This window comes from Pelodiscus sinensis, chromosome 19 (genome assembly GCF_052426305.1).
Source record: "Pelodiscus sinensis isolate ZL-2025 chromosome 19, ASM5242630v1, whole genome shotgun sequence".
Classification (NCBI taxonomy): Eukaryota; Metazoa; Chordata; order Testudines; family Trionychidae; genus Pelodiscus; species Pelodiscus sinensis.
In genome coordinates this window covers 15,289,137-15,430,109 of record NC_143070.1, presented here as the reverse complement: position 1 = coordinate 15,430,109, position 140,973 = coordinate 15,289,137, and the positions used below count along the sequence as shown (strand labels likewise).

The window sequence follows — 140,973 nt, the reverse complement described above, 5'->3', positions numbered from 1 at the left end:
AGGGGGTTGGGGGCTTTGGATCAGCGGGCTGGGGCTGGTGGCTGCGGGCCTGGGGATGGAGTTCTGGGGCCGGGGAGAGGGTGCCAGCCAGAGGGACCCTCCCAAGATCCCACTCCTCCAGAGAGAAACCCCCCATGTTCCTCCTCCCCTGGGGACGACCCCCCCGCGTTCCTCCTCCCCTGGGGACGACCCTTCCTGCGGCACAGGGGTACCCCCCCCCACACGTTCCTCCTCCTCTGGAGCTCACCATCCCCTCCCCCCCCCCCCCCCGCGGCACAGGGGAAACACCCCCACCCCACCCGTGCGCTGCCACTCCCAGGACTTTCCCCCTCCTGGCCGCAGGGAAGCCATGCTCCAGGTAAGGCACAGCAAAGGGAATGGGAAATGGAAGGGACAGAGTTTAGAATGTGGCGCCCCATGCAACTTGGCACCCTAGGCACCTGCCTAGTATGCCTATAGGCACGGACCACCCCTGTGTGTGTGTGTGTGAGAGAAAGAGAGAGAGAGAGAGCGAGCTCATGGTGGCCTGCAATGTGTATGTGTGTATGTGATCACTGTGTGTGTGTGACAGGTGTACAGCTAGTTCGGATTAGGAAGCCAGGCTCTGCCCAATGCTCAAGCACATTCAGAGAAATATTCAGTATCCATACAAAGTACAGTAAAACTCCATTGGTCCGGCATCTGATGGTCCGGCACTCCTGATGGTCCGGCACCATCAGGAACCCGGAAGTGCTCCGGGCAGCCGGACCATTGGAACTGGTCTGCCCCCGGCTTCCCTGATTCAGACGCTGCTGAAACTGACCAGCGGCTGAATCGGGGAAGCTGGGGGCAGAGCAGTTGGAGTGCTGCCCGGTAGGTCCCATTGGGGCTGCGGGACCAACTGGCAGCACCCCAGCTGCTCTGCCCCAGGCATCCCCCAGAGCAGCTGGGGTGCTGCCGGGTTGGTCTCCAAGGGGCGGAGCTACCGGACCAACCCGGCAGCACCCCGGCTGCTCTGCTGCAGGCGTCCCAATTCAGCTGCTGCTGAAACTGACCAGCAGCAGCTGAATCGGGGATGCCTGGAGCAGAGCCCGACCATGGGAAGGGGGGGGGTTAAGACGGGTGTGTGGTGGCATCTCCCCCCATCCGACCCGTCATAGCCCACCTTTCCAATAGTCCGGTATATCTGATAATCCGGCATCCCCTGGGTCCTAAAGGTACCAGATTATCAGAAGTTTACTGTACATGCTTATAATTTCACACACAGACATTGTACAATCACATGAATAGCGTACATAGGATTAGCAGACAGTAAACTTCTATTCAACACCTCACATGGCCCCCTTTATACCACTTTTGGGGCAAACACACCCCCATGGGTGCAGCAGTGATCTGGCTGCTCCCCTCAAAATCCAGGAACGTGACACATGCCTGTAGAAACCTTTCTTGTTACCCATCACATCCCTTGCTAGCTACAAATCCAATTGTGCTTTTTCCTTCAGGACGACTCCCTTGCATTCTCAAGTATATTTAGACTCCTCCCAAGTCATCTCTCCAAGTTTCCACTTATAAACTTCCTGTTTGTGTTTAAGATCACGAAGGATTTCCCTGCTAAGCCCATCTGGTTGTCCACCATATTTGCTTTTCTTACTGTGCATCGGGATGCTTTGGTCTTGTGCCTTCATTAAGGCTTCTTTAAAATCCTGCCAGCTCTCCTGGACTCCTTTCCCCTTTCATGTTAGCACCTCAGGGAATCCTGCCCATCACTTCCCTGTGGGAGCCAAGTCTGCTTTTCTGAAGTCCAGTCCCCTCTTCTGCCTGGCTTGGTGGGCTGGAGTGGACCCCTAGCATGACATCACCCTTCTTTTTACCTCTTTTTACCTAACCCAGACACTCTTAACAAGTCTGTCTCCTACGCCTATCTCCACCTGAGCCCAGTGTACATTCATAATAGATACGGCAACACCTCCTCCCTTTTATCCCTGCCTGTCAGTCCTGGGCAAGCTGTACCCTTCGGTATCAATATTCCAATTGTGTGTATTATCCCACCAAGTCTCTGTGATACCAACTGTGTCATCCTTGTGTTTCTTTATTAGCACTTCAAGTCCTTCCTGTCTATTCCCCGTCCTCCTTGCCTTTGTACACCGGCATCTAAGATACCAATTTGATTTTGCCCCCCACTTCTGCCTTGTCCCTCCTTTCTCTCTGCTGTTATAGCCCATGCTCCCTCCTATTTCCAACCCATCTCCCAGGTCTCCATGTTTTTCATTTGCCTGTGGGCTTTGGCCACCTGTCCCCATCAAAACTAGTTTAAAGCCCTTCTCACTAGGGGTATGTCTACACTACAATGTTAGTTTGAACTAACGGACGTTAGTTCGAACTAACATTCATAGCCGCTACACTAGCGCTCCGCTAGTTCGAATTTGAATCGAACTAGCGGAGCGCTTAGTTCGAACTAGGAAAACCACATTTTACGAGGATTAAGCCTAGTTCGAATTTACTAGTTCGAATTAAGGGGTGTGTAGCCCCTTAATTCGAACTAGTGGGAGGCTAGCCCTCCCCAGGTTTCCCTGGTGGCCACTCTGGCCATCACCAGGGAAACTCTATTGCCCCCCTCCCGGCCCCGGCCCCCTTAAAGGGGCACGGGCTGGCTACGGTGCCCGTGCCAGGTGCAAGCCTGCCAGCACCCAGCCAGCAGACCCTGCACCTGGCACGGCACAGAGTCACCCACCCGATGTCCCCCAGCCCACCCCCTCTTCCCGGGACCAGGCTGGCGGCTCCTGGCAGCTTGCCCTGAACCGCAAGAGGCGGGCAACTTCCTGGGCTAGTGCGGACATTGTGGACCTTGTCCACGATCTCCGCACTAGGCACAGGAAAGTGGCCGTCTAGGGCAGGAGAGCTGCCAGCCTGGCCACCCAGGAGCAGGTGTGCATGAAAATCAAGGGGGTCCACTGAGACCCCCGACCCTGAGCCCTGAGCTTACAATGGCCGTCCTGGGTCAGACCAAAGGTCCATCTAGCCCAGTAGCCTGTGTGCCGACAGCGGCCAACCCTAGGGACCCCGGAGGGGATGGACTGAAGACAGTGACCAAGCCATTTGTCTCGTGCCATCCCTCTCCAGCCTTCCACAAACTTTGGGCAGGGACACCACTCCTACCCCCTGGCTAAGACTACTCCATGGACCCAACCTCCATGACTTGATCTCACTTCCCTTTCAACTCTGTTCTGCTTGTAGCCTTCACAGCCTCCTGCAGCAAGGAGTTCCACAGGTCGACTCTTTGCTTTGTGAAGAACAACTTTCTGGTACTAGTTTGAAGCCTGCTACCCATTCCTTTCCTTTGGTGTCCTTTAGTCCTTCTTTATGGGAACTCATGAAGAACTTTTCTGAATGTACCCTCTCCACCCAACCCCTGCTTTTAGAGACCTCTATCCTGTCCCCGCTCCATCTCCTCTTTTCTAAGCTGAACAGTCCCAGTCTCTGTAGCCTCTCTTGATCTGGGACCTGTTCCCAACCCCTGATCATGTTAGTTGCCCTCCCCTCTCCCAGCCTTTCTCTTCCCCTCTCCCACCTCCTTTTCCCAGTCTCCCCCAGTTTTGTTCAATAAAGACAGAGTCAATGTTGGAAGAAACGTTATCTTTATTTTGTACATCAATATGAAGGGGGGCTAGGGAAGGGTAAGTGGAAGGAGGTGAGGGAGGAATGGGGTACGAGCCCCCGATGGGGAGGACTGGGCTGGCTCTGTGGGCTTCTGGGGGTGGAAGCTCTCCTGCAGCCCCCCAATTGCCTCCTCTCCCCAGATGGCAGCCTGCGGCAAGTGCAGCCGGTCTGATGGCCGAGTGCTGTGATGTGCCCAGTGTGGGCACTCCGGGCACTCCAAGCCAGGACTGCTTTGCAAGCGGGGCACCCCTTAGAACTGTCTGTCCGGGGTGGGGTCGGGACCCTTTAAGCGCAGCCCTTGGCTAGCCTGAGACAGCATCTCCACGCTCTAAGTCCTCCTCTGATGCCCTGCCGGCACTGCTTCCGGCCATCCTTAAGCCTGGTTCAGGGTCAACTTAATGTGGACATGCTAGTTCAAATTAGCAAAACACTAATTCGAACTAGTTTTTTAATCTGGATCCGTTAGTTCGAATTAGATTAGTTCAAATTAACTAATTCGAACTAAGTTAGTTCGAACTAACGTTGTAGTGTAGACGTACCCTGCCTTACTAACTAAAAGATGCTGCACTCTCACACTCCATGGATGAGGCTCTGGTTCAGAGATGACTCGGTCACTGCAGAGGGGCTGGTCTCTTCTGGCAGGGATCCTCTTCAGGCAAGAATCAGGCTGCTTCAATCCCGGAATTTCCCATTACCACAAAGGGGTGCCAGGCTCAAGATGCAGGCCACACAACTGCACCAAAATTCAAGCTATAATCTCCTAGCCCAGCATTCAGACACACGCACAGCAGGCAGCAGCCCCGAACCAGCAGACAGGAAAGAGCTGACCATGGTGGCTGGTCTCACCCAGGGAGCGGGAGAGCCAGCTCTGCCTCGCTGGGGAAGCCTCCCAGCAAACTCCACAAACTGGGAATCAACAGTGGAGACATAACACCCTGCTGAGGGATCCTGCCTTCCGGTCCCTAGAGGCTAGTTCTCAGGGGGAACCCTGCATGCAGGCCTGGGGTTCACTAGCTCCCACACAGCCAGCTTCCCCTTCCCTGGCTGGCTCCAGACTCTCCAGCCAATGGCTCCTCCTTCCCCTCCTGAACTCCCTGGGAGGGGCGTCTCACTCCCTGTGGGTTGCCAGGCAGACTCTGACCCTGGTAGGGAGGGGGAGCCAAGGCAAACTCCGTGCGCCTGTCCCTGAGCTGCCAGCAGACAGAGCCCCAGGAATCTAGGTCATCTCCTTGGGGTTACAGACACATATAGGCTGTGTCTACATTGGCACCCTTTTCTGGAAAAGGGATGCTAATGAGACACTTCCGAATTGCAAATGCCGCAGGGATTTAAATTTTCCCCTTGGCATTTGCATGAACATGGCTGCCGCTTTTTTCCTGCTCGGGGCTTTGCCGGAAAAAAGCGCCAGTCTAGACGGGATCTTTCGGAAAATAAAGCTGGATGGGGAGCAGCCTCTGGGGTGCCAGGGCCAGGACACCAGCCTAGCAGAGGATGGGTGGGAGGTGGCAGTGACATCACAAAGGGCCTATTGTATGACCACAGCCTATTGGGGGACAGTGATGACCTCACAAAGAGTCTCTGGCAACAAGCACTCAGGACAGAGGTGCACGGCCGGGGCAAACGCCGAGTTTCCTGCGGCTTGGCAGCAGCACGGCCCCTTCTCAGGGTCTCTGCAGGGGCCGGATGGAGAAGTGGGACTGAGGGGCGGGGGCAGGAGCCTCGTCGACATTTTCTCCTTCCCTGCAGCTGGTCCTGTCGTCTGAGGTGACAATGTAGGAGCCTCGGAAAGGTTTGGAGCCTGCTCAGTCTGGTTCCCCTTTGCCCCATTCCCTCTCTCTGTCTCGCCTTCTCCTGCGTCTTTTCCCCTTTCCCTGCCCCACCAAGCAGGAGGAGGTGTTGGGGAGTTAGGACAGTGGGAAGCCTCACACAGAACTCAGACTGGCAGAGTTCTCGGAGCAGGTGACCTGGCCCTCCATTTGGACGTGTGCTGAGACCCACCCCCCACCTCCTAGCTCCCAGAGTCTTGCTCCCGAATGGCCAAGCGGGTGGTTACTGACGGAGGACACTTGCAGCCTTTTGTTCTCTTTCAAACTGATTTCGGGGAGACATTATTAACAGTTCCCAGCCATGCGGGAAATGCCTAACACCTGGGGTTCCACAGGGGTTCCACCTGGGGTTCCACAGGGGTCTGCTTATTAAGTTTGCAGATGACCCCAAGCTGGGAAGGGTGGCAAGTGCTTTGGAGGACAGGGTCATACTTCAAACTGATTTGGACAAACTGGAGACATGGGCTGAAGTAAACAGGATGAAGTTTAATGAGGAGAAATGCAAAGCGCTCCACTTAGAAAGGAACCACCCATTTCACACATGCTGAATGGCTAGGAAGGAGTCCTGCAGGAAGGGATCTAGGGCGTCAGAGTGGACCACAAGTGAAACAGGAGTCAACAGTGTGACACTGTTGCAAGAAAAGCAAACATGATTCTGGGAGGCGTTAACAGGCATGTCGTGAGCAAGATTCGAGAAGTCATTCCTCTGCTCAACTGTGCACTGATTAATCCTCAGTTGGAGTCTCGCTGCTGATTAGGCCTCTGTTGGAGTTTTGTGTGCAGTTCTGGGCTCTGCATTTCAAGAGAGTGTGTTCTACTTCCAGGGGAAAAAAAGGAAACTGTGAACCGTAATTTGAATACCTTTCTTCCAGGACGGGGTTTTGTTTTTGTTTTGTTTTTTGAAGAGGCATTTCTGGGGCCAAATGTCCCAAAAAGCCTCTTTCGGAAGCTCCCTTCTTCCTGATGGGAGGAGGAAGACTGGGCTTCCAAAAGAGTAGGTTTCCACTTCCAGCTGAGCAAACGTGTTCCCTGGATGTAGCGGGGGTGGGGATGGGCAGGTGTGTGTGTGGGGGGAGGGGCGTGTTTCTGTGATACAGCAGTATATACCAGGCCTGAGAGGGGACACGAGAGCACTTTTCAAGTGCCTAAAATGGGGTTATAGGGAGGAGGAGATAAATTGTTCTCCTTGGCCTCCGAGGAGAGGACAAGAAGCAATGGGCTTAACTGCAGCAAGCGAGGTTTAGGCTGGACATGAGGAAAAACTTCCTGTGAGGGGGGTTACACTCGGGAGATATTTCAGAGCAGACACCTGTCAGGGATGCTCTAACGGTGCTTGGTCCTACCGGAAGGGTAGGGGGCTGGACCCAATGATCCCTGATGACTGGTGCCCATTAGTGGTGGCTGGGCTGTGGCCGGTTGAAAGGCCTCTGTGTGTCCTAAGGGGGTGCTTGGGGGCAGGACATCAGCCTGACTGGGGTTGGGGGGGCAATGACACCACAAAGGCCTATGGAGGGAAGGGGCTAGGGAAGGGCTGAGCTCATGGAGATCCCCTGACAGCTGCACGGCAGGGCAGCCTCAGAGACACCCCCCAGCCCTTTCTGGCTGTATGAGGAGCCCTCCAAAGAGGCGGGGCTGGAATCGCTCTGAGACCGACCCTGCTGGAGATGACCTGGGCCAGCCCTTGGGACGTCCCCGGAGACCTCTCGCCCGCCCCCCTCTCCCAATCTCGCTGCTGATTGGCTGAGCCGGGGGCCACGGACAGGGAGGAGGTTTCCCGGATGTGACCCCCCTGCCCTTCCTTTGCAGGCTCTGCACGGCCGGGGTCCGGGCCTCCAGCTGGCCCTGCAGGGGGACCGGCAGGCACAGCCCCACACAGGTGCCAGGAGAGCTGGTAGGTGAGCATGAGCGGGGCCGGGGGGGGGGAAAGCAGTTTTCCCATAGCGCTGGGGGGGCATGGGGACCCTGGGGCAGGGCCGGCAGGACAGGGCTGTGTTGGGCCTTTTCTCCATCCGGGACAGGGGAAGGGGATGGAAGTTGAAGTCAGGGCCTGGCTGGCTTTGGGATAGGGACCCTCAAATCCCATACACCTGGCGGGGGGGGGGGGGGGGGCTTGTTGGCACAGCCTGGGCACTGGTCTATTGACCCGGCTCTACCTCTCTCCCCCGCAGCACGTCAGCTCCTGCATCACGTCCACGGTGTCCTAGGGGAGAGCCAAGGCCCAGGGAACAACAGAGCCGGTTGTAACCCCCTGCCCCATTCCCGCATGGGAGGTGAGTGACCTCTGAGCCGGCCCCGGACCCTGGGGTGGGTAGGCGGCTCCCGCAGGGCTGGCAGCGGTAGGGCTGCGGGCTGGCAGCAACCCCTGGGGAGGGCCAAATCTGAGCCGGGCCTGAGCAAGGTGGCCAGTGTCCAGTTTGGAACCGGACAGGCCAGAATCTGAGGTTTCTGTGTGGGAAAGAAATGGAGACAATAGAAATGAGACAATGGGAATAGCCGGGATTTCCCTGGGGAGACGGAATGTCGATTGTGATGTCATGTCAAGTGTGTCCAGTAGTTTTGTTGAGACCATCTGGCAACCCCAGGCCTGAGCCAGACTTAGGCCCAGTTCAGTGGACACCCTAGGACGTTAAGACCCTGGGATGTTAGGGGCCCATGTTCCAGCCAGACTCCTGCCCCGACCTGGGTCCCTCCTTGTCCCCCTGGAGCATCTGGGGGTGCAAGTCCCCCTGGAGGGCCTTGCCCACCGCTCTTTGCCCCAGGAGCTGGGGGTCTCGTTAGCTCCTCTCCCCAGTGGCTTCAGTGGAGGGATGTGGGGAGGGAGGCGCCTGGCCCAGGGGGGTTGGGAGCTGGCAGCAGGACTGCCAAAAACCAGACTCTCCAGTAGAAAACCGGACACCTGCCATCCCTAGCCGGCTGCAGGACACTGATGGGCCCCGTCTCCTCCCTTCCATCCCAGCTCAGCACAGCCCCCACTAGGGAGCTTGGGGCCCAGCTGGGACTGTCCCTCAGGGGCCCAGCCGAGGACACCGGCCGGCCGGCCAGGGAGGGGCCTGACCCCTGTGCCCACTGCTGCTGCACCAGAGGTGAGGGACCCCGCTGGGCAACGGGCCCCCAAGCACTGACACCGACAGACGCCAGGCCGGGGGCCCTGCTGAAGTGTAGCCCCCCGATCCTGCCCCCCCCGGGAATGGGAGCCTGGTTGCTACACACCAGACCCTCTGGGACCAGCCCCACGGGAGGGTGAGTCTGTCTCTCTCCCCTCCCCCACACTCCATGTAGGACCAGCCCCTCCCCAGGCCCCAAGGCACCTGCTCTTTGTGAGGCCAGGGATGCAGCCCGCTGGGAACCCAGCCCCAGCCAGGGCCCTAGGGCAGCTGGACACCGCAGGGGAACAGCTCGGGGGAGAGGGGCATCACCAGCTCCTGCACTGATAGCCCCGGAGGAGTCTGGCCCTGGGGGCACTAGAGAGGTGCTACGCCCATCCCAGGGCCCAGCTCCCCCTGCCCCCTGGTTCCCAGGCACCGCGTCTGACAGCCCCTTGCTCTCTTGGGACAGGAGGAGCCCGGCCATGGGGACACGCCAGCTCCCCTGGTCTGACCCTGGCCCCAGGTGCCTGCAGCTCGGCAGGGGATGCCCCAGGGCAGGTGACGACAGCTGGGGAGGGAGCCGCCTGCGATATCAGCACCTCGCTTTCCCTGCTCACGCTGGGCGTGGAGCCGCAGCCGCGGCCGGGCACCGGGAAGAGGGAGGGGCTTCCCCCCCCCCCGCCGCTGGGGATAGAACCATCCACCCATCTCCTGTCTCTGGACAGGGACCTGCACAGCCTCGTGAGTCAAGGCCAGCTTACGGACTACAGCCGCTAGGCTGAACTGCCTGACTAAAGGGGCAAAACACTGGCCATTGGGCCACACTGCCCAGAGGAGAGGGGCAAGGTACTGACTGGCCATTGGGCCACACTGCCCAGAGGAAAGGGGCAAGGTACTGACGGGCCATTGGGCCACACTGCCCTTAGAAAAGGCGCAAAGTACTGACTGGCCATTGGGCCACACTGCCCTTAGAAAAGGGGCAATTACTGACTCTGGCCATTGGGCCATACTGCCCTTAGAAAAGGGGCAAGGTACTGACTGGCCATTAGGCCACACTGCCCAGAGGAAAGGGGCAAGGTACTGACTGGCCATTGGGCCACACTGCCCAGAGGAAAGGGGCACGGTACTGACTGGCCATTGGGCCACACTGCCCTTAGAAAAGGGGCAAAGTACTGACTGGCCATTGGGCCACACTACCCAGAGGAAAGGGGCAAGGTACTGACTGGCCATCGGGCCACATTGCGGTTACGGACTCCACCCACTAGGCTGCCCTGCCCTATGCCGGGCTCTGCCAGAGGGAAGCTGGGAGCCTGCAGGCTTTGTGGCCAGAGAAGCTGCCGTCCCCTCGGCACCAGGCGCGAGTTGGACCCAGGGGCCGGATGGTGACGATTCCAGCCCAGGGACGGGGCGTGTCGTGGCACAGACTGAAGGCTGAAGAACCAGCCCAGAGGCCAGGACCAGGCGAGGTCACACACGGGACCAGGGCAGCGGAGGAGGAGACCGATCGGCCAGGGGAGAGAGGCCAGATGGGGGCTGCACCTCGGGACCTGCTGAAGCCTGGATCAGATGAAGGGGCCTCCCCGTTGCGCCGCTTCTCCCAGAAGACGAGCTCGGTGCCCTTCAGCCAGGACGCCGGGCAGAGAAGCCACCGCGAACCCGGCGCCTCGCAGCCCTGCCCTGGGCGTCGGAGGCCTGGCCAGGCCCTTCCCAGGGAGACTCCCATCCAGTGCAGAGCCCTACGGCGGGGGTGGGGAACCTCAGGCGCGGGGGCCAGATGCAGCCCCGGCTGGCGGGGATCCGGCCCCTGAAGGTCGAGGCTCCCCCCTGCATTGGGGGCCCACGCTGGGGAGGGGAGGGGGGCTGTTTCTCACTTGTGTGCAGCCCCCCATAGATTTTTCTGTGGGTCAGTGGCCCCGACCCAGCAAAGGTTCCCCACCCCTGCTCTGTGGGGGGTAAAGGTCCCTGGGAACCTGACTAGGGCCCCACCCATTTCACAGCCAGGAGACGTGCAACGGGGGGAGAGGAGGGGATGGAGGAATGGCGAGGGGAGTCTGAGCTCGCCACGTGGTTAGAGGCCTGGGGCGCCAGCTGCTCCCTGACCTGGCTAGGATGAGACAGGAGTTGTCCTGCCCCAACACGGGCACTCGCTGAGGGGGCAGATCAGAGCCACCCTGAGGGGCAGGGAGAAGTGAGGGTGGAACGGCTCTAGCTCTGCCCCACAGGCTGCTGGGAAGTGAACTTGGCACTCTTGGGACGCCCCCACCCCCATTGCACACAATCCTAGTTTGGGCCAGGATCCAGCCGTCAGAGAGCTGGGAAATTTCCCAGGGAAGCCCCCAGGAGTGTGCCAGGGAGCAGTGTGGACACGGTCTGGCTGTGAAATGGGCGAGGTTGCAGGGGACGCGATGGGGCCCTAGTTCTGGCGTATTCCCTGGAAGTTGTGGGAAAGGGTCTGCCAGAAACTCCTGGCCCTGTTGGTCTCCAGGGTCATTGGGGAATCCCCTAGTGCAGCCTTTCTCCAGCTGGGGCTCCCCACCCAAAAGGGGGTCCCACGGCCAGGGGAGGGGGCTCGCGACCAGGGTCACTGGCCGCCTGGGTTTTCCCAGCCATGACCTTGTCTTCAGGCCACAAATCTTCCTCTGGGCAGATGTCTGGAAATATTAAAAGCTGTTGGATTTCTCCCGGCTTTCCCAGCTGAGTGGCTGGAGAGCAGCGGCTACTGTCTGGCCATCCGGTTTGGGGGCAGCCCCATTGACAGCAGCAGCACAGGAGGAAGGGAGGCCTGGTCCAGTGTTGCCACCCTTTCTTCTGCACTGCTGCTGGCGGGGGGGCTGCCTTTCCATCTGGGTGGCTGCAGAGCAGCGGCCCCTGGCAGGTCACCCAGCTCAGAATTCAGTGCCAGCACCAGCTGCAGCGCAGAGGGAAGGGGGCAGTGCTGCAGGGTGTGGGGCTGCCTTCTGACCAGGGTGGCTGGAGAGCAGTGGCTGCTGGCCAGGGACCCAGCTTAGACGACGGCGTCCCTGCCAGCAGCAGCACAGAAGCAGGGTGGCTCCGTGTTGTGTCACTCCTATTTCTGCACCACTGCTGGCGGGGGCCCTGTCCTCCGAGCTGGGCGCCCCAGGAGCAGCCACGACTCTCTGGTCACCCGCTCGGCCGTCAGTGCTGCCCCAAGAGCGGTGCAGCAGGAAGTGCAGGAGGGGCGGGATTGCAGCACTTCCTTCAGCACCGCGGCGGGTGTCAGCCCTGCCTCCCAAACCAGGTGACCAGAGAGCGGGTGCCACTGGCCAGGGGCTACCTCAGAGGGCAGCGCCGATACCAGCAGCAGCACAAACTAGGGGTGTCAACGTGTGTAGCTGGCTACACGATTAACCGATACGTCTGGGCTTATTGGTTAATCCTGTCGCCTCCACACACCCCTCCCCCGGCTGCCTCAGGAACAGAAGCAGCAAGAGGGGGGGAAGGTGGGAGCTGGTGTCTGCGGGGATCCAGCTATTAAGTTGCCTCCCCATGAGCACCAGATCCCATGGAGCTGCCTGGCCCGCACCATGGGCTGCTGCCTCTCATAGAGATGCAGCAACACGGAGGGTGAGGGAGTCAGGCAGGAGCTGGTGCACACGGGAAGCAGCTTTTAAGACAGCTCCCCATGTGTATCAGCTCCTATGGGACCACGTCTCACCCATCCCCCTCCACTGCTGCCTCCCTATCAGCGTGGGGGCAGGGCAGACATGAGATGAGATGTTCGGGGAACTATCTTCTAAGCCGGCTCTCCACACAGGCCAGCTCCATGGAGCCCCCTTTCCTCCCTCGCTGTCTCACATAGAGGCGAGGGGGATGGGGGGTTGCTCGAGGGGAGCTGACTTAAAATCTAGTTCTCCGTGAGCACCAGTTCTGCGGAGCTGCCTGCTCCTGCCTCTCACACTCCAGAGGAGGCTGCTGCAGAGCAGCCTCTGTCCGGGGCTGGCACAAGCTCTCGTCGCACAGAGGCTGCTGTGTGGGATGCCGGTGCAGCCTCTGTCTGCTGTGTGGGATGCCGGTGCAGCCCCTCATTGCTGACTCAGGCACCAGGGACTATCGAATAATCGTGGAATTGCTACAGTTTGATGCAGTGACATGATTGTTCAGTGACTCCCTGTCTGACATCCCTAGCAAACAGGGAGGGGGGCCCTGGACGGTGCTCCCCTCGTCCTTCTCTGCCATCGCTGGCAACAGCGCCGCCACTCCCGCCGGGCAGCTGGACAGTCCGTGCTGTCTCCGGTAACAGTGCAGAAGGCAGGTGGGCTGCTGCAGCTTTGCCTCCCTGCCTTCCGCGCCGCTGCTGCTGGGTAAGGATGTTAAATAACGATTCATGGACAAGTTGAGGAGTCGATGGAATTTCCATTGGCTACTCGACTAGTCGATGGGCACTTTCTGCACTTTGAATTGGACAAGGGCCCCAGCAGGGCCTCCTGTGCACTTCAAAACGGGAACGCCGTGTGCAGCCCGGGGACAGCAGGAAGTTCCACTGACTCGGCTTTAGGAGGGTCCTTCTGCTTTGAAAGGCTCAGGGTCCTGGAGGCTCTTGTGCATTTCAGAGTGGAAGCACCTGCATGGAGCCTGGAGTCAGTGGGGGACTCAGACCACTGGCAACCCCGAGGTCCATGTGGCGCTGCTCCTTTGGAGAACCCCCTTTTCACCCCTTTTCCCATGAGCAGGCAGCGCCAGCACCACCAGCAGCGAAGAAGGGAGGGCGGCCTGGTGTGTTGGTGCCTCCCTTCCCTCTGCACTGCTGCGGGCAGAGGCTCTGCCTACTAACGGGGAGGCTGAGGAAGTTACAAGGGGCCAGGTGCCCAACCTGGATGGCAACCCCACCGCCAGCAACAGCGCAGGAGGGAGGGGATCTGGTCTGATATCGCCACCCTCCCTGCTGTGCCGCTGCTGGCCGTGCCTCTCACTGCTCAGCTGGGCAGCTAGAGAGCGCAGGCACCATGTGCACAAGGCCGCCTGCCCCCAGCCAACGCACATAAGGTCTGCGGCTGCTGCCCTCCCTTTTGTGCCACTGCTGGGGGAAGCCCTGCCTGCCACACTGAGGGTACGTCTAGACTACAGGCTTCTGTCCTCATCCCACGAGGAATAACGGGGCTGCCGACAAAGGGCTTTGATGTCGGCAGGGGAGCGTCCAGACTAGCGCGCTGAGCCGACAAACAGCTGATCAGTTGTTTGTCAGCTCAGCGCGGTAGCCATGTAAATTTAAATGAAGCCGCGATTATTTAAATCACGGCTTCATTTCCCTTTGCCGATCTGTCTGATCTACATGCCTCCATCGACGGAGGCATGTAGTCTAGACACAGCCATACTGTCGAGAAAGCTTCTGTCGACAAAGAGTGTCTAGACTAAATCTAGTTCTGTCGACAAAGCAAGCCGCTTTGTTAACATGACAGTGTAGACGCAAAGGACAGTGGAGATGCAATAGCGCCTTCTGTTGACAGAACTCTCTCGACAAAAGGCGTTATTCCTCGTAGATGAGGTTTACAGCCCTCGACAAAACTGCTGAGTTCTGTCGACGTTGTTTCGACAGAATTTAGTGGCAGTATGGATGAAGTCCACTTTTGTCGACAAAACCCTGTAGTCTAGACACACCGGCTACGTCTACATTGGCACCCTTTTCCGGAAATGCTTAAAACGGAACAGTTTTCCATTATAAGTATTTCCGGAAAAAGAGCGTCTACATTGGCAGGATGCTTTTCCGGAAAAGCCCTTTTTCCGGAAAAGCGTCCGTGGCCAATGTAGATGCGCTTTTCCGGAAAAAAGCCCTGATCGTCATTTTTTCGATCAGGGCTTTTTTGCGGAAAAGACTACTGTACTGTCTACTCTGGCCCTTTTCCGGAACAGTTTTTCCAGAAAAAGGACTTTTGCCCGAGTGGGAGCAGCATAGTTTTTCCGGAAACACAATGACGATTTTACATTAGATCGTCATTGCTTTTCCGGAAAAGCAAGCGGCCAGTGTAGACAGCTCGCAGCTTATTCCGGAAAAGCGGCTGCTTTTCCGGAATAAGTGGCCCAGTGTAGACACAGCCACCCTGAGTGACCTGCGAGTGGGCCATGCTGGCAGGACACCCAGCTGCAAAGTCAGAGCCAGCAGCAGCACAGGAGGAAGGGAGGCCTGGTCTGGTATCTCAGCCCTTCCTTCTGTGCCGCTGCAGGCGGTGGCGCTGCCTTTGGACCTGGGCGGCAGCAGAGCAGCGGCTGCTGTTGTGGGGCCCAGATCGGAGGGGGCCCCACTGAGCAGCGAGTGAGGGGTGGTCACTGATGGGTCCCCCAGCTCAGAAGTCAACGCCGCCCCAGCAGCAGCGCAGAGGCAGGGTGGCCTGGCATGTTGTTGCCACCGTTCCTTCCGCACTGCTGCTGGCAGGGCTGCCTTCTCCGCTGGGGACCACAGAGCAGGGGCCACAGGGGAGGTGCCCAGCTCGGAGGGCAGCTCCGCTCCCAGCAGCAGCGCAGAAGGAAGGGGGTGTGGCTGCCATCGCATCCTTCCCTCTGCCCCCTGCTGGGGGCATCGCTCCCTTCCAAGCTGGGTGGCCAGAGCGAGCGGGATCCCAGCTGTGGGGTCAGTGCCAGCAGCAGCAGCAGCGCAGGAGAAGTGGAGGCAGCGATGCCGTTGCCACCCTTCCCTCTGCGCCGCTGCTGGCCAGGTTGGGGGCAGAGAGCAGCTGCCCCTCCAGCCGCCCAGCTGGGGAGGCCAGGAGAGATCAGGGACATTTCTTCTTATTTCCAAACTCCACCGGGATGGGGACCTTGGGACTGAACACGAGGCCACGGCTGGGAAAGCCCAAACGTCCGGTGCCCCCGTGAGCGACCCTCCTGCCCTCGCCTTGCCGCCCCCTTCTGGGCAGGGACCCTCAGGGGGAGAAACGCTGCACTAGGGGATTCCTCTACGACCCCGAGGGCCACCACGGCCAGGAGTTCCCGGCAGCCCCTTTCCCACCACTTCCACGGAGGAGGCGGCAGGTTCTCAGGGGAGGTTTCCCCAACTCAGAGATCTGCCTGGATGGAGAGTGGAGGAGCAAAGGGAGGGGCTGGCCAGGATCGCCCAGGGCCAGGGCAGGGCTCACACGGCAGCACCCATGGCAGGGAGTGGCCAGAGACTCCTGGGAACAGACGGGTGTGAAAAGAAACCTGCTGCTCAGCCAGGCCCAGAACTCTGTGTCTGCCGGCCACTGGGGCCAGCCCAGATGTATCCAGCCTCCCGCTGACTCTGGAGTCCCTGCTGCCTTCTCCTGCATTGCCGGGAAGAGGAGAAGTGATTCGCGGTGTCCGAGAGATGCTCCTTCAATGCCAAAATCTCCACCCACCTCAGGGGTAGCAACAGCAGGAGCCAAGTAAAAAAATTGTGAGACTGGTTTAAAATAAAAAGATTGAAGAGAAATCAACCAATAATGGATTGTATGAGCTTTGATTTCTGGGCCTTAAGCACATGCGCGGGTGGGTCTCAGCCATTCCCTGCAAACCGAAGGACTTGAAACACTTTTCCCATGACAGCCGAGGGGGCGGCTACACCCCAGGGCCTGTGGGGACAGAGCGGTGCCAGCAGAGCCCCTCGCTGGGATGCAGCCCACAGGCACAGCCCCCTCCCCAGGCAAAGCCCTCCCAGACTCCTGGCTGGAGCAGTCATGCCTAGGAGTCAGAGCAGGGGCTGTGGGTCATAGCTGGGGTCAGGAGTCCCAGAGCAGCCCAAAGGCCGGTCTCATGGGCTCAGACTTGAACGGCCGAAGGAACCATCATGAGCATCTGGTCTGACCCCCTGCACCTTGCAGGCCTCAAAACCTCCCCCACCCCTCCGGCCCCAGCCCCACTTGCCCTCCAGCCCCACTCGCCCTGGCTGTTACTGACGCCCTCACGTCACGGCTCAGCAATGGCAAGGGATGGAGAATCCCCCATTGCACGACTTGGTCTCTGCAGAGGGGGGCAGCCGCATCCACCCAACCCCCACGGGCTCTGCTCGTCTGCCCCCTTGACAAGCCCTTCCCCCCCCACACACGGGGTCAGTAGGAGCAGGCGTGTTCTGGCCGGAGCCCCCAGCCACACGGCGGGGAAAGAATTGTCTGAGCAGCTCAGCACTGGGGAGCCCACGTTTCCCTCTGCGGAGCATGGGGCAGCCGGTCCACTTCCTCCCACCCATGTCAGTCCAAGGGCCGCCGATGGGAGCTGGCAGCACAAACGCTCCCATTCCCGCCCCGTCGCCTGAGTCCCCGTGTCCCTGGGCCCAAGCCCTGGGCCCTGCTGGCCGAGGAGCAGGGACTCCGACCGCCACACGCTGAGCCCCCAGGAACAATCCCCGCCCTGGGCCCCTTCCTAGCAGCCCTGGCGTCTCTCCCCTCACGCGGCCTGTGGGCACGGCCCGTCCGAGGGCCTCCCTGGCCACGGCTGCTGCTGGAGGCTCCTGCCCCCTCGTCTCCCCTGGGCCCGGAGCTCCCTGCGCATCCTCCTCCTCCTGCAGTCAGCCCGGCCTGAGCGGCTCCAGAGGCTTTTCTACTCCGCTCCCTTGGGGGGCAGGCCCAGCAGGACGGGGGGGCTGATTCTCAGAGCAGGGTTGATGCATCCCCCAGCCCCCGGTCATCTGAAGCAGGGGGCTGAGCCCGCCAAAGCTCATGATCCCACCTGCATGTTTTATTGGTCTGTAAAGTGCTACCAGGCCATTTGTTGTGTGACCAGAGCGAGGGCTGAGGAGGAAGGTCCGGACTGGGGCTCACAGCCGGTTGTGCTGGGGGTGGGTAAGGCAGAGGATGCAGGCCAGGCAGAGGCCTAAGAGGGTCTGTCCATGGCCAGAGAGGGGATCCCAAGGAGCGACTGTCTCGAGTTGCAGCTGGGGAGCTCTGGGGTGGGTATTAGGGGAAACGATTTCACTGAGGCTGGTGAAACGCTGGAGCGGGAGGCCTGGGGAAGGGGGGAATCTCTGTCCTGAGAGGATTTTAAGGCCAGACCTGACAAAGGCCTGGCTGGGGTGAGTGAGTTGGGCTGGGCCCTGCTCTGAGCAGGAACAGGACGAGCTGACTCCTCAGGGCCCTTCCAGCCCAGTGATTCTAGGACTCTGCACAGGGGCAGAGAGGGGGGTCCCAGGAGAGGTTCCCAGGAGCACCAGGCCTAGAGGCTAGAAGAGGGATGTGAGGGGTGCACTGGGCACTGGAACTAGGACGTGGTTTCTCCTGGGCGTGTGTGTTGCTTTTGCTCACACTGAGCTGAATGGCAACATTTCCTCCATCATCATCATCAGACTAGTGAACACAACAGCCCCGACCTGCTCCCGGGGGGGTGCTCAAAGGAAGCACCAGAAACTACGTCGGCTGGTCCAGCTGCCCCCGAAACACAGGCTGGGGGTGAAGATTTTCTACCCGTTAACTCTGCATCCTGAGCCATCAATGCACACACAGCCCAGCACTGCCTGTGCCCCCCGTCCAAACCCCACCCCCCATCTCCCGCAGCCTAGAAACTTCCCCACCCAGACACCCCCACGAGACCAGCTAGTCTCATATTATCAATCACCAACCCCCCATGTACCTGAAAAACTGCCAGTCTGTGCTAATCTCTGCCCTATATCCCAGACTGCCAGTCTGTGCCCTACAGATGGGGCCGCCCTCTGCCAGCCCCTCCTCCATGTGTCAGACTAACTACCAGTCTGAGCTGCACATACAGAGCCCCCTCTGCGAGCCCATACCTCACATCTCTGACTACCTGCCAGTCAGTTTTCACAGAGCCAGCCTCTAACAGCCCTTCCCATCCTCAACTATCTGCCAGTCTATGCCCCACAGACAGAGCCCCCTCTACCAGGCCCTCCCCCACGTCCCTAACTGCCAGTCTGTCCCCAGAGACATAATCCCCCTCTGCCAGCCTCTGCCCCAGATCCCTGACTATCTGTAAGTTCGTGCCCCACAGACAGAGCCCCCCTGCCAGACCCGGTGGTACAGGGTGTACAAGGCTCATGGCTAATTTGCCCTCCCCCCTGGCTTCTCTCCATGGCTGGTGAGGGGCTCCCCCTGCACCCTCCCACATCGGGCCCAGCGCCCAGGGCCAGGCTGTGATGGGCGACGGGGTCACCGCTCCCTGCTGTGTCCTGTCCAGCCGCAGGCCGAGGGGGAGTCGCACCCGGCTGGAGTCCTCCCGCCCTGAGCCGGAGCTGAGCCGGGGGGTCAGATGCTCCCTGCAGCACCCAGTGCCCAGGAGAACATGGACGGTAAGTGGGGTCTGGGGCTACGGTCGTGGGGAGCTGCCGCACTCAGGGGGGCTGGGGAATTCCCGGAACCTCAACCCCCAGCGAAATCTCCTCCGACATTCCCAAGAGCAGGGGGCAGGGAGAAATCTCTGTTGTCCTGATCACGGGAATGGAAACCTCAGCTCTGCCCCCCCAGACACACACACAGCGGGAACCCAGAAATCATCTCTCCCTCCCCTCTAAATGTTCAGTCCCTTCTCCCCCCCAGCCTGAGTTCCTGCCTCCCCGCCTCTGCCAGGCTGTTCGCTGCCTCTTCTTGTCTTTGCAAAATATACTGTGAGACAGAGACTTTTGTGGGTTTTCCTGCCTCCATCCACAGTCTGGGGGCCTCTAGATGCCCCTGTCCCTGCCCCGCCCAATGCAGGATGATTTAGCCCATCCTAACATGTCACAGTGTCGGCCTGTCTCCCCCCTGCACCCCTGAGAACTTACTAGATCCCCCCTCCCTCCAGGGAACATGGTTCCCAGCCTTGGGCTCAGTGCGGATTCTTGCCATGTCCACCTGTGATGCCTGCAGGGAAGTTGTGACGTCGCGGGGTCTGTGTTCACTCTGTTTGCCTTGGTGGTGCTGTATATGAGTCTATTGTCCTGTGCTGTTCTGTAATAACACTGTGTGTGTGTGTGTGTGTGTGTGTGTGTGTGCGCCTCACTTTCCCTGGGCACTGCAACACGGCTTGGTTGAGGAAGGGGAAGGCTGGACATGACTCACTGTGGAGGTGAATATGTCTCTTCTGTCCTGAGTCTCGTGTCCTCAGGACTAGGGGGCAGCAGACAAGACCTTCGACCAGGAAGGGAACTGAGCTGTCTGCTCAGTGGCAGCCCCCGCAGGCCCTTCCATAGCCCGGCCGGCAAAGCGAGGTCTGTAGCGGGCGCTCAGCTAGTGACCCTCAGAGGCTGGCTGGACTCTGGCTCAGAGGGGAGCGTCTCTTCCCTCCCCTGGCTGGGCAGAGCGAGAGAAGAGAGGAAGGACTTGGGGGCTCCCAGCCCTAACCCAGCTGCAGCCAATACACCTGGACCTGTGGGTGCCTGGACATGCCACTTCCCTCACCCCTGGTCCCAATCCTGCTGTATCTGGGATCTTCCATGGCCCGGTCACCCCTTCCCAGCCCGAACCCCTAGGCCCAGACCTACCCAGGCAGACCCCTCTACCTAGCTTGAACTCAGCCATGGTCGGTCTTCTCACACCTGTGGTGTGTCCCCTCCCCCTACCCCAACCCAGCCCGGGATTGGCCCTGCTGTGGCTGGGGAGGGAGGCCTGTCCTGGGGCCCAGCAGCAGGGGAACCCCCAGACACTGACCCAGCCCTTGTGGCTGCCGACTCTACCTGGGAGCGGGGCCCAAAGGGGACACCTATTGCATAAATTGCTAGTTTTGTCCCCTGGAGGCTAGTTCAATTTGCTTCAAGAAGAGAGTCACACTTTCAGGCTGGGTCCAACTCTATTTTATTGTTTGCAAACAAGTTCGGCCGAGGAGCTCAGTGCTCAAAGCAAGGTCGACCTTGAGCATCGCCTGAGCTGAAACTTTTATAGATTTCACATTACTTCTGGTCAGCATGTCACAACGTGATTGGTCACTGCAAGTTTACTCAGTTCCCTGGCAGAAAGTTTAGCAGCTTCTAAGACATGCGCAATCAGCTAAATGATACGTGCTGTTTCGAGCTTAAGCAATGGAGGGGAAGATGCACACTTAGTTTTTACTACACCCTGGCCCGTGAGCCCCCTCCAGCCGGCCACAACCCTTCCCGTGTGCTCCCCCGCAACTCTCCCTTTCCCCGCCCGTGGTCCCAGTTCCAGTGCGGGGGTAGCCTGGCTGTCTCTGCTTCGGCCGGAGGTTTAATACCACGTATCCCTCTTCATCCTCCATTGGCCAAGCGTGTTCCTGGTTTGATTTCCAGCCAGAGCTCAGAGCAGGGAAACAAGACCCCCTATTAACTGGCCATCAGGCTTGATCTGTGTGTAGCTCTGGGCTCCTGCGAGCACTGGCCGTTCTTCTAGGGAAACCACACAGGAAATGCAGGTACCAAGCAGCTACCTCTGTGTCTTCCTCCCTTCCCTGGACTGTGCTGAGAACTGAACTGGCTGGGCAGAACGGCTTCAAAATAGCAGGTCAGGGTCCCTAGCCCTGCTGAAGCGGGTTTCAAACCACTGCAAGTTCACCCTGTGTCCAGATTAGCAGCCTCCTAAATTATTTCCACGGTGATGTCCTTTGGGTACCAATCCCACTCTTCTCGCTCCACTCCAGAGCAGTGCATTCTAGGAAACTCAGCAAACCCATTAGGGCACTGAGGGGCAGCAGTAGGAGGGGAGAGATGGGCATGTATAAATCACTAGCCAAGGTGAGTTCCATGTCCCCACCTCTGCCTGATCTGCAGAGGCTGCGGGTCTGTAACAGCCCCACACCTGGCTCCTGGCTCTCTTGTGTAGGGGGGGCTCACACTTCTAGCTCTGTAGCTGCCTGGTTCAGTTCCTGCTGGGGCCTAACACATGCAGACATCCATGTTTTCCAGTTTATAATTGTCTTTGTGGCTCTTCTCTGACCCTTCCCCAATTTCTGAGTATCTGTGCTGGATTATGGACACCAGAAAAGGGCTCAGGATCTCAGCAACGGACAAACCAAAGCCATATCCTGGCTTCTATTCAAAAGTCCCCTGTTTATACATCCTAGGATGGCATTAGCTCATTTGGCCAGTGTCGCAGCTGATCACCCACCATGAGCCCAAAATACTTTGTTCTACCTCATTCATGGGCTTTTGTTCAGTGTGTCCTGGGACATGTAGGGAGGCAGAGTGCTGGTATGTGTGCTAGAGGCTTTCTGGAGCAGGGCACAAAGAGGGCAGAGTTAAGGTTGTTTTGCGGGGTGGGGATTTTCCCGCTTGGTGTTTATACATCAGCGAGGGAACTACATTCATTTGCTTGCATAGCTGCGTATCACATTGTGCATTGTGTGGCCAGTGTTTGCTGCTACAGTCCAGCAGGTCAATAGAGAGATTTTTGGAATCAGTGCTGGCAGTACGACTCTAACAAAAGTTTCAGCCAGTCAGAGAGCTTGCTGGAAATTGGTTCAAAGCTCTTCAGCACTGTGGGGGTTTCGGGGTGCGATCACCCCCTCTTGGCACAAGAGGGGGGTCAGCGAACCCTCGTGTCCCCCTTTTTAGTGTCTATTTGACCTCGGAGCCCCCAACGGGGAACCCCCGGTAACGGGTGCGATCACCCCCTCCCAGGAGGAAGGGGGGGTCAGCGAACCCGACGACAGTCACCCACCCAAGCGGGGTGGGGCAGCCAGCCCCTGGTTCAGCGTTTCCCCTTGCGGGTTCGTGACTTACTACAGCTCTCTGCTCAAGCCGCGGGGAGTGGGATGCTCCCTTCGGGGAGGGAGGGGGACCCGGTCCCGCCCTCTCTCCGGGTCCCAGCCCGGGGCCCTAGGCGCCGGGGCTTGCTAACGCCCCGACGTGGTGGACGAGGGAGCTAATCCCTCCGAAACTCGTCCACCCACGGTCGCCAAAAGCGCCATGCCCCGGACTCCTCCCCCCCCCCGGGCGGCGCCCGCCAATCGGGCCCGCCGCATTCACACCTACCCTGGTTCGGGGTCTCGTGGTGTCTCACTTCCCGACGTAGCCTCGGGGAATCGCTCTGGGGTGCCGTTCCGTTTCCGTGCGTCCCGCTCCTGTTGTGCGCGACGCGGTGGGGTACGCCCCCCGTCTGCCGACGGGCTGAGGCACCGCCAGGGGCAGTGGCTGTCCCGAAGACCCCGGGCCCAGCGCCGGGCTGGCAGCCGCGGGGTATGCCACCCGGGCTCCGTTCTGTCTCTGGCTCAGCTCCTGTGCTCCTGCCGGGAGCCTGCCGCCTTCTCCGCCGGCGGCCAGCCCTTTTGAGCTGGCCCGCCGTACTCGCCGCTCCCGGGGACTCCGCCCCTTCCGGGCACGCCGCCGTGCAGCGTCCCGCCGCCCAGCTGATCCGCCCCCCCGCCCCCACCGTCCGGGGACGCGGGGAAGGAGTCAGCACGGCGCAGCCGGCGCAGGCGCGGGGGGAGTTCCCCCGCCCGCCGCCGCCGCCCGCTCGAGCTGGGGAAACGCCGGAAAACCGGTTCCCCGGCGGCAATCTCCTGGGGACCGGGGTTCTGGCTGCCCCGCCCCCCGGCCAGTGACAGGCTGTCACAAGCACACACACAAACATGAGACTGACACACAGAGTCTCACAGGAAATTGCCTTTGGTCAAGAAATTGCGTAGCACCAGGTGGGTTATTCACACCATCAGCATCCTCTAAGTTGTGGCCAGGCTTGCTTGGGTTAGCGTTTCCTGTTCATGCTGGATGCTGGGCTCCACCTGTGTCTGAAAACCAGCCTCGCTCACTGCTGAGACGGGCAGCAGTGGGTGGGGAGCGGGGGAAGGATAACGAGTCATGACAAGGAGGTGCCCAATCAGTGGTGGGGGGTCACTCACACCTCCCTCTGCTAAATCCCTCCCCTGCAGAACGGTGCAGTCCTGGCCATTTGGGGAGGTTGTGGCTGGTCTCAGTCCCTCAGGGCTCAATGATCCACCCGACTCTTTAGAGTCTCCCTAGCCTCAGTTTGCCAGAATGGGAGGGAGGGGAGGGGTCACTTGATGATTCCCTGTTCTGTTCATTCTAGGACGTTAAACATTGGTTAATGGAATAGTCGAGTACCCTCATGAATTCTTATTGGTTACTTATCTATTCTATAGTCCCCAGGGGCGGGGCTGGCAGCCAGTGCACTCCTGCCCCACTGCTGAGGAGACCCCCTGCCACTCTGTGTGGGTGCCAGGAAGAAGTTTGAAAACCAGCTCCCCTCGCAGACTGTCTATGCTGCTGCCTCTGATTCAGTGGCAGCAGTGCAGAGTGGCAGCAGCCCCTGTCGGGGGGTGGGTAGGGAAATGTGTGTAGTCTATAGCATGAAACTATAAGCTTTTGCTTATTGGATAATCGGTTAATCGACTACATTATACATTCCTAGTTCATTTCCTCTGGGGGAACCTGTTAGAAGATAGACACTGGGCTCGATCGACCTAGGTCTGACTCAGTGTGGCCGCTCTTATGCCAGAGACTGACCGTGAGTTATGGCACTAGGCTGGAACTCAACAGATGTAGGCTCAGCTCCCAGCACTGCCGTGGATTCCTTGTGCGACTGTGGGCAAGTCACAGCCGCTGAGCCAAACTTGGCACGTGCACACAAGGGATTTGCTCTGGCTGGAGAATGTGCCTGGGAAACGTCCCGTGGAAAGCAGCTTCTCCGAGGCGGAGTTGATCGGGGAAGCAGTTTGTTAGAAGCTCAGTGAGGGGTGAACACGAGGGGTGTCTGGCTGCCAGGCTGCCTGCTGGGTGGTGTGCCTTTCCTTACCATGTGGTTCCACACTCACTGTCCTGGGGAAACAAAGCTCCGACCACAGGCACATACCTGAAACTACAGGCTGAGTCTGAATTGTGGGGGAAATCTCGCTCCCCTGGGGCACAGAGTCCCCAGAAGGGTCCGAGGCTGGAGGTCAAAACAGTGAGGCAGGAGAGAAATCTAGAAGGAAAACTTTATTATGCATGCAGGCAGGCTGACAGCTACCAGGGAGAGCAGCAGCAGCCCTGAGAGACAGGTTCAGGGATCCTTTATACAATATGTTCAGACAGTTTAGTTGTTGATTGTTTTCTTTAACATATCAAAGTCTCAGCAGAAGTACTCGGAGATGTTTCTGTTCATACCAGAAGTGCTAGAAGTATGTTTTACAGAACAAAGGCACATGAGAACTTGAGTGAGGAGTCTACAAGGCAAACTATGACAAAGATAAGGGTTTACATGACAAATTGTGACAGACTAGGAGTCTTCATGAACTTGAGATAGGAGGCATTGTAAGGGTTTTGATTAGAGTTAAGATGATTTCTCTCTGTTACAGGAAAAGAGACCTGGAAAACTTTTAACCCTTACAGCAGTTTTCTTTTAGAGAGTTTTGATTTCCTGCACAGTCCCCCCTTAGACACAATTGGAGATATTTGATTTTTCTCCCACAGAATCCAGTTAACACAGTGTTCTATTTGCACTGGCAGCGATGGAGAAAAACACAGGGGGTACGTCTAAACTACATGGCTCCGTCGACGGAGCCATGTAGATTAGTTTACACGAAAAAGGGAAATGAAGCGGCTATTTAAATAATGGCCGCTTCATTTAAATCAAAATGGCCGCCGCACTGTGCCGATCAGCTGATTGTCGGCACAGTGCAGCAGTCTAGATGGGGATCTGCCGACCCCAGAACCCTCTGTCAGCAAATCCTGTAAGCCTCGTTCCATGAGGCATAAAGGATCTGCCGACGAAAGGTTCTGGGGTCAGCAGATCCCCGTCTAGAATGCCTCGCTGTGCCAACAATCAGCTGATTGGCACAGTGTGGCAGCCATTTTTATTTAAATGAAGCGGCCATTATTTAAATAGCCGCTTCATTTCCCTTTTTCGTGTAAACTAATCTACATGGCTCCGTCGACGGAGCCATGTAGTTCAGACACACCCAGGGAGAGATGATTTAATCAAAGCCAGCTGCACCAGTTGTGTGCTTCTGAATAGCTATGAAGCAAAACGGGGAGAAGTTTCCAGAGGGGTTAAGGGTGGAGGTGTCTGCTGATTTGGAGCAGTCAGATCCCAGGGCTGTAAGAAGAGCTGAATGCAGAGCTATTTGGCTTTGGGAGGCTAACAATTACCTGTCAAATGTAGGACCCTTGTTAATGAAGCTAATTGAGTGGCCTGGCTGTGTCCCATTCAAAGCTATTGATGTGAAATATGAATGTTTTGTAGCACGTTAACCAGTTAATATCTTTAGTCAAGCCCAGGGAGACAGTGTCAAACATGCAGATGAACTCCAGGTTAGCGGTCTCTTTCTGTAACTAGAACCAAGGGAAGTGGCGGCCTTGCCCATGCCTCTTCCCACGGCTCCCCTTGGTTGCGAACGGGAGCCAATGGGAGCCATGAGGCTCTGTGGCTGTGGAGCCAGTAAATAAACACACTGGAGCGGTCAGTTAGCAGGTTTCTCATAGGCTATGTCTACGCTGCAAGTTTTTGAAGCAGAAAATATGCTAATGAGGGACTCATTAGCATATTTTCTGCTGATGCTTTTTGCGCAAGGGGCTTTTGCGCAAAAAGAAAACATCCACACTGCTTCCTTTGTGTGCAAAAACCCCTTTTTGTGCAAGTTCCTTATCCCCCTCCTGGAGAGAGATAAGGAGCTTGCACAAAAAGGGTTTTTTATGCAAAAAGGAAACGTCCCCACCGCTTGTTTTTGCGCAAAAACCCCTTGCACAAAACCGGCTCGACTAGATTATGCAAATTAAGCACAACAAAATGCTAATCTGCACTTCATTTGCATACGCTCTGCTGTCAAAGCCGCTAGTATAGACAAAGCCATAGTGGTTTCACAGACCACTTTGTGAAACTCTGCATTTTAGGACTGCCAGGGAGATTAAAAAGTTCCCTTACTCTACCGGTGCATGTGTGTGTGACCACCAGATGGCCCTGCAATGCAGACCTGCTGAAAGAGAGAAGGCAGGGATACGTCACTGTCACTGTGAGATGTTTCACACAAATTGTTTCCAGTGGGAATGGAAATCTGTCAGGGCAAGGCTGTTGTGGTACTGAGGGATGAGTCTCTTTCGAGAACTGTTGTGACCTGGCTGGTTAGCAGTGATCCATAGAGGGGAAGTTTGCCTGGACTCCAACAAGCAAGTGGAGAGATGGTTCAGACTCCGTATATGGTGCAGATATGATGGTCAGACACACATACTGAGACTTTGGTGAACTAAATCTAAGCTTTTGGGATCTGTCTCCTTATTGAGTGTGGATTAAAATGTTCAAATCTTACTTTTAGTTTTCTTATGTTTACTGTACCTGTGGACAATATTTGTAAGTTATAAAAGTTGTGTTGTGTTTGTAAGAATTAGATTGTTTCTTAAGATTTTATAAAGTTACTAAATAAATGAATTTAATTTTCTTTTGGAATTTGAATGTAGGAAGACTGACATTGGGCAATCCTTACTGACAGATGAACACTGGGTCTCCAGTTACTTTCTATGGGAGTGGGGGTTTTTAGACACTGGCGAAGGGCAGTGAAGTCTGGTCCACCCATGATTGTTTGCAATATAAAGAGTTAATGTGGTTCTGTCCTACTTATGGTGGTAGATAGTTGACCACATGGCTGCAGGGCAAGTCTGTGCTTCAGTCCCCCACTCGGGCCCTGTCTGGCCAAGATTTGAAAGCATGGTGCTGTGGAAGCAGGACTAAGGGAAAGGGGATTTGGGTGACCATTTCAGGGTTTGTCAGTAGCAGAGCAAGAGTCTGGGTCACTCTGACTCCTGCTAACGCGAGAGCCAGAAGAGACGCTGTGTTCGCCTTTCTGTCTCTCCCATATTGATAAGAGTGGAATGCTTACCTCAGTGAGAGCCTTGAGATAAGACAGTGTCCGATGGGAACTGAGTGGGCAGGGAAGTAATTGTTTAATTTTATATGTAATAGAAAGGTATATATATTGGCTTTTAATTGTTTTGTATTTGAAGATCCGCTTATGGATATCTTCCCTTGCAATGTTGCTCGAATAAACTGCCTCTGGCTACTTGTTGCTTAAACACAACACAGAGTGAAGGCTTGTTTTCTTCCACAGTGCTAAGCGCTGCTAGCTTAACTCATTCTGGAAGTCTAGCAGGAGCATGCAAATGCAAACCTGATCAAATTAAAGTTCCTGTCCTCAGCTTTCACTTGATGGGCTTATAGCATGTAGCACACACCTTGCCTGGTCTTGACAAGAATTTTAGAAGGTGTTGTTTAGCTTGAGCCAGCTAACATGCTCTGACGTCTCTCCTCTAAATGCTGTTCAGAGCCATAGGAGCAGCTGGATGGAGTAATTTCCAGCTGGAGTAGATATACCCAGGAGAGTGCTGATTGAATGAACACACACATGGAACAGAGCAGCTGCTGCCGTGTGAACAGCAAGTGGGGCTGGCTGCCTGAGAGGCTACGTCTAGACTGCATCCCTTTTTCGGAAAAGGGATGTAAATTAGACGTATCGCAATTGCTAATGAAGTGGGGATTTAAATCTCCCCCGCTTCATTAGCATAAAAGTGGCTGCTGCTTTTTTCCGGCTCGGAGCTTTGCTGGAAAAAAGCGCCAGTCTAGATGTGGATCTTTTGGAAAATAAAGCCTTTTCTGAAAGATCCCTTATTCCTCTTAAAATAAGGCTCTTAGCTTCCGGCCCAAGGGTGCAGAATCCATTGGCTGGGTCAGGACAGAGGAGAAACTCGTGTGACTCGTGGTGCTTGGCACTCAGCAGGTGGTTGTCGTGGCACTTGCCTCTCTCACTGCTGCCCGGCCCTCTCCTCACGCTGCTTGTATAGCTGGGCTTGGTCTGTGGCACATACTCTTCAGCAAACCGTGGTCTGCTGTAGCCCCACCGCTGGCACCCAGGCTTTGGGGGTATGTGTATTCCTGTCTCCGAGTGCTGGGAATGGCGCTGCTCCCCTATTGTCCTCACTGTGTCCCTCCCCTGTCCTGTATTGTCCTGCCCCTCCCCAGGTACCGGTCCCAGCCCTATGCCCCTCACAGTGCTCTCCCACCCATCTAGAATCACCACTTCCATTTCCCTCAACCCCCACAGCCCTGCACCCCATTTTCCTCCCTACGCTACTGCACTTCCATTATGTCCATATAAATCCCTGTGCCCCCCACAGCCTCAGGTATCTCCAGCCTTCAGCTTCCTCCTGCTGCCCCACACACCCCACAAAATCCACCTCCTCTCTCCTTCTCTCCTCCCTCTCATCCCCACACTGTTCTCAAACTTGGCCTCTTTCCCTCCCTATCCTCTTTTGACACTCCCCACAATTTCCCTTTCAAACCACCCTTCTGATTTCAGCAGCCCTAGGAAAGGTGTTTGCAAAAGTGTCTCTGTAAGCAAGTATATGCATGCTTTTTATATGTGTCAGGGACGGAGTCTCTTTGTGAAGGTAGGTGTGTGTATTGCTGCATCTGTGCCTTCCTGTGTGAATAAAATGTGCAGCCTAACTCTAACATTTATTCCTTTTGCTGGCTTGCCCGCAAAAAAAATTACATAACGTGTCAAGAATCAGAGGGGTAGCCGTGTTAGTGTGTATCTGCAAAAGCAACAAGGAGTCCTGTGGCACCTTATAGACTAACAGATGTATTGGAGCATAAGCTTTCATGGGCAAAGACCAATTTCGTCAGATGCATGTAGTGGAAATTTCCAGAGCAGGTATAAATATACAGGCCAGAATAAGGTTAGAAATAATGAGGTTAATTCAGTCAGGGAGGGTAAAATGTGTGTATTTATTTTATGATGAGTTTTTAAAAGAGAAGGGAACTCTAAAAGAAAGATATTGCTTAAAGTGAATGGTGTTGACAAATGATTGCAGAAGAGGCAGTGTATCATACGTTTCCCCCACCTTTGCCTAGCTACATTATAAACTCTTGGTTGAAGACTTTCTTTCATGGTGTGTATGCCCAGCACCTAGCTCCCTAGAGCCCTAATCATGGTTGGAGTCTCTAGGCACTAAATAACAATTGTAATAATACATCACATGGGAGTACATCTGCTAGTGCATTACACACACACATACATTTGTGTATCTGCATGTAGGTGTGGGAATCAGTATTTCTATAGGTATCTGGACAGGTATATTTCTGTGTTTTGTGCCCTATGGATTTATATTTGAGCTACAGCCATGGGCCTTTAATGGCCCCATGGCAGCCGTGAGAACGTGTGCTCCTAGTTCCACACAAAAAATTACAATAAATTTAGTGAGAAACCTCTGCCACCTGCTGGAAGTGGAAGGGCAGGGCCTCCACGAGAAGAGGAAGTGTAAGAGGCAGCCCTGTGGCTCACTCAGTTCGTGTCCAGGCCCTACACAGGGCAGACCTCTCCCAGCTGTGCTCAGGCCGCAAGACTGCCTCCAACCCCAGGAAAACAGAGGGCTGGCCAGATGCCTCCAGTCCTCTGTGGCAGCTGGCTGTGGTGAGGGACCTTAACCATTCAGTCATACACCTGGGATCTCGGACTGCCAGATGCACCCAAAGCCAAGGAATTGCCGGGACAGCCCCTCGCCGATTACTCTGAAGATGATGAGAATGACCAGCAGGGGCAGGTATGAAAGAGGGGGAGTTGAGGAAGGAGCTCAGGGGTATCTGTGAATCCCCCAAATTGCAGGTGATGTGTTGTGGTGGAATCCCCACCCAACCCAGCAACAGATTTCTCAGCTACTGATGGAGTTTTGAGATAGCACATGGTCCAAGCCCCCCTTCCACCCATGTCTGGGGTGACAGCACTCCCCCTTTCCAGTTGTTAAGCTGTAACTAGCTCCTGCACCCCTAGATTGCTGTAGGTGCCTGAACCCCAAGATCCTGTGCCTCTTGAGTGTTGAATGGAGACTGTTAATTCCCCTCTTTGGGATCATTTACAAAGAGTGTGGCCTTCTGCAGAGTGACAGCACTGAAGGGCAGGTGGCTTTTTGGCAACAAAGCCAGGGACACCCTCTCTCAGCTACATGGGGAAGGAGAGGAATTGAATCCGTGGCTTCTGTGGTGCAGCCTTCAAGAGCAACCTGGGGGATCCTACAGGTCTAAGGTAAACAGGATGAAGTTTAATAAAGACAAATGCAAAGTGCTCCACTTAGGAAGGAACAATCCATTTCACACATACAGAATTGGAAGTGACTGTCTGGGAAGGAGTACGGCAGAAAGGGATCTAGGGGTTATAGTGGACCACAAGCTGAATATGAGTCAGCAGTGTGATGCTGTTACAAAAAAAGCAAATATGATTCTGGGCTGCATTAACAGGAGTGCTGTGAGCAAGACATGAGAAGTCATTCTTCCGCTCTACTCTGCGCTGGTTAGGCCTCAGTTGGAGTATTGTGTCCAGTTCTGGGCACCGCATTTCAAGAAAGATGTGGAGAAATTGGAGAGGGTCCAGAGAAGAGCAACAAGAATGATGAAAGGTCTAGTGAACATGACCTATGAAGGAAGGCTGAAAGAATTGGGTTTGTTTAGTTTAGAAAAGAGAAAACTGAGGGGGGACATGACAGCCGTTTTCAGGTATCTAAAAGGATGTCACAAGGAGGAAGGAGAAAACTTGTTCATTTTGGCCTCTGAGAATAGAACAAGAAGCAATGGGCTTAAACTGCAGCAAGGGAGGTTTAGGTTGGACATTTGGAAAAAGTTCCTAACAGTCAGAGTAGTCAAACACTGGAATAAATTGCCCAGGGAGGTTGTGGAATCCCCATCTCTGGAGATATTTAAGGGTAGGTTAGATAAATGTCTATCAGCGATGGTCTAGACAGTATTTGGCCCTGCCATGAGGGCGGGGGACTGGACTCGATGACCTCTCGAGGTCCCTTCCAGTCCTAGTATTCTATGAGTCTATGATCTCATGCCTGGCACTGAGAGGAGATGGAGCCAGGAAAGGGCCATCACAAGCCCAAAGAGTGAGAGTCTCGGGGTAAAAGTTCTTGTCCAGTCCTTGGTGTTCGGTGTGCAGCGGAGTTATGAATGGAAGCCCCCAGGCTCGGCTTGGGAAGGTGTCAGTCAGTTTCCTTCCAGGACAAGGATAAAAGGAACCAAAAGGAAGCAATTGCTGCGTGAGAAGTACTTGCCCATGGGGGATGGGGTGCTTTTGTCTGTATTGTTTAGTTCAATAAAAGCTATTTCTTCACCTGCCTTGTCTCTCCTGCACTGGGACCGCCACTGCTACAGCCCCACTGCAAACAACACAGGACCTGTCTCTTTTGGCCCAATGACTATTTAATTATATGAAATGACAGACCCCCCCCCCCCCCCAACAGAAGAGATTTGAGAAAGCTGGACTCCAGTTCAGGGAGGAGAAATGGGAGTATGGGATGGGGTTCATGGGGGGTGGCACACGGTCATGCATTCTCTTCCCATGCTACAGGTACTATGGTATAGGGGATGGAGGGGGGACAAAGAGCCTGTGGCTTAAGGGAAGGCAGGAGTGGGAGGAGGGGGTCACAGGGCTCCTAGTATGAGAGGAAGCAGCGAAGTTGCAGAGAGTGAGGAGAAGGTGTGGGAGGGGGCACACAGAGAGCTAGTGGGGGAAATGAAGAAGCCCCTAGTGTGTGTGATGAGCTTAGTCTACAGAAGCAAATTGTGTTCCCCATTTACCATTTCTTCTTTGTCCCAGGTCACTAGAATTTGTAAAATCTTTGCTAAACAGTCATCTTGGCACTGACTGATCCCTCCAGATCCATCCAGAGTCCACTGAAGGAAAAGTGTGTGTGTGTGTGTGTGTGTGTGTGTGTGTCACTAACTGTCCTGAGTGTACTGAATAACAACACTCACTTTCTTTACATGAGGAGCAGTCATACAAATACACTTGGAATGGATGCAAGAATTAATAGGTGAAGACCCATGGCCTGTGTTATGTAGAAAGTCAGATTAAGTAATCACAGTGGTCTCTTCTGACCTTAAGAAACTCACAATTATAAACAGGATGTTTCACTAGGGTTTTGTGTGTTTGTGGGTGCTTAAAAAGGTAGCGTATGAGGAACAAGGAAGGTGTGGGGGAGCAACCATTGGTACAGTGATTTATGTATATAACATGTAGGCTCTGTCTACACTGGCCAATTATTCCGGAAAATCAGCCGCTTTTCCAGAACAACTTGCCAGCAGTCTACACTGGCCACTTGAATTTCCGGAAAAGCACTGATGATCTAATGTAAAATCATCAGTGCTTTTCCGGAAAAACTATGCTGCTCCCGTTCGGGCAAAAGTCTTTTTCCGAAAAACTGTTCCGGAAAAGGGCCAGTGTAGACAGCAGAGATTTCTTTTCCGCAAAAAAGCCCCAATTGCAAAAATGACGATCAGGGCTTTTTTGCGGAAAAGCGCCTTTGGTTGGCACAGACACTTTTCCGCAAAAAGTGCTTTTCCGGAAAAGCATCCTGCCAATCTAGACGCGCTTTTTCTGAAAATGCTTTTAACAGAAAACTTTTCTGTTAAAAGCATTTCCGGAAAATCATGCCAGTGTAGACGTAGCCGTAGAGCAGTGATCACCAACCAGTTCATAGAATCATAGGACTGGAAGGGACCTCGAGAGGTCATCGAGTCCAGCCCTCTGCCCTCAAGGCAGGACCAAGCTCCGTCTACATCATCCCTGACAGATGTCTATCTAACCTGTTCTTAAATATCGCCAGAGCGGGAGATTCCACCACCTCCCTTGGCAATTTATTCCAATATTTGACCACCCTGACAGTTAGGAATTTTTTCCTAATGTCCAATCTCCCCTGCTGCACTTTAAGCCCATTACTCCTTGTCCTGTCCTCAGAAACCAAGAGGAACAAATTTTCTCCTTCCTCCTTGTGACACCCTTTTAGATACTTGAAAACCACTATCATGTCCCCCCTTAATCTTCTTTTTTCCAAAATAAACAAGCCCAGTTCATGAAGCCTGGCTTCATAGGTCATGTTCTCTAGACCTTTAATCATTCTTGTCGCTCTTCTCTGTACCCTTTCCAATTTCTCCACATCTTTCTTTAAATGTGGCACCCAGAACTGGACACAGTACTCCAGCTGAGGCCTAACTAGCACAGAGTAGAGCAGCAGAATGACTTCACGAGTTTTGCTTACAACACACCTGTTAATACAGCCTAGAATCATATTTGCTTTTTTTGCAACAGCATCACACTGTTGACTCATATTCAACTTGTGGTCCACTATGACCCCTAGATCCCTTTCCGCCATGCTCCTTCCTAGACAGTCGCTTCCCATCTTGTATGTATAGAACTGATTGTTCCTTCCTAAGTGGAGCACTTTGCATTTCTCTTTATTAAACTTCATCCTGTTTACCTCTGACCATTTCTCTAACTTGTCAAGGTCTTTTTGAACTATGTCCCTATCCTCCAAAGAAGTTGCAACCCCACCTAGTTTGGTATCATCTGCAAACTTAATAAGCGTACTCTCTATCCCAATATCTAAATCATTGATGAAGATATTGAACAGTACGGGTCGCAAAACAGACCCTTGCGGAATTCCACTTGTTATCCCTTTCCAGCAGGATTGAGCACCATTAACAACAACTCTCTAACTACGGTTATCCAGCCAATTTTGCACCCACCTTATCGTGGTCCTATCTAAGTTATATTTGCCTAGTTTATCAATAAGAATATCATGCGAGACCGTATCAAATGCCTTACTAAAGTCTAGGTATATGACATCCACCGCTTCTCCCTTATCCACAAGGCTCGTTATCCTATCAAAGAAAGCTATCAGATTAGTTTGGCGTGACTTGTTCTTCACAAATCCATGCTGGCTATTCCCTATCACTTTATTACCCTCCAAGTGTTTCCATATGATTTCCTTAATTACCTGCTCCATTATTTTCTCTGGGACAGACGTTAAACTGACCGGTCTGTAGTTTCCTGGGTTGTTCTTATTCCCCTTTTTATAGATGGGCACAATATTAGCCCTTTTCCAGTCTTCTGGAATCTCCCCTGTCTTCCATGATTTTTCAAAGATTATAGCTAAAGGCTCAGATACCTCCTCTATCAGCTCCTTGAGTATCCTGGGATGCATTTCATCAGGACCTGGTGACTTGCTGACATCTAACTTTCCTAAGTGATTTTTAACTTGTTCTTTGTGTATCCTATCTTCTAAACTTACCCTCTCTCTGCTTGTATTCACTGCGTTAGGCACACCTCCAGACTTCTCGGTGAAGACCGAAACAAAGAAGTCATTGAGCATCTCTGACATTTCCAAGTTTCCTGTTACTGCTTCTCCCTCCTCACTGAGCAGTGGGCCTACCCTGTCCTTGGTCTTCCTCTTCCTTTTAATGTATTTATAAAAGGTCTTCCTGTTTCCCTTTATGCCTGTAGCCATTTTGTGCCTTTGCCTTTCTAATCTTGCCCCTGCATTCCCGTGTTGCTTGCCTATATTCATCCTTTGTTATTTGTCCTAGTTTCCATTTTTTATATGACTCCTTTTTTATTTTGAGATCATGCAAGATCTCCTTGTTAAGCCAAGCTGGTCTTTTGCTATATTTTCTATCTTTCCTACACAGCGGAATTGTTTGCTTTTGGGCCCTTAACAGTTCTGCTGGTAGATCTTGGAGCCTCTGACAGGTGGTCCTGATAGGTTTGTCTGGGAGGCTATAAAGTGCCAGCACTTCATTTGCCCCTCTCAGCACTGCTGTGCTGCTCCTGCCCTCTGCCTTGGAGCTGTCCCCCAGCTCTGGGAGACTCTTGCTTGCTGTGCAGGGCATGGGAAGAAGAGGAGGGGGTTGCTGATGTCAGGGTGCCCCTTCCTCCATCCCATACCCCATCTCCACAGAGCAGAGGGGGTTAGGGATGGAGAGAGTTTGCTGCCTGCTTTTGGAGCGATGCAGGGCCAGGGTAGGGGTGAGCCAGGAGCCACTTGCTAAGTGGTGCCCATCTGGAACCAGCATTCTGAACCCCAGGCCCAGTCCTGAGTCCCCCTGCACCCAAACCCCTGCCTCAAGCCTGATAAACGTGAGTGAGCATGGAGGATGGAGAGAGCAGGGGCGGGGCCTCAGAGAAGGGGTAGGAAGTGGGTGGGGCCAGGGTGTTTGGATTTGAGGTAGATCCTGGATTATACTTCATTTCAAAAAGTGATCTCATGCCTAAAAAGGTTGGGGACCCCTGATGTAGAATGTTTGGAGATCCATAAGGATATTATATATATATATATATACACACACACACACACACACACACACACTCTTCCATGCTGTTGTATGTATTCTATGCTATGACCCACAGCTGTGATGCTCTACTATATATTTGAGAGAGTTTGTCTGTTTGGCTAAATGGTAAGAGCTAGGACTACCAAATTTGGTATACAGCTGCCTTTTATCATAACTTAAAGCAATGTAAGGGTTTGGTTGTGCCAGGAAAATTGGACGTGCCTGGAATGGGGTGGCTTCACAAAACAAACAAAGCTAAACAAAAAACCTAACAGTTTACATCGGAGTTAATGGCTTAAAGTAAGAAAGAAAAAGATTAATTTAACAGAATTGTTATGGAGTATTGCAGATATCTAAAACTCTGATCTTAATGATTTTTTTAAAATCCTGTGCCACTACTTAATACATGGTAAATTGTATTGCATTAAGGCCAGCTCTTTGCTGTGTTGTAGAGTTCTGGCCCTTATGCGTAGCAAGTACTAGGTGTGATGCTAGGTGTTTTGTAGTATGAAAACTTATTTGCAAGCTCTTTGAAACATGCATCTATCTATAAGCACTGAAGCCATGTGTTAACTCTTTGAGTTGGTGACACATACAAGGTGAAAGTTTCCAATGAGAACTTTTATCTTTTTTTACAAGTCTCTGTTTCACTTGTTCTTGTATAGCATGGATCCTAAACATTCCCTAGAGGAACTGTATAAGCCTGAGTGGATGCCTTTTACTCTCCTTTCCAGTGTCAGTAAATATTGTATTAGTATTTGCAAGGAGAGTATGACTATTTCTAGTTGACTCACAGATTTGTTTGGCATATTAAAGCTGAGCTATGTGTGGATAATATGCATTTTAGTGTATTTACTAGCCTGAATTGTTAGAAAGGATGCAGATACATGTACTCCAAGGGTAGTGCTAATTTTCTTTTTATTTAATTTTATATTAAATGTTGTAATCATCACTCCTTGTTAATTATCCCTTGTTTAAATATATTTTTGTCCACATCTACACACTACCTCGATACTGGTGTTGCACATAAGAAATTTCAATCCACCCAAAAGAAAATTAAGCACACCCAAGGAAAGAAAATGTTAGAAGGAACAGTGACAGGATGGAACAGAAGACCACCACACAGCAACGCTTAAGGATAATGGACCGGCAAGTTTGTATGCTGGAGGTGCTGCTAGAACTGTAGCCAGAGGAGCTGTACTACTGGCCCCAAAACTGTTTTCCATTCACCCCACTTCCCTGTCACCACCACCACAATATGGAAATCATCCTGTTCCCGGGAGCCACCCATTGCATGCCACATCTACCCACCCAATTTCCTTCTCCCATTTAGACTCCTGCAGGCTGCCAATACACTCAACACCAATCCGCATGCAGCTGAGTCCTGATGAACTTCAGCCCCCCCCCCCCTTCCACAGTAGATCAGATGACGGGGCTGCACGTGAACCGTAGCCACCTACAAACCTGTAACATTCTCAGGGCGTGCCTCACCTCCTGCCTTCCCACCCCTCCTTCTCTGTCTCCTACTGTGCAGATGTTTGTTCCATGCTTCACAGGTGTCTTATGTTTACTGTATTAAATCAATTTCACGTATGTCAAAGAAATCTTTATTCCACTCTGTGACAGGGCGCCTGCCCTGCACTGGCCCTTTAATACCAGGACTCTGGCCCGGAGCCGGGGCTAACAGAGAGGAGGCCAGCGGGAGCTAGTTAGGGCTAGAGAGGGCCCAGCTGGCAAAGACCCAGGACTGCACGAATGGCTGGTAGAAGCCAGCTGAACCCATTAGGGCGAGTATGAGCACAGCTGGCTCGTATATATAGAGAAGCCCAGGTTGCTCAAGGGAGGAGAGGCCAGTGAGGGGCTGGCTGTGGAGGAAGCAGGAGGTCCCAGGAGGGAGATCTGCTGGGGGCTAGCCAGCTAGAGCTGGGAGAAGGCCAGCTAAGGCTACCCTGATGAGGGGCTGGAGGAAAGGCCCAGGCGTGGAGACAGGTTACAGCCTGGCTTAGGTAAGCGGGGCCACGGAGATAAGCCCAAATGCCTAATATGAACAACCCATACAGACTGTATTCTGCCCTGAGATGGGCTATTTGAAGACAGTCAGGGGGCACTGAGGCACACTGGGGTGTGAACCCCCTGACACACTCCATGACCACAAGCACACAAGAAAGCATACACCAGCAAAGCAACCATCACTGAGCTGTGAGCTGCATTTAGTGCTGCAGTGAGAGTAACCCCCTAGCAACGCAGCCACTGCACTCCCAAGCATAGCAACAAGTTTTACTGACTTTTAGCATCAAATTGCTGTCACAAGGCACCCTGATCCTTTTGGCCCTGTGTTGTGCTCCTCTGAAAGCCCTGGTTTTGGGCTGGTCAAACTCAGCCTCCAAGCATCGTGCCTCAGCGGTCCAAGCCTGAGTAAAGCCTTCATCCTTCCTTCACAAATATTATGAAGGCTACAGCATGTGGTGATAACTGTAGGGATGTTATCATTGATCAAGTTCAGCTTCCTGTACAGACATCACCAGTGGGCCTTCGAACGGCCAAACACACACTCCACAGTTATTTTTCACCTACTCGGCCTATAATTGAACCACTCTTTGCTGCTGTCAACGCTTCCCATGTATGGTTCCATGAGCCACAGCATTAAGGGGTGGGCAGGGTCTCCAAGCATCATAATGGGCGTTTCCACTCCCCCCCCCCATCGCCCCAGTGATTGTTGGGGAAATCTCGCTCCCCTGGAGTACAGAGCCCCCAGAAAGGTCGGAGGCTGGAGGTCAAATCAGTGAGGCTGGAGAGAAATCTAGAAGGAAAACTTTATTATGCATGCATGCAGTCTGACAGCTACCAGAGTGAGCAGCAGCAGCCCTGAGAGACAAGTTCAGGGATCTTTATACAGTATGCTCAGACAGTTTCGTTGTTGATTGTTTTCTTTAACATAGCAAAGTCTCAGCAGAAGTACTTTGAGAGGTTTCTGTTTACATCAAGTATGCTAGAAGTAAGTTTACAGTACAAAGGCACATGAGAACCTGAGTGAGGAGCCTACAAGGCAAACTGTGACAAAGATAAGGGTTTACATGACAAATTGTGACAGACTAGGAGTCTTCATTCAGTTGAGATAGGAGGCATTGTAAGGGTCTTGATTAGAGTTAAGATGATTTCTCTCTGTTACAGGGAGAGAAGCCTGGAAAAATTTTAACCCTTACAGCAGTTTTCTTTTAGAAAGTTTTGATTTCCTGCACAGTCTCCCCTTAGACACAATTGGAGTTATTTGATTTTTCTCCCACATGATCTTCTTGTACAAGAAGAAAGTCCCCACTTACAGCTTCCTGCACAGGGAAGTGTTCCAAAAGATGTGAGCGTCATGCACCTTTCCAGACAGCCTGCGTTAATGTCTGTGCAACATCTGCAGTGATCCCAAAGCACCCGCAGAATCATGGACAAATACCCCTTGCTCTTAAAATTCTCAGAGGCTAGGTGGTCTGGTGCCAGAATTGGAATGTGCATGCTATCATTTCTCCCCCCCCCCCCCCCCCCCAGGACATACCACACTAATACCAACCCTGGTACTTTCCCTTGCAACAAACCCCGCTGGCAGCTTTGTCCACATATTCACTCTGCTGACACCATTATTGGGCCTAACCAAGTGAGTTACAAGATCAAGAATACATATTCCTGTGCCTCCAGAAATATAATCTATGCTATCATGTGCCAAAAATGTCCGTCTGCTATGTACATTGGACAAACGTCTCAGACCCTTTGCCAAAGAATCAATGCCCACAAAACAGACATTAGACAGGATCACAAAGAAAAAACAGTTGCTTGTCATTTCAACCAGAAAGGACACAGTCTCAATGACCTGCTAACCTGCATCCTACTTCAGAAGACATTCAAATCTGCACTTGAAAGGGAATCCTCTGAACTGGCATTCATGCTAAAATTCGACACTCTCCACACTGGACTTAACAAAGACCCCAACTATCTTACACATTACAAAGATAGCTTCCCCAATTATCACCTCTAATACTATTTACTCACAGACATTTCCCCTTCCCCACCTCTAATATCATTAACTCACTGGCATTCACCTTCCTTCCCCCCCCCCTCCCCACATCCCCCTTCTGTTCTGTAATGTGATTTGTCCTTTTCATGTGTGTTCATTTTTTTTAAATTGTATCCTTTGGTATATATGGTTGTGACTATTTTCTTCCATTATTTGATCTGAGGAAGTGGGTCTGGCCCACGAAAGCTCATCATCTAATAAACCATCTTGTTAGTTTTTAAAGTGCTACATAGTCCTGTATTTTGTTTTGGCTATGTCTAGACTGGCATGATTTTCCGCAAATGCTTTTAACGGAAAAATTTTCCGTTAAAAGCATTTGTGGAAAAGAGTGTCTAGGTTGGCATGGACGCTTTTCCACAAAAGCACTTTTTGTGGAAAAGCATCCTTGCCAATCTAGACGCGTTTTTGCGCAAAAAAGCCCCTCTTGCCATTTTCGCAATTGGGCTTTTTTGCGCAAAACAAATCTGAGCTGTCTACACTGGCCCTTTTGTGCAAAAGCTTTGCTCAAAAGGACTTTGCCCGAATGGGAGCAGCATAGTATTTCCACAAGAAGCACTGATTTCAGACAGTAGGAAGTCAGTGTTCTTGTGGAAATTCAAGTGGCCAGTGTAGACAGCTGGCAAGTTTTTCCGCAAAAGCAGCTGCTTTTGAGGAAAAACTTGCCAGTCTAGGCACAGCCACTGAGTTTGGGAAGCTCATCTATGCAAACTCAGCCACAATTTCATGCATCTATTGGAGCATAAGCTTCCGTGGGCAAAGACTCACTTAGAGGTAGCTTCACTAAACAAACAAACAAAACTAAACAAAAAAAAATACCCCAACAGTTTACATTGGTGTTAGTGGCTTAAAGTAAGAAAGAAAAAGATTAACAGCATCTTTTTTGGAGTGTTGCAGATATCTAAAACTCTGATCTTAATGATTTTTTTAAAAATCCTGTGCTACTAATTAATACATGGGAAATTGTATTGCATCATGGCCATCTTCAGCCTGCACCTTCTGTTTTGGGTTCTGTCTCCTAGCAAATGATTAAGCGGTCAGAGAAGTGCTAGCCACAGCTGTACAGAGAGGGTCCAAGTTAGGGCACAGGCTCGCAGCAGCGACAACACCTGCTCAGGGGTTTGTGCTGAGAAACCACACAGGAAGCTTAGATACTTGCATAGATGCAGACAGAAGGCTAATAGTTCAAGTGTCAATTTAACGGCTCAGAACTGTAAGCTGAGGAAGATTATATGGTATGGAAGAAAGCAGAGTTAAGCCAAAGAATCACAGATGCAGGCCGTTCGCTGAAGCAAACGATGGCCCTATTTCCGGATGGACAATAACTTTTGCAGGGGACCACTTAATGAATGTTGGTACCTGATCGCAGGCCGGCTCTGCCTCCCCAAGAAGGGGTAGGGTTTTGGGCAGAAGGGGCGAGGAATAGCCTCCCCCTGGAGTTGTCTGGAGCCCGATGCTTTGCATTAAAAAGGGCGGGAGCTGGGCGGGGCAGGCAGGCAGCTGCCCAGGGTTGCTGTGGCTATTTAAAGAGCTCACAGCTCTGGCACCTGCTGGTGTAGTACCATGCCCTTTAAATAGCTGCAGCAACCGCAGGCTCCCAGGGAACACAATAGTACCAGGGCCGGAAACAGGGAGCCGTTTGAAAAGCAACAATTTAAAGAACATAAGAACGGCCGTACTGGGTCAGACCGAAGGTCCATCTAACCCAGTAGCCTGTCTGCCGACAGTGGCCAGTGTCAGGTGCCCCAGAGGGGGTGGACCGAAGACAATGATCAAGCCATTTGTCTCATGCCATCCATCTCCAGCCTCTGACAAACAGAGGCCAGGGACACCATTTCTATCCCCTGGCTAATAGCCTTTTATGGACCTAACCTCCATGAATTTATCTAGCTTCTCTTTAAACTCTGTTCTAGTTCTAGCCTTCACAGCCTCCTCTGGCAAGGAGTTCCACAGGTTGACTATGCGCTGTGTGAAGAAGAACTTTCTTTTATTAGTTTTAAACCTGCTACCCATTAATTTCATTCAGTGGCCTCTAGTTCTTCTATTATGGGAACTAATAAATAACTTTTCTTTATTCACCCTCTCCACACCACTCATGATTTTATAAACCTCTATCATATTCCCCCCAACCCCCCATCTCCTCTTTTCTAAACTGAAAAGTCCCAGTCGCTTTAGTCTCTCTTCATATGGGACCCATTCCAAACCCCTAATCATTTTAGTTGCCCTTTTCTGAACCCTTTCCAAGGCCAAAAGGACTTGTGGCTCATGGCCCAGTGTAGCACTGCAGCTGGGAGCCATTATAGAGAACCCTGATATAAACAGAAAGTGGCCAGATGCAGTCTGCAGGCCAGATAATGGCTACCAGCTGCAGTGCTACACTGGGCCATGAGCCACAAGTCCTTTTGGCCTTGGAAAGGGTTCAGAAAAGGGCAACTAAAATGATTGTAAACAGGCAGGGAACTCAGTCACTAGCGACTCATGTATTTAAACCAAGACATGGAGGCTACATCTAGACTGGCATGATTTTCCGCAAATGATTTTAACAGAAAAGTTTTCTGTTAAAATCATTTGCAGAAAAGAGCATCTAGATTGGCACAGATGCTTTTCCGCAAAAGCACTTTTTGCGGAAAAGTGTCCGTGCCAATCTAGATGCACTTTTCTACAAAAAAGCCCTGATGTCCGTTTTCGCAATCGGGGCTTTTTTGCGCAAAACAAATCTGAGCTGTCTACACTGGCCCTTTAGTGCAAAAGCTTTGCGCAAAAGGACTTTTGCCCGAATGGGAGCAGCATAGTATTTCTGCAAGAAGCACTGATTTCAGACAGTAGGAAGTCAGTGTTATTGTGGAAATTCAAGAGGGAAGTGTAGACAGCTGGCAAGTTTTTCCGCAAAAGCAGCCGCTTTTGCGGAAAAACTTGCCAGTCTAGACACAGCCGGCAGGTTCATTTCCTCCTGCCAACAACCCATCTACCTGCAGGGTCAGTTCCTCTTGCCAATGGCCTGGAATTGTTGTTTTTCTCTCCATATATAGATAAAAAAATTTCCTGTGGGACAACACAGTGACGTCATCACATCACGCTGTGTCCACAGGAGCCAAGCCCCACCCACTCCCAGCCTGGCCCTCCGCAGGGCCCACATGGAGAGTTGGGGCTGCCTCTGATTTGGCCCTCCCCTTCCCTCCCCTTCCCTTCGCTTCCCAGTGACCAGGGGGAGAGCCATAGTAGCTACGGCCTCTGCCCTGCTTTCCCTGGTGGCAGAGGTGGGGTGGGGGGCAGAGACTGGGTCCAGGGTGGCTGCGGCCTGGCCCTTCCTGGTGTCCGGGGGGAGAGCCTTGCCCACTGTGACCTCCACCCAGCTCGCCCCTCTAGCAACCGGACGGAGAGCTGAGCCTGGCCCAGCCTCTGGCTGGCCCCCCATCCGGGCAGAGAGCCGGGCCTGGTCAGGGTTGGTGTGCAAAGAGCCAGAGCTGGCTTAGGGCAGAGGGAAGATCCAGGGCTGTGCAGGGGGTGGGGAGAAAAGATGGACTGGGGCAGCCTCAGCTCCAGGCCCTCCCTGGTAGCTAAGGAGAGGGGGGAAAAACCAGGACTCAGGCTCCCTGGCAGCTGCGAGGGGAAGGGCTGGGTGGGTGGCCTTAGACCCTGGCCCTCTCCAGCTGAGAGGGGAATTGGTGAGTGTAGCGAGCAAGGGGTGCAGCCCCCAGTACAATTAAAAGCCACATCTGTGAGTACAACCATTTTGTACGTGCTACGTTTGTTAATAATAGCACATGCCTTTTGCACGCTGCATGTGTGGCGTGTTGCGCATAAAAAAAAGTCTAGACGTTTGAAATCAAAGGTCTACATTTATGAGTTTTATCTGAATAATTATTGCAGGTTCGGGCCTTTTGGTGTATGGTTTCATCTGTCACCGAAATGCAGCTGTTCTGGGATGAACCATATCAGTTGTTTAACATCAACACTTTATACCAAGAACTAAAGAAGAATGCTGTAACCACAGTGCTAGAGGTAAGTGGAGTTTGGTTTTGTTCCAGTGCTAATCAGACAACAACATAATATAGATCCTACATTCTTCCAGTAATACCATTTTTAAAGATGTCGAAGAGCTGAATAGTGATTTGAGTGACATTTAAAATTCTTTATCTGACCACAATAAGTTCAACCCCTGATCTTCTGCCTGAACTTCTGGATTTTGTCCCTAACTGTGTTCTTGTTCTTTGATTCAGTATTTTCCATGAGAGAGTGTTACAGCCCACACTGAGTTAAGTATAGCCATGCAAAACTCTCTGTTGTTCGCTTTCTTTCATAGAAAGGAAATGGAGGGTTTCACCAATTAAACTGTCCACTTCAAACCTGTCATATCCCTGAGCTTCGTAGCCCAACTGCTTTTTTTACAATACATGGAATAAGCTTGAAAACCTAGTGGAGAAAAAAAAATCTGAAGAACCCCCAAATTCTTAACATTGTTTGTCATTGGGGCTTACAGCCTTCATAGAACCATAGGACCACAAAGCTGGAAAAGACCTCAGAAGGTCATCAAGTTCAGCCCCCTGCTCTAGGCAGGACCAATCCCAACTAAATCAACCCAGCCAGGGCTTTGTCAAGCCGAAACTTAAAAACCTCTAGGAATGGAGACTCCACTACTTCCCTAGGTAACCCATTCCAGTGCTTCACCACCCTCCAAGTGAAATAGTTTTTCCTAATATCCAACCTGGACCTCTCCCACCACAACTTGAGACCATTGCTCCTTGTTCTGCCATCTGTCACTACTGAGAACATCCTTTCTCCATCCTCTTTGGAACCTCCCTTCAGGAAGTTGAAGGCTGCTATCAAATCCCCGCTCACTCTTCGCTTGTTATTTTCAAAGAGGTTAACTGCATACATAACTATTAACTGTCATGACTTGTTAACCAGTACTATAGCACCCTTTTTGGTGCAGGGTTTTGCAAAGCCAGCAGACTGATGTTTTTCACTAACTGCTCTGTTTATGATCACAAACATCTTCACAGACTAAATCACTTTTTGGTGAAACTCTTCTGCCTGCTGTCATTCCTCCGACAGCAGCATCTCCCGTGATACATAAATTAAACAGGACTATGTATTTTGTGGTAGCATTTGGAATTGTTATGGAGACAGATGCTAATGTTATACATGCTATGAGCTGATTGTATATAATCACTCTGAATGGAACTCGCCATTGAAAGAGTTAGTTTTACTTCGACTCAGCATGCACACATATTCCACTCTAGGTGCATGTGCACCCAGCACACTAGAGTTAGAGACTTTTGCCAGCAGTACCACTAGTCAGCGCCTGTATCTCTGTTATCCTTGTGCACAGAGCCAATGATAAATGTAGGCACGGCTGTTACGTCCTCTCAGATCCTTCTTACTGCCCATGGCAAGAGTTGGAGTTCTCCATCACTCATGAGCTGTAGTTAGCTCGCTTTAAGAGAGAGAAAGTTTTTCACATTGTACATAGTACAACAGGTACGGTTGTATCACAACCTCCCTAGGAAGGAAAGGCAGGGGGTTGCCACATGACAATACCTGTAAGGCATTTAAGTGTGGGGTAGAGTGCAGGGGCCTTATGGCAAGGGGTTGGTGGGTGGGTGTGTGTGTGTGTTCAAGGCAGGGAGGTGACAGTCTGGGGCACTCAGGGAAGGGGTTGGGATGTGGGGGAGGTGCAGGAGTCAGGACAGAGGGCTAGACCTGTGGGGAGACAAGGCAGGAGTCAGGGCAGGGGTTGGGGTGTAGAGTTGGGACAATCTGATTTGGTGACCCTGTCCCATGTTGCTCCTGTTCCTGGCCAAGTGAGAGCTGTGGAGACAGCGCCTATAGACACAGGAAGGGAACACAAGGTTCAGGAGCTGTTGTAGCACCTCTGGGCTATTGGTCCAATGCCTGGGATCCCAGCTGCCAACCCCACATGCCTAGGGCTCTTGGCTGGCTGCATTGCTCACTGGGGCTCTGCTACCAGCCCCATGCACCAGTGGCTTTGCTCCTGGCCTCACCTTTTTGGGGTGGAGAAGACAGGGGTAAGGAGGCTGGATCAGAGCCCCACCCCCAGCCTGCCACTCCATTACTACTGCACTGGAGCGCATGGCTTGCTTTCGCCATGCTTCCAGTTTAGTTTAGTTAGCCAGTTAGCTGTTGTGGGGAGTGGAGATTTGCCAAGAAGGAATCACCAGGATTTCAATAACATGTCGCATACAGGGCTGCTATTCTTGTCAGTGACAGGCACAAAAGCTACCTAATTTGCTTAGCTAAGAGACATGAAAGAGGAAAATGTCCTAGTTGTGCCTCATTTCTAGTTTCCAATGAGAATGAAGAAGCAGAGAAATTTCCTCCTTAAAATTCTTCTTGAAAAGATGACGTGTCCCTCCACGGAGGATGGCCCCAGCCCCTGCAGAGTGGGGGGTGCCTCTCCAGTTACTCTAGTCTGGAAAAAACATTTAGTTGAAATTTCACTTGTCTTTCTCTCCTACGGTCTCCTCAGAGCTCTCAGAACCATCAGAGACCGATAAACTGTCCAAGTCTTGCTTTTTACCTCACAAAAAGGAACTTTAAAAAGTTCTTCAGTGCTGAGCTGAGGTCTGGTCATAAGCACCAATGCTTCAGAAGAGGTGTCATCAAGACTGGTGCCTTCACCTTTTCCTGGAAGGCTCTTTGACCCCTCCCCATCAGGTTTGGTACCAGCTTTGGCAGCTGTCAGTACCATCCACACCACAAGCATTTTTGTCTCCCTCAGCTAGGCTCACCTTTGCTGAAAGTGCATTGTCCAGTCACAGTCACAGCTGCCTCAACTATGTAGGCCCTGTGTCTCCATGTAGCAGTAGGCACCATCAGTTTCTGCTGCCTCACCTTTTGGCATTTCATCTGCCTTGTCCGCTTCTACTGGCTCTGTCGGACACTTCAATGTCATCGTTTGGGGCACCACCGTGTGTCGCCCATGCCGAGACCCACCAAAGCCATAGGAAGCCCTCCCCCAATCACAGAGGAGAGTTTCTATTTCCTCTTCAGACTCTGCACATGACAGACTTGTGTCTCTTCCAAGGTCTTTCAGGTCTCCATAAAGATGGCAGAACAAGGAGCAATGGTCTCAAGTTGTGGTGGGAGAGGTCCAGGTTGGATATTAGGAAAAACTATTTCACTAGGAGGGTGGTGAAGCACTGGAATGGGTTACCTAGGGCAGTAGTGGAGTCTCCCTCCCTAGAGGTGTTTAAGTCTTGGCTTGACAAAGCCCTGGCCGGGTTGATTTAGTTGGGATTGGTCCTGCCTAGAGCAGGGGGCTGGACTTGATGACCTTCTGAGGTCTCTTCCAGTTCTATGATTCTATGATCATGCTCTAAGGTTGCTGAAAACATTGAGCAAGGCCGGTATTTGTATAAGGATGCCCCTCTGTGGTCCCCACCATCATGGGCAGTTCTGTGCCTCCTGGACTGTGCCAAGGCCTTCTGTCAGCTACACAATCCAGAAGGACATCATCTTCTCTAGCTCCTGTAGCCCCTATAGAGCATCCTTCTTTAGAATCTCCATGTCCTTGCTCACTGAGTAGGAAGCGGCAAGGGGTGAAGCCTCGAGGTATTTCTTCCTCTTCTCCTGATGAGACCATCACACTAGAGTCAACATTGTCTATCTGTGAAGGCTTCAAGGTCTTTCAAGACCTCATAAGGTGAGTGGTATTGCAGGCGGAACCAGTGGAAGACAATACACACAAACAATTGGAGGCCCTGTAGACTCCTGCCCTTCCTATAATGTTGGAACCTGCTAGCATTCTTTGGCAAACACCAGCTTCTATTACACCCACTGCCAAAGAAGTGGCGTACACAATATAAAGTTCAATTCCAAGAACAAGATTATTTCTTTACTGACTTTGTCCCAGATTCTCCCATAGTCATGGTAACAAATGAATGAGGCAATTGTATTTAAAGGCTACTCTGAAAGAAAAGGAGCTTACGAGAATGGATTTGCAGAAGACGAAGACCTGTATCTTTGCTAGCCTTCAAATTAAGGTGTTAGAACTTTGCCTCTCGGATGGATTACAGCAATATAATATACTTAGACATGAAACCTCCTGCGCTTAGGAAACTCTTATTAGTACAGAGCGCTCTGCAAGGTCTCAGGCCTGGTCTACACTAGGATTTTATGTCGAATTTAACCACATAAGGTCAATTTTCTAAACAGTGAGTCCACACTACCAAGCTCGTTCTTTAAAGAGCCACTAAAGGTGCTTTTGGTCCTATTGCTTTTCACGAGGAGTAACACTAAATTCAGCCTTGCATGCTTGACTTTGTTGTAGTGTAGATGCAGTGTTGTGAAATTCAACATTCTTGGCCTCTGGGAGACTGTGCCTACTCAGGCCAAATCTCTTGACTCTACTGCTCTCCAGGTGAACAGGAAAAGCCTGTTGAATTTGAAGTTCATTTCCTGTGTGGAGAGCAGACCTCAGAGCAGGCAGCACAATTGAGCAGCGCACATGGCTATGAGTTCCATGAGTTCAAGTGCTGTGAGCACCAGTTGCAGACAAGCACCAGCATGGAGCATGCAGGAGATCCTGGACCTCATTGCTGTATGGGGAGAGGAATCTGTTCCCACAGAACTACTAATCAGCAGACATTTATGCCAAGATCGCAAAGGGCATGGAGGAGAAAGCATATGCAAGGGACACCCAGCAGTGCCATGTTAAAATAAAAGAGCTTGGTCTTGGAAGAAAGTTCCAGATGGCAGCTTTGTGAACAGACAGGCGGTCCTAAAGATGTGCACATCGTGCACCTTTCCCGACCATCCCACGCTGATATTGGTGAAACGACCCTTGTGATCCACCAGCCCCTGCAGTACCATTAAGAAGTACCCCTTGTGGTTTTGTATTCCTTGGCATGGTGTTCAGGTGCCACAATAGAGATGTGTGTTCTGTCTATCGCCCTGCCACAGTGTGGGAGCCCCAGCTTGGCAAAGCCCTTCACTATGTCCTCCATGTTTCCCAGAGTCATTGCCCTCTATAGCAGAAGGATGCTGATGGCCTTGGCCACTTGGACTATGTCTACACTGGCAAGTTCTTGTGCAAGGGTTCTTGTGCAAGAATTCTTGTGCAAGAACACGACCACACTGCCATGTGCTTTTGTGCAAGAGCATCCATGGCAGTGAGGATGCTCTCTTGCGCAAGAAAGCTCTAATGCCCATTTTAACCATAGGGCTTTCTTGTGCAAGAAACCCCTGCCAAGCATCCACACTGTCCTCTTGCACAAGAGCTCTTGCACAAGAGGGCTTACACCTGTTAGAAAAGGGCATAGCTCTTGTGAAAGAAGCCCTGTCTTCCGACGCCGTACTGTAAATCTTCTTGCACAAGAGCGGGCGGGCAGTGTGGACGCTCTGAAGGTTCTTGCGCAAGAACAGCCGTTTTTGCACAAGAACCTGCCAGTGTAGACATTGCCTTGGATCACAACAGCAATTCACAAAGTGCCTTGAAAGTGACCTTGAGCATTTGGAAGTTTTGTAGCCACGGCTGTTTATCCCATCCCTGCATCACGATGGGGTCCCACCAGTCTGTGCATGTCTGACAGCACTTGAACTGGGTTCCACTGTTACCAGAGGATCAAATCTGACACTCACTTAGCTCACAAGAGCTTCACATAAGAGCATGTTCATGGCCTCCTGCAATTCATCCTCATTCCGATGGACCATGGATATCATGTGGATATGTTCCAGCATACAGCACATGATGGTTAACATCGTTATCACAATGTGCAGTGAGCTCCAGCATGGAATCCATGCTCACAGTGTTATGGTATCTGCATGGGTAGCCAGGTAAAGAAATGGCATGAGAAGAATATTTACCATTACAATAAACTGGAGTGGGGAGTGAACAAACAAGTGCATTATGGGATGCTGACAACATGTACCTAGAACAATCTGCTGCATGGTTTTGGTCCTATTGTCCATCAAGAGTTTAACCCAGAATGCAAAGGGCCACAGGCTCTAAGGTATAGCTACCCCCAGGGTAGCCTGCCATCTGAGGTTGTGCTACTTTGACCTACTTTCAACAGTGTCGAATTCTCTTGCAAAGTGGGGACACGTGCCTTAGACTTAACAAAATTGGGTGGTAAAACATCGACCTTAATAAATGAAATGTAATCTTGTAATGTAGATGTGGCCTCAGTCCTTGTCTTCAAAGCACTCAATGGCCTAGGCCCAATGCATCTAAACCGCCATCTAAAGCTCTAGGATGAAGGCTGTTATAATAAATTAAACATACTATATGTTACTTCCTTCAATCATGTTTGTATATTGACCATTATCAGGGCTCACCGAACATTATCAGGGCTCGTCCGGCGCAGATCGCCCAAACCTGGCTCTTCCGGGTTGCAATCTACTCACCACGGGCGAGTAGATTGCATTATTTGTTGAGCCCTGCCCATTATTGTGAGGATATGCGCCTTTGACTTAACCACATTGGATGATAAGACATTGACCTTAAAAATTTCAATCCAACGCATAGAATAGATGTAGTCTTAGTCTTGTCTTCAAAGCACTCTATGGCCAAGGCCCAAGGCATCTAAAACACCATCTAAAGCTCTAGGATGAAGACTATAGTTGTCAATTGCATTCCCCTCGTCCAATGGGATCACCCAACAGAAGCAGGACACAGAACGTTCTCTGGAATGAATTTCCCAAAGAACTAAAGATCATCACAAACTTTCCCATCTTCCACTCCAAGTGCAGGGCACGTTTCTTTGGCCTTGCTGTCTTGCCATCTCTAACCACATAGCAACAGGTATATTTATATAAAAACAAAAACCCCCTCACACACACGCTACCAAACCAAGACATTTTGCTGCACATTTCTCCCTCTGGGGAGGTGAGGAGAGAACAAACACATGACAGGTGTTAGTCACGTTGCCTAATGCACTAACACAAGTCTCTCAGACATTACGTTGAGGAGCACATTGTAAGATCTGGCATAGAAAAGAACAGAAATATGCTACTGCTCACCAGAGGGCAGACATCCACATGAGGCTGCTCTTAGATACAACTGTACGCTCACATCTTCCTCTGTACTTGCCATGGCTGGAGAAATAATTTATGCTGATTTAAACATTCCTGGAGCCAGTTCCTCTTCGAGGCCACCAATACGATCTCCGCACCTCAGTAAGTGGATTTAGTTTCTTATTTTTGCCCCAACATGGGTAGTCTTTGGTGAGGATTCCATTTTTCTAAGTTGTTTAGGTTTGGTTTTTTGACTTGCAGCCTAGGCAGTTTAGAGAAACTGTGTCTAGAGCCAAAAAGCAGCTCCATGCTTTATGCATGGTAGGACTGAGCTACTGGGAAACCCTTTACCACTCTCAGCATTTGGCAACTGAATTCTCTTAAGGTAATAGAGTGCCCTTTAGCTTGTTAGTGCTGCATGTCACGGAAAACTTCATAGCAGCTGACAATCAAAGCCTGCAAATGCAAGTGCAATGCAATACGCTGTACTTTGTATGGTGCCTTCCTACTGATTTCGCATGTTTTCAGACATACTAGCAAACTATTGAGGTATCAGTACATTGTAAGTGGGTTATAGTTGGGGGTGGGGGGCAGAGAGCAGTTCATTGGGCAAGTCTGAGAGAGAATGATTGAGCACAAGGAATGTGGGTTGCTCACAAAATAGAATTTATTATATCAGAGGGAGGGTTAAAATCCACATACCTCTGAGAGAAGGGGTGGAATCTGAAGCCACGTAGGGAGCCAATTATGTCCAGAGGGTGCTGGGTTTGGGGAGGGTGCCAGGCTCAGGGAGAAAAGGCTACAAATGCAGTAAAATCTAAGGTACTCAAAAGTTTAACGAAAGGGAAGAGGTGAGGGAGAGCACCAAAGATGCTCCTCATCTTGAGCGTCATTCGATCTAGATAATGAGGGCAAGCAGGACAGGCCTGCTAACCTTGTAGTGATATAAGGAGGGAGAGGGAAGCCCAGTATCCGAGGAATGTAGAAAACGGGACCAGAGAAGAGGAAGAAAAGAGAAGAACCTGGCCAAGGGGGGTGGATGAGTGGGAATGACAGAGACAAGGAAGTGGATTTTATACTGGGTGCTGAAATGGCCATGAAACCAGGCAAGCGTTCCAAAGACAGAGATGATGTGATCTGTTTCTGATCACTGTAGTTCAACTGAAGTGTGGAAAGTCAGGGGGGAGAAAATGGCGGAGATGGGGACCATCAGGAGTTTCAGTGTTGGAGGGAATAATAATAAAAATATAAGAAACAATGTTGTGATGGATTCAGACAGAGATCCTCTTGAACAGGGGTGGCCACGGAGTTAGACACAAAGAGCCAAAAGAGCTGGGGACAGTAGTGCAGACAGCCACACATCCCTCCCCCAGAGCCAGGCACCCTTAGCCCCCATCCCCAAGCCAATGCCCTCCGCCAGACACAGACACCCCCAGCTCTCCCCACTCTAACCCAATGCCCTCCCCCAGAGCCAGGCCCCCCCCCAGGTCCCTCCCATTCTACCCCAATGCCTGAGTTTCACTGGAGCTGCCGCTGCCACAGCCATGCACGTCTCCCTCCAGGCACTGGGGCACGTGCACAAAACAGGCATGCTGCTCCGAACGAGCCGTAACCCTGAGAGCCGCATTTCTGTGAGCAAAGAGCCGCATGTGGCTCAAGAGCCACAGGTTGGCCACCCTGCTCTTGAGATTGTCATTTGATGTGCTGGAATTACCACTGGGCTTGTCTAGCTGCCCTCTTGGGGACCTTACCACCCTATCTTGCCAAGTCAGAACCTCTGGTTTCTCCCAGCCAAGACACAGAGTCGGGAGTCACTGCTCACAGCAGAGCAACACACACACTGAGATCCACTCAACCCTGGGAAGGATCAGGCAATGGGATTTGAAAAAGCACACCGGCCCGATGGAACCAGAACCCCAGATAAATCCATCTCACTATGCATGAAGTTTATATAGAGTGAGCTCGTAAATTATTTGCTCCCATTATCAAGGAAAGAGAGATAGAGATGAACAGTGGTTGTGCCCTCTCATAAGAACATAAGAACGGACGTACTGGGTCAGACCAAAGGTCCTTCTAGCCCAGTATCCTGTCTGCCCACAGTGGCCAGCACTGGTGCCCCAGAGAGAGTGGACCGAAAACAACGATCAAGCAATTTGTCTCCTGCCATCTCTCTCCAGCCTCTGACAGAGGCCAAGGACACCATATTATCCCCTAGCTAATAGCCTTTTAGGTGCCACCTAACCCCCATGAAATTATCTAGCTTCTCTTTAAACTCTATTATAGTCCTAGCCTTCACAGCCTCCTCTGGCAAGGAGTTCCACAGGTTGACTACACGCTGTGTGAAGAAGAACTGTCTTTTATTAGTTTTAAACCTGCTACCCATTAATTTCATTTAGTGTCCTCTAGTTCTTCTATTTAGGGAACTAATAAATAACTTTTCTTTGCCTTCCCTCTCCACACCACTCATGATTTTATAGACCTCTATCATATTCCTCCTCAGTCTCCTCTTTTCTAAACTGAAAAGTCCCACTCTCCTGGTAACAATTATTTACACTGGGTTTATTAATAAACAAAAGTGATTTTATTTATTATGTATAAAATGTAGGATGTAAGTGGTTATGAAGAATAGCACACCAAGCAAAGTTAGTACACAAAATAAAATAAAACATGCCGGCTAAGCTTAATGCATTTAAGACAGGGGTTCTCAAACTTTGTGATACTGCGACCCCCCCCTGTAAGTTGCTGCAACCCCCCTCTAAGTTGTTCACGACCCCCCTCTAAGTTGCTCATGACCCCTAGGGGGTCAGGACCCACAGTTTGAGAACCCCTGCATTAAGAATCCTGTTACATGCAAATTCTTACTCTAACCGTAGCTCTAATCCTCTTTTTCACAAGCTGAGCAGCCTACCAGCTTGGGCCTGATCTTTCCCCCTGTTTAGCATAAGATGTTTCCAGTGGTCATCGTGGTAGGTAACTGGGGTGTCCTGGTGTCTCGCAGCAGCTCGTATTGTTTGGTTTCATGCCTTTATATAGATTTTGCCACAGGCCAGAATCCTTTGGGTTCAGTTCAAACTTTTCTCACTCTGAATGGACAAGTCCAGTGTCCAAAGTGGTTTCCAGCATCCAGTGCCCTGGTCACTTGTAGGACCAACCATAGTTGAGGCTCACAGGAGAAGCAAGACTATTCGCAGCTCCTTGTCCCAAATACGGGAGCATTAAGTTCCTTACGTATTATGAATGGTCCTCACAGAACAGGCCTAGATTAAGAACAACAAGGAGTCTGGTGACATTTAAAAGACTAATGATTAGGGCATTAGGGCACAAGCTTTTGTGAGCTTCAGATTCTGAAGAAAAAATACCTAGCTTAGTGTGTGGTTGTCTAGTTAAATTTAATTCTTGCTGTGAACCAGCATAAAATCGTATCGATGCATGTTAGATATTCTTTTCAAACAGGATCTGATCTACTCTTGAAAAGTATGTTAGGAGTTAGATTTTGCACGTGACAGCTGTGTAAATCCAGAGTGATGCCCTAGTGGTCAGTGTAGTTGCTACAAACACTAACTAAGAGCTGAATTGGACTTTACGTGGTTTCTTTAGCCAGAGTTACATACGTTTGTTATGCTGAAAACTGGCACTATGTTAAGGAATGGAAATTTAGGCCCCAGTCCTACTCTGATCTGATCCCTTTACGGGTGGATCTTCATTCACACCTGCACAGAATCCCATTGAAGTGAATGGGCACAAGGGCCCATCCATGTGGATCCAACCACAGGTCTGAGGCCTTTATTCAGAGTGGGGACCATTGTGATCATCTAGTCCAGGGGTCTCCAAACTTTTCAGCCCGAGGGCCGCATTAACTATCAAACAGCAGTTCGGGGGCCGACTACACACTTGAGGTCCAAATAAAAAACAATCAAAACATGGATGTTGTTTTTAATTATTTATTTAATATTATTTTATTCAGTTATTATTTAATAACACATTGATACACTACACATGAACACCTGTATTAGTGTGAATCGTGAAATTGTTTCCTGGATGCCAAAATAGCAGACATTTCTGGCTTTAGATTTGTTGTCCCTAACATCAACAGTGACCTGAGATTATCATCGGACAAGTTTGTTCTCAAATTGTTCTTCACGTATTTCATTCTTGAAAATGTTTGTTCACACAGGTATGTTGTTCCAAAGGTTGAAAGGTACCTTGATGCAAAAGTTTTGACATTAGGAAAGTCTTCCTTGGGCAAAAACTGGTAAAAACCCACCAGTCCTCTTTTAATTTGGTAAAAACATAACGTCCACGTAAGCGGCGGCTGATCTTGGCAGGATACACGTAAATTTCCGTAATTTTTTTTCCGTAGACAAAAAGGTCTCCACGGGCCGGATGAGAGGGCCTCGCAGGCCGCATCCGGCCCGCGGGCCGTAGTTTGGAGACCCCTGATCTAGTCTGACATGCTGAGTAGAATTTCCCCAGAACAATTCCTAGAGCAGATCTAGTCAGAAACATCCAGTTTTGATTTTAAATTTGTCAGTGATATTGAATCTGCCATGACCGTTGGTAACAAGGTATTTCCAGTCCTACAACTAAGGGCCTTCTCCTCCACATACTTGCAGCCGAGGTGCAAAGCTTTGTGCTGTGAGTCCCCAGGCCCCAACCCACAGATGTTTATGACCATGTTTAACTTCCCTCAAATGAGTCATCTCAATGAAGCAGTCACTCACAAGTTTCACATTATACCCGTGCTGAAATCAGTAAAGGATCAGGGTCTAAGGCTGAAATTAAAATTAAGTTGTTTCCTAAGATGCTGTCAAAATCATGCAGTCACAGCATTGACGTTATATAGCAGTTAAGATTGGAAGTCAAGTTCCAATATAAGGATGATTTTGAGCTTCCCACTTCCTTTTCTTAAAAACCCCTCTCGTTTCAGCCTGAAATAATTCATGATAGTCTGAAACCACCAAATAATTTTCCTGAGACATTTTAAAGTACAATAAACAAGCCATTTAAAAAAAACAGAAAACACAACCATAACTACTAATTATTCATCATTAATTACTATGAAATATACCAGGCAGCAGTGCCAACGGTTCTAGTTAGGTGCAGATGCCTTACTAGATACTGAACGCATATAGACCAGACAATAATTTTTCATTTTTCAAAAATTATTCCCACTGTTGTGACCACTTGTAATCTCAGGATAATTAGTTCTGTAAAGTTCATAGTAATGATCTGAATTAGGTGTCTGTGAAAATCCACACACAGTGATACACTTATATGAACAAAATGATGTAATTTTTGAATGGACTCCAAATTAATATTCATTACAACAGGAAGAAATTTAAGTCTCCTGTAGTGATTGGAAACCCTGTGAGTGTCACAAGCTTCATTTGGAACAAAAAATTAGTTTTTTGGAACAAAAAATTAGTGAACATAGGGAAATGTAGGGTGAGATAGGTATAAATATGTTTCTGTTTGTCAAGGGCATTCCCCACTCTGGCACTCCGAGTGCCACAAGAGACTTGAAAATACCTTGCCTCTATAGGCTTCTGTTTTTAAAACTTCCCAAGGTCACAAAATCCCTGACCTCGGGTGGCATGTTGCCACCACCCAAGTGCAAAACCCCTTTATTTTTTAAGCCAGGAAGACTCACTTGGGAACTTCTTCCCATGCGGTACCCCAAGCTCTTTACCACAAAAGAGCTTGAAAAAAACAAACAAACTATAATCTCTGAAAGCTGACCTCCCAGTCTTAGTCTTAGTCTTAATCTTTAAAGTGCTACATTGTCCTCCCAGTCTGACCTCCCAGTCTTAGTCTTAGTCTTTAAATTGCTACATTGTCCTGCATTTTGCTTCTCCCAGTTTTAGGTATTGATACACAGATCCCCTGCTATCTTCCAGGACACAAAATTCAGATCACAGTCTTAAAAAGGGGGATTTTATTAACAAAACAAAAACATATGCTTGGAAAAAGAATACTTGGTTGCTAGGTATTATCGAACAAATGAGAAAAAACAGATTACAACTCAGAGAATTGCTTCCCTGGGATTCAGCTTCAGTTACATTGTGGGGGGGGGGGGGAGGGGGAGGGAAGGGGGCGCACGGACTGAGCACAGAGGAATTTAACCAAACAACAAAACAAAGAAAATAACCTGATCGTGTCTAATTAAATATTCCCTATCACTTACATATCTGTAGCTTCAAGGACCAATCCATTTCTAGGCATGGATATTCCTGCCTGGGTCAATTCATCTTTTTTCCCCAGCTCCTGGTTTGAACTCCTCACAAAAGAGCTACAGAAGGTAATCAGTCCTCTTTCAATGCAAATGTCAACACTTTCTTCCCATTGGTTCTTTTGACTCCCTGCCAACACTTCCTGGCTACCCTGGGTTTAACCCTTCAGTTACTGAGTGCTGGGATGTTTAGAAAAGAGTAGCATCCCTCCCACCCATCAGACTGCTTACAGACTAGTACAGAAGATTAGTATCTGCTCTTTTTGCCCCCACATCTGCCACCTTCCCCACCCGCCAGCAGCCCTGCTAGGCTTTTACCATGGGTATCACATTTCAGGGAGGCCACAAGAAAGGATATGAGGGCAGAGTATGGCTGTACAGAATGATTTCAGGAGGCTCACCCAGTGCTTTTTTTGAGATGGTACTGGCCAGTACGCAGTACTGGCACCTCCTGTCAGAACTTATCTAGCAAGAACGGAGAGTACCAGCACCTCTGTAATAAAAATGGCAGACAGGCGGCTGGGTGTTAAAGAGTACTGGCACTTTAAAAAAAAAAAAAAACTACTGAGCTCATTCATGCATAAGGGACCGTGTAGAAAAAGGTGTGAAGGAGCACTGCAGAGAAGTGAATGAAAGCGCCTGTCATTGTTAACGCTGTGAATGGTGTCATATGAAGAGGAGTGGAAGTCCCATGTCAGGAGGCTGCAGGAGGCTCCAGAAAAGAACAAGTTTCATTTTTAATTCTCCCACTGGGGGCTGAGGGTGTTTCTCCAAACTATGTCTCTGATAGGTTCCCCTCCATGTCCCCGGTGGCATCGCATCGCTGTGGGGGCCGGATGGGCTGGGAACATCGTCCTGATAGTAGCTGTGATAGCGCTGGGGGCTTGGGGTAAGTAGCACCCACCTATTTACCCATTTGGGTTTGATTCTGCCCCACGAATTCTCTTCTCATCCCCAAATCTGAACGACGTTCACGTCCTGATTCCAGTCGGTGTGTGAATGATCTGGCAGGCATCGCCTTGCCACCAGGGAAAAATGTTCCAGGAACAAGACAGAGCTAAGGGCTGGATGCATGAAATGTGTGTGGGCCGGCTCAAGCAGGTTCACTCTTACATGTGGGTGGGAGACAGGAATGCACCTGTATGTTCAGTGAATGGGATTCCCTGTCTGCACCCCAGGGCTGTGTCTAGACTGGCAAGTTTTTCCGCAAAATCATCTGCTTTTGCGGAAAAACTTGCCAGCTGTCCACACTGGCCGCTTGAATTTCTGCAAAAGCACTGACGTTCTCATGTAAGATTGTCAGTGCTTTTGTGGAAATACTATGCTGCTCCCGTTCGGGCAAAAGTCTTTTTCCGAAAAACTTTTGCGCAAAAGGACCAGTGTAGACAGCCCAGATTTGTTTTCCGCAAAAAAGCCCCAATTGCAAAAATGGTGATCGGGGCTTTTTTGTGGAAAAGCTCATCTAAATTGGCCACGGATGCTTTTCCACAAAAAGTGCTTTTGCGGAAAAGCGTCCTGCCAATGTAGACGCGCTTTTCCGAAAATGCTTTTAACGGAAAACTTTTCCGTTAAAAGCATTTCCAGAAAATCATGCCAGTGTAGACGTCGCCCAGCTGTGATGGGTTAACACTCCCGTGGACCTGGGGCTATTTTTTATTTTGGCCAGCAGTGCATTATGACTGAGTCAGGTTACTTGCATACCGTGGCCCTACACTGCTTCCGGAAGCAGCCAGCTGCCAGCACATCTCTGTGGGCCCCTGGCAGGAAGGGAGACAGCATGTCTCTGTGTGCAGCCTGCGCTTGTAAATGCCACCCTTGCAGCTCCTATTGGCCATTTCCTGGACAGTGGGAGCTGTGGGGATGGTGCTGCGGGAAGGGGCATTGTGCATAGCATGCTAGGGGCCACAGAGATGTCCAGCTCCCGACAGCATCTGAGAGTAGCATGAGGCCATGGCATGCGGGCAGCCTGTCTGAGTCTTGCTGCGCTGCTGAACTTCAGCAACCCAGAATTGGGGAGATCACAGTGGATTGACTGGCAGAGGCAACAGGCCTGACCAGTCGATCACAATTGGTGGGTTGGTGACCACTTGAATTTATTTTTGTGGGGCCCCACATAGCCCAGTGCCCTTGGCTGCAGCCCCTAAGGTCCCTCTGTTAATCCAGCCTGGATGGATACTGCACTATTTGGTGATTCACACCCTTACACACACACAATTGTTTTATTAATCCCTAACTAAGTGCAATAGAAGTGATTTTCTTTGATGTTGATGCTCTTTTGAAGTTTCCCAGTTGCAGGGCTCTTGTGAAGGACAGTGCAGAGGGGCTCTGAATACATCGGAGAAGAATGAAACCAGAATCGTCAATAGCACTGAAGGCAGCTCCAGCCTGGAGGATTTCCGGTCTCGCTTGAAATCCATTCTCTGTGAACCCCCCAATGGCAGCTTGGCAGGTACTGACAGCTCTTACTGTCCCAGAGCTGTGAGTCATTCTCCATTAATGAGTCTGCAGCTATCGCTGTGACAGGAAACCCAGTCACCATATGAAAGGGACACTGAGTTTGAAATACAGTGGACCAAATTCTCATGCATAGTGAGACCCCTTAGTATACATTACTCCAGTGCTGTGATCTCCAATCACTCACAAACCATGTGAGAGGCCCAAAAAGCATGAGATGATTGGTTTATTTTAGGAAAATTATATTTTGGGTTGTTTCTATTTGCCTTCTGGTTTCTAAGCCACTTGGGTCCTGCAATTGAGCTTTTCTCTGTCATTATGAGGCTAGAAGCTTTCTTTAATGAAACAGAGTCTCACCTAATCCCCTGGTTTAGGAGCTGGCACTTAAAAAAACCCACCAAACTTCACATGATGCAAAATAAAAACATGACAGATGGTGACACGGCTTATGTGACAATGTGAAGGGGGCTAATGATAGGAGTAAACTTTCATTTTTCAGTCAAAGTGCTCGGGAGGCAGAAAACTATTTCAACAAAACCTAGAAAAGTTCAAATGCAAAAAGTGTTCTGTGAAAAATTTCATGTTTTTTGAAAAAAGGCAGTTTTTTGCCAGACAGCTGCCCTCATAACTGCAGCAGGAAAACAATGTTGAGGGCATAGAGTGATTTTTTAAGTAGACACAAAGCTTTTTAATATGCTGTAATGCTTTAGATGCAGTAGTAGTGATGTACTATCCCAAATTCCTCAGTCAGTTTTAATTTTTGTCAATTCCAATTAGTGGGTGCAGGTAACCGTTTTTTTTTTCCGAAACAAGGCTTTTTGGAAAAAAAAAGCGGCCGTTTGGACGTGGATCTTATGAAAATAAAAGCCTTTTTCAAAAGATCCTGTATTCCTCAAAAAATTAGGTTTACAAGATCTTTCAAAAAAGGCTTTTATTTTCAAAAGATCCACGTCTAAACTATTTGGAAAAAAAAAAGCGGAAGCTGCCATTATGCAAATGAAGCACGGGATATTTAAATCCCAGCTTATTTTGCAATATCGATACGTCTAATTTACATCCCTTTCTCAAAAAGGGGATGTAGTCTAAACACAGCCTCTGAAGCAGGCACTCTCTTATGTCAGAGTGAAATAACCACACTGGTACAGCATCATTTGCAATATCGATACGTCTAATTTACATCCCTTTCTCAAAAAAGGGATGTAGTCTAAACACAGCCTCTGAAGCAGGCACTCTCTTATGTCAGAGTGAAATAACCACACTGGTACAGCATCATTTGCAATATCGATACGTCTAATTTACATCCCTTTCTTGAAATAGGGATGTAGTCTAGACATACCCAGAGAGTTTAATCCTCAGCTGTTTGTATACAGAAGCAGCAGTGACACCTAGTGGTCAGAGTACTTCCCATTGCTAGATCACAAGCAGTTTTAACAACAGTGCAATAATATAATTTCTACAGAAGGTAGATCACAAAGGGTTTTACAAACTATATAGTACTCACAGGGGTCATTTCTCCACCACTGAAATCGAGCCACTTCTGGAGTGAAACTCAACAGCTGTCCAGCAGTGCACAACACTGCCTTCCAATGTGATAAGGAAATGACTGAAGAGGAACCCCATAGCCTGCTGGAATTGTGGGAGGTGTTTTAGAGGGGCAGATTGTAGTACCCCATGTTGGAATTTGAACAGATTCAGATCCCACCGCCCCCCTCAGATGACTGGCAGGTAGCGCATATAATGCTAACATTTACAGTGTGATCCTGGCAATTACAGGGTGGTGAGCCTGACTTCAATACTGGGCAAAAGGTTTCCACCATGAACAGTGCGGCACTCTGCACCTCTTAGTTTTCATGTGCACAGTCCTATCTCTTCTCAGTTCCTTCATTCCAGGCCTCAACTGCAGATGGAATTTGGTTCACTCCTCTGAGCCCTGTCTCAGGGAGACGCACTTATTTAGAGTTAGAATTAAAGTTTTTACACTTAGTAGTTAACAGTTGTCTTAGTACTAGTTTTTTTGTCATTAAAAAAAAAGAAGAAAAGATGAAGAAGATTAAATGGAACTGCGGCCATACCAAAAAAATAAAATAAAATAAAAAATAAAGGAGAGGCGAGGAAAGAGAACAAGAAAACCAAGATGCTTACTCTGACCCCTCACTGTGCCAGGGTCACCACGTTTTAAAAAATGCGACACCTGTCACGAAACCATGCCTGCATCAGACGGGCATTCCTCCTGTATCAGATATCTTGGTGAGGCACATATCCTTAAAAAATTCCTCTACTGCTCCAAACTTACTGCCCGGTCTCATCGTGACAGGAAGATGTGGCTTCGTATGCTCCTCTTTGACAAGGCTCTTCAGCCTCCAGGCACCGGGGATTCTGGCTCTCATATGGAGCCTCCTAGGCCTGAGAAGAGACAAGCAAGCTCTCCTGCACCAAAGGCTGCAAAAAAGAGAGTCTCTCCAACATGCTCCTTATCACCCCGAATCTGCACCGGTGACAAGCCGGGTACTTCTGGCACCGCGACCATCCATTCCACTAAATCCATTGAACCGAACCCATGGCTGATTCCCACTTCTAGAAACCTCATTCCACAAGGAATAATGCCTATCCTGAAATAGCTATTTTGAAATAAGGTGTATGTAGCTGCTTCACTGATGCTATTTCGATATAGCCCAACCCAAAGCCATTCTTAGTTATTCCTCCTGGGGCTCTAAATAGAGGTAGCACATCTACATTAAGGAAGCCAGCCTCAGACTCATTTTGAGGCTTTCCTGCAGTGTAAAAGTACCATTTTGAAATAAGCTATTTCGGAATAACTATTCTGGAATAGCTTATTCTGAAATAACTTCATTGTAGACGTACCCTGTGTGCTGACCCCTGAGAAAAGCATTTTGGGAGGTATCCCAAAATAGCTACCTCGCATCCAAGGAATGCGTCCACTATTTCAAAATAACAGATGCGTTGTTTTGGTATCCCTGTAAACCTCATAAGGGATGTCTCGAAATAGTGCTTTATTTAGAAATTTGGCACCATGTAGACATGCCAAATTTCGAAATAGCCCATTTCAAAATAAAATCGAAATAAGATACGCAATTTCCACTATGCAAATTGCATATCTTATTTCGATTTTAGAGTGCAGTATAGATGTAATCTGAGTCTGAAGGCTTTATACACCGCTGTAGAGGAAACGACAGCAATATCCGGAACTTTATTTCCTCTCCAAAACAGAATGAAACCCTCCCTCTCACCCCTAGTATTTCCATTTTGAGTTCCCTTCCCTCCATCAGACAGGAACAATGGCACCCAAGGTATTTCGGTCTGGTAAAAATGGCATTTTCAATTGTAATAAGGTGCCCAGATCTCCCAAAGGGGAAACAGGAAACCAAGTGGGACTAGCTGGAGTCCTGCAGCCTCTCTCAGGGCAGGACTGGTGTCACTGTTCAGTCAAACCCTGCCTGCCCTCTGCCAAAGCCCTTACCTGCCTCTCTGGCATGACTCCCCTCCCCACATGTTCCTCTACACCCGACTTTTTGAAAGGAGCGGGCATGGGTCTCATTGGCAGCCACCCACTGATCAAGTTGAAAAGAGGAAATGGGACACATGCCCATTTTGCCAAAAAAGTCGGTACAACCAGGACCAGGCTTAGAAAAGGGGCTGTCCAGCCACAACGGGACGGCGGGTTGCTCTGATCCAAAAGGAACTTGAACATTTTTAAGCAGCTGCTGCAGACTGTTCAGAACTGACGACACCTCTGTTCCCATCTCTCCCTCCAGGGGGCGCCAGGTGCAAACTCTGCCCCAGGGACTGGCTGCTGCGCGGGGACAAGTGCTACTGGCTGTCAAAAGAGAATAAAAACTGGAACTGGAGCCGGGACGACTGTTCGGGGAAGAGCTCGCAGCTGCTCGTGCTCCAGAGCCAGGAGGAGCTGGTAACACACAACACAGGAGCAGCCACTAATATTTTTCTGTGGGTTCTCCAGCCCCAAAGTACCCACAGAGCCAGCGTCTCTGTCTTGACTGGCCTTGGGCTGCCCTGGTAGCCCCATCAGGCCTGACGCCGAGTCACCTGCTTCCCTCACCTGAACCACTCCGTCCAGGGGCACTGTCACAGGTGAGGCTGAGCCAAGGGCACCCTTAAAGGGCCCGTTCACCCTGTGACACCAAGGACTGGGGCTGGTGTTACCAGGTCTGCACAGAAAGTCACATTCCCCTGCCTCCACCAGGAATTCCAGCCTGTTCCACCTATTCACCCTTCCCTAAATAGAAGAACTAGAGGACACCAAATGAAGTTAATGGGGAGCAGGTTTAAAACTAATAAAAGAAAGTTCTTCGTCACACAGCGTGTAGTCAACCTGTGGAACTCCTTGCCAGAGGAGGCTGTGAAGGCTAGGACTATAATAGAGTTTAAAGAGAAGCTAGATAATTTTATGGGGGTTAGGTCCATAAAAGGCTATTAGCCAGGGGATAAAATGGTGTCCTTGGCCTCTGTTTGTCCGAGGCTGGAGAGGGATGGCAGGAGACAAATCACTTGATCATTGTCTTCGGTCCACCCCCTCTGGGGCACCTGGTGCTGGCCACTGTCGGCAGACAGGATACTGGGCTAGATGGACCTTTGGTCTGACCCAGTACGGCCGTTCTTATGTTCCCCTCTGCTTGCCCCTCACAGGACTCCTTACAGGATGTTATACAAGGTGCAAGCTCTGCCTGGATTGGGCTTAAAGTGACACCCCCCGGGGGGAACTGGATCTGGGTGGACGGTTCCCAGTTAGACCCAGCGTGGTGAGTGCTGCCTGTCACTGCCTGATGCTGCCTGAGAGATGTTTGGGAAAAGCTTCCGCTGTCCAACATGCTGCTGTTAAACATGCGTCTGTCTAAGGCCAGGCCTGCACCTACCTGTGTGACCAGACCAGCCACCTTGGTTCAGGGCGTTTTTGCTGCACCAGAGCAAGCCATCGTGCCGCAGCCACTCTACCACCGTAGCTGTGCTGGTAGCAGGGCAGCATGTGCTGACTGGGGATGGAAGAAGCACTGACATGCGACCAGGGCTGTGTCGACACTAGGGGGTTTCCATTGTCACCACCCAGAAACATCTCCTGGTGTGGCCAAGGCACCAGGAGCTGCCCTATTGCCCCTATCACCACCATATCTGAGCACCTCACGGCCTTCACTGCATTGATCCTCTCACACCCTGGTGAGGCAGGGCTGGGCTATTAGCCCCATGCTACAGATGGGGGAAACTGAGGCACCAAGACTACTCACCAAGCTGTTCAGGTGCCTGCCACTGACTGATTTCAAGGGGAGGTGGGTTGAGAGTCCCTCTCCAGTGACTTGCCCTGAGTGTCACAGGAGCCTGGACAGAGAAGGAATTGACACAGCTCAGCGCCCTAACCACTGAACCAGCCTGCCTCCGTCATGTCAGCTCCTCCAGGTGGGCAGCTGGAGGCTGGGACATGTCACCACTGCACAGAACGTGGCCACTGCTCCTGCCAGTGCCAGGGGGACGTGGTGGCCAGTGCCCCTTGTCTCTCCCCAGGGTGCCCATCAGGGAGACACCAATACAAGGTCGTGCCTGGACCCTCAAATGTCAAGTCATGGCCCTGGCCTGGGCTCTGCTCCTCCCGCTGGGCTTTGTGCTCCCACAGCCGGAAGTGCGGGGGAGGAATGTGATAGCGTCTCTCTACACCCCCCATGTGTAGGGCAGGAGGGTTAAGCCCTAAGGCTGCAGTGAGCCCCAGGGCCCCTGCCTGCAGGGGCTTCAGCCAACCCAGCCAAAGAGGTGACTCAGCAGGGGAGGGGCCCTAGGGGACAGAGCAGCCCCCACACACACTGCCCCACAGCGGGACCCAGAGTAGGGAGGGGTGAGGAGGTGCTAAGCCCCTGCTAGAGGGCGGCTGTGGAGCCTGCAGGGTTAGGGCATGAGCAGACCCGAAATCACTTCCCCAGAGCTCAGCCGGGGGCCGGAGACACTTTCCTGGGCCGCCCCGTGTGGGGTTTGGCACAGGCAGGGCTCAGCTCCTAGCCAGCTCCCCACATGGGAGGGTCTGAGCTTTCGCGGGGCGTTGGCCCAGCCAGAAGCAGGGGGAGGGAAGGAGCCTGCCGGACGGGCTGTGGGTGAGCCGAGTGCTCTCACCATGGTCTGGTTCCCTGCAGAGCAGTGGGAGGGGGATGCGCCCCAGTGGGGCAGGATACACGGGCAGTGGGGCTGGGGGGCGAAGCAGAGAGAGGACAGAAAGGGTGGGAGCATGTAAAGCGTTGATGGGTGGGAGCAGAGGGAACACGCAACTGGCTCCTGCTTGCCTCAACTCACCAGCCACCGCAGCTCCCAGCCAGCGCCAGCCACAGATGGGACGGGGGAGCCTGGCCGACAGAGCCGGCAGGCAGCAGGAGGAGCAGCCGGTCCTGCACACTGCAGATTTGCCCTCCACATCCCCACCCTCATCATCAGCCCTGACCCCCACACTCACCGCCGGAGGGTGGGCAGCTGGTGAGCAGGGATCTGGCCCGCAGCAGGATCTGCCAGTACCCATGGGCAGGGAGGGGGGGAATATAAAATATGGGACAATTTGCCCATTTTAATGAAAAAGTCAGGACACCTGCAGGAAGGGGTTGCCTGGTGCAGGAAGGGGTTGCCTGGTGCAGGAAGGGGTTGCCTGGTGCAGGAAGGGGTTGCCTGGTGCAGGAAGGGGTTGCATACCTGCATACCTGGTGCAAGAAAGGGCTGCCTTCCCAAACTACCTGACTCGGTCCCTGCTCCCAGATCCTGGGGGGCCATTCAGGCTGCTCACCCTGGACCCTCGGGAGGGGCTTCATGTGTGGGTGCTCCAGGGGTGGCTGGGGTTCCACTGTCCCCATGGTCTGACGCTCAGGTGCCCCAGGGCAGCTGGTCACAGGGGCATTAGGGGCCACGCTGCTTGACAACTCTGGGTTTAAGTGTGGGAAGCTGGGGCCAGCAGCCATGGGGGGAGAGGGCTGGTGGGTGCAGAAGGGGCAAGGCGATGGGGGTGGGCCTAGCCTGTCTCCCTTAGACAGGGCAAGGAGCAAGGGGGAGACAAGACCCACCCTGGGCCTTTCCTTGTTACCAATGACATAGACTTGCTCTTTCATTCTGCAGCTTCCCCGTCTCAGGCCCTGTGGATGGGAACAGCTGCGGTCGGATCAAAGGCAGCCGGATTCAGTCAGATACGTGTGATGCTGACTTCAAATGGCTCTGCCAGAAAGAAGCTGCCGTGATATAACCAGTGGGACCAAGGAGCAGTGTTTGTACCCCTGTAACGTTAAGACGTCTCAGTGGGGGCAGCCAGATTAGTCCGTAACCTTAAAAACAACTTTTAAAAAACAAGTCGTCCTGGGGCACCTTAGAGCCTAACAAAACTCTCCATATGGAATCATGCGCTTTCGTGGGCAAAACCCACCGCCTCAGATCAGATGATCTTGAGTGGAAAAAAGCACCGTTTCCACTCAAGGTCATTTCATCTGAGGCTGTGGGTTTTGCCCACGAATGCTCGTTCTATACTCAGACTATGCGCAAAAGGGCCAGTGTAAACAGCTCAGATTTGTTTTGCGCAAAAAAGCCCCAAGCGCAAAAATGGCGATCGGGGCTTTTTTGTGCAAAAGCATCTGTGCCAATCTAGACGCTCTTTTCCGCAAATGCTTTTAACGGAAAAGTTTCCCGTTAAAAGCATTTGCGGAAAATCATGCCAGTCTAGACGTAGCCCGTGTGTGTCTGTAACTGCAGCCTGCCAGCCACACCTGGGACACTCTCTAGCTTTTCCCAGTCTTGGTTACACTGCAGGGTGACCCCAACACACACCCGGTCCTGGATTTTCCTCCAGAATTGTAGGCTCTCTACTGCCCAGCCCTCTCCTGGCTGGGCCTGAGATGTTAGGTCTGTTTTAAGGGAATAATACATGAAAATGTGTCACTTTAAATACCGCTATCCAGGCAACAGAAACACTGGATCGGATTAAACAACAAAAGTTTATGAACCAAAGTATACAGGATTTTAAAAAAGTGTAAGCATGGGCAATAAATATAAGGAAAAGTTGTGTCTAGTAGTCAAACTAATAATACTGAATTCAATGTAAAGGTTGACCACATCCTTCCAACACCACTCACCAAGCCTTTTGGGTCAGGACCATGCCCCCCCAATCCAATGGCCGTTTCTTGTATCTTCATCAGTCGTGTGGGGGAGGGAGATACCTGGGGGTGTTTGTCCCTCACTTTTATAGATCAGCCCCTCTCAAAGTTCTGTGCAGCTGAGTAGAAGACGACAAGGAGTCTGGTGGTGAAAGAGGTTCTGACTGTTTCTTCTCCTCTGTTTGAGGTGCAGACTGATTTGTTCCTGCCCCCTTCCTTGCCAAAGAACAGCCACTTAATAGCCGATCAACTTTAATGACACCTGGGCGGAAGCATCAGCTTGTCCTTGGTCTTTGAGAAACAGGCTTTGCTTACTCCTCAGACTTGTCTGATAGATACACCTAGTCATGATTTGAGTGTATGTTCAGAATGCCGCACTGAATGTTGTTACACACATTTCACCACAATAGTGTTAACCAGCAAGCTGTGCGTTTTCAAAGGATACTTCACAAGGCATATTGTGTAGAGAGATTATTACAACAGCATGCAGGGTGTGAATACTGCCTAGCAGAGTGTCTCGCTGGGAGTGGCAGAGCAATTCTAACTCCTGCCTGCTGCCTTGTGCCAGCCTAGGGCTCTAAAAGTTCACGGAAAATAGTTAACACCAGTTTAACATTTCAGGCTTTTATTTTTTAAAAAAAGCCCCAAACTAGAAATTGGCAATTAAAGCTGCAAACTTCAAAATCACCTGGGTTTTCACCACAATTCCAAATGACCCAGAAAAATTCATATTGAAAAACATCTGGGGGGGGGGACACCTTTTCCCACTCAGCTCTGTCCCACTCTATGGAATGGTCTCCTATACACAACCACCTAACCTCAGGATGATTCTTACCAACAACCCCAGGACATACCACACTAATACCAACCCTGGTACCTTCCCTTGCAACAAACCCCGTTGCTAACTTTGTCCACATATTTACTCTGGTGACAGCATCACTGGACCTTACCATGTCAGTTACAAGATCAAGAACACATATTCCTGTTCATCCAGAAATATAATTTATGCCACCATATGCCAACAGTGTCCTTCTGCTATGTACATTGGACAAACTTCTCAGACACTTCGCCAAAGAATTAATGCCCACAAATCAGACCTCTTCAGTTTCTTTTCATTTCAACCAACCTGAGCATAATCTTAATGACCTTACTACGTGTATCTTACTTCAAAGAGACTTTAACACCAGATTACAAAGGGAAACCTCAGAACTATCATTCATGCTTAAATTTGACACTTTACGAATGGGCCTTAACAAAGATGCTAATTATCTTACTACAAAGATAGCTTCCCCAATTATCACCCCTAGTATCATTATCTCATAGATATTTGCCTTCCCCCTCACCCCTTTCTGTTTTAAATCTGATTTGTCAGTTTTATAATGTGTTCACTTTTTTTTCATTGTATTCCTTTGGTATATATGGTCATGCCAATTCTCTTCCAGAATTTGATCGGACGAAGTGCGTCTGGCCTACGAAAGCTCATCACCTATTAAACCGTCCTGTTAGTCTTTAAAGTGCTGCATAGTCCTTTCTTTTGTTTCAGCAAGATCAGAGGAACACAGCTACCTCTCTATTACTATTAAAAGGCTCCACTGAGAGTTCTCTGAAGCAAAAAGCTCCTGTAGGGGGCTCTCGGGCAGGGAAAGCTGAGGCTGGTGCTGTGCCTCTCGGCTCAGGGACGATCACGACTCCCTGCGCCAGGTGAGGTAGGTGGGAAAGGCCGATCTGAGCAGTTCCACTGGCAGGGAAAACAGGCAGCCGTGGGGAGAGGACGAAATGTGCAAACGGCTTTTCTGGCTTTCACCCAGAGAGGCTCAGACCAGGTGTGATGCTGAAGAAAGACCAATCCAGCTTTCCCAGGGCTAATTCTACCACACTCCTGCATGCCTCCTCCTATTCACACCCTGCATGCTGGCTGTTGTAACGATCTCTGTACACAATATGCCTTGTGACGTATCCTTTGAACACACGCCTGTTACGAGGCTTCTCCCCCTGGCGTCTCCTTTGCTGCTGTAAATACATCGGGTTTGCTGCAGATCCATTGTGCCTCGCTGGTGCACCGCGAGCTGCTGACCCTGTTCTCGTCATTCAGGAAGGCGCAGTCACCTCCTCCTTGGATCACAAACCTGCAGGGCAGAAGCCAGGGAGCGGGTGTGAGGCAGGAGCCGGGTGTTTCCCGTCGGTCACAGACAGGGGGCGACACTCACTTAGGGCAGGGAGCTGCTGCATTCACAGCCCCTCAGTTCCCCTTCCTGCACCAGCCCTGCCCCTCAGTAAAGGGGAGAGCTAGAAAGAGGGTCGTGAAGCAGCAGGGCCAAGAGGGTCTATGAAACTGGCCTCCATGGATAGGGGGACCGTATTTCCCTATACCTAACACGGGCACCAAGGGGGCGGGGGTGCAGGCATGTGGGGCTCCTGCCCTATGGGGGGGGTGTGTGTGTCCACCGGCACTCAGAGCTCCAGCAGCTCCCCGCCCACCCTGTCCCACTGCAGGGATGAAGTTCACCCCAGCAGCACGCAAGGGAGGGAACCCCCCGGCACTTGGGGCTTCGGTGGCTTGAAGCCCTGAGCATGGGGGCTCCTCTCCCCCACCCCTCCTGCTGCGGGGGAAATACAGGACAACGTGCCCGTTTTTTAAAAGAAGTCGGGACGCCGGGAGGAGGTCCTAAATAAGGGACTGTCCTGGGAAAAACAGGAGACGTGGTCACGCTATCCATGGAACATTCATGCCGGGGGGGAAAGTTAACCCCAAATCTTGCTCCCACCGCACGCCCAGCTGGGGTTGGAAGAGCCCCAGCAGGCTCCACCCTCTCCCCTTAGTCTGCCCTGGGCGTAGGTTTCAGGGGAGCAGCACATGGCGAGGAGCAGCAGTAACGCAGCACGGAAGAGCTGGGGCCAGGCTCCCCGGGCACATTGTATCATGGCCTGGAGCCAAGACACCAGCAGCACAGACCCAGGGGCCGTGGGGTGGCCCAGCCACTCACACCCAACTTCCTGCCAGAGCTGCAGCCCAGCACCTCCCCCCTGGGCACAGGGGCAGGATCCAGGCCCACAGGAAACGCTCCCCCACAGACCATCCTGTCTCCTCAGGAGCAGGTGCCGGGCTGGAAGGAGGCCCAGCACCACTCTGGGCAGGCTGGGATCTCCCCACCCCCAGACCTCCAGCCTCTGGCTCTGGGTGGGCTAAGATGTGTCCCAGAGCCAGGCTAACCCAGCCCCCGCCTGCCTGATCACATGGCTGAGGGGAAGGGGGTAGGGGAGGCACCAGCATCCTGCCAGCAGAGCGCTGCTGGGACGGCAGTGATGCACCCGGAGCCTTCTGCTGGGGTGGGCCCCCAAAGGGTGGCAAGTTTCAGAGTTAACACCCCATTGAGATGCCTGCGGCAGCTCCTCCCCTCAGTGATAGTGTCTCAGGCTTCTGGCTGACTGAGACAGGGGTCATTCACTGGGGGAAGCGGGTTTCAGAGCCCACAAAGCGAGTGTTTTGTGCAGTGTAGACGTACCCTGAGCGCTCAGGACATGCGCCTTACGTCTGCAGCGCAGCAGGGAGTGCGGCTCCCAGCTCTGGAGCACAGACCTGTGCTAGCAAGACCTGAGCGACTCACAGCAGCAGCAGGGGGGACGTAGTGGCAGAGGTGGCGGCTCGAGCCAGCCAGCCAATTAAAGACTCCCAGGAAGACAGTGCCACCCAGTCAGCTCATGCCTGTCTGCCTGGTCTGGGAGGCCGGGTGCCAGCTGCAGCGCAGACATGTCCCTAGCAGGTTGCTAAGTGACGGCCTGTGCCATAGGCACAAAGGCAGGCTGCGGCCTAGCGCAGGGCATGCTTGCTGGAATATTGCCAACTGACCGGCTCCCTTAGCCCACCTTGGGTGTTTCCTGGTTTCCCACCCGTCACTAAAAGAGTGAGTTTGTTTTTAAACACAAAGCTCTGGGGTGTCTCAGCACCCTTTGTGGGGAGGGGGCCGGGGGTCTCTGTGTGGTGCCAGCATACACAAGTCCCGCCCCTGCAGCTCCAATTGACCAGTTTCCAACCAATGGGAGCTCTGAGGACAGTGCAAGAGCCAGCGCAGAGCTACCTCTGCCCTCCCTGACCAGGGTGCGCTGTGCACAGAGACACGCCAGCAGCAGCTGGCCACTTCCAGGAGCAATGCGGGGCCACAGCAGGTAGACAGCCCTTCTGAGCACCCCTCTGCACCACAGGACTTTTAACAGGACGAACAGAAATGTTGGGCAGGCCAGATCTGGCTGTGGCATACTTTGCCCACCCTGGTTTAACTAGTTATCGATCCATGATAGGAACGTCCCTCTTGTCCCATGACAGCCTCTGCTGGGAGACCTTGCCCAAGGCTTTGTGAAAGTCTAAGTACCCTCTATCCACTCAATCCCTCTTGTCCACACATTTGTTTATATCCTCACAGAATTCTAACACACTGATGTGGCAGGATTTCCCTTTACAAAAGCCCTGTTGACTCTTCTCCAAACATACCATGTTCACCCATGTGCCTGGTAATTATGGTCATATGGTTTAGCATAGTTTCAAGTAATTTGCCTGGTATTGATCTGGGGTCTAGCAATCCACGAGCCTCAGAAGTGTTAGTTAAAAAAAAAATCCATGAGCTGCCCTCCGGTCATGGGGTGTAAAGATAAACGTAAGAAATGGGTTATACCCCACCGTCAGCACTTCTGCAATTTCATTGCCAAGTTGTCCACCCATGTGATTCAGACACTGCTGAGGTGCAGACATAAAAATAAATGAATCAAATCTGCAGAAGAAACAAAAAACAGGACTGTGTAGCACTTTAAAGACTAACAAGATGGTTTAATATGTGATGAGCTTTCGTGGGCCAGAACCACTTCCTCAGATCAAATAGTGGAAGAAAATTGTCACAACTATATATACCAGAGGATACAATTTTAAAAAATGAACACATATGAAAAGGAGGAAGGGAAGGGAAGGAGGTAAATGTCAGTGAGCTAATGATATTAGAGGTGATAATTGGGGAAGCTATCTTTGTATCAACGACTTGATTACCTGCATCCTGCTTCAAAGACCTTTTAAGACTTCACTTCAAAGAGAATCCTCTGAACTGTCATTCATGTTCAAATTTGACACTTTACACTTAAGTTTGAATAAAAACTCTAATTATCTTACCCATTACAAAGATAGCTTCCCCAATTATCACCTCTAATATCATTAGCTCACAGACATGTACTTCCCCCCCTTCCTTCCCCCCTCCATTCCCCTTCTGTTCTGAAATTTGATTTGTCCTTTTCATATGTGTTCTTTTTTTTTAATTGTATCCTTTGGTATATATGGTTGTGACAATTTTCTTCCACTATTTGATCTGAGGAAGTGGGACTGGCCCACGAAAGCTCATCACATATTAAACCATCTTGTTAGTCTTTAAAGTGCTACACAGTCCTGTTTTTTGTTTCAGCTGCACCAGACTAACACGGCTACATTTCTAACACAAATCTGCAGAAGGCTTTCATTCCTCAATCTTTCCACAGAGCTGAATCCACCAGCATGGAAGAATGAAAGATTTGTGGTATGTAAACAACTGAAGCATTGCTCCCTATCATCTAGGAAACAGCATTTTTTTCAATGTGCACAAACAGTGCTCAGAAATGAGCCTATTAAACAATTTCAACTTTAATTTCAAGCATATTTCATTTCATGTATCGATACGAATCGTAAAATATCTCGTTTGCTATGTCAAGAAAATGAGCAATTTTGTTTTATACCTCTAGGGAACAGATACACGTAAGCTACCAAATGGCTACTGAAAAATGTGCAGTATTAATAGTGTTTGTATTTGATTTCATAGTGTTAGTTATCCCTTCTTTTAGAATTTTTTCTTCTATAACATTTTAAAAATTCATGTAGCTAAGCTATTTGTCAGTAACGGGCAGGTACCACGGTGGCACATCCACACAAGTGCACATGACCTCAATATGGGGGCACAAGACAAAACTCACTTGACTCATGGTTGAAAATCTTAGAAGGAACTTTGGCTGCTGTTTGAAGGTCAAACCCGGCTACTGGCTCACGTGGGGGGTAGTTATTAGATCACCCAGAGCCCACTGAAATCAGGCTGGGGGTGTTGTCTGCACCCTCTTTGCTGTTTCTCTGTTCCAGTGGCAGCCGCAGGCACCCAGCATGTGTGACCATCAAGCATCTGGTATGTAGACGCCTCATCAAAGATTCAGGGACCTCGTTACAGCCAAAGATATGTCCATCAGCCAGCAGGAGACACTGGCTTGCACCTGTCACTAACACACCCAGCACACACTCTTCCAAGCGCTCTCTGGCTGTTCCCACAGCACTAGCAGGGGGCTTGGCCTGAACTCGATGGCTCAGACACCAGGCACCCAAATCCCAGGGAGATCACAGAGAGAGAGGAAAAGACTCACCAGTGGTTGAATTCGGTGCCGTTGGCCCATTTCCAGGGCTGGTCTGGGTGCCTCCAGAGGCCAATCCAGTGGTCGAATTTGCCTTTACTGTGCTGCATAAAAAACTAGAAGAGCAGAGGGGGAGGCGGTGTCAGGGCCCGACAATCCCAGGTGCGCACAGAAGGGCTTTAAGTGTTCACGGGAGGAGGGGCTGGGGATTTTCCCCTCCCCCTTGCCCAGCTCTGGGTAATTCTGTATTAACCCTCCTCTGCCAAACCCAGCTCCCCCCACCCCAACTTCCCCAGGGCTGGGGCAGCGCTTGGGAGCTGCTGGGTCCAAATTCCCACCGCTTGCCCCCCATGCCGGGCCAGGCTCTGTGTGAAACCCTCGCCTGACAGGGCAGCTGGGCTCCCTCCAGCCCTCCCCGGGGAAGGAGAGAGATGATCAGCGCAGGGGATGCTGGGAGGGGCCAGGCCTAAGGGGACCCCTCCCCCACCTCAGCTGGCTGCTCTTCCCCTACCCAGGGGCACTGGCCCTTCCAGCCGCACTGGGGTCTCAGCCCCCTCCAGCCCCAGGCAGCCCAGCAGACACCGGGGCAGCCCAGCCCCAGAGGGGCATCTCCTGCTGAGAGGCCTGACAGTGGCTGATCCTCCCGTTACTGACACCAGAGGGGCCCTGGAAAGTCCATTGGCTCTGAGCTGCTCCCTGCCCAAGGGACAGAGCCCAGGCCAGGCCAGTGCGACGAGTCTCTCACCATTTCCTGCAGGGTGTCGATCCCAGCCAGGGAGGCCCCCAGGGCAGAGCAGTTGCTCCAGCTGTCGGGCCAGTTCCCTTCGGTCTTGGAGAAATAGTAACATTTCCCCTGGTAGCCGACCCAGGTGTCCGGGCAGCAGGGACCCCATGCAGCTGGAGAGCGCCCAGATAACACTGAAATGGGACAGGAACAGGTGGAGTGAGAGGGAGCCTGCCCGTGGGTGGGGAGAAATGATCCCGGCCCCCCAGGCTGCCTAGACTGCTCTGACCCTGTCAGGTACTGGGTGGGCTTGAAGGGGAACTAGGACAGTGGGAATCCAGCCCCATGGGAGTGTTACTTGTCCCTGGTCTCACAGGGCCACTAATCCCAGTTCACATTCAATAGGGAGGCAGCTGAGGCCCAGGCGCTATGTCAGAGCCGGGGGTGGGCTGAGGGAGGGGGCCGTGGTCAGGGCTGGCAGCTGGCAGGAGAGCGACGCTGGGTAAGAGGCAGGTTCAGCAGGGGTGGCCAGGCCGGTTCCCCTGCTCGCCTGGGCCGCTGCCCCTCCCCTGCTCTGCGCTGGGCTGCCCAGGAGGGGGCTGAGGGGTGGGGGGGAACAAACTCCCTGCCCTTCGCCAGGCCAAGCACCCGCTGCCTGGAGCTCCCCGCGCAGCCAGACGCAGGGCGAGGGAGATGCCTGGCGGGAGGCTCACTCACTCTGCTGTGGGGCTCCCTGCACCCATAGGGTGGAACCCCAAGCTCCCAAATCTCACCATGCCCTGAGTGAGCCAATGGGGCCCATTCACAGCCGGCTTATACCAGGGTGGCCGGCACTGTAACCATGGTGGGACTGTTACACCAGTGCAAACCCCTGGCACAGATGCGCTGGGGTCACATGTCCTGCTCTGGTCACTGACTGCAGTGGCCACACCAGAGCAGGGCCTGCCCTGCCCCACTGCCGCCCACCTACCTCAGCAGTTTGCACCAAGTCCGCTCTGCCAAAAGAGCCACATGGGCCCAGAGTCACCCCCGTGCAAACAGACGTAGATTCACCCCCCTCGGCCGGCTGCTGAGCCCACCTGGGGGCCAGTGCTCAGACCCCAGAGCAACAGATAAACCCCACCCCACCCCAGACATTCTCACAGATGCCCCCCCCAAACACACACACACACACACCCCACACCCCTTCCCCAGGCCAAGGGCAGACACAGCTGGGCCCATGTTCACCAGGAACAGCTGCCCTGGTTGCTCACTGGTGGGTGTCATACAGTGCTAATGGGGGTGTCTGTGCTGCACCCCACGGCTCATTTCAGTGATGGGCACCTGCCAGCTTGGCCCTGGGCAGGTTTTGGGAGGAGGCAGGAGCATCCCTCAGGAAGCCTCTGTCCCAGGGGCAGGAGTCGGACAGGCCAGGAGGAGACGCTGTGACTGGGGCAGCCCCAGGGGGAGGGACGTGCAGAGAGGGGGGCAGGGAGGAAGCTGAGAACTCACCTGCCAGGGCAATAACAGCCATGAGGAGACCAAAGATCACGACTGCGGCGACTCCGAGGGCAACTGTCTTGTGTGTCTTGCAGTTACAGTGAGACCCTGAAACAGAGGGACCAGTCAGGCCAGGCTGCGAGGCCGCGTCTCACTGACAGCACCAGGCTACGGCTGCCCTAGAAAACGCCCCGTTCTGCCCCTCGCGCCTCCTGCTGGACGCTCTGGGAGAGGCGCCCGGGGGCTCAGGCAGGCTGGGGCTGGCAGAACAGTCCCTCCCCTCTCAGCCCAGCACCCCTTGGCACCGCCAGCCAGGCCGGCACCAGGCCGGTGAGCTCAGGGACACAGAGATAAGGACCCGCATGTTCCCATGGCAAGAGCTCAAGCTGCTCTGCCCCCTCAGCCCAGTACTGGCTGTGCCCACCCTGCCCAGCGCCCGTCCCCGCACACGGGGTCTCACCCGGGCACCACGCAGCCGAAGGGGGAGAAGGAGCCAGGCTGAGAGGGGCCAGGGCTGCCACAGGGGGTCTGACCCACCAGCCCAAACCACCCCTGCCTGGCCACATGCCCAGTGCTGTGTGCGCCAGCCAGCCCCTGGGAGCCAGGGATCGGGGCCCTGAGAGCCCCAGAGCTTCCAGCCCCTGCTGCCCACAGACGGGTTGGGCAGAGCCTGCCCCAACCCCATCAGTCTGTGTCTCTCCAGCCTGGTCCCAGGCAGCAACACCCCATTATCTGGCACCTGTCCTGTCTCCAGGAGCCTACTGGCATCAACATGCAGCTCCTGCAGCAGCACATGGCTCTCAGCGCTCCCACCTGCTGACTCCATGGACTCTCCGCCGCGCTCGGGCTGGGGACGCTGCCGCAGGCGCTGGGCTGGGCTCAGCTCCTCTGGGTGACTGGTCCGATGCAGCAGTAGCAAAGCTCCCTCCCTGTTCCGGACTCCCTGGCAGAGCGGAAACCAAAACAGGCCAAGCAGGAGAGGTCAGGGCAATGCTCCCTCTAATTTTTTCCTTCCATGTGCAGAATCAGTTTTGTTCTTTGGACCAAGGCATGTGCAGATGTGCACCACTGTAAGGGAGCCTGGACAGCCCTCCCATGACCAGAACAACGACTACAGTGCTAGGCCTCATCCCAGCCTTGTCCAAAGTATGGCTCTCCAACACACCACCCTGGGTCTCACTCGAGTCTGGGCACGCACGTATGTACACAGGCCACACCAGAAAGGGTGGGGAAAGTCAGGAGTGCTGCCCAATTATGCAGAACTTGTACAGGACAGCGAGACCAGGCCAAAAAGACCAGAAACAACCTGGTGCTAGGACATGCCGTGTTTTTGATAAGAGAAAAATTTCAGAGACAGGCAGAAAAATATGAATGAAGCTATCGTGGATAGTTCTCTGAAAACGTCCACACAGTGTGCTGCGGCGGTCAAAAAGGCAAATAGGATGCTAGGAATTATTAAGAAAGGGATAGAAAATAAGACCCAGAATATCTTACTGCCCCTGTATAAAACTATGGTACGCCCACATCTTGAATACTGTGTACAGATGTGGTCGCCTCACCTCAAAAAAGATATTTTGGCCTTGGAAAGGGTTCAGAAAAGGGCAACTACAATGATTAGGGGTTTGGACTGGGTCCCGTATGAGGAGAAGCTAAAGCGACTGGGACTTTCAGTTTAGAAAAGAGGAGACAGAGGGTGTGTCTAAACTACATGGCTCCATCGATGGAGCCATGTAGATTAGGCTGATCAGCAGAGGGAAATGAAGCCGCGATTTAAATAATCGCGGCTTCATTTACATTTAAATGGCTGCCGTGCTCTGCTGACCAGCTGATGATCAGTTGTTTGTCGGCAGATCGGGGCAGTCTGGACGTGCTGCGGTCGACAAGGAAGCCTTTGTCGACTGGCGCAGGTAAACCTGGTTTCACGAGGCATACCTGCACCGGTCAACAAAGGCTTCCTTGTCGACCGCAGAGCGTCCAGACTGCCCCGATCTGCCGACAAACAGCTGATCATCAGCTGGTCGGCAGAGCGCAGCAGCCATTTAAATTTAAATGAAGCCGCGATTATTTAAATCGCAGCTTCATTTCCCTCTGCCGATCAGCCTAATCTACATGGCTCCATTGACGGAGCCATGTAGTTTAGACACACCCTGAGGGGGAATATGATAGAGGTCTATAAAATCATGAGTGGTGTGGAAAAAGCGAATAAAGAAAAGTTATTTATTAGTTCTCATAATATAAGGACTAGAGGACCCCAAATGAAGTTAATGGGTAGCAGGTTTAAAACTAATAAAAGAAAGTTCTTCTTCACACAGCGTGTAGTCAACCTGTGGAACTCCTTGCCAGAGGAGGCTGTGAAGGCTAGAACTAGAACAGAGTTTAAAGAGAAGTTAGATAAATTCATGGAGGTTAGGTCCATAAAAGGCTATTAGCCAGGGGATAGAAATGGTATCCCTGGGCCTCTGTTTGTCAGAGGCTGGAGATGGATGGCACAAGACAAATCGCTTGATCATTGTCTTTAGTCCACCCTTCTGGGGCACCTGGTGCTGGCCACTGTCGGCAGACAAGATACTGGGCTAGATGGACCTTTGGTCTGACCCAGTATGGCCATTTTTATGTTCTTATGTTCTTAAGCACTTTTGCAATATTTTGGCATTGCAAAATGTACCCTAGATATTTGCATAATAGGTATTTTACGCAAAATGTAACTGATTGGTAGATATGACTAGAACAACCAAGTCTCATTTTGCTATGAATTGGGTTTAGTAAGAACAATCAATAGGGCGGAATAAGCAGGATTGACCCACAGGTCCTGCTTTCAATGCAACAAGAAGAAATGGATCCCTTTATGCCGGCGACCCCAGCGCCTGGCGTTCTGACACATGGGAAACAAAGGAAACATGACCCCCTGCCCGGCACTGTAGGTCACATACAGCTGAAGTGTAAGTGAACTAAGCTTAATTGTTGTATTATAACAGTCTTCTACGACTTGCTTTTGCATTGCTTTGTGCTGTATTCATTGCTTTAGATTTTAAACCTTCAATCTTTTAAATTGTACAGTGATTGTTTGGAAGCAGGGCCGGATTAAGCAGGGGGCTAGCTGGGCGGTTGCCCAGGGCACCAATCTATGGGGGGGGGGTGCTTGATTGAAGTGGTAAGGGGCGCCGCACGCCCGGGGACGGAGCTGCACATGCGTTGTGTGCCCACTGCCCGAAGCGCAAGTATGGCTCGGTCCAGCACTGTTTGTAAGGCTTGTAAAACTTAAATAACTGTGTTAACGCCCTCTCCCCCCACACTCCTGCACTCTAGCAAACAGCACAGGAGGGGAGGTGGGGCAGCAGCAACTGCCCAATTAAATCACCACGTCCAAAGCGGATCCATTTCAGTCAGCCTTGTCCAGTGATGTCTACCGCTGGGGGCACCACGTGCGGTGGCTGACGGAATCATCACAACACCCTGTACGAGCAGCCTAGGAAGCGCATAAACATCACTGTGATTTGGACCGCCAGGCCGCCCCCGACCCGCCAAATGGGGGTGCAAGGTAAAACATTTGGGGACCACTGACATAAGGGATTCAAAGGCCTGTGCAAACCCGATTGAACTATCAAGTCGTTGCACTTGCACAGAACCTATTCTCCACAGGATCTCAAGGAGCTGTAGTATGTAAGATCCTGGAAAAAATGTTGAAGGAGAAAGTAGTTAGAGACATTGAGGCTAATGGCAATTGGGACAAATTACAACATGGTTTTACAAAAGGTAGATCGTGCCAAACCAACCTGATCTCCTTTTTTGAGAAAGTAACAGATTTTTTAGATAAAGGAAATGCAGTGGATCTAATCTACCTCGACTTTAGTAAGGCATTTGATACAGTACCACATGGGGAATTATTGGTTAAATTGGAAAAGATAGGGATTAATATGAAAGTTGAGAGGTGGATAAGCAACTGGTTAAAGGGGAGACTACAGCGGGTCATACTGAAAGGTAAACTGTCAGGTTGGAGGAAGGTTGCCAGCGGAGTTCCTCAGGGATCAGTTTTGGGGCCAATTTTATTTAATCTTTTTATTGCTGATCTTGGCACCAAAAGTGGAAGTGTCCTAATAAAATTTGCAGATGACACAAAGTTGGGAGCTATTGCCAATTCAGAAAAGGATCGGGATATCATACAGGAAGATCTGGATGATCTTGTAAATTGGAGTGATAGCAATAGGATGAAATTTAATAGTGAGACGTGTAAGGTTATGCATTTAGGGATTAATAACAAGAATTTTAGTTATAAGCTGGGGACACATCAGTTGGAAGTAACGGAGGAGGAGAAGGACCTCGGAGTCCTGGTTGATTATAGAATGACTATGAGCCGCCATTGTGACATGGCTGTGAAAAAGGCTAATACGATCTTGGGATGTATTAGGTGAGGTATTTCCAGTAGGGATAAGGAGGTGTTAGTCCCATTATACAAGGCATTGGTGAGACCCCATTTGGAATACTGTGTGCAGTTCTGGTCTCCCATGTTTAAGAAGGATGAATTCAAACTGGAACAGGTACAAAGAAGAGCCACTAGGATGATCCGAGGAATGGAAAACCTGTCTTATGAAAGGAGACTCAAGGAGCTTGGCTTGTTTACTTTAACCAAAAGAAGGCTGAGGGGGGACATGATTGCACTTTTTAAATATATTAGAGGGATAAATACCAGGGAGGGAGAGGAATTATTTAAGTTTAATACCAATGTGGACACAAGAATAAATGGATATAAGCTGGTTAGTAGGAAGTTTAGACTTGAGATTAGACGAAGGTTTCTAACCATTAGCGGAGTGAAGTTCTGGAACGGCCTTCCAAGGGAAGTAGTGTGGGCAAAAGATCTATCTGGTTTCAAGATTAAACTAGATGGGTTTATGAAGGGGATGGTTTGATGAGATAACATGATCTTGGTAACTAATTTACCATTCATTATCAGTGGGAAATAGGTCAATGGAGGGATGATAGGAGTTACTATAGAGAACTTTCTGGGTGTCTGGCTGATGAGTCTTGCCCACATGCTCAGGGTTTAGCTGATCGCCATATTTGGGGTCGGGAAGGAATTTTCCTCCAGGGTAGATTGGCAGAGGCCCTGGAGGTTTTTTGCCTTCCTCTGTAGCATGGGGTACAGATCACAGCTAGAGGATTCTCTGCATCTTGGGGTCTTCAAAGTATTTGAAGGCTTCAATATCTGAGCTATAGGTGAGAGGATTATTCTAGGAGGGGTGGGTGAGATTTTGTGGCCTGCACTGTGCAGGGGGTCAGACTAGATGATCATAATGGTCCCTTCTGACCTTAAAGTCTATGAGTCTATGAGCTTTGGGGTGAGCTGGCTTATAGGGATGTTGTCACATAGACGGCTGCACAATTAACCGACAAATCTGGGCTTATCAGTTAATTTTGTCGACTACACACATTTCCACTCCCCCTCCCTTTGCTGCCTCTGTATCAGAGGGAGCAAAGCGCGGGGGGGAGGGAGGGCAGGGAAGCAGGAGCCAGAGCCAGGTTTAAAATCTAAAGCAATGAATACAGCACAAAGCAATGCAAAAGCAAGTCGTAGAGCCCATGAGGAGCTAGCTTAAAACCCACCACCTGGGTTGATGGTGAGCAACACCCAGGCTGCCCGGGTGGAGGCAGGATAAGGGATGCCCTGAAGGTAAGGTGGTGTGTTGGCTTCTGGCACGGCCTAGAGAATAGGGTGCTTGCTAGGGCAGGTGGCAGCGCAGAGGGCCCAAGGGGCCACCTGGAGCTGATCTACATGGGGAGCTCACAAGCTAGCACTGCAGCCTCATGCAGAGGCAGGGGGCAGGGGCAGGAACTGGTACTGGGGGCAGCCGGCTTAAAAGTTGGTTCTCTTAGCACCAACTTCAAGATGCCATTTGCCTCCCCCACACCCGTGCTGCAGCAGGACAGGCAGAGGGATGGGGAGGCTGCTGCTTGGACCCTCCCCTACGGACAGGGGCTACTGCCACTCCATGCTGCTGCCTCTTTATCAGGGTAGAGAGGCGGGGGAGGGGGGGAGGTGGCCCTTGGGAGTGGGGTCCAAGCGCACTGGTTGCCAGGGACTACAGAATAGTAATGTAACTGCTGCTAAGATTTCATGTGATTACGTGACTATTCAATTACACAACATCTAACAACTCTACTTGCTTACATCCATCCAGAGGGGATGGAGTTACGGGCACCGGCAGTAACTCACACCCTGCCATGTGCACACAGTCACTCTGTAGCACACCTAGGAATAGACCCCAGGCATCCTGATAGTCCTGGGTTTTCACTACCACACAGCTTTCTCCCCAAACTGGGATTAAAATGTGTGCTCTGACCACTAGATCGCACTCCCCCAGCCTGGAACAAAGTTCCCTCTAACCTAGTAATAGAGATGTAGCTGTGTTGGTCTGATCTTGTTGAAACAAACCAAGGGCTATGCAGCACTTTAAAGACTAACAAAATATGTTTTATTAGGTGATGAGCTTATCACCTAATAAAACATCTTGTTAGTCTTTAAAGTGCTGCATAGCCCTTGGTTCCCTCTAACCTAGGCACTGCTGCAGTGGAGATCATGATGTTTCTAAATCCCCTAGGAAAGCCTCACAGGCAAGTTGCCAGCTCTCATGTTCTTTTAGGATAGTTGATGTTAAATTCCCTGCTCAAAACCATGCCCATGAAGTCACATGCCCTCCCCCCTCACCCCCACTGCCTCCCCCTGTGTGTAAACGTGGGCCATGCCACACTGACCTGAACACACATATTTCCACATTCCTAGTTCCCAGCCTTGGGGGACACCGAAAAGTTCGAGCTTGCGCCCTGGTGCCAGTCCTAAAGGCTGAGGAGCCAGAACGCGAGGGCGGGGGCGGCCCCACGGGATCTGCAAAACTTTTTTTTGAGTCCTGACTCATTTCGAAAGAAGCTAAAATGCATAACACAAGGGGGAGAACCCGGAGTCCCTGTGGGGGGGGGAGCCTGGTGCGCACATTTCGGGGGCTCCATCCTCTAGCCCAGCTCTCTGCCTGCCCCTGCGCCCCGCCGGGGGGGTTACGGTTTAGGTGCCTGGCTCTGGGGCTGAGCGGAGCTCGGTGTCTCAGCCAGGCCGGGGCGGGAGGAGGCTGCAGCCAGAGGGGCGGGCAGGGAGCGGAAACTCTGCCCCCTGCCCAAAAACACGGCTTGTGCGGCCGCAGCGCCGGGAGGAACCCGCCTGGGAAAACCGCAGCAGTAGCGGCCCAGTTGCCTTATCTGTCCCCATCCCTGCGCACAGCCTCGCACCTCCTTATCTGGCCGCAAAACCCACAGAGCCGGCTCGGGGCGGCCGCGGGGGGAGCAGATGGGGGGGCGCCCCGAAACCGGCCCCCCAATTATCCTGGGTCCGCGTCATCCCCTCCCCGACCCACGGGGCGACTCGGCTTCCCCCTCCCCGCAAATCGCCCCTCTCCCAGCGCTGCGCAGCTTCCAGCCTCGTCCCCTAGGTCCGCCCCCTGTCCCCAAGAGCTGCCAGCAGCCCGGGATGGGGCGGGCCCCGCTCCCCTTTCCCCACCGCCCCCAGTTCGGGTCTCCCCCCCGCTCCCCTTCCCCCCACCGCCCCCAGTTCGGGTCTCCCCCCCGCTCCCCTTCCCCCACCGCCCCCAGTTCGGGTCTCCCCCCCGCTCCCCTTCCCCCACCGCCCCCAGTTCGGGTCTCCCCCCCGCTCCCCTTCCCCCCACCGCCCCCAGTTCGGGTCTCCCCCCCGCTCCCCTTCCCCCCACCGCCCCCAGTTCGGGTCTCCCCCCCGCTCCCCTTCCCCCACCGCCCCCAGTTCGGGTCTCCCTCCCGCTCCCCTTCCCCCACCGCCCCCAGTTCGGGTCTCCCCCCCGCTCCCCTTCCCCCACCGCCCCCAGTTCGGGTCTCCCCCCCGCTCCCCTTCCCCCACCGCCCCCAGTTCGGGTCTCCCCCCCGCTCCCCTTCCCCCCACCGCCCCCAGTTCGGGTCTCCCCCCCGCTCCCCTTCCCCCCACCGCCCCCAGTTCGGGTCTCCCCCCCGCTCCCCTTCCCCCACCGCCCCCAGTTCGGGTCTCCCTCCCGCTCCCCTTCCCCCCACCGCCCCCAGTTCGGGTCTCCCCCCCGCTCCCCTTCCCCCACCGCCCCCAGTTCGGGTCTCCCCCCCGCTCCCCTTCCCCCACCGCCCCCAGTTCGGGTCTCCCCCCCGCTCCCCTTCCCCCCACCGCCCCCAGTTCGGGTCTCCCCCCCGCTCCCCTTCCCCCCACCGCCCCCAGTTCGGGTCTCCCCCCCGCTCCCCTTCCCCCACCGCCCCCAGTTCGGGTCTCCCTCCCGCTCCCCTTCCCCCCACCGCCCCCAGTTCGGGTCTCCCCCCCGCTCCCCTTCCCCCACCGCCCCCAGTTCGGGTCTCCCCCCCGCTCACCAGCCCCTCGGCGGCTGAGCCCGGCCAGGGCTTTCCTAGGAAAAGGGAAGAGAAACAGGATTAACAGGTCGCTCCCCCCGTTGCAGTTTCCTTCGGGCTTAGGGGCACCAGTATCCTCTTCCCTCTGCCCCTCCCTGTAGGGTTGCTGCCTCCCACAGGCGCCCTGTGTGACCGTGTGTGTAGCAGGCCGGGCTGGGGGCTGTAACTGGCCCGCAGGAGACAAGAGCTGCTCCCTTGTGAGTGGTAAGTGCTAATAAGGGAGGGGGAGGAGGCTGCCCCCCCCCCCCCACGCCAGAGTCTGATTTGATCCCTCCAAGAAGTTCTCCCTTCCCCACGCACCCCTGGGTTATGGGGCTTGGCTTGTGCCCTCTGACCTGTGTCAGCTGGAGGGGGTTGCAGTGAGGAGGGGCAAAGTGCACATGTAAGGAGGAGTTTAGTGCAGGAGCCCCTACAGCCTGAGCAAAAAGCCGCTGGGTTCCAGCTGAGGCTGTGGCCTTCCTTGTTCTGTTTTCTAAGTGCCACTGCGTGGGACCCTGACCCACACTAGGGGTGGGAGTTTCACACAGGCCGGATCCACAGTGATGCTCTGGTGCTGGGGGAAAAGAAGAGGATGGAACAGCTGTGCCACAGAAGCCCCATTGCTCCTCTCTTCAGCCCCACACATGATGGAAGGGCTTTCCAGGGGCACTATGGGATGCCAAGGCTGCTGTAGCCAGCACGTCCCTGCTCACACACTCCGGCTACGTCTAGACGGAAGGCTTTTTTCAGAACAGGATGGCTGGAGGCTTCCTGGGAGCGGGGTTGGGAGTGCACTGGCTGCCAGCCCTGCCCTGGGGACCATCGAATTGTTGTGTAACTGTTAGAATTTCATGCGGATACATGATTATTCGGTTACACGGTATTGAACAGCCCTTGTTATTGCACATGCCACAAGAGACATAGTGCTCTCCAGCTTGCCTGCCAGGGATTGGGGAGGGCCCATTTCCATTAAGCGGCCATTTAAAGAAGTACAGTAAGAATTCATCATTCATGTTATTTCACCCCCAGTTGGCTCTTCACAGTCCCTGCACCACCACGTGTCCTTCCTCCTCCAGGGTCAGCAAATCAAAATGAAACACCATGAGCTCTTCACCCGTCCTCGTCCAAAGTCCTCACCCCAGCTTCTCCCCTTCATTCTGGGGTGCACAAAGTCCATAATCCCAGCTGCAGGGTCTGTGTCACCTTCTTCCCAAGATGCAGGGGACAAGGAGACAGTGCCGAACTGGTGTTACTTGGGGGTCCTGCTCCTGTACCTCCCACCCTGTGCTCTGCCCCTCTGCCCCATGCAGAGTCCTTGACGGGAGTCTTCTTAATGGGGAGCCTCCACACAGTAAACCTTGGGGTTAACGCCCCCATTGAGATGCATGGAGCAGCACCCCCCAACTCAAAGTGATCATGTCAGGTGGTCTGTAGACTCAGGCGGATGTTTCTGTGTCATTGACTCTCAAGTTATAATTCCAAGTTTTTCTTCCCAAGGACTCAATTTAACCCCCCTCCCCGCCATTTAGATTATCAAACGGCTCCAGGATCCAGGGCTCCAATAATGTTTATGTCTTTATCTGGTCTTAATCAATCCCACCCACAGACTCACTCCTCATCTGCCATTACTTGTGTGAAAAGGATGTTTTAGGGCCTGGCCTGTATATGTCAAACGAGCACTAATTTAGTTGTAAGTGGAAAAGGAAGGCAGCATTGTCAAGATACGGGAGATGTAAATGAAAAACCAGAATTTGATTGGATGACCAATAATAACCCTGCTTTTAGGGAAGTAAAAGAAACAAAGACAGCCAAAGCAACAAAGTGCTGATAACCCCAAATAAGAGGTAATCAAAAGTAAAAAAGGCAGAAGGAGGCAACAAAAACTAACGTCAGCATAGTCAGGCGAGAGGAAATATACCGAAACGGGTATGTAAGGGTGAACTAAACAGACCGAAAGTGGACGGGTTGCGAATCTGAAAAAGCCAGGTCTGATCAACCAGGGCGTTGAATCTCATTACTGCTCGTAAGCTCCGAAAGGGGAAGACCGGTCATAAGTTGCAACGAAAAATCCGAAAAGAAAGACATAAAGAAAAGAATATCTCCTGAATCTAAACAATGCGTCTATCCATCTTAATGTAAGTATTATATAGGTATGTCTGATAACTCCACAAACTGTTCAAAGGTAACTTTGGAGGGTATAGCTGTAGGAAGGTTTATTTTTCTCGTCTTAGTTGTATTGTTTTTTTTCTAATCTTGATTTGTATGTTACGCTGTCTTAAACGAATTCAAGATAGTGAATTGATTTAAATGAAAAATTAATTATAAAAGTAAATAGAAATAAAGTCTTGTGTTAACCCCAAAAGGAAGTATTCCTCTGTCTGTGGTTTCAAATCCTTTAAAGAACCAAACACCGGTTACTGAAAACTTGGACAGGACAGATTTATAGCCAGGACAGATTTATAACTTTTCTGTACCCCACCTCTCAAGACTTGCCAGCTCCCTGGGACCCTGCTCTCACTTAAGGCAGTACAAACTGCTCACGTGATTCATGTCTGGTTCTGAGATTCCTGACCCCTCCCTCTCTGTCAGACATCCCAGCCGAAGACAGACAGCTGTATCCTCCTCAGTAATCAGACAAACTGACTGTCATTAATTGGGACAGATGGTGAGCTGGATATGAGGAGAGAGAAGAAAGATCCTCTAAAGAACCAACCTAGAGAGAACCAAGGTTGGGAACAGAGTTTGTTGGAGGAAGAGGTGAGTGACTGGAGAATACGTATCCGATCTGTCAATGCGCAGGGAGACGCTGTCCATAGGCCCCGGGAATGTTCCTGCAAAGGAAATCACAGGATTTTATTAACAAAGAGCAAAAGAGTTCTTGCGCACGGAGCTGCCAGGGTAGACGTAGCCCTTGTGTGTTTGGCTTGTGCTCAAAGTTACATCAGGGGCTCCAGCAAGGCCTAGGATGTGGGCCGGGCCAATGCTTCCCACTTGGCTGCAAAGAGCGAAACGGAGCCAATGGGAGCCACGAGGCTCTGGGGCCCCGGTGCTGGTAAACAAACAAACCAGGCCGGCCAGTTAAAGAGTTTCTCAAAGCGACTCCACGGAACACTTTCCGAAACACTGCTCTAGATGTCTGGGAAAGAAAAGAATCCTCCAACCATTCCCCCCCAAAAAAGAGAGCTATGGCCACAAAAAGGAGGAGGGGGGATAAAAAAAGGAGGGGGGATATTTTCTAAGTGGGAGCCTAAGAAAAGCCACTACATTCACTCCAAGCTGACCTGACTGATTCTAAGTAAAAGATATTCAGGTACATCTTGTGAACACCTGCCAGCTAGCTCTTAGGACTGATGACAGCTTTAATTCCCTTGCCAGTGGACGCTGGTGAACAAACCCCCACCCCTCCCCCCCCACATACATAATATTCATAAGTGTCATGGATGGTAACATACATCTACAGATACTCTACAAACATCCATTTTAAATTTTAAAGGAAGGGGGGGAAATCCATTTTAAATGTACTTGGATTCATGATAACATTTTTAAAATAAACTCATTTCAAATGAAATCTGAATTCAATGCAGAGGTGTAAGGCCTAAAGTTATAATCTCGTAAAATGTTTCAATAACTGTGCTGAATCCATGAGCCTGTGTCAGAAACTCTGAGATTAAGGCTCTTTCAACAGAAAAACAATTGGGGGAAACTGCAGAACAATGGCTGTTGGGTGACTGATTCTGTAGGAATTCAGAAAGAACTTCTAGACAGAATGTGACGGACCGGGCCGTGTCTGGGCACAGCTGAGGGCGTCCGCTCAGGGCGAATTGCTCAAATCCGGGGCTCCTTACAGCCCCCAGACTGGTGACCTCTCCAAACAGGCCACAAACCAGTCCCACAGAGCGTTTTAGCAGCCTGCCTGAAGCCTCACGAGCAAAACCCCTCCGACACCCCAGCAATATCCATGCCCCAGATGGCCCTGGGCCTCATACACAGGTGGGGGGTCCTAACACCCAATCCCACCTACCCCGAACAAATTCTGTCCGGTTCCAAGAAACCAGCCACAGATCCCTGGTCAATTTACCCTCTGGACCTTACCCACAAATCACGCTGGGCCAATCCTTTGGAATCTATATCTAAAGGTTTATTATTACAAGAAAGAAAAGCCTGAGAGTAAGGTTGTTAAAGGATAGTACGTTACATGCACCGAATCTCCCAGTCCTCGATGCAGGCTCTAGCAGAGATGTACAGCTGCTGTTTTAAAAGTTCTTGTTGCACATCCTAGCATCAGGATGGGTTCACAGGCCTTCCGGGCTCTTCGATCCCTGCAATGCTGCCTCTGGGATGAAGTGCTGAGCTGAGAACAAAATGGCATCGACCACATGGCCTCTTTATACCTCCTTCCTGGCCTCTTCTAGTATGTAGCAGGTCACCTGGTCAGAGGCCAATCTCTGGGTTCCCTGCTGGCTGCTCTCAGGTGACAGCCCCCATTCTTTAGGTGTGTCCTTGGCCCATTGAGAGCCATTGTTCCACAGGGCCTCAGTAATTAGCATGTCCACAGGCCCGGCCCTGCCCAATGCTTAACCACATGCAGGGAAATCTTCAGTGTCCATACAAGTACATGCTAATATTTGCACACACAGACATTATACAAACACATGAACAGCGTACATAGGATTATTAGATAATAAGCTTCTATTCAATACCTCACATGGCCCCCTTCTATACCATTTTTGGGGCCAACACCCCCACCTATGGGTACATCAGTGATCTGGCTGCTTCCCTCAAGATCCAGCAACATGACACAGAAATACCCAATAGCAAAGTTAAATTGCAGGCAGTGAAGAGGTGCATTTCCTCCACCTCATTTGCTTGTCAAAACTCTCAACTCAAAGTACCATGACAAACACCAAAGGGTATGTCTACACTGCCTCCCTAGTTCAGATTTAAACATCCCAGGATTTATTTGCATGTTCCCGGGCGCCGCCATTTTTAAATGCCCCGTAGTTCGAACTCCCTGCCCGTGGCTGCATGCGGCATGGACTAGGTAGTTCGAATTAAAGCTCCTAATTTGAACTACCATTACTCTTCCTGCAAGGAGGTTGAATGGTAGTTCGAATTAGGAGCTTTAATTCAAACTACCTAGTCCATGCCGCGTGTAGCCGCAGGCAGGGAGTTCGAACTACGGGGCATTTAAAAATGGCGGCACCCAGGAACATGCAAATGAAGCCCGGGATATTTAAATCCCGGGCTTCATTTGCAAGTTTGAATGCCTACATTAGCCGCCCTAGTTCAAACTGGGGTAGCAGTGTAGACATACCCAAACTGCTTTGCAAGATGTGTCATGCTATGACATGAGTATTTAATAAGTCATCCTGATAACCATAATAAATGTCAGGGCAAGAGGTGACTCACTCAACCAGTGCATTTTTCTAATTACACTTCAAAGAAAGTCGTTGGAAAATTAGCTTAGCACCTTGCATCAGAGTAAGCTGAAAACCAGCTTTCTACTAGGGATGTGCATGTGAATCCGAGTCCATTGTTAACCGATGAACCTGGGCAACAGTTTTAGTTGCATATTTATTATGCAAATAAAATGTTACCGGTCTGTCAAAAGTCCTGGCCCCCAGAGCTGCTGCTAACAGCCAGCTTTAGCTCCATCAGCTCCCCCACTCCCCTCCTTAGAGCCTCCCCACCTCCCCGTGCTCACCACGTGGCTCTGGCCCCGGCTGGCACAGCCCAAGAAGCGGTGGGCACCTGCCATGTAGCTCTGGTTCTGGTCCCGGAGGGTGTTGCTGGAGCAGCCACAGACTGCCCACCACACAGGGGTCACAGGAGCAGCTGTGGGGCACCCACCATGGGGCTCTGGCTCCGGCCAGAGCTGCAACTGCAGCCATGAGCCACCCGTGTCGCCCCCTGTCTGTGACCGACGGGAAACACCCGGCTCCTGCCTCACACCCGCTCCTGGTTTCTGCCCTGCAGGTTTGTGATCGGAGGAGATGGCGACTGCGCGTATCTGAACAAGGACATTGGGGTCAGCAGCCTGCGATGCACCAGTGAGAGATGCTGGATCTGCAGCAAACCAAAAGCACTTACAGCAGCAAAGGAGACTCCAGCAGGACGAGGCTCGTAACAGGAGTGTTGGACAATTGATCCTGGGAAGGCTGGACTGGTCTTTCTTCAGCATCACACCTGAGCCTTTCCAGAGTGTCAGGGGCTGGTCTGGTAGCACTTTATAGACTAACAAAACATGTAGATGGTATCATGAGCTTTTCAATGAGTCCACATCCTTTTTGTAGTGGGGGGCCCAGAACTGGACACAATACTCCAGATGTGGCCTCACCAACGCTGAATAAAAGGGAATAATCATCTCTCTGATCTGCTGGCAACGCTCCTCTTAATGCAACCTAATATTCCATTAGACTTCTTGGCTACAAGGGCACATGGTTGACTCATCCAGCTTCTCATCCACTGTAACCCCCAGGTCCTCTTCTGCAGAATTACTACTTAACTGATTGGTCCCCAGCTTGTAACTATACTTGGGATTCTTCTGTCCCAAGTGCAGGACTCTGCACTTGTCCTTGGTGAACCTCATCAGATTTCTTGTGGCCCAATCCTCCAATTTGTCTAAGTCATTCTGGACCCTATCTCTGCCCTTAAGCGTATCTACCTCTCCCCCCAGCTTAGTGTCATCTGCAAACTTGCTGAGGATGCAATCCATCCCCTCATCCAGGTCATTAATAAAGATATTGGACAAAACCGGTCCTAGAACCGAACCTTGGGGCACTCCACTAGAAACCGACCGTCATACTGACATCGAGCCATTGATCACTACCCGCTGGGCCCGGCCTTCTAGCCATCTTTCTATCCATCTACCGTCCATTTATCCAATCCACATTCCCTTAACTTGCTGGCAAGAATATTGTGGGAGACTGTATCAAAAGCCTTGCTAAAGTCAAGGTATATCACATCCACTGACTTTCCCATGTCCACCGAGCCAGTTACCTCATCATAGAAGCTAATCAGATTGGTCAGGCACGACTTGCCTTTTGAGAATCCATGCTGACTATTCCTGATCACTTTCCCCTCTTCCAAGTGCCTCAAAATGGATTCCTTAAGGATCCCTTCCATGATTTTTCCAGGAACCAAGGTAAGACTGACTGGCCTACAGTTTCCTAGATCGTCCTTTTTTTCCCTTTTTTGAAGATGGGCACTACATAGACATAGCCCTTGTGTCTGTCTTTATATATGCTAACAGCTTCTCTACTGTACTCTCAATAAACACAGGGTATTGCCTTCTCCCCTGGAAAAGATCCCGTGTGCTTCTTATAAGCATAACAAGTTTCATCAGCCGACACCCCCACTCCCTCTGTGCTGTTGGTTTGTATTGTGGGAACAGGTCAATCCCACTTCTCCCCCCACGTGTTTCTGCACCTTTCGTCCTTTGATAGACACCCCTCAGATCCCTTGGTAGCTGTGTCGTCTCTAAGCTGGGCAGCCTGATGTTTTTAGTCGCTCCTCATACGGACCCATTGCATGGTTTTTGTCATCTTTGGCCCCTGGTTCTGAATTTTTTCCAGTTCATCCAGGGTCCTTTACTCTAAGTCACCAGCCTCTAGATCAGTGGTCTCCAACATTTTTACACCCAAGATCACTTTTTAAGTCTCAGACCAGGCGAAGATCTACTGCCCCGCCCCTTCCTTGAAACTCCGCCCTCTCTATTCTCCTGTCCATCACTTGCTATCCCCAGCTCTTATACACTCTATTAAACAGTTTATTTTTAAATTATGCAATATATAAAATTAAAATCACGTTTATAGTTCTGAAATAAATGCTCTGTTTTTAATTCATGCTATTTAAATGTCAAATGAAGAATTTACAATGATACATTTTGTTCTCTGCTATTTTGTAAATCTAAAAGCAAGTATTGATAATTGTATATTTTTTCTTCCAATAAAGTCTCTATGGGTACGTCTACACTACAGCGCTAATTTGAACTAACTTAGTTCGAATTAGTTAATTCGAACTAAGCTAATTCGAACTAACGCGTCTAGAACTAAAAACTAGTTCGAATTAGCGTTTTGCTAATTCGAACTAGCATGTCCACATTGAGTGGACCCTGAACAGGGCTTAAGGATGGCCGGAAGCAGTGCCGGCAGGGCATCAGAGGAGGACTTAGAGCGTGGAGCTGCTGTCTCAGGCTAGCCGAGGGCTGCGCTTAAAGGGGCCCGACCCCCACCCCGGACAGACAGTTCTCAGGGGTGCCCTCCTTGAAAACCAGTCCTGACTTGGATTGCCTGGAGTGCCCACACTGGGCACATCACAGCACTCGGCCATCAGCCCGGCTGCACTTGCCGCAGGCTGCCATCTGGGGAGAGGGGGCAATTGGAGGGCTGCAGGAGAGCTTCCACCCCCAGAAGCCCGCAGAGCCAGCCCAGTCCTCCCCATTGGGGGCTCGTACCCCATTCCTCCCTCACCTCCTTCCACTTACCCCTCCCTAGCCCCCCTTCCTGATGTACAAAATAAAGATAACGTTTCTTCCAACATTGACTCTGTCTTTATTGAACAAAACTGGGGGAGACTGGGAAAAGGAGGTGGGAGAGGGGAAGAGAAAGGCTGGGAGAGGGGAGGGCAACTAACATGATCAGGGGTTGGGAACAGGTCCCAGATGAAGAAAGACTACAGAGACTGGGACTGTTCAGCTTAGAAAAGAGGAGATGGAGCGGGGACAGCATAGAGGTCTCTAAAAGCAGGGGTTGGGTGGAGAGGGTGCATTCAGAAAAGTTCTTCATGAGTTCCCCTAAAGAAGGACTAAAGGACACCAAAGGAAAGGAATGGGTAGCAGGCTTCAAACTAGTAAGAGAAAGTTGTTGTTCTTCCCAAAGCAAATAGTTAACCTGTGGAACTCCTTGCTGCAGGAGGCTTTGAAGGCTACAACTAGAACAGAGTTTAAAGGGAAGTGAGATCAAGTCATGGAGGCTGGGTCCATGGAGTGCTATTAGCCAGAGGGTAGGAGTGGTGTCCCTGCCCAAAGTTTGTGGAAGACTGGAGAGGGATGGCACGAGACAAATGGATTGGTCACTGTCTTCGGTCCATCCCCTCCAGGGTCCCTAGGGTTGGCCGCTGTCGGCAGACAGGCTACTGGGCTAGATGGACCTTTGGTCTGACCCAGGACTGCCGTTGTAAGCTCAGGGCTCAGGCTCGGGGGTCTCAGTGGACCCCCTTGATTTTCATGCACACCTGCTCCTGGGTGGCCAGGCTGGCAGCTCTCCTGCCCTAGACGGCCACTTTCCTGTGCCTAGTGCGGAGATTGTGGACGAGGTCCACGATGTCCGTACTAGCCCAGGAAGGTGCCTGCCTCTTGCGGTCCCGGGCAAGCTCCCGGGAGCCGCCAGCCTAGTCCCGGGAAGAGGGGGTGGGCTGGGGGACATTGGGTGGGTGGCTCTGTGCCGTGCCAGGTGCAGGGTCTGCTAGCTGGGTGCTGGCAGGCTTGCACCTGGCACGGGCACCGTAGCCAGCCCGTGCCCCTTTAAGGGGTCCGGGGCCGGGAGGGGGGCATAGAGTTTCCCTGGTGTTGGCCAGAGTGGCCACCAGGGAAACCTGGGGAGGGCTAGCCTCCCACTAGTTCGAATTAAGGGTCTACACACCCCTTAATTTGAACTAGTAAGTTCGAACTAGGCATAATCCTTGTAAAATGAGGTTTTCCTAGTTCGAACTAAGCGCTCCGCTAGTTCGATTCAAATTCGAACTAGCGGAGCGCTAGTGTAGCGCCTATGAATGTTAGTTCGAACTAACGTCTGTTAGTTTGAACTAACATTGTAGTGTAGACATACCCAGTGTGGCACCTGTGACTGAACATTGTCTGGGTTGTAGTCTGAGATTGCTAGTCGTATACAGTCCATCAGATGGGCATCTGTGATCCTGCGCTCAGCCTGGGAAGCTTGCTCCAGCACAGCTGGAGCAAGAAGCAGCCTCCCTGGGCTGAACACAGGGCAGCCAGGCTGGAGGGAAGAGAAGCGGCCAGCTGGCCATGGCGCTCAGCCAGGGTGCACCAAGCTCCACGTGGGCAGGTGCAGAGGAGAAGCTGACGATAGCTGGAGCGCGGGGCAGCCTTTCAGCTGAAAGCCACAGTCAGCTGGCTGGGGTGTTTCAGCCCTTCCGATCGCCCAGCTCCCACCATTCCTTGCAGCTACTCACCGGTGTTGTTGCTCGTTGAGTAGCTGCTCCTCAAATGAGGCGTGCAGTTCAGAGAGGGCTCAAGAGCTACTCTTAGAGCCCCTGAGATCTACTGGTTGGTGACCATGGCTCTAGAGCCTGAAGAACCCATGCTCAGAGGGTCACAAATTTGGCCCTTCCTGACTGAGGGGTGCGTGTCCAGTACTGGATGGGGACTCAGCAGACCTGGGTTTACCATTTTCCAGTGGGGAGACTTTGGGCAAGGTACTGCCCCTTTCCATGCCTCAGTTTCCCTATAATGAACCTACTCTCCTTTGGGAAGTCGGTTGAGCACTGTGGATGAGGCGAGCTAGAGGCAATTGCCAATGTATCATTCAACTACTGATAAAGTGAGGGAAGGAAAAAACTACCAGGGAGTTGGTCCTACCCATGTGAAAGTTTCTGGCAGGGACTGATTCCAGCTCAGGACGTACATTACACTCTAGCAAGAGAAGGGCCCCTTATAGCAGTGCCCGTGTGTCCACGCCAGGGCTTAGACCAGTATCGTTAACAATCCCCCCTAGTTACCCTGGTCTGACATCTCTGGTGTTGGCCTGGCACGTGGTCTGCAACTGAAGGCGAATTCCAGGCTGTCAGACGGGGGCTGTATCTCTCCCAGAGCCCTCTGGCCAACCCTAAGTCCCAAGGGCGGCCAGTGCCGATGGGGGAGGGGCAACTTTCCCTGTGATTTCAGAATGGACCGATCTGGCCTTACATTCTGCTAAGGACCAACAAGCTGGGTGGGGCCGAGGGAGCAGCCCCGGGGGCGTTACTGCCCAGCTCGCTTGGCCCCACACCCAGCTGCCATTCAGTGGGGCCCGGGGGAACCCCTCAAGCATCCAGAGGGGCCAGCCAGGGCCAGGACACCAGCCTTACAGGGGAGGGGTGGGGGTGGCACTGACATCACAAAGGCCTGTGGCAGGACCTCAGCCTATTGGGGGACAGGGATGACCTCAGACAGACCCTGACAACAGCCAATCAGGACAGAGGTGCAAGGCCGGGGCAAGCTCAGAGATTCCCGCGGTTTGGCAGCAACGCGGCCCCTTCCCAGGGTCTCTGCGGGGCCAGGATGGAGAATTGGGACCGAGGGGCGGGGGCAGGAGGAGCCTCGTCGGCGTTTTCTACTTCCCTGCAGCCGGTCGTGTCGAACCCGGTGAGACGGTCGGAGCCTCAGAGAGGTATGGAGCCTGCTCAGTCTGGTTCCCCTTTGCCCCCTCCCCTCCCTCTGTCTCGCCTTTTTCTGCGTCTTCCCCCCTTTCCCTGCCCCACCAATTAGGGTGGGTGGGTGTTGGAGGGTCGGGGCGGTCGGAGGCCTCACTCAGAGCTGAGCTGGCAGAGCGCTGGGAGCCGGAGGTGACCTGGCCCCTCCTTTTGGACATCTGTGGATCCCTGTCCCCTGCCCCTGCTGAATCGGCGCTCTCAGTCTCGGTGCAGATTGGTCGAGTGGGTGGTTACTGACAGGGGAGACTTATGGCTTTTTGTTCTCTTTAAAACTGGTCGTTATTAATGGCTCCCAGCCATGCTGGAAGGGCCTAACACGTGGGGCTCTGCAGGGGCCTGTTCTGGGACGGTTCTGTTCAATCCTCATCAGTGATTGAGATCTTGGCATAGAGAGGGCGCTTATTAAGACTGCAGATGATACGAAGCTGGGCGGGGTGGCAAGTGCTTTGGAGGAAGGGTCAGAATTCAAAGTGATCTGGACAAACCGGAAAAATGGTCTGAGGTAAATAGGATGAAGCTTAATAAAGACAAATGCAAAGTGCTCCACTTCGGAAGGGACAATCCACGTCACACACACAGAACGGGAAGTGACTGTCTAGGAAGGAGTCCTGCAGAAAGGGATCTAGGGGTCAGAGTGGACCACAAGCTAAATAGGAGTCAAAAGTGTGACACTTGTAGAAAAAAGCAACCGTGATTCTGGGAGGCACTAACAGGAGTGTGGTGAGCAAGACAGGAGAAGTCGTTCTTCCGCTCTACTCTGCACTGATTAGGCCTCACTTGGAGTCGTGTCTCCAGCTCTGGGCACCATGTTTCAGGAATGAATTGGAGAAATTGGAGAAGGCCTGGAGAAGAGCAACAAAAATGTGGAACAGTTTAGAAAACATGAGAGTGAAAGAACTGGGCTTGTTTAGTCTGGAAAGGAGAAGACTGAGAGGGGACATGAGAGCGGTTTTCACGTACCCAAAAGGGTGTCACAAGGAGGAGGGAGACAAACTGTTCTCCTTGGCCTCTGAGGACAGGACAAGGAGCAATGGGCTGAAACTGCAGCAAGGGAGGTTTAGGTTGGACATTTGGAAAATGTTTCTGCCTGTTGGGAAAACTTCCTGTCAGTGTTGTGAAACACTGGAACAAATTGCCTGGGGAGGTTGCGGAATCTCCATCACTGGGGATATTTCAGAGCAGGTTGCACAGACACCTGTCAGGGATGATCTAGACGGAGCTGGGTCCTGCCGTGAGGGCAGGGGACTGGACTCGATGGCTTCTCAATGTCCCTTCCCATTCTACTGTTCTGTGATTCACAGACCAGACGGATCAGTCCCAGACCAGCAGGGCTTGCGGGGGAGGTGTGTGTGTGTCGGCAGGAGGGGGAGTGATCAAGCTGTTTCTCTACCGTACCTATCTCTGGGCAGTTCCCGAGTCTCTCTAAGGGCCAGGGCTGCTCACACACTTGCTGGCGGTGCCCATGAGCAGTGGTTGGGCTGTGGCTGGTTGTACAGCTCTGGGCTCTGATTGTTCAAGTGTCCCAAGGTGCTGGCTGGGGGCAGGACACCAGCCGTGTGGGGGGAGGGGACGGTGATGCCACAAAGGCCTGGGGGGGGGAAGGAGCTGGAGGGGCGGGGGGGCTGAGCTCATGGAGATCCCCTGACATCAGCTGCAAGGCAGGGCAGCCTCAGACACCCCCCCCCCCAGCCCTTTCTGGCTGTGTGGGTGCCCCCCAAAGAGGCGGGGCTGGAATCGCTCTGAGACCGACCCCTCGGGGGTGACCTGGGCCAGCCCTTGGGACGTCCCCTGAGACCTCTCGGCCGCCCCCTCCCCCAGTCTCACTGCTGATTGGCTGAGCAGGGGGCCATGGAGAGGGAGAAGGTTTCCCAGCGGTGACCCCGGCTCCTCTTCCTTTGCAGGCTCCGCACGGCGGGGTCTGGCCTCGGGCCGGCCCTGCGGGGGGACCTGCGGGCAGAGCCCCACACGGGCGCGCAGACAGCGGGGAGGTGAGCATGGGCGAGCAGGGGGAGGCTGTTTTCCTTTAGCACTGGGGGTAGGGGGTGGGAAAGGGGAGACTGGGGACCCTTGGGCAGGGCTGTGTTGGGCCCTTCCCCCTCCAGGGTCAGGGCTGGGAGTGGAAGTTGATCTCAGGGCCTGGCTGGTTCTGGTAACAAGAACCTCAAATCCCATCCCCTCCCCCTCACAACTCCCCCCCCCACTATGGGATCCATCCACATTGCCCTAGTCTGGAGAGACAAGGCCCTTCCCAAGAGGATCCGACTCGCTCCCCTGAGCACCAGGGCCCAGCCCCGGGGATGGGGATGGGGGCTCGTTGGCACAGCCTGGGCACGGGTCGTGAGGAGGGAGGCGCCTGGCCCAGGGGGGTTGGGAGCAGGACTCTGATGGGCCCCATCTCCTCCCTTCCATCCCAGCTCAGCACAGCCCCCAGTAGGGAGCTCGGGGCCCAGCTGGGACGGTCCCTCGGGGGCCCAGCCAAGGACATCGGCCGGCCGGCCAGGGAGGGGGCTGACCCCTCTGCCCACTGCTGCTGGGCCAGAGGTGAGGGACCCCGCTGGGCAATGGGCTGCTAGAGCAGACACCGGCAGATGCCAGGCCGGGGGCCCTGTGGAAATGACCCGCCCAGGCTCCCACCTGCAATGGGAGTAGGGTTACCAGGTGAGTAAAAAAATATTGGACACACTTGATCTCAGATGAGGGTGGGGGGCCGGGCCGGGAGGGAGGCAGGGCTGGCCGGGCGAGGGAGGGGGGTTGGGGCGGCCAGTGGGAAACAGGCCTGACGGGGGGGGGAACAGGTCGGGGGCAGCGGGACTGGACGGGGGAGATGGGGGGGAACCAGTCGATGGGAATCAGGGCTGGGTGGGTTAGGTGCAGCGGGGCTGGCCGGGGGACATCGGGGGGAGGGGGGAAGAACTGGCTGCTGGAAACAAGGCTGGCAGGTGCAGCAGGGCTGGCCGGGGGACATCGGGGGGAGGGGGGAAGAACTGGCTGCTGGAAGCAAGGCTGGCAGGTGCAGCGGGACTGGCCGGGAAAGATCAGGAGGAGAAGTGGGAAGAACCGGCTGCCGGGAGGGTTGGGGGGAGCGAATCGGCCGGCGGGGAGCGGGACGTAGCCGGGCATGTGCAGATCGTAGGGCGCTGCCTGTTCCGCACACGGTCCTGGCACCGCACCAGTGAGTTCTGCTGCGGCTGCACAAGGCGCTTGCCCAGTGCTCAGGAGCACAGACGGGGCTTCCCCTCCCCCCAAGGCGTCACACCAACCAGAGGCTCCCAGCGCCGATCGCGCCCCCTCCCAGCCCCTCCCCCCCACCAGGCTTCCGTCGGGCGCCCAGCCGGAAAACCAGAAAGTCCCGACATTGCTCATGCCCGGTGAGTTCTGACTGTTCTCACCGGGCAGAGGGCACAAAAACTGGACTGTCTGGTCGGACACTGGACACCTGGGACCCTGAATGGGAGCCCTGGGGCAGCCGGATGCTGTGGGGGAACAGCTGGCATGGGGGGGGGAGGCGGTAGCAGCTCCTGCAGTGATAGGCCAGAGGGGTCTGGCCCTGGGGGCCCTAGAGAGGCGCCGCCCAGGGCCAAGCCCCCACTGCCCCCTGGGTCCCGGGCCCCACATATGACAGGCCCTTGCTGTCTTGGGACAGGAGGAGCCCGGCCACGGGGATGCACCAGCTCCCCCACCCCCAGCTTGGCTCCAGGGCCGGTGTTGCCTGCAGGGAAGGAGCTGCCAGAGGGAGTAGGAGCATCAGTCGGAGCTTTTCCTGCTCACGCCGGGACTGGAGCCACGGACCCGACCCGGCCCTGGACCGGGCACCAGGGGAGAAGGAGGAGCTGCCCCTCCCCCCCGCAGGGGATAGAACCTCCCCTCCCCCATCTCCTGTCCCTGGACAGGGACCTGCACAGCCCAGTGAGTCAGGGCCAGCTTATGGACTGTAGCCATTGGGCTGCACAGCCCTGACTAAAGGGGCAAGGTACCGACACTGGCCATTGGGCCACACTGGTTGGACTAAAGGGGCAAGAAACTGACCTTGGCCATTGGGCCAAACTTCCCTTAGAAAAGGGGCAAGGTACTGACTCTGGCCATTGGGCCACACTGCCCTTAGAAAAGGGGCAATGTACTGACTCTGGCCATTGGGCCACACTGCCCTTAGAAAAGGGGCAATTACTGACACTGGCCATTGGGCCACACTGCCCTGAGAAAAGGGGCAATTACTGACACTGGCCATTGGGCCACACTGCCCTTAGAAAAGGGGCAAGGTACTGACTCTGGCCATTGGGCCACACTGCCCTTAGAAAAGGGGAAAGGTACTGACTCTGGCCATTGGGCCACACTGCCCTTAGAAAAGGGGCAAGGTACTGACTCTGGCCATTGGGCCACACTGCCCTTAGAAAAGGGGCAAGGTACTGACACTGGCCATTGGGCCACACTGCCCTTAGAAAAGGGGCAATGTACTGACTCTGGCCATTGGGCCACACTGCCCTTAGAAAAGGGGCAATGTACTGACTCTGGCCATTGGGCCACACTGCCCTTAGAAAAGGGGCAAGGTACTGACACTGGCCATTGGGCCACACTGGTTTGACTAAAGGGGCAAGAAACTGACCTTGGCCATTGGGCCAAACTTCCCATAGAAAAGGGGCAATGTACTGACTCTGGCCATTGGGCCACACTGCCCTGAGAAAAGGGGCAATTACTGACACTGGCCATTGGGCCACACTGCCCTTAGAAAAGGGGAAATGTACTGACACTGGCCATTGGGCCACACTGCCCTTAGAAAAGGGGCAATTACTGACTCTGGCCATTGGGCCATACTGCCCTTAGAAAAGGGGCAAGGTACTGACACTGGCCATTGGGCCACACTGGTTTGACTAAAGGGGAAAGAAACTGACCTTGGCCATTGGGCCAAACTTCCCATAGAAAAGGGGAAATGTACTGACTCTGGCCATTGGGCCACACTGCCCTTAGAAAAGGGGCAATGTACTGACTCTGGCCATTGGGCCACACTGCCCTGAGAAAAGGGGAAATGTACTGACTCTGGCCATTGGGCCACACTGCCCTTAGAAAAGGGGCAATGTACTGACTCTGGCCATTGGGCCACACTGCCCTTAGAAAAGGGGAAATGTACTGACTCTGGCCATTGGGCCACACTGCCCTTAGAAAAGGGGCAATGTACTGACTCTGGCCATTGGGCCACACTGCCCTGAGAAAAGGGGAAATGTACTGACTCTGGCCATTGGGCCACACTGCCCTGAGAAAAGGGGAAATGTACTGACTCTGGCCATTGGGCCACACTGCCCTGAGAAAAGGGGAAATGTACTGACTCTGGCCATTGGGCCACACTGCCCTGAGAAAAGGGGAAATGTACTGACACTGGCCATTGGGCCACACTGCCCTTAGAAAAGGGGCAATTACTGACTCTGGCCATTGGGCCAAACTGCCCTGAGAAAGGGGCCAGTACAGACTCTACCCACTATGCCGCTCTGCCCTAAGGCAAGCTCTGCCAGAGGGAAGCTGGGAGCCTGCAGGCTTTGTGGCGGGAGAAGCTGCCGTCCCCTCGGAACCAGGTGCAGGCTGCACCCAGCAACCCGATGGAGACGATTCCAGCCCAGAGACGGGGAGTGTCACGGCGCAGACTGAAGACTGAACAACCCGCCCAGTAACCAGGACCAGGCGAGGTCACACACGGGACCAGGGCAGCGGAGGAGGAAACCGGCCGGCCAGGGCAGAGAGGGACCTGCTGAACCTCGGGGACCTGCTGAAGCTGGAACAGACGAAGGGGCCTCCCCGTCGCGCCGCTTCCCCCAGACCCGAGCTCGGGCTGCCGGTGCCCTTCAGCCAGGACGCCGGGCACAGAAGCCCCAGCAAACGCGGCACCTCGCAGCCCTGCCCTGGGCGTCGAAGGCCTGGCCAGGCCCTTCCCAGGGAGACTCCCATCCAGTGCAGATCCCTACAGCGGGGGTGGGGAACCTCAGGTGCGGGGGCCGGATGCAGCCCCGGCTGGCGGGGATCCGGCCCCTGAAGGTCGGGGCTCCCCCCTGCATTGGGGGCCCACGCTGGGGAGGGGAGGGGGGCTGTTTCTCACTTGTGTGCAGCCCCCCATAGATTTTTCTGTGGGTCAGTGGCCCCGACCCAGCAAAGGTTCCCCACCCCTGCTCTGTGGGGGGTAAAGGTCCCTGGGAACCTGACTAGGGCCCCACCCATTTCACAGCCAGGAGACGTGCAACGGGGGGAGAGGAGGGGATGGGGGAATGGTGAGGGGAGTCTGAGCTCCCCACGTGGTGAGGGACCTGGGGCGTCAGCTGCTCCCTGACCTGGCTGGGATGGGACAGGAGTTGTCCTGCCCTAACACGGGCACTCGTGGAGGGGGCAGATCAGAGCCACCCTGAGGGGCAGGGAGAAGTGAGGGTGGAACGGCTCTAGCCCTGCCCCACAGGCTGCTGGGAAGTGAAATTGGCACTCTTGGGATGCCCCCACCCCCATTGCACACAATCCTAGTTTGGGCCAGGACCCAGCCGGTCAGAGAGCTGGGAAATTTCCCAGGGAAGCCCCCGGGAGTGTGCCAGGGAGCAGCGTGGACACGGTCTGGCTGTGAAATGGGCGAGGTTGCAGGGGGATGCGATGGGGCCCTAGTTCCGGCGTATTCCCTGGAAGTTGTGGGAAAGGGTCTGCCAGAAACTCCTGGCCCTGTTGGTCTCCAGGGTCATTGGGGAATCCCCTAGTGCAGCCTTTCTCCAGCTGGGGCTCCCCACCCAAAAGGGGGTCCCAGGGCCAGGGGAAGGGGCTCGCGAGCAGGGTCACTGGCCGCCTGGGTTTTCCCAGCCATGACCTCGTCTTCAGGCCGCAAATCTTCCTCTGGGCAGATGTTTGGAAATATTAAAAACTGTCGGATTTCTCCCGGCTTTCCCAGCTGAATGGCTGGAGAGCAGCGGCTACTGTCTGGCCATCTGGTTTGGGGGCAGCCCCATTGACAGCAGCAGCACAGGAGGAAGGGAGGCCTGGTCCGGTGTTGCCACCCTTTCTTCTGCACTGCTGCTGGCGGGGGGGCTGCCTTTCCATCTGGGTGGCTGCAGAGCAGCGGCCCCTGGCAGGTCACCCAGCTCAAAAGTCAGCGCCACCACCAGCTGCAGCGCAGAGGGAAGGGGACAGTGCTGCAGGGTGTGGGGCTGCCTTCTGACCCGGGTGGCTGGAGAGCAGTGGCTGTTGGCCAGGGGCCCAGCTTAGACGACGGCGTCCCTGCCAGCAGCAGCACAGAAGCAGGGTGGCTCCGTGTGGTGTCACTCCTACTTCTGCACCACTGCTGGCGGTGGCCCTGTCTTCCGAGCTGGGCGCCCCAGGAGCAGCCACGACTCTCTGGTCACCCGCTCGGCCGTCAGTGCTGCTCCCAAGAGCGGTGCAGCAGGAAGTGCAGGAGGGGCGGGATTGCAGCACTTCCTTCAGCACTGTGGCGGGTGTCAGCCCTGCCTCCCAAACCGGGTGACCAGAGAGTGGGTGCCACAGGCCAGGGGCTACCTCAGAGGGCAGCACCGATACCAGCAGCAGCACAAACTAGGGGTGTCAACGTGTGTAGCTGGCTACACGATTAACCGATACGTCTGGGCTTATTGGTTAATCCTGTCGCCTCCACACACCCCTCCCCCGGCTGCCTCGGGAACAGAAGCAGCAAGAGGGGGGGAAGGTGGGAGCTGGTGTCTGCGGGGATCCAGCTATTAAGCTGCCTCCCCATGAGCACCAGATCCCATGGAGCTGCCTGGCCCGCACCATGGGCTGCTGCCTCTCATAGAGATGCAGCAACACGGTGGGTGAGGGAGTCAGGCAGGAGCTGGTGCACACGGGAAGCAGCTTTTAAGACAGCTCCCCATGTGTATCAGCTCCTCTGGAACCACGTCTCACCCATCCCCCTCCACTGCTGCCTCCCTATCAGCGTGGGGGCAGGGCAGACATGAGATGAGATGTTCGGGGAACTACCTTCTAAGCCTCTATGTGAGCCCCCTTTCCTCCCTCGCTGTCTCACATAGAGGCGAGGGGGATGAGGGGTTGCTCGAGGGGAGCTGACTTAAAATCTAGTTCTCCGTGAGCACCAGTTCTACGGAGCTGCCTGCTCCTGCCTCTCACACTCCAGAGGAGGCTGCTGCACAACAGCCTCTGTCCGGGGTTGGCACAAGCTCTCGTCGCACAGAGGCTGCTGTGTGGGATGCCGGTGCAGCCTCTGTCTGCTATGTGGGATGCCGGTGCAGCCCCTCATTGCTGACTCAGGCACCAGGGACTATCGAATAATCGTGGAATTGCTACAGTTTGATGCAGTGACATGATTGTTCAGTGACTCCCTGTCTGACATCCCTAGCAAACAGGGAGGGGGGCCCTGGACGGTGCTCCCCTCGTCCTTCTCTGCCATCGCTGGCAACAGCGCCGCCACTCCCGCCGGGCAGCTGGACAGTCCGTGCTGTCTCCGGTAACAGTGCAGAAGGCAGGTGGGCTGCTGCAGCTTTGCCTCCCTGCCTTCCGCGCCGCTGCTGCTGGGTAAGGATGTTAAATAACGATTCCTGGACAAGTTGAGGAGTCGATGGAATTTCCATTGGCTACTCGACTAGTCGATGGGCACTTTCTGCACTTTGAACTGGACAAGGGCCCCAGCAGGGCCTCCTGTGCACTTCAAAACGGGAACTCTGTGTGCAGCCCGGGGCCAGCAGGAAGTTCCACTGACTCAGCTTTACGAGGGTCCTTCCGCTTTGAAAGGCTCAGGATCCTGGAGGCTCTTGTACATTTCTGAGTGGAAGCACCTGCATGGAGCCTGGAGTCAGTGGGGGACTCAGACCACTGGGAACCCCGAGGTCCATGCGGCGCTGCTCCTTCGGAGAACCCCCTTTTCACACCTTTTCCCATGAGCAGGCAGCGCCAGCACCACCAGCAGCGCAGAAGGGAGGGCGGCCTGGTGTGGCGGTGCCTCCCTTCCCTCTGCACTGCTGCGGGTAGAGGCTCTGCCTACTAATGGGGAGGCTGAGGAAGTTACAAGGGGCCAGGTGCCCAACCTGGATGGCAACCCCACCGCCAGCAGCAACGCAGGAGGGAGGGGAGCTGGTCTGATATCGCCACCCTCCCTGCTGTGCCGCTGCTGGCCGTGCCTCTCACTGCTCAGCTGGGCAGCTAGAGAGCGCAGGCACCATGTGCACAAGGCCGCCTGCCCCCAGCCAACGCACATAAGGTCTGCGGCTGCTGCCCTCCCTTTTGTGCCACTGCTGGGGGCAGCCCTGCCTGCCACACTGAGGGTACGTCTAGACTACAGGCTTCTGTCCTCAGCCCACGAGGAATAACGGGGCTGCCGACAAAGGGCTTTGATGTCGGCAGGGGAGCGTCCAGACTAGCGCGCTGAGCCGACAAACAGCTGATCAGTTGTTTGTCAGCTCAGCGCGGTAGCCATGTAAATTTAAATGAAGCCGCGATTATTTAAATCACGGCTTCATTTCCCTTTGCCGATCTGTCTAATCTACATGCTTCCATCGACGGAGGCATGTAGTCTAGACACAACCATACTGTCGAGAAAGCTTCTGTCGACAAAGAGTGTCTAGACTAAATCTAGTTCTGTCGACAAAGCAAGCCGCTTTGTTAACATGACAGTGTAGACGCAAAGGACAGTGGAGATGCAATAGCGCCTTCTGTTGACAGAACTCTCTCGACAAAAGGCGTTATTCCTCGTAGATGAGGTTTACAGCCCTCGACAAAACTGCTGAGTTCTGTCGACGTTGTTTCGACAGAATTCAGCGGCAGTGTAGATGAAGTCCACTTTTGTTGACAAAACCCTGTAGTCTAGACACACCGGCTACGTCTACATTGGCACCCTTTTCCGGAAATGCTTAAAACGGAACAGTTTTCCATTATAAGTATTTCCGGAAAAAGAGTCCTTTTTCCGGAAAAGTGTCCGTGGCCAATGTAGATGCGCTTTTCCGGAAAAAAGCCCTGATCGTCATTTTTTCGATCAGGGCTTTTTTGCGGAAAAGACTACTGTGCTGTCTACTCTGGCCCTTTTCCGGAACAGTTTTTCCAGAAAAAGGACTTTTGCCCGAGTGGGAGCAGCATAGTTTTTCCGGAAACACAATGACGATTTCACATTAGATCGTCATTGCTTTTGCGGAAAAGCAAGCGGCCAGTGTAGACAGCTCGCAGCTTATTCCGGAAAAGCGGCTGCTTTTCCGGAATAAGTGGCCCAGTGTAGACACAGCCACCCTGAGTGACCTGCGAGTGGGCCACGCTGGCAGGACACCCAGCTGCAAAGTCACCGCCAGCAGCAGCACAGGAGGAGGGGAGGCCTGGTCTGGTATCTCAGCCCTTCCTTCTGTGCCGCTGCAGGCGGTGGCGCTGCCTTTGGACCTGGGCGGCAGCAGAGCAGCGGCTGCTGTTGTGGGGCCCAGATCGGAGGGGGCCCCACTGAGCAGCGAGTGAGGGGTGGTCACTGACCGGTCCCCCAGCTCAGAAGTCAACGCCGCCCCAGCAGCAGCGCAGAGGCAGGGTGGCCTGGCATGTTGTTGCCACCGTTCCTTCCGCACTGCTGCTGGCAGGGCTGCCTTCTCCGCTGGGGACCACAGAGCAGGGGCCACAGGGGAGGTGCCCAGCTCGGAGGGCAGCTCTGCTCCCAGCAGCAGCGCAGAAGGAAGGGTGTGTGGCCTGCCATTGCATCCTTCCCTCTGCCCCCTGCTGGGGGCATCGCTCCCTTCCAAGCTGGGTGCCCAGAGCGAGCGGGATCCCAGCTGTGGGGTCAGTGCCAGCAGCAGCAGCAGCGCAGGAGAAGTGGAGGCAGCGATGCCGTTGCCACCCTTCCGTCTGCGCCGCTGCTGGCCAGGTTGGGGGCAGAGAGCAGCTGCCCCTCCAGCCGTCCAGCTGGGGAGGCCAGGAGAGATCAGGGACATTTCTTCTTATTTCCAAACTCCGCCGGGATGGGGACCTGGGGACTGAACACGAGGCCACGGCTGGGAAAGCCCAAACGTCCGGTGCCCCCGTGAGCGACCCTCCTGCCCTCGCCTTGCCGCCCCCTTCTGGGCAGGGACCCCCAGGGGGAGAAACGCTGCACTAGGGGATTCCTCTACGACCCCGAGGGCCACCACGGCCAGGAGTTCCCGGCAGCCCCTTTCCCACCACTTCCACGGAGGAGGCGGCAGGTTCTCAGGGGAGGTTTCCCCAACTCGGAGATCTGCCTGGATGGAGAGTGGAGGAGCAAAGGGAGGGCCTGGCCAGGAACGCCCAGGGCAGGGCTCACACGGCAGCACCCACGGCAGGGAGTGGCCAGAGACTCCTGGGAACCGACGGGTGTGAAAAGAAACCTGCTGCTCAGCCAGGCCCAAAACTCTGTGTCTGCCAGACACTGGGGCCAGCCCAGATGTATCCAGCCTCCCGCTGACTCTGGAGTCCCTGCTACCTTCTCCTGCATTGCCGGGAAGAGGAGAAGTGATTCGTGGTGTCCGAGAGATGCTCCCTCGATGCCAAAATCTCCACCCACCTCAGGAGCCAAGTAAAAGAATGTGAGACTGGTTTAAAATAAAGAGATTGAAGAGAAATAACCCGATCATTGATTGTACGAGCTTTGCTTTCTTGCCCTTAAGCACATGCTCGGGTTGGTCTCAGCCATTCTCTGCAAACCAGAGGACTTGAAAAACTTTTCTTGTGACAGCTGAGGGGGAGGCTACACCCCAGGGCCTGTGGGGACAGAGCGGTGCATGCAGCCCACAGGCACAGAAGGGGAGTTTCTGTTGCCATGACAACAGTCTCTCCCCAGGAAAAGCCCTTCCAGACTCCTGGCTGGAGCAGTCATGACTAGCAGGCAGAGTAGGGGCTGTGGGTCACAGCTGGGGTCAGGAGTCCCAGAGCAGCCCAGAGGCCGGTCTGATGGGCTCAGATTTGAAGGGCCAAAGGAATCATCATGCTCATCTGATCTGAGCTCCTGCACCTTGCAGACCCCAGAACCTTCCCCACCCCTCCGGTCCCAGCCCCACTTGCCCTGGCTGTTACTGATGCCCTCACGTCTCGGCTCAGCAATGGCAAGGGATGGAGAATCCCCCATTGCACGACTTGGTCTCTGCAGAGGGGGGCAGCCGCATCCACCCAACCCCCACAGGCTCTGCACATCTGACCCCTTGACAAGCCCTTCCCCCCCCAACATGGGGTCAGTAGGAGCAGGCGTGTTCTGGCCGGAGCCCCCAGCCACACGGCGGGGAAAGAATTGTCTGGAGCAGCTCAGCACTGGGGAGCCCACGTTTCCCTCTGCGGAGCGCGGGGCAGCCAGTCCAATTCCTCCCACCCATGTCAGTCCAAGGGCCGCCGATGGGAGCTGGCAGCACAAACGCTCCCATTCCCGCCCCGTCGCCTGAGCCCCCGTGTCCCTGGGCCCAAGCCCTGGGCCCTGCTGGCCGAGGAGCAGGGACTCCGACCGCCACACGCTGAGCCCCAGGAACAATCCCCACCCTGGGCCCCCCTTCCTAGCAGCCCTGGCGTCTCTCCCCTCACGCGGCCTGTGGGCACGGCCCGTCTGAGGGCCTCCCTGGCCGTGGCTGCTGCTGGAGGCTCCTGCCCCCTCGGCTCCCTTGGGCCCGGAGCTCCCTGCGCATCCTCCTCCTCCTGCAGTCGGCCCGGCCTGAGCGGCTCCAGAGGCTTTTCTACTCCGCTCCCTCGGGGGGCAGTCCCAGCAGGACTGGGGGGCTGATTCGCAGGGCAGGGTTGATGCACCCCCCAGCCCCCGGTCATCTGAAGCAGGGGGCTGTGCCCGCCAAAGCTCATGATCCCAGCGACATGTTTTATTGGTCTGTAAAGTGCTCCCAGGGGATTTGTTGTGTGACCAGAGCGAGGGCTGAGGAGGAAGGTCCGGCCTGGGGCTCACAGCCGGTTGTGCTGGGGGTGTGTGAGGCAGAGGATACAGGCCAGGCAGAGGCCTAAGAGGGTCTGTCCATGGCCAGAGAGGGGATCCCAAGGAGCGACTGTCTCGAGTTGCAGCTGGGGAGCTCTGGGGTGGGAATTAGGGGAAACGATTTCACTGAGGCTGGTGAAACGCTGGAGCGGGAGGCCTGGAGGCTAGAAGAGGGGTGTGAGGGGTGCACTGGGCACTGGAACTAGGACGTGGTTTCTCCTGGGCGTGTGTGTTGCTTTTGCTCACACTCAGCTGAACGGCAACATTTCCTCCATCATCATCGTCATCATCAGACTAGTGAACACAACAGCCCCGACCTGCTCCCGGGGGGATGCTCAAAGGAAGCACCAGAAACCACGTTGGCTGGTCCAGCTTCCCCCGAAACACAGGCCGTTAACTCTGCATCCTGTGTCATCAGTGCAGACACAGCCCAGCACTGCCTGTGCCCCCCGTCCAAACCCCACCCCCCATCTCCCGCAGCCTAGAAACTTCCCCACCCAGACACCCTCACGAGCCCAGCTAGTCTCCTATTATCAGTCACCAACCCCCCATGTACCTGAAAAACTGCCAGTCTGTGCCCCACACACACAGCCCCCTCTGCCAGCCACTGCCCCACATCCCTGACTACCTGCCAGTCTGTGCCTTAGAGAGCCCATCGTTCCAGCACCTATCCCATGTTGCTGACTGCCAGTCTGTGCCCCACACACAGAGCCCCCCTCCCTCCCACCAGACCCGGTGGTACAGGGTGTACGAGGCTCAGGGTCAATTTGCCCTCCCGCCTGGCTTCTCTCCATGGCTGCTGAGGGGCTCCCCTTGCACCCTCCCACATTGGGCCCAGCTCTCAGGGCCAGGCTGCAATGGGCGACAGGGTCACTGCTCCCTGCTGTGTCCTGTCCAGCCACAGGCCAAGGGGGAGCCGCACCCGGCTGGAGTCCTCCCGCCCTGAGCCAGAGCTGATCCGGGGGGTCAGACACTCCCTGCAGCACCCAGCGCCGAGGAGAATGTGGATGGTAAGTGGGGTCAGGGGCCATGGTCATGTGGAGCTAGAGAATTCTCGGTTCCTTGGCCCCCAGCGAAATCTCCCCCGACATTCCCAAGAGGAGCGGGCAGGGAGAAATTTATAAATCTCAACTACCCACCCGGAGAAATAAAAAAGCAAATTGAAAGAGCCAGACAAATACCTAGAAACCATCAACTTCAGACAGACCCAAAAAAACCAGCAATAGAACACCACTTGTCATCACCTACAGCCCCCAACTTAAACCTGTCCAACACATTATCTATAAACTACAGCCTATCCTGGAACAGGATACTAAACTCCGAGAGGCTCTGGGAGACAGACCCATAGTCTCCTATAGACAACCACCTAACCTCAAGATGATTCTTACCAACAACCACAGGAAATACCACACTAATACCAACCCTGGTACCTTCCCTTGCAATAAACCCCGTTGCCAGCTTTGTCCACATAGTCACTCTGCTGATACCATTATTGGACCTAACCAAGCGAGTTATAAGATCAAGAACACATATTCCTGCGCATCCAGAAATATAATCTATGCTATCATGTGCCGAAAGTGTCCATCTGCTATGTACATTGGACAAACGTCTCAGACACTTTGCCAAAGGATCAATGCCCACAAAACAGATATTAGACAGGATCACAAAGAAAAAATAGTTTCTTGCCATTTCAACCAGAAAGGACACTGTCTCAACGACTTGATCACCTGCATCCTGCTTCAAAGGCCTTTTAAGACTGCACTTGAAAGAGAATCCTCTGAACTGTCATTCATGCTCAAATTCAACACTTTACACTTAAGTTTGAATAAAGACTCTAATTACCGTACCCATTACAAAGATAGCTTCCCCAATTATCACCTCTAATATCATTAGCTCACAGACATTTACCTCCCCCCATCCCCTTTCTGTTCTGAAATTTGATTAGTGTAACCCCCAAGGAGATTACTTGGATTCCCGGGGCCTTGTCTGCTGGCAGCTCAGGGAGAGGCTCTGAGTTTGCCTTGGCTCCCCCTCCCTACCAGGGCCAGAGTCTGCCCAGCAACCCATGGGGAGTGAGATGCCCCTCCCAGGGGGAAGGAGAGACCATTGTTGAGGGGAGTCTGGAGCCAGCCAGGGAAGGGGAAGCTGGCTGTGTGGGAGCTAGTGAACCCCAGGCCTGCATGCAGGGTTCCCCCTGAGAACTAGCCTCTAGGGACGGGAAGGCAGGATCCCTCAGCTGGGTTTATGTCTCCACTGTTGATTCCCAGTTGTGGAGTTTGCTGGGAGGCTTCCCCGGCCAGGCTGAGTTGGCTCCAGCTCCCTGGGTGAGAGAGTCACTGCATGGTCAGCTCAGCTCTAGCAGCAAGTTCAGGGCTGCTGCCTGCTGTGTGGGTCTGAATGCTGGGCTGGGAGGCTGTAGTTTGAATTTTGGTGCAGTTGTGGGGTCTGCATCTTGAGCCCTGCACCCCTTCGCGGTGAGGGGGAATCCTGGGACCGAAGCAGCCTGGTTCCTGCTTGAAGAGGATCCCTGTGAGAAGAGAGCAGCCCTTTGCAGAGACTGAGTCATCTCTCAACCTGAGGCTCATCCATGGAGTGTGTGAGTGCACCAATTGTTAGTTAGTAAGTCAGGGAATTTGTTTGGGGATTTTATTACCTGCAGCATATTAAACTGTGGAGGGATTTACTGCCTTCTCTTATTTGTGAGTCCTTTGGGCTGTACTGGACCTAGTCGGCTCCACTGCTAAACCACTGCAGAGAAGGATTGTGTGGTCAACAGTCATCAAGGCCCCAACAAAGTACATGTACCAACAGGACACTGACCTTACAGTTGCTGGGCACCGGTGACCCTAAAAATAGTGTTTTACCCTGTTCTGTTATAATTGTCTCCTGTTTAATATAACTGTGTTTATTATAGTGTATGTGTTTGTGTTATTTTCTGGGAGTCTCCAACTATCTGGCAAATACGTGGGGATTATCCTGGGCTAGAATTTTCCTCCCAAGCTGCCCTGGTGACCCTGCTAGGAAGGAGTGAGGGGGGTGGAGACACCGCCAAGTACATCAATCAGAAAGAATAAAATTGAGTGGGTGGCAGGATCCAGAAGAACCCAGGCCTATCCCTCCAAACCTGAAAGGAGATTGGCTTTAAAAGAAGGTAACCAGGTGGAGAGGGGGCGCTACATGTCCTTTTCATATGTGTTCATTTTTTTAATTGTATCCTTTGGTATATATGGTTGTGACAATTTTCTTCCACTATTTGATCTGAGGAAGTGGGTCTGGCCCACGAAAGCTCCTCACCTAATAAACCATCTTGTTAGTCTTTAAAGTGCTACATAGTCCTGTATTTTGTTTCAAATAAACCTTCAGTTCGACTTCCAATTGAGAGTCACGTCTGGCTGTGGATGGGGGTGCAGGCCGGTGACCCCCCCCCCCCCCACAGCCCGTGACAGAAACAAAGAGCCAGGATGGGAGAGATGGGGCCTCCTGTCTCCTCCCCCCACCCTGAGTTAACAGGGCTTCCCCCTCCCCTTTGAGCTTGTGCGGAGGCAAGTGACAGGGCCTGGCTGCAGGGTTTGTGCTGGTGCTTGAGGATTAAACCTGAGCTGCTTGCTCAGTGGCGGCCCCCCACAGACCCTTCCATAGCCCGGCCGGCAGAGCGAGGGCTGTAGCGGGCGCTCAGCTAGTGACCCTCGGGGGCTGGCTGGACTCTGGCTCCAAGGGGAGCGTCTCTTCCCTCCCCTGGCTGGGCAGAGCGAGAGAAGGGAGGAAGGGCTTGGGGGCTCCCAGCCCGAACCCAGCTGCAGCCAATACACCGGGACCTGTGGGTGCCTGGACATGTCCCTTCCCTCACCCTTGGTACCAATCCTGCTGTAGCTGGGATCTTCCATGGGCCGGTCACCCCTTCCTAGCCCGAATCCCCAGGCCCAGACCTGCCCGGGCAGACTCCCCTACCTGGTGTGAACCCAGCCATGGTCGGTCTTCTCACACTTGTGGTGTGTCCCTTCCCCTGGCCCAACCTAGCCTGGGACCGGCCCTGCCGTGGCTGGGGAGGGAGGCCTGTCCTGGAGCCCATGAGCAGGGGAGCCCCAGACACTGACCCAGCCCTTGTGGCTGCCGACTCTGCCTGGGAGCGGGGCCCAAAGGGGACACCGGCCGTTGTGCCCGGGGCCGTGCACCCGTCAGACAGTGGCCGGCTGGGGCAGGGCTCTGGAGGCTGCTGCTCCCCAAACACGGGAAAGGCTCCCCTGCCAGTGCTGGGCCTGGGTGGCCCATTGCCCCCGTTCCGGTCCCCTCCCCCACAGGATCCCGAATCCCCCCCCCCCCCCATTGCTCCCCTCAGAGACTGGTTTGTAGCCGGGTTGCTCCCGAGGGAGGTGCAGGAGAAGAGACCAAACCGAGGGGCTGCCGGTGCCTTTTCCATTCTGTGGCAGAGGCTGGTACTTCCTGTGTCCCAAACCAGGTCACCGACAGGCCCCCTGGTTCGCTGGCCCAGCGCTGCCGTCCCTGGTCTGTCCCTGGGGCTGGGGCACAGCCCATGTCCCTGGCTGGAGCCCCGAGCGGGGAGGCCGGGCTGATGCCGCTCTGTGTGGGGTGTGACCCTGCTGCACAGCGCCAGGGCGACATTCAGAGACACCCGCAGCCCCACAGCTCCCAGTGCAAAGGGGGCACAAACCTACAGACACGGCACTTGCAAACCAGCCCGTGTGCAGACACCTCGCACGGCCGCTCGGGTCTGGAAGGGGAGGGGGTGGGAGCCAAAGTGACCAGGCCCAGCCTGTCCGACCCTCCCCCGGTTCCAGTGCCTCCGGGCTTCCCCATGTTCCCTCTGCGAGCAGCCTGGAATTTACCCAGCCCGGCGGCTCCGCCCTGCAGCACGAGGCCCCTTCCCCTGGGGTGGGCAAAGCCCCCTCACTCCAGTCCATGCTGCGGGGGGGGGGGGGGTTGGTGCCATCTCACCTCCAGCAGCCCCTGTGACACTGCTCTGTCCCCGTGAGCAGGGCTGCCGAGAGGGGCTTTACTGGGGGGCTGGGCTGTTTCCCACCCGCTCTCCAGGGTCTCCCTCCTCTCCGGCTCTGCAGAAACAGCTGCAGCCCCTCCCTCCCCAGCCTGGCCCAGAGGCAGAAACCAGACCTGCAGCCTTTGCCAGGAGAGCAGCTGCAGAGAGGAAGGTTTCGGGGATTCGGGGGCCTGCGGACAGAGGAATGTGAACACTTGGGGTGGGGGTGGGGTGGGGGGGTCATTTACATGGGTTTGGTACCTGGGCGAGCCATGGGAGTGACTGAGCTGTACCTGAGAGACTGGACTCAACTCCGGGCTGGAGGACCCCCCCCCCCCCCGAATCCTTTGGCTCACCGGGTTCCTGTTCCTATGGCCCTGTGCTGGGATGGAGCAGTCAGAAGGAGGAGGCAGGGGACTGCTTTACTCCACCCCTACCTGTCCTCTGCCTCTCCCTCCCGCCCACAGCCCCTAGCGGAGTGACTCACCCGCGCCCTTCCCACCGGCCAATGGGAGAGCCGTGCCGGCTACGCACTGCCCAGGCTGTTCCTGCATTGGCACCTCAGGTACAGAAGGTGGAGGCCTGCCAAGGACGTGAGAACGCCCTGCCAGTAATGGCTTGTGTTAAAACCCCCCAGAGTCATTCAAACTAATTACTCCCCAGGGCTTCCCGGGGCTCTATGTCCAGGTAGCATGGCCTCAGTAATGGAGCCTGCCTCAGACTATTTTTGAGGCTTCTCCGCAGAGGGCATCCCCACTATACATCTCCCCAGTATATGTTGGTTCCACACTAACGTCATTAGGAACTGCTGCGTTATACATCTTCCTACATGTCAGAGGCAAAATGATTCCATGCCACAAATGGAGAGTTAAGTAGCAGGGACGACAGAGAAAGATGCTTCCCCTACTGCTGGATTTCCAAAAGTTTGTAACTTACTTCACAAAATAGAAATCTACTGTATATTTTAGAGAGTTTGCATGTCTGCCTGTCTGCCTGTCTGTGAGTCTATTTGTTCAAGAACTCCTCCTAACATTATTTGCTTTTTTCACTGCCGCTGCACACAGAGCGTTTGTTTTCAGAGAACTATCCACGATGACTCCAAGATCTCTCTTGAGTAGTTGTAGCTAAATAGTCCCCATCCTATTGTACAGTTGGGATGGTTTTTTCCAATGTGCATTACTTTACATTTATCCACATTCCATTTCATTTGACATTTTGTGGCCCAGTCACTTAGTTTGGTGAGATATTTTTGAAGTGCTCTGCAGTCTGTTTTGGTCTTAACTATCTAGAGCAGCTTCAGGGGACAGCTCAGTTAGTCTGTACAGCCGTGGTCATCAACTGGTCGCTCGCGAGCTACTGGTCGATCTCGAGGCCTCGACCAGTCGCTCGCGAGGCGTCCTGTCAGCCCCGCCCCCATTTCCCTCCCACCCCCCCAGAAGCCCTACTACTTACCTCCAGAGAAGACGGAGGTAGTGTCGGCTTCTGGCGGGGAGGGGGCGGTTGGCCCCGGGGCTTCCCGCCGCGGGGCGGGGTGGCGCTGGGACAAGCGTGTGCGGGGCTTCCCTGTGCAGGGGGGGTCGGCCCTCTGGGCAGGCGCACGCACGAGACTTTCCTGCACGGGGGTTGGCCCCGGAGCAGGTGCGCGCGCCGGGCTTCCCTGCGTGGGTGGGGGGGTCAGCCCCCTGGGCAGGCACGTGCAAGGCTTTCCTGCACGGCGGGGTTGGTTCCGGGGCAGTTGTGCACGCGTGGGGCTTTCCTGCACCGGGGGGGGAGGTTGGCCCGGGGCAGGTGTGCGCAAGACTTTCCTGCACGGGGGGTTGGCCCCGGGGCAGGCGCGCGTGCAGGGCTTCCCTGCGGGGGTCGGCCCCGGGGTAGGCAAGCGCTGGTTTCCCGGCAGGGGGGGGGAATACTGGGAGGAGGGAGATGCAGGGGACTCTCTGCCTCCACTGGCATCCCATGCCCCTGTCCCCACTCCCCTGTCCTCAACTACAGAATGCTGGGGTCCCCACTCTCCGAACTCTGTCCCCACTGCCCTGTCCCCAGCTACAGAACTCTGTCCCCATTCCCATCCCCACTCCCCAAACTCTGTCCCCACTGGCACTCTGTCCCCTGCTGCAGAATCCTGTCCTCTGCCCTCCCAGCACCCTGTTCCCTCTCCCCTGCCCCCAGCCGCAATACTCTGTCCCCACAAAATGTATAATTATAAAAGCTTCATTTTAGATTTAAATAGCATGAATAAAAAACAGACCATTTATTTCATAACTATAAACGTGATTTTAATTGTATGTATTGCATAATTTAAAAATAAACTGTTTATCAGTGTGTAAGTAAGGGCTGGGGATAGCAAGTGATGGACAGGAGGAGAATAGAGAGGTCGGGGCTTCAAGGAAGGGGCGGGGCTTCAAGGAAGGGGAGGGGCTTCAAGGAAGGTGCGGGGCGGTAGATCTTCGCCTGTTCTGAGATTTAAAAAGTGATCTTGGGTGTAAAAAGGTTGGAGACCAGTGCTGTACAGGATACACTTAAACAACAACAAATGATCTGGTAGCATTTTATAGACTCACAACACATGTAGATGGGATTGTGAGCTTTGGTGGGCACAGCCCGCTGCTTCAGGTGACTGGAGTTGGATGTCCAAGACCAAAATAAATAGAGGCGGGGGGAGAAGGAAAAAAATGGGAGAGGGAAGGAACAAGAAGAGGCAATTCCCCTTGATGTTTTTACCCACTGCCGGTGTAAGGACAGAAACACTAAGGCTACGTCTACACTGGCCCCTTTTCCGGAAGGGGCATGTAAATTTCACCAGTCGTCGTAGGGAAATCCGCGGGGGATTTAAATATCCCCCGCGGCATTTAAATAAAAATGTCCGCCGCTTTTTTCCGGCTTTTAAAGCAAGAGGCGGGCAGCTTCCTGGGCTAGTGCAGACATCGTGGACCTCGTCCATGATCTCTGCACTAGGCACAGGAAAGTGGCCGTCTAGGGCAGGAGAGCTACTAGCCTGGCCACCCAGAAGCAGGTGTGCATGAAAATCAAGGGGGTCCACTGAGACCCCCGACCCTGAGCCCTGAGCTTACAATGGCCGTCCTGGGTCAGACCAAAGGTCCATCTAGCCCAGTAGCCTGTGTGCCGACAGTGGCCAACCCTAGGGACCCCGGAGGGGATGGACTGAAGACAGTGACCAAGCCATTTGTCTCGTGCCATCCCTCTCCAGCCTTCCACAAACTTTGGGCAGGGACACCACTCCTACCCCCTGGCTAAGACTACTCCATGGACCCAACCTCCATGACTTGATCTCACTTCCCTTTAAACTCTGTTCTGCTTGTAGCCTTCACAGCCTCCTGCAGCAAGGAGTTCCACAGGTTAACTATTTGCTTTGTCAAGAACAACAACTTTCTCTTACTAGTTTCAAGCCTGCTACCCATTCCTTTCCTTTGGTGTCCTCTAGTCCTTCTTTAGGGGAACTCAGGAAGAACTTTTCTGAATGCACCCTCTCCACCCAACCCCTGCTTTTAGAGACCTCTATCCTGTCCCCGCTCCATCTCCTCTTTTCTAAGCTGAACAGTCCCAGTCTCTGTAGCCTCTCTTCATCTGGGACCTGTTCCCAACCCCGGATCATGTTAGTTGCCCTCCCCTCTCCCAGCCTTTCTCTTCCCCTCTCCCACCTCCTTTTCCCAGTCTCCCCCAGTTTTGTTCAATAAAGACAGAGTCAATGTTGGAAGAAACGTTATCTTTATTTTGTACATCAATAAGAAGGGGAGCTAGGGAAGGGTAAGTGGAAGGAGGTGAGGGAGGAATGGGGTACGAGCCCCCGATGGGGAGGACTGGGCTGGCTCTGCGGGCTTCTGGGGGTGGAAGCTCTCCTGCAGCCCCCCGATTGCCCCCTCTCCCCAGATGGCAGCCTGCGGCAAGTGCAGCCAGGCTGATGGCCGAGTGGTGTGATGTTCCCAGTGTGGGTATTCCGGGCACTCCAAGCCAGGACTGCTTTGCAAGCGGGGCACCCCTGAGAACTGTCTGTCCAGGGTGGGGGTCGGGACCCTTTAAGTGCAGCTCTCGGCTAGCCTGAGACAGCAGCTCCACGCTCTAAGTCCTCCTCTGATGTCCTGCCGGCACTGCTTCCGGCCATCCTTAAGCCCTGTTCAGGGTCCACTCAATGTGGACTTGCTAGTTCGAATTAGCAAAATGCTAATTCGAACTAGTTTTTAGTTCTAGACGCGTTAGTTCGAATTAGCGTTGTAGTGTAGACGTACCCAGACTTACACCCCATCCCTTGGATTTTGCAACCTCTGACCCAGGTAGCAAGTCCTGAGCAGTAGCGACGAATTTCACGTATGCATGACAGAAACCGCAATGGTCGCAAAAACGGAGGGCTTCACTTTCTGTGGTCGCACCGGCTCTAGGCACCAGCAAATCGAGCACCTGCTTGGAGCGGCCCATGTCCAGGGGCGGATCCTGGCCAACCTCACCGCCCCGCAGGCCTGCCTGTGGCCCCAGGGCAAGGGACGGGGCGGAGCTGGGGCCTGCAGGGGGGCGGGTGCTCTTGCTGCCTCACCCGGCCCCTGGGAAGAATGATACGCGCCACGGGGCGCTCCCACGTTCCCGCACCTGCTGCGGGGAGGGGACACGGGGCTTCGGCGGAGAAAGAGACAGAGTCAGTTGGGGGAGGTGTAGGATCGGGTTTGGCTGGGAGGGGAGAGAAGGTGGAAACTGGGTTCAGTGGGGGGGGGTCGGGGTGTGTGGAGGGGGGACAGGACTAGGCTGGGTTTGGCCGGAGGGGGATGGGAGTCAAAGAGCCGCCAGGTGCAAGGGGCACTTTCCTCCTCAGGGCCTCTCCTGCAGCAGCGGGCCAAGGGCAGGGGAAGGGGGTGGCCAAAAATATTTTGCTTGGGGTGGCAAAAAACCTAGAGCTGGCCCTGGCTGTGGCCCCTCCCTCTGCAGCCCTGGCCCAGAGGCAGAAACCAGACCTGCAGCCTTTGCCAGGGGAGCAGCTGCAGAGAGGCAGGTTTTGGGGCCTGCGGACAGAGGAATGTGAGAACTTGTGGGGGGGGGGAGGGTTCCATTGACCTGGGTTTGGTACCTGGGCGAGCCATGGGAGTGGTTGAGCTGGACCTGAGAGGCTGGACTCAGCTCAGGGCTGGAGGACACCCCGCTGCTCCGAATCCTTTGGCTCACCGGGGTCCTCGTTCCCATGGCCCAGTGCTGGGATGGAGCAGTCAGAAGGAGGAGGCAAGGGACTGCTTTACTCCACCCCACCTGTCCTCTGCCTCTCCTTCCCGCCCACAGCCCCTAGCAGAGTGACTCACCCGCGCCCTTCCCCCAGGTCAATGGGAGAGCCGTGCTGGCTATGCACTGCCTGGAAAAGCGTCCGTGGCCAATGTAGACGCACTTTTCCGGAAAAGAGCCCCGATCGCCATTTTCGCGATCGGGGCTTTTTTCCGGAAAAGACTACTGGGCTGTCTACACTGGCCCTTTTCCGGAACAGTGTTCTGGAATAAGGACTTATGCCCGAGCGGGAGCAGAATAGTTTTTCCGGAATAGCGGCTGATTTTGTACAGTAGAGAGTCGTTGCTTTTCCGGAAATTCAAGGGGCCAGTGTAGACAGCTCGCAGCTTATTCCGGAAAAGCGGCTGATTTTCCGGAATAAGTGGCCCAGTGTAGACACAGCCCCTGTGTCTACACTGCAACTTTATTTTGAAATAAGTTAGTCCACCTCTACACAGCATGTAGTTATTTCAAAATGGTTTCAAAATATTGCCAAGCTGTAGGACTTCTTACTCCGACTCCTGTATCCCTCAGGCTATGTCTACACTGGCAGCTTCTTGCGCAAGAACTGTTTTGCGGAAGAGTTCTTGCCCAAAAAGTCTTCCACAAGAGCGCGTCCACACTGGCATGTGCTTTTGCACAAGAGATGTGGACGCCCTCTTGCGCAAGAAAGCTCTGATGGCCAGTTTAGCCATAGCGATTTCTTGCGCAAGAAATCCCCCTTTGTGGCAACAATCCATTTCCTAGAGGGGGGAACACACCAGAGAGCAACCAGACAGGAGCAGATGGAAACATTTTATTAAAGCGAATGATTCACTCTCAGTTCCCGACACAAAAGTTACACAGGGGCTGGGCAGGGAGGAGTCCCTGCCTCTGTGTGTGGGGGGCTGGGAATGGGTGACGGGGAGGGGTCACTGGATGGTCCCTGTTCTGTTCACTGCCTCTGGGGCACCTGGCACTGGCCACTGTGGGCCGACAGGACACGGGGCTGGACGGGTCTTTGGTCTGACCCAGTCTGGCTTCTCTGATATTCCCTGGTGAGCGCCCCCCATAGACTAGCTCAGGCAGCTCCCTGCCGGGCCTGCTGGCTTGTCCCAGACACTTCCATCCCCCGTCACTCAGGCTGGGGGCTCACAGCGTCGTGCCAGGGATTTTCTGGGCAGCTACAATTCCAGGCAGCGCCGTTCAGCGTTGCAATAGCCCAGCCCCTGCTTGGAGCTCGCTCCTTGTCTCCAGCTCTGCAGGGGAGAGCAACGTTCCCAGCAGGCAGCAGCTTCAGGAGCCGGGGTTGGCTGCCTTCCTGAGCCCAGCTGTCCCCAGAGCCCAAAGGTGGGGGAGGGGAGAGGGGACTAGTGAGGGGCAGAGCCATTGGGGTGGATGATTTGTGTGACCTGATCTGAACTCTGCCTGTCCCCAGCAAGGTTGCTAGTTCTGTCTCTATCCAGCCTCCAGCTCTGCCCTTCAGGGCCTGTCTGCTCCTCTGTCCTTCCACCTCCCTTAAGTGGAGCTGCAGGGAGAGAAGGGGAGGAGGTTTCAGGAACCATAGAAATGAGGAGCCAGGGGCTGGGTACAGGGGAGTCCTCCAGGGTCACACAGACTGGGGTGTGTGAGGCCAGAGGGGCTGCTGTCAGGAAGACAGTCGGAGCTCGGTGTTTGTGCCCCACCCCACCCAGATCCAGGGTTGGATTCTCTCCCCAGGGAGGGAGCCTGGCGGGAAAGTGAAGATCGGGGCTTTGGCAGCCGCATCAATAAATGTTACCAGCCCCCAGTCACAGTCCAGACAAACCCGGATTCTGCGGGGGGGGCTCAGTGGCAGGGGGGTTGCAGGGTCAGTGAGAGCCCGGAACTGATCCCACCACCACCCCACAGCCCAGATCCCCTCTTTGGGGCTCAGGCTGATCCCTCCCTTTCTGCTCACAGACTGTCTGGCCACCCCCAAAGCCCAGTATTGCCCAACCCCCACCTCCACCTCCCAGTAATGTCTCCCCGAGGTGAAGCCCTCACGGCCGAGTACACAGGACACACTGTCAAATCTCTCCCGGATGTCGGGCCGTGGCTGCCGTGTGTTTCCCAGTCTCACACGTTTCCCATCCTCCGACAGGACGAGCTGGGGATGCGCCGTGTCTGAATCCAGAGTCACGTTGGCTGGGGGAGAATCAGAGTGTGAGGGGCAGAGCTCAGCCCTGGGGGGGGTCGATGGCGTCAGGGACAGAATCTGCCCCAGCTGGGCAGTGACTCAGGGACTCTCCTGCCTCCAGGGGCGCCCGGCTCTGAGTGGGGAGCAGCCCTGAGGTCTCTGCCCAGCCCAAGGGGCAGCTCACTCCCTGGCAGGGAGGGGCCGTGGCAGAGAGAAGGGATCAGAGGGGCCCTGACACTGGGAATCTGCCCCCTCTCCCTGGATGAGCAACTCTGGGCCGGGGACCCCAGAGGGCCGGGGACCCCAGAGGGACGGGATGGAAACTGCCTGGTCAGGGCTGGCTGGATCCAGGCCCTGCCCATGGCTGGGCCCCTCCCCATTGAAATGTCCCTGGGTCCCAGCTGCCTCTGGGCAGGGTTTGTGATTCCCCCTGGGACACGTCTCCCCCGCACGGCACGTCTGGGCTCGGCTCCTTTCCCGCCGCACTGGAGCTCTGGGCTGAGCTCCGACCTGCCCCCCACCAGGGTGCTCAGCCTCCGGCCCAGCGCCCAGACCCCGCAGAGCCAGCAGGGAGGGGCAGGGACTGGCCCCAGCTGGGCTGGGCGGGAAGAGGCTGAACAAGGCGAGTCCTGCACTGGGGGTGCCCAGGTGCCGTGCGGAGGGAACAGGGGTGTCTCTGTCCCAGCCATGGCAGGAGGCTGACTCAGGGGTGACAGAAGGAAGAGGGGCCCCAGGGAGCTGAGGGGGGTCCCAGTGGGGGCTGGGCGGAGGGAGAGAGAAACTGAGCTCACACGGGGGGAGAGGAAAAGGGGAACAGGACCAGAACTCTGCTCTCAGCAGCTCCCCAGCTGCCTGCCATGGGCCCAGGGCTGCCCCTGTCTGTGCCCCGGGCCCTGGTCCTCTGGGGTCTGATCCATCCCTTCCCCCGGCAGAGCAGGGACCCTCCCATGGACTCTTGGGTCCTCTGCTGGGAGCAGGAGAAAGAGCAATGTCCCCACGTGCCCCAGAGTCCATGCTGGGCACAGCCCGTCAGTCACTGGGGGGAAGAGAAACTCCCCTCTTGGACCTCCCCACTCCCTTCCCCAGAGAACAAGGGGAAGGAATGGGTAGCAGGCTTCAAACTAGTAACAGAAAGTTCTTCTTCCCAAAGCAAAGAGTCAACCTGTGGAACTCCTTGCTGCAGGAGGCTGTGAAGGCTAGAACTAGAACAGAGTTTAAAGGAAAGTGAGATCAAGTCATGGAGGTTGGGTCCATGGAGTGGTATTAGCCAGGGGGTAGAAATGGTGACCCTGGCCTCTGTTTGTGGAAGGCTGGAGAGGGATGGCACGAGACAAATGGGTTGGTCATTGTCTTTGGTCCATTCCCTCCAGGGTACCTAGTGTTGGCCGCTGTCGGCAGACAGGCTACTGGGCTAGATGGACCTTTGGTCTGACCCAGTACGGCCATTCTAAGTTCAGGGCTCAGGGTTGGGGGTCTCACTGGACCACCCTGATTTTCATGCAAACCTGCTCCTGGGTGGCCAGGCTGGCAGCTCTCCTGCCCTAGACGGCCACTTTCCTGTGCCTAGTGCGGAGGTTGTGGATGAGGTCTTCACTAAACCGGGCGGGCGCCCGCCTCTTGCGGACCTGGGCAGGCTCCCATGAGCCGCCAGCCTGGTCCCGGGAAGAGGGGGAGGGCTGGGTGGCAGCGGGTGGCTAGCTCGTGCCGTGCCAGGTGCAGGGTCTGCTGGCTGGGTGCTGGCAAGCTTGCACGTGGCACGGGCACCGTAGCCAGCCTGTGCCCCTTTAAGGGCTCCAGGGCTGGGAGGGGGGCAGAATAGTTTCCCTGGTGGTGCCCAGAGTGGCCACCAGGGCAAGCTGGGGAGGGCTAGCCTCCCACTAGTTCGAATTAAGTAGCTACACAGCCCTTAATTCTAACTACTTAATTCAAACTAGGCGTTAGTCGTCATAGAATGAGGTTTACCTAGTTCGAATTAAGCGCTCCGCTAGTTCAAATTAAGTTCGAACTAGCGGTTTGTATGTGTAGCGGCTGTTAGTTCGAATTAACTTTGTAGTGTAGACATACCCTTGGGGATTCCTGGAGATAAAGGGCTCTGGGCTGGGGGGTTGGACTCTGGGCTGGGGCTCTGGGCTGGCTCAGGAGGAGGCGTTTGGGGGCGGGAGGAGGCCCCTGTGCCAGTGAAAGCTGGGGGAGGGGCAGTTTGTGGCTCTGTTCCCATGGCTGGGGCCTGGCCAGAGGTGCTAAACAGCCTGCCCGGTGCCTGTCCTTTGGCACCGCACTGCGCCTGACAGCAGGCCTGGCTCTGAGGGGGGCACGAGGCCTGAGGCAGCTCACCTGGTCTATACAGGCTGAGGGGTCCCTCCAGTGCATCCGGCAGAGTGTCTGGGGGAGGAGAGGGGAGATTCAGGTTTGCACGGGGAGCCCAGAGCCGGGTTATCACGTCACAGACACACTCAGGCCTTGTTCACATCCGGCCTTTTGTCGGTGCCTAGGCCCAGGTCCTGCAGAGACTTTGGCATCAAAGCCGCTTTCGGCACTTTAGTCCCTTGATTAGGGTTACCAGGTAGTCTAAAAAAAATACTGGACACACTTGATGGGGGAGGGGGGAAGGGACCATCCGGGAGGGGAGCAGGGCTGGCTGGGAGGAGGGGGGGGAAGCAAAGCTGGTGGGAGGGGGGCTTCAGGTGCAGCGGGGCTGGCTGGGAGAGATCGGGGGGGGGGGGGCAGCCGGCGGGAAGCAGAGCTGGCGGAGGGGGTTCAGGGGCAGCGGGGTTGGCCGGGGGAGATTGGGGGATGGGCACCTGGAAGGAAGCAGAGCTGGAGGGGACGGGAAGGGTCGGGGACAGCGGGGCTGGCTGGGGGAGATCAGGGTGGAGGGGGGGTGGCCAGTAGGAGTGGGGCTGGCCAGGGGAGATCGGGAGAAGGAGAACCAGCCGGCAGGAAGCAGGACTTCGCAGAGGGAGCGTATCGGCCAGAGGGGAGCAGGACTAACCCGGGCATGTGCAGATCCGGAGGTGCTGCCTGTCCCATGCACAGTCCTGGTGAAGCGAGTCCGGCTGCGGCTCCACAATGCGCTTGTCCAGCGCTCAGGAGCACACACAGGGCTTCCCCTCCTCCCCAAGGCATCACTCCCAGCGCAGGTCGCGCCCCCTCCCAGCCACTCCTCCGCCCCCTCCAGGCTTCTGGATGCCAGAAAACCAGAAAATACCGGACACTGCACATGTCCAGTATTTTTTAATTTTTTTTTACTGGATAGAGGACACAACAATCAGGCTGTCTGATAGAACACCGGACACCTGGCAACCCTACCCTTGATGCTAATGGGAGGTGAGGGGTTGTGTGTGAACTCCTGGCTCTCGCTGGGCGCTGCAGGGCTGTTTGCTTAGTGTGTCTACACGGAGCAGCACGATGGGGTGCTGGCCTCCAGAGGCAGCAATCGGAATGAGGAGAAAACCACTTTATCCCTGGGGAAACTGAGGCAGGGTGGTGGGCTCCATGGTCCATATTCACCCTGTGCCGGCAGAGCAGGGTCGGGAGGCCACTTGTGACCCGCTGCTCAATGGCTGCAGGGGCCGGAGTCGGGCTTGGCTTAGGCAGAGTCACATCCCGGTTACAATGGTCCCGTGTGCCTGGGCCAGGGACCAGAGAGCCAGAGGCCCAGTGTTACACAGCCCACGTCTCCCTGTCCCTCCCCACTGCCTTCTCCATCCCTCCCCTCCCCCACCTTCTCAGAGACAGGCCTTGGGCCTGCAACTTCTGGGAGGCAGCACAAGAGGCAGGACCAGAGCTCAGGGAGGGGCTGGGCCCAGCTCCAGCAAACAGCTTGTAACTGAGAGGCCAGATTTCAAATGGCCCCTTTTGGTCCCCAAGAACTGCCCCTGCAGCTCCTACCATCCCCACCTGCATCTGTGGGGGCTGCACCGCCCTGGGGTAGGGGCGGACTGGCAATCAAAATAGGCCCAGGAAATGGGTTGAGAACGGCCCACTTTTTCACATCAAAGAATGTTTTTTAATTTACTCTTTGGCCCCCATTAGCCACATACACCCATGACCCATTAACTACGCCCCTGACCCCTGTTAACCATGCTACTGACCCCCATTAAGCAGGCCTCTGGAGGTAACATGCTTGGGGCAAGATGGACACATGACCAGAAGTAAAAGGTGTCATGGGACCCCCTCCTAAGAACTTTTCCCACCATCCTCCTACCAATAGGGATTAGTTGGCCCCCACCGAACCCCCCCTCATGCAACTATCCTGCAATTGCATTAGCCCAACGTGTGTGACATTAACTCGGGGGCAGAGAGGCTGGGGGAAATGTTCCCTTTAAGAGTTTCCTCCCATGAGCAGAATGAATTTTGTGTTGTGCACCTGTACTGAGTTAAGGTGGCTTGTTTGGATGTGCCACTGTGGCACCCACGTTATTAATAAATATCTTATGAACCTCTCCCTTTTCCCTCTGCTACCATGTCTCTTCCCCTTGCTGCATCAGCTCCCCTGGTGTTTGCTGCCCCCCAACCCCTCATTCTCCTCTGCTTGGGAGGTTGTGGAATCCCCATCTCTGGAGCTATTTAAGAGTAGGTTAGATAAATGTCTATCAGGGATGGTCTAGACAGTATTTGGTCCTGCCATGAGGGTAGGGGACTGGACTCGATGACCTCTCGCAGTCCCTTCCAGTCCTAGTATTCTATTATTCTATGATTGGCATTTGTCTCTCCTCCAACCCATCCCTTGGTGCCTTCCCCTGACCTGCCCTCCTCCCCTCAGCACAAGCCCCTTCCTCTCCCAGTCCTTCCTCCTATTTTCCCCCTTCCCCTATCCCACCTACCTTCTTCCTTCCAGTTTGCGGGGCTGGAGTCTGCGATTGGGCCCCAGAAGTTCCTGCAGCCTTGACCCCAGCTGCTTGCGGGGCTCCAGACCATATTCCAGGCCTGGAGCTGGGCGGCACAATGTTAATTTTACTGAAGTCCACGCATTCCATTAGCAGGAACACAGGGGTTGGGGGAAGTCACCCCCCCGACCCACCATGCAGAGCATGCCTGTGTAAGCGGGTCCATACCAGAGACGTAGCGAGGGTGTTTTGCACCCAGGGGAAAAGGCCAATTTTGTTACTGTGGATCATATTACAGTAAACTTCCGATAATCCGGCACCTTTGGGACCCAGGGGGTGCCAGATTATCAGATATGCCGGACTATCAGAAGGGGGGGCTATGAGGGATCTGGGGTGGGGGAGCGTGCCACCCCAGACCCTTCATAGCCCCCCCTTCCGATAGTCTGGCTCTGCCCCAGGCGTCCCTGATTCAGCCGCTGCTGAAACTGACCAGCAGCGGCTGAATCGGAGACGTCTGGGGCAGAGCAGCTGGAGTGCTGCCGGGTTGGTCGGGTAGCGCCGACCCTTGGCGCAGCGAGACCAACTGGGCAGCACCCCAGCTGCTCTTGGGGAAGCCTGGGGCAGAGCAGCTGGGGTGCTGCTGGGTTGGTCCCGCAGCGCCGCTCCTCGGCGCTGCGGAACCAACCCGGCAGCACCCCAGCTGCTCTGCCTCAGGTGTCCCCAAGTCAGACGCTGCTGATACTGATCAGCAGCTGACTCCAGGAAGCCCGAGGCAGAGCTGCTCTGCCCCGGGCCTCCCTGAGTCAGCCACTGGTTAGTTTCAGCAGCGGCTGAATCAGGATCCCTGGGGAAGAGCAGCTGGGAGGCTGCCGGGTTGGTCCCTTAGCGCCGAGGAGCAGCACTGCAGGACCAACCCAGCAGCACCCCAGGCCTCCCCAAGTCAGCCGCTGCTGAAATTGACCAGCTGCTGATTCTAGGAAGCCCCGGGCAGAGCAGCTCTGCCTCAGCCTTCCTAGAGTCAGCCGCTGGTCAATTTCAGCAGCGGCTGAATCGAGGACACCTGAGGTGCTGCCTGGTTGGTCCCGCAGCCCCCAGGGGGCAGCGCTAGGGGACATTCCCACCATTCCTCACAGCTACTCACCTGTGTTGTTGCTTGGTGAGTAGCTGCTCCTCAAATGAGGAAATCTAATGTAAATGTACTGCGCAGGCGCACAGTTCAGAGAGGGCTCAAGAGCTACTCTTAGAGCCCCTGAGATTTACCGGTAGCTCACGATCTACTGGTTGGTGACCACAGCCTTAGAGCCACATGGAGGGAGCAGCCTGCAGTTTAAAGTGATCTGGGGCTGCAGCAGGCAGGGAGCTCAGCCTGCCTTGGGGGTGCTGCAGAGCTGCCTTTGGCACCCCAGCCTCTCCTGCACCCCCACTCTGTACCCTCTGTCCCAGGTGATAACTCCCTCCCAGACCCTGTAGCCCCTCCTGCACCCCTCCCCCAGGCCAGAATCCTCTCCTACATCCACACCTCCTCCCATTCCCCTGCCCCAGGTCACCACCCACACCCTCTGCAGTCTGCGCCCCCCTTTTCCCCTTCTCCCAGGTCACAGCTCCCTCCCCGAACCTGTACCCCCCTCCTACACTTCTCCCCCAGGCCAGAATCCTCACCGGCATCCAGACCCCCTCCCTGACCCTACACCCTAATCTGCGACCCTGGTCACCACCCCAAACTCCCTCTCAGACCCCACACCATCTCCTGCAGCCCAGTCCCTTACCCTGTGTGGCCTTCTGTATGCAACACCCACCCTAAACCCTGCACCCCCACCATAGCAAAGTGTGGGCCTTGGCCACTTTCCAAAATCTTGTAGTGGCCCCCACCTAGAATTATTGCCCCCCAGCATTGATGCTGATTGGCTCCGCTTGGGCCTGGTGAGCTGTGTGCTTGCCAGAAGGGAAAAGTTTTCTACAGTGACCTTGCTCTTAAAGTGCCGTGTTCCTGAGTTGCTTTGCAGGACCCAGATGTGTTGCTCACACAAGGTGTTTGCAGAGATACCCAGAGTGACCTGCCCAGGCCAGGGAGCGACGTCCAGAACCCCCTGCAGAGAAGTGCCCCATGCACATCAGAAAAGAGAGTAACTTGAAAATTGCTTGAGCAGCAAAAACCCTCCAGCAATTCAAAGTTCCTGTGTGAGCTGTGCACAAATCACACAAGGTACTGACTGTCCCCAACACAAAGGGGATTGGAACAGAACTCATCCGGGTATAATCTGGATGGTTCTAACAGGTCAGATACTGTCAGGGGTCATCCTGCTATCACAGGAGAAATGCACCATGACTCGCCTATGCCCCAGGAGAAGGGAACTGGGCGTGTTTCTCTCTCTCTGGCGTTTCTCACTCTCACACTCACTGAAATTGCAAAAACTGCTTCTGAACAAACAAGGGTTTGAATTAATCAGCCTGAGTGTCTTGGAACCCAAGCCAGTGTCATGCACCCCGCAGTTATATGGAAGCATCATCTAATTATGAACCAATTGACCAGCGCCATTCTCCTTCCAGGGTCCCACTTTCCCCTCCTCCATCCCCCCAAGGTACCTTTGAACTCCCTTAGCGTCTCCGACAGCGCAGTCACTTTCTGGGAGAAACCATGGACTCGCTCTTCCAGTTGAGGAGCCATCTCATCCGGCTGCTGGGCCTGCCCCTTCTCACACCTGGGGAGAAGCAACATCCCATGGTGGCAATGCAGTGATTCTCAGCCTTTTCAAGCATATGGACCTCTTTTCAATCCATGAAAATTTCACTGACTCCCTCCCCTCCCTGGGGGAGAAACAAAGAAAACAAAAAGAAAAAGAACGTAAGAACGGCCGTACTGGGTCAGACCAAAGGTCCATCTAGCCCAATATCCTGTCTGCTAACAGTGGCCAGCACCAGTTGCCTCAGAGAGGATGGACCGAAGACAATGATCAAGCGATTTGTCTCCTGCCATCTCTCTCCAGCCTCTGACAAACAGAGAACAAGGACACCATTTCTACCCCCGGCTAATAGCCTTTTATGGACCTAACCTCCATGAAATTATCTAGCTTCTCTTTAAACTCTGTTATAGTCCTAGCCTTCACAGCCTCCTGCAGCAAGGAGTTCCACAGGTTGACTACATGCTGTGTGAAGAAGAACTTTCTTCTATTCGTTTTAAACCTGCAACCCATTAACTTCATTTGGTGTCCTCTAGTTCTTCTATTATGGAACTAATAAATAACTTTTCTTTATTCACCCTCTCCACTCATGATTTTATAGACCTCTATCATATCTCCCCTTAGTCTCCTCTTTTCTAAACTAAAAAGTCCCAGTCATTTTAACCTCTCTTCATATGGAACCCATTCCAAACCCCTAATCATTTTACTTGCCCTTTTCTGAACCCTTTCCAAGGCCAAAATATCTTTTTTGAGGTGAGGAGACCACATCTGTACACAGTATTCAAGATGTGGGCATACATAGTTTTATACAGGGGCAGTAAGATATTCCGTGTCTTATTTTCTATCCTTTCTTAATAATTACTAGAATCCTATTTGCCTTTTTGACTGCTGCTGCACACTGTGTGGAAGTTTTCAGGGAACTATCCACGATAACTCCAAGAGCTCTTCCCTGATTTGTCGTAGCCAAATTAGCCCCCTTTATACTGTACGTATAGTTGGGGTTATTTTTCCCAATGTGCATTACTTTACACTTATCCACATTAAATTTCATTTGCCATTTTGTTGCCCAATCATTCAGTTTGGTGAGGTCTTCTTGGAGTCCCTCACAGTCTGCTTCTGTCTTGACTATCCTAAACAGTTTGGTATCATCCGCAAACTTTACCACCTCACTGCTTACCCCTTTCTCCAGATCATTTATGAATAAGTTGAAAAGGATTGGTCCCAGGACTGACCCTTGGGAGACACCACTAGTTACCCCTCTCCAATCTGAAAATTTACCATTTATTCCTACCCTTTGTTTCCTGTCTTTTAACCAGTTCTCAGTCCAAGAAAGGACCTTCCCTCTTATCCCATGGCCATGTAATTTACACAAGAGCCTTTGGTGAGAAACCTTGTCAAAAGTTTTCTGAAAATCAAAGTATGCTATATCTACTGGATCCCCCTGTCTGCATGTTTGTTAACCCCTTCTACGAACTCTATGGGTATATCTACACTAACCCCCTACTTTGAACTAGGGTGGCTAATGTAGGCATTCGAACTTGCAAATGGAGCCCGAGATTTAAATATCCCGGGCTTCATTTGTATGTTCCCGGGCGGGCGCCATTTTTAAATGCCCTTAGTTCGAACTGACTGCCCGTGGCTACATGTGGCAGTCAGAAGTTAATCCAAACTAAGTCCTTAGTTCGGATTAACTGTTACACCTCATTGCAGGAGGAGTAACAGTTAATACGAACTAAGGATTTAGTTCAGATTCACTTCTGACTGCCGCATATAGCCATGGGCAGTCAGTTCGAACTAAGGGCATTTAAAAATGGCGCCCGCCCGGGAACATACAAATAAAGTCCGGGATATTTAAATCCCGGGCTTCATTTGCAAGTTCGAATGTCTACATTAGCCACCCTAGCTCAAACTAGGGGGCTAGTGTAGACATTCCCTAGAAGATTAGTAAGACAGGATTTCCATTTACAGAAACCATGTTGACTTTTGTCCAACAAATTATGTTCTTCTACATGCCTAACAATTTTGTTTCTTTACTATTATTTTGACTAATTTGCCCAGTACTGAACTTAGATTTACCAGTCTGTAATTGCCAGGATCGCCTCTAGAGCCCTTTTTAAATATTGGTGTCACGTTAGCTACCTTCCAGTCATTAGGTGCGGAAGCCAATTTAAAGAATCCTTGTATTAAGAAACTTTGTATGAGGTAAAGAAAAAATGTCTTTTGAACTCTCCCCTTTCCTTGATTGCCCTGTTGAAATGAATGAGGTGTGAATGGAGAATGAAAGGGGAGCACCTCCAGCAGCAGCTGCAAAGGTGGAGAAAGTCTGGGATCCAGACCCAAGCCAATACCTGTGCAGTGAGCTCATTAAGAAGACTGGACATACAGACGACTTGGGAGTCCAGCAGCAAGTGCCTGCCCTTGGAAGAACTTTCCTAGAAGCATTATAAAGGTGAGGTGATGACTAACTGGATCCACGAGGGGGATAAATAGGAGGCATTCTGCAGGGGGACCCCGGATTTTCGTCTTGTCAACATGGGAGCATTGATCCGGATAGGCAGAAGCCTGGCTCCACCCCTCCCCCATCTAACTCACCTGGCCAGTGCAGTTAGGGGGAGCAACTATTGGTAACAACAAGATGGAGTGCGGTTGTGTCTGTGTGTGTGAGTGCGTGAGTGTGATGTATCATATGCATATGATAAAGTGTTGATTGATCTATGTATGTTCAGTAAATGAGGCCTGTTGCCTTATCCCCCTGAAAAAGATCCCGGGTGCTTCTTTTAAGCACAACACACACAGGTCTCCAAACAGCCCTCGGGCAGGAAAGACCCTGGATCCCTGCTGCCCTGTGCTGAATGGTGCCCAGCGCCCAGCAGGGACAGGCCCACGTCCCACCCCTCAGTCCTGGGGCAGCCAGTCCCCAGGGCGGTGACATGGGTAGAATATGCCACAGGCCAGTCTGCGCCTTCCCCTGGGTAACTGCAGAGTCGTCTCTAAAGGGGCGAGGGCCTCAGGGTTAAATGGGTCAGAGATTTGAATCCCAAATGTGACCTTCCCACACGTTCTGCTGTGGAGCCCTGGGGAGAGGCAGCGACAACTTCACTGCCCAGTGTTTCCCCAGCGCTGTGAGGGGGTGAGAGCCACCTACCTGGTCAAGGTGCCTCTGATCTCCTGTGAGACAGAGAGAGAGAGAGAGAGAGAGTTTCAGTCCCACCTGACACACACTGTGAATTCCAAGGGAGGGATTTGGCGAGCGAGGGGAACTAGACTTTGCCTGGACCCAGGGCCATGGATCCCTGAACGAATGGGGCTTTGCCATCTCTAGTCTCTCTGTGCCTGTGGGTCTGCACAAAACAACAATTCCCATGCCAGGGCGGCGCACACGGAGCTGCCCGGTGACCTCTGACTCCTGTGCCCACCTGTTAGGACAGCGTTTCTCAAACTGTGGATCTTGACCCTCCGGGGGATCGCAAACAGCTGAGAGGGGGGTTGCGGTATCACAAGTTTTAGAACCCCTGTGTTAGGGGCTGTCCTGTCTCTGTGGTGGGAGCTGGAAAATTTCCCCCTCAGTCTCACCTGCAGGAATTCACTCGCCGGCTTCTGACACTTCCCCTCCAGCTCCCGGATCCGCTCGCTGAGCCGGGAAATCTGCTCCAAGAGTTTGGTGGCAGTGTCAGTCCCTGCCTCCACTATCATCTCGTCCAGCTTCTGCAGCTGGGCCAGCAGGAGTCGCTCTTGTTCCTCCAGGAACTGCCGCAGCTGCTGAAACTGGGTCACAATCTTCTGCCGCTCGGCTTGTGTCCGTTTCTGGAAGAAGAACCAAAGGAAGAACATCACCATCACTAGGGGAACATGGATGGAGCCTGGGGTCCTTCTCAGAGCGCTGAGTGTGCAGGGGGGAATCTCTGCAAATTCTAAGTTACCAGACAGTGAACAGTCTCCTGCAGTTACTAGAGAGAGAATTTTCTCACGTCATCCCATACGGCCCCAGAATCTCATAAAAGATGTTTCCGTGTCTGACATGCTTTGGATCGTGTGTGGCTGATGGTCTCAGTGACGCCGAGCCAAAGCAGCAGGGAGCAGGACTCAGCACTAGCTCTTGGTGACATTTTCCGCATTACATTTTTTTCCTGGGAAAATGCAGATTTGTCACCAAAGGAACATTTAATGAATTACTGGTGATGTCACTGGTTGTCATGATGCAGAAATAAATACATGACAAATAAACATATTTGCTTAATTTTTTCTAGAGTTTAAAGTCTGACTTATTTTTGAAACTATCCTTGTGTTTTATAAAATTATTTTTTAAGGAAATGGTCAACTTGAAACAAAACATTCTGATTTTTGCTCCCTCCCCCCGCCCAAATTCATTTGACCAAGCAAAAAAATCAAATTTGTGATTTGCTAATAATTTTAAAAATAGATTTTTTTTGTTCAACTAATTTTGTTAATATCCTGCCAGCAAAGATCTAGCATTTGTTCAGGTCTACGCAGAGCCACGCTCGCAGAGACAGGTGGGAAGAAAAAAACAAATGAACCTGTGAGAGAAAAGCAGGCACCCAAAGTGAACGACAGCAATGGAGAAACTGTCCGGGCAGAAAGGGTGCGTTTACACAGCAGCGTTATTACAGAATAGCAGCAGTTATTCCACAGCAATTCTGATATTTATAAATAAATTCAAAATAACAGGCCGCTCTATTCTGACTTCTGTAAACATCGTTCCATGAGAAATAAGGTCTCTTCTCATCTGAAGAAGTGGGCTGTGCCCATGAAAGCTCATGAAACCATCTACACGTTGTGTTACTCTTTAAAGTGCTACCAGCCTATTTGTTGTTTTTTAAGTTTATCCTGTTACAGGCTGTGACGTAGTGGGGGTACCTGGCTGGTTTCTATGCTGCTGGCTCTGGGGTAACCCCCACTGGCTGCCGTGGGTACCACGACCCAGCAAAACAGGATGAGTCACAATGCAAACCAGTATGGCCAGACACCCTCCATGGAGAGGAACAAAGGAAGGTGGAATGCTGCCCTGGCTGGGGGGCAGAGCTGGAAGAGAGTGAGTTAGTTGTGGGCTGGGAGCATGGAGGAGACAGCCTAGGGAGAGGGGCTGGAGTTTAGGGGCCCAGTCTCCCCCATCTCAAGGGGGCCTGAGGCATCCTAGCCCAGCTCTGTGACCAGATTCCATCTGTGCTGTGCTGTATCCTGGAGAGGCAATAAACTTCCTCTATTCCACCGGCTGGTGCAGTCTGTTTGTGCCATTTCGGGGTGCAGGAGACGGGGGACCCCCAACGCGCCGTCACACAGGCTAAGTTGACTATCCCCAGAGGCTTCAGTTTACAGTGGGTGTGACAGTGGTTTCCGACCTGTGGTCTTTGTGCCTTTGGGGCCATGGACCATATCAGTAAAAGACTTGGACTAAAAAGCACTGGATAGAATTCAGCTGTTCACACAGACAATCAATTTTCAAAGGGGTCACAGAACCTCCCTTTGACACTTCTAAAGAAGTCCACAAATTCACAGAGGCTGTGTCTAGACTAGCCAGTTTTTCCAGAAAATCAGCCGCTTTTCCGGAAAAACTTGCCAGCTGTCTACACTGGCTGCTTGAATTTCCGCAAAAGCACTGACTTCCTACTTTTTGCAGAAGCACTGACTTCCTATCAGTGCTTTTTGCGGAAATACTATGCTGCTCCTATTCGGGCAAAAGTCCCTTTTGCGCAAAACTTTTGCGCAAAAGGGCCAGTGTAGACAGCTGAGATTTGTTTTGCGCAAAAAAGCCCCGATCGTGAAAATGGCGATCGGGGCTTTTTTGAGCAAAAGCACGTGTAGATTAGCCACGGACGCTTTTCCGCAAAAAGTGATTTTGTGGAAAAGCATCCGTGCCAATCTAGGTGATCTTTTCCAAAAATGCTTTTAACAGAAAACTTTTCTGTTAAAAGAATTTCCAGAAAACTTTTCTGTTAAAAGAATTTCCAGAAAACTTTTCTGTTAAAAGCACTTCCGGAAAATCAGTCTAGACATAGCCAGCGGGTGGAAGTGGCTGGTTTAGGGCCCAACTCCAAGGAGGGATCCTGCTAAAACAATGAATTGTAATTTCTGGGTGCTCATTCCCCGGCTGATCAAGGGAAACAATAATCTGGTCACTAGATTGTCCTGGCTGCTCCTTAGGTCTGATTCGGGATCAGCTCCCTCTGGCTCGCTAGAAAGGCAGGGTCATAATACTAAGTACCTACCAGGTATTTCTGGCTGGTCTTCTCCCTGTTCACTTTCAGTCCCAGCAGCTTTTGTCTCTTGATTCTCAGAGTCTTCAGATGGGCCTGGAGCCTTTCCTGCAGACGCAGAAATATTTCATGTGACTAAGCAAAAAATCAAATGTGAGATTTGCTAATAATTTAAAAATAGATAATTTTTGGTTCAACTCATTTCTGTAATGTCCTGCCAGCGAAGATGTTTAGGTTTTTAGTTTTGTTTCTGTTTTTGTTAGTTTCAGGACTAGAGGGAGGGGAGCTGGCCCAGCACAACCACACACTACTCACGACTGCAGGGCCCGGCAGGTTTATGAGATCAGAGACAGAGTCACAGTAATAGACACTGGGAGTGTTTTCAGAGGGTTTGAAATTGTCAGACCTTGTTACCATAGGGAGCTGGGGTCACATACTCAGAGGCTGCATGCACAGGGGTGGGGGAGATCGCAGGGGAGGGAGCTGGAGGAAAGGAGGGACACTGAGAGCATCGGGGATGTCCTGAGAAGCCAGGGTGCATGGGGGTAGGGAGTGAGGTGTAGAGGAGGGACACAGCCAGGCAGGTGCAGGGTGGAAATCTGGCCTGGCAGCCACCCGTGATGACCTAGCTCTGGCGATTGCAGGTGTTTGCAAACAATCCTCAGTGCCCCTCTCCCGTTCCCACCCCTGCTTCTTTCTTTACCCGCCTGCTGCGGGTCGTGTGCATGAGGCTGTGGCTGGGGCTAGGAGCTCTCTCTGGCTGGCTTGTCCATAGGGTGCCTGGCCCCACGGGGCCCCAATTGCTCCCTGGGGCCCGGGGAGGCCGGTGCTATAGACACCAGTGCATTCTACTCACTACCAGTTATTGCCATTGCCATGAACGTCAGCATGGAAACCAGGGTTGCCAGACAGAGGTTGACTGGCAATCAAAATAGGCCCGGGAAATGGGTTGAGAACGGCCCACTTTTTCACATCAAAGAATGTTTTTTAATTTACTCTTTGACCCCCATTAGCCACACACACCCCGACCCCTGTTAACCATGCTACTGACCCCCATGAGCGAGGCCTCTGGAGGTAACACTCTCGGGGCAAGAAGGACACATGACCAGAAGTAAAAGGTGTCATGTGACCCCTCCTAAGGACTTTTCCCACCATCCTCCTACCAATAGGGATTAGTTGGCCCCCACCGAACCCCCCTCATGCAACTATCCTGCAATTGCATTAACCCAACATGTGTGACATTAACTCGGGGGCAGAGAGGCTGGGGGAAGTGTTCCCTTTAAGAGTTTCCTCCCATGAGCAGAATGAATTTTGTGTTGTGCACCTGTACTGAGTTCAGGTGGCTTGTTTGGATGGTCCACTGTGGCACCCACGTTATTAATGAAGATCTTATAAACCTCTACCTTTTCCCTCTGCTGCCATGTCTCTTCTCCTTGCTCCATCAGCTCCCCTGGTGCCTGCTGCCCCCCAATCCCTCACCCTCCTCTGCTGTCCTGACTCCTGCCCTTCGCACTGCCCTCAGCCCTCCCGAGACCTGCCCCCCTCCACCAGCCTTTCTTTCCCCTCTATGCCCACTCCTCCAGTAGCCCCACTCTGATCATGTGAGCTACCCCTCCTCATCCCCTCTTCTAACACCTCCCTCTACGCACCTGCCCTGCCTCTCTCCTCTGGTGCTGGTCCCTCCCCTGCAGGTGTCTGCCCTTCTGCTTCACCCCCAGAATCCGCTGGCACCTGCACCTTCCCTTAGCCCTGCATCCTTCTGGTGCCTTCCCCTTCCCTCATTGCCCCCGCCCCCTTTGCCCTCTTTTTCCATGATGCCCACCCCTTCACCACCCTCTGCCCCTGTTCATCTCATGCCCCTGTGCCCTCACATATGACTTGCTCCATCACCCCCTTCCTCATTCCCAGCCCTTCTTTCAAGCTTTCGCCCAGCACCTCCCCCTCTCCCCTCTAACTCCCAGTGCCCTTCCCCTCTCCTCTCCTCTCCTCTCCTCTCCTCTCCTCTCCTCTCCAGCATCACCCTGTCCCCCCCCTCGGACACCTCCCCTCCTGCCCTTTTCCTCATTGTCACCACGTGGCCCCCTGGCATTTGTCTCTCTTTCACCCTGTCCCTTGGTGCCTTCCCCTTTCTTCCCCTGAGCTGTCCCCCTCCCCTCAGCACAAGCCCCTTCCTCTCCCTCTCCTTCCCCCTATATTTCACCGTTCTCCTCCCCCACCTTCTGCCTTCCAGTTTGTGAGGCTGGAGTCTGTGGTCGGGCCCCAGAAGTCCCCACAGCCCTGGACCCAGCTGCTTGTGGGGCTCCAGACCACATGCCGGGCCTGGAGCTGGGCCACGTGGGACTAATTTTACTGAAGTCCACGCACCAGCTCTGGCTCCCATTAGCAGGAACATGGGGGTGGGGGGAAGTCCCCATTCTCCCAGACCCTCCAGGTGGAGCACGGCTGTGTAAGCAGGTCTGTACCAGAGGTGTAGCATGCAGCGAGGGTGTTTTGTGCCCGGGGGCAAAGGCCAAATTTGTTTTGGTATGTCTACACTGCTAATGTAGGCATTTGAACTTGCAAATGAAGCCTGGGATTTGCATGTTCCCGGGAGCCGCCATTTTTAAATGCCCCGTAGTTCAAACTACCTGCCCACGGCTACACGTGGCACGGACTAGGTAGTTTGAATTAAAGCTCCTAATTCGAACTACTGTTAAACCTCCTTGCAGGAGGAATGGTTGCCAGCTGGCTGGTTGCCGGCAGCTGCGCAGAGCTTCCCCTGCCTCCTTGCAAAGAGGCGGAGGTTCGCAGCTGGCCGTGCTGTTCCCCGGCAACTCCTCCTCGCCAGACGCAAGAAGGCAGGGGAAGCCCCATGTAGCTGTCGGCAAACGTCTGGCTTTTTGGGAAAATCATGTTATTTCGGGGACGGTCGTGTTGTGCGAGAAATGTTCTCTAAAAAAAAAATCGTGCTATCACGAAAACATGTTAAGCGGGCACGTGTTCAGTGAGGAATTACTGTACCTTAAAAACCACTGCTCCCGTCCTCCCACCCAGCTGGCTGCTTCAGCTGCAGTTTGGAGAGAGCCGCTCAGCGGCAGCAGCACTTTGCCGGCCGGCAGCTCCTGGACCCAAGAGCAGCATGTGCTCGATGGTCCCACCCCAACCCGGCACCCCCCAGCGTTGTGCCTGGGGGCGGGGGCAACTGCTTCCCCACCCGCCTTCACTATACCTCTAGAGTGGGGAGGGGTGGGAGGGAGAAAGGGCCGTGCTGCCCATGCAGAGCCAGAACTCTGACAGCTGCTCTCAGGAGCAGCTTGTTGGGTATATCCCCCTCCTCCAGCAGCCACCAGCGAGCCGGCCCCTTGGCCAACGGCCCACCGGGAAATTCCCGGTAACCCACCGTTCCAGTCCACCCCTGTTGCTAGAGGTCCAGAATTGACCTGGACAGTGCGGTATTTTCATCTCCTGTACGGTAAAAAAATTCAGAAAATACCGTGCACCTGAAATGTCTGGTATTTTCTGATTTTATTCCCTTCCAGGAGGCAAAAACACAGACTCTTCGAGTCAGTATTGGATACCTGGCAACCCTACACACACTCAGCAACTGGGCTCAGCCCCCCTGCTTATCTGTTTCCGCAGGGGAGCTGTCTGGCCTCAGAGGCATTTCTTAAGGGGCCATGTTTTTTCCCTGGTGTTTTTTTTGGAGGTGGGGGAGATTTTGGTATTTTTGGTTAAACCATCTGGCAACCCTAACAGACACATGCTGGGCACAAGGTTTCCCCACTGACTCTGCAGAGATAAATCCCAAAGAGAAACCTGCATGACTGGGATGCTCCCTGTGGCTCAAGAGAGGTAGGTGGGGACGAGGCTGGGCACAGGCTGGCTGACGCTTTCAAGGCAGGTGCTCTCAGCAGGGTCCCTGTAGGCCGGGTGCTTCGGCAGCAGGCCAGGAGAGATTCCAGTGCAGCCCAGCTGATTAGCAGAGCGCCCAGTCACCCACAGCTGGCAGCGGGTGTTTCTACGGGTGGTGCACAGACACACATGCATTGGCGCACAGAACAAAATTTATTCCACATATGGATGGAAAATATTAGCAGGAACATTGGTTGTCAGCCCTGCCTGTGACGTAGTCAATTCTCCTCCCCAGGAAGGGACAATGAAACGCAGGGTGAGGGGTCCTGGGATCTAACCCGGCGAGAGATATGTCAAACAGAGGCACAGGAAAAGCCAGAGGGAGGAGGTCCATGGAGAAGGCAGAGGAGACCCTGGACCTTGGAGACAGAGGAGACCTCAAAGTCCTGAGAGTCCCTGCTGGGAGAGCAGGACTGTTACTGGCCACAAAAAAATGCCACTGTGGGTCTTTTTTGGGAAACTGAGGCAGGACTACCCCATACCACGAGGGTCACTCAGGTGCCCTATCACCAGGCTGTCCCTGCTTCCTGCAGTCCCACCCCTGATCCTATCGGCTAGATTCCCAGGGCGGGAGCTGCTCCCCAGTGCTCCCCTCCGTCCCATGAGGGCAGGAATCGCAATCAGCATTTCCCTACCTGGAATTCTTCCGCAGCTTCCTCGGCAGGAATCACGGTGTGAGCTCGGTGCCCCTTGGATCTGTCGCACACCACACAGATGGGGATTTCATCCTCCCTGCAGAAGAGCTTGAGAGGCTCCTGGTGTTTCTCGCACAGTCTCTCTGCGGCTGGTTCCTTCCCTGCCAGCAACCTGAGTGCTCTGGCTGCGTCCACAATACTCCTCAGCTGCCTGTTCAGCCTGAGGTTCCCCTGGGGAAAGGTCCGTCTGCACTGGGGGCAGGAGACGTCTGCAGTGAGCCCCCCCCAGCACTGGGTGATGCAGGCTCGGCAGTAGCTGTGATCACAGTCGAGAAACACCGGATCATTGAAATACTCCAGGCAGAGAGGACAGGTCATTTCATCCTGGAGTGTCTTTGCTGGATTCGCAGCAGCCATGCTACTCGCAGGGGAGACCAGAGAATTTAGTTTCAGTTTCGTCCGCTGGGAAATGGGCGGGTTGCAGTTTGTATCAATCAGTGCTGCCTTTCTGGGCGTGTTTTCCTGCTCTTTCCTTTTTCAGACTCTATGGAGCCTTTGCATGAAGTGTGATGAGTCCAGACTGACAGTGACTCCTCCAAAACATCTGCCTGGCCCCAAACTTGGGCCTAGGCACTCAGGGTGCATCTACACTGCCCTGTATTTCAGGATAAGCTGTTCTGGAAGATACATTCCAAAATACGAGCATCTACACTGCAGGGAAGCCTCAGAATGAGTCTGAGGCAGGCTCCCCTAAAGGAGATGAGCTACCTCGATGGGGGAGCATTACTTATCAACCCAGGAAGCACTGGGGAGTAATGAATTTGCAGCTCACAGGCCATGTCCAGTTTGGCCCATCTGCAAGTGGCACCCAAGTGGGTGGCATCCCAGGGGCGGGGCAGAGGAGCTCACCAGCGTAGCAGGTTTTCCCGGGTGCTTCTCACACAGAAAGGCCCCTGATGGGACCAGGCAGAAACGTGGTGTCTCTTTCTTGGTGTCTCCTGTTCTGTCCCAGCAGACGCTGCCCCTTCTCCCGCTGGCCTGTGCCTGGCCTCCCTCCGCCTCCCGGCACCACAGAAAGCCCCTTGGCGTGAGCCCGTCCCCTCTCCCAGGCAGGTGCCTCGGTCTCCCCTGCCCCGGGAAGCCAGCTCCTCCTGTGCGCTGCTCGCCAGAGGGGCAGCAGTGAGCGGGGAAGGATGAAGTCCGGCCGAGGCTCACAGCTCGGGCTCAAGCCCCAGCGCAAACCCTGCGGCCGGGCCCTGTCGCTCACCTCCACACACACTCAGAGGGGAGGGGAAGCCCTGTTGCCTCAAGCCCAGAGACGAGGCCTCATCCCACATCCCTGCACTTGGCTTCCCCTCCCCTGGGGCAGGCTGGGCTCTGGGCTTACGTCCTCCTCAGCCCACGGGGAAGGAGGGAGCTGAGAGGGGGCAGGGAAGCAGGAGGCCAGAGCCCCCTCCCCGCAGGCTGGCCCAGCGCAGTCTCTGCCTGCTGGAGCCTCCTCTCACTAGCGCTGGGGCCTGTTCCCTGCCAGCGGATCAGCCTGTTTCCTTTCCCAGCCTCTCTGCCCGGAATTGCCAGCCGGCTAAAGACAGACAGTCCCGCCTACCCCCCCACCGTGCGCATTTACCACATAAAACAACATTGTATTAAAAAGCCACCTTCGTTATCTCACTTAT

At 53.4% G+C, this 140,973-nt stretch overlaps 3 protein-coding genes across 3 annotated transcripts; 1 reads left to right on the top strand and 2 right to left on the bottom strand.

The window, feature by feature from the left end:
* Positions 1 to 50,497: 50,497 nt before the first annotated feature.
* On the top strand, positions 50,498 to 67,961 carry LOC142825356 (killer cell lectin-like receptor subfamily B member 1B allele C). Its single transcript, XM_089770619.1, has 6 exons — positions 50,498 to 50,674; positions 57,532 to 57,630; positions 59,023 to 59,190; positions 62,969 to 63,123; positions 63,861 to 63,973; positions 66,306 to 67,961. The coding sequence occupies exons 1-6, from the start codon at positions 50,590 to 50,592 to the stop codon at positions 66,427 to 66,429; spliced, it is 744 nt and encodes a 247-aa protein (XP_089626745.1). The 5' UTR covers positions 50,498 to 50,589; the 3' UTR covers positions 66,430 to 67,961.
* Positions 67,153 to 88,567, bottom strand: LOC102451500 (C-type lectin domain family 2 member D-like). The gene is made up of 6 exons (XM_089770618.1): positions 88,549 to 88,567; positions 76,749 to 76,878; positions 75,948 to 76,043; positions 74,478 to 74,650; positions 73,745 to 73,848; positions 67,153 to 69,456 (listed from the first exon to the last, which is right to left on the bottom strand). The coding sequence occupies exons 2-6, from the start codon at positions 76,759 to 76,761 to the stop codon at positions 69,306 to 69,308; spliced, it is 537 nt and encodes a 178-aa protein (XP_089626744.1). The 5' UTR covers positions 76,762 to 76,878; positions 88,549 to 88,567; the 3' UTR covers positions 67,153 to 69,305.
* A 31,218-nt stretch (positions 88,568 to 119,785) lies between these two features.
* LOC142824436 (zinc finger protein RFP-like) lies at positions 119,786 to 139,868 on the bottom strand. The gene is made up of 7 exons (XM_089770617.1): positions 139,298 to 139,868; positions 134,784 to 134,879; positions 132,133 to 132,363; positions 131,705 to 131,727; positions 128,465 to 128,580; positions 123,387 to 123,434; positions 119,786 to 121,060 (listed from the first exon to the last, which is right to left on the bottom strand). The coding sequence occupies exons 1-7, from the start codon at positions 139,712 to 139,714 to the stop codon at positions 120,543 to 120,545; spliced, it is 1,449 nt and encodes a 482-aa protein (XP_089626743.1). The 5' UTR covers positions 139,715 to 139,868; the 3' UTR covers positions 119,786 to 120,542.
* Between the last annotated feature and the right edge of the window lie 1,105 nt (positions 139,869 to 140,973).

Excerpts from the sequence above, each read along its gene's own strand:
- LOC142825356 (XM_089770619.1), top strand. The coding sequence starts at position 50,590 with ATGGCTGGAGAAATAATTTATGCTGATTTAAACATTCCTGGAGCCAGT. Across the intron at positions 57,631-59,022 it reads GATAGCGCTGGGGGCTTGGG|TTTCCCAGTTGCAGGGCTCT; the intron begins GTAAGTAGCACC and ends GCTCTTTTGAAG. Across the intron at positions 63,974-66,305 it reads TCCCAGTTAGACCCAGCGTG|CTTCCCCGTCTCAGGCCCTG; the intron begins GTGAGTGCTGCC and ends TTCATTCTGCAG.
- LOC102451500 (XM_089770618.1), bottom strand. Across the intron at positions 74,651-75,947 it reads GGCTGTTATTGCCCTGGCAG|TGTTATCTGGGCGCTCTCCA; the intron begins GTGAGTTCTCAG and ends GTCCCATTTCAG. Across the intron at positions 69,457-73,744 it reads GGCACCGAATTCAACCACTG|GTTTGTGATCCAAGGAGGAG; the intron begins GTGAGTCTTTTC and ends TCTGCCCTGCAG.
- LOC142824436 (XM_089770617.1), bottom strand. The coding sequence starts at position 139,714 with ATGGCTGCTGCGAATCCAGCAAAGACACTCCAGGATGAAATGACCTGT. Across the intron at positions 134,880-139,297 it reads AAGCTGCGGAAGAATTCCAG|GAAAGGCTCCAGGCCCATCT; the intron begins GTAGGGAAATGC and ends CTGCGTCTGCAG. Across the intron at positions 121,061-123,386 it reads CCTCAGCCTGTATAGACCAG|CCAACGTGACTCTGGATTCA; the intron begins GTGAGCTGCCTC and ends ATTCTCCCCCAG.